General features: G+C 37.7%; 2 protein-coding genes and 2 pseudogenes across 2 annotated transcripts in view; 1 reads left to right on the top strand and 3 right to left on the bottom strand.

Moving 5' to 3' along the window:
• Positions 1–21,560: 21,560 nt before the first annotated feature.
• Positions 21,561–79,702, bottom strand: ABCA8 (ATP binding cassette subfamily A member 8). Its single transcript, XM_025047121.1, has 38 exons — positions 79,555–79,702; positions 73,261–73,360; positions 71,780–71,988; positions 69,714–69,874; positions 66,925–67,031; positions 66,046–66,272; positions 64,990–65,131; positions 64,500–64,685; positions 63,338–63,485; positions 60,058–60,226; positions 58,291–58,349; positions 57,397–57,507; positions 56,449–56,624; positions 55,869–55,988; positions 55,489–55,627; positions 54,816–54,906; positions 51,974–52,113; positions 48,469–48,588; positions 46,119–46,317; positions 44,726–44,892; positions 41,951–42,084; positions 41,271–41,408; positions 38,960–39,064; positions 35,402–35,575; positions 35,088–35,201; positions 33,260–33,379; positions 31,997–32,088; positions 30,739–30,841; positions 30,047–30,164; positions 29,281–29,372; positions 27,007–27,167; positions 26,459–26,534; positions 26,291–26,385; positions 25,125–25,244; positions 24,806–24,946; positions 23,382–23,461; positions 22,008–22,063; positions 21,561–21,875 (listed from the first exon to the last, which is right to left on the bottom strand). The coding sequence occupies exons 2-38, from the start codon at positions 73,354–73,356 to the stop codon at positions 21,777–21,779; spliced, it is 4,785 nt and encodes a 1,594-aa protein (XP_024902889.1). The 5' UTR covers positions 73,357–73,360; positions 79,555–79,702; the 3' UTR covers positions 21,561–21,776.
• LOC112480165 lies at positions 26,114–26,232 on the bottom strand (annotated as a pseudogene).
• A 2,959-nt stretch (positions 79,703–82,661) lies between the features above and the next one.
• Positions 82,662–82,780, top strand: LOC112480190 (annotated as a pseudogene).
• Positions 82,781–94,441: 11,661 nt separating this feature from the next.
• ABCA9 (ATP binding cassette subfamily A member 9) overlaps positions 94,442–107,220 on the bottom strand; it is a 55,453-nt gene continuing 42,674 nt past the window's right edge. Inside the window, 15 exon segments of the mRNA XM_006912273.3 lie at positions 94,442–95,069; positions 95,202–95,257; positions 97,854–97,933; positions 98,712–98,852; positions 99,029–99,148; positions 99,875–99,969; positions 100,243–100,318; positions 100,789–100,949; positions 101,309–101,400; positions 102,048–102,165; positions 102,696–102,816; positions 104,072–104,163; positions 104,699–104,801; positions 105,707–105,720; positions 106,416–106,437. Of these exon segments, the coding sequence (XP_006912335.1) occupies positions 94,971–95,069; positions 95,202–95,257; positions 97,854–97,933; positions 98,712–98,852; positions 99,029–99,148; positions 99,875–99,969; positions 100,243–100,318; positions 100,789–100,949; positions 101,309–101,400; positions 102,048–102,165; positions 102,696–102,816; positions 104,072–104,163; positions 104,699–104,801; positions 105,707–105,720; positions 106,416–106,437 (1,390 nt within the window). The 3' untranslated portion in view covers positions 94,442–94,970.

The raw sequence follows: 107,220 nt of genomic DNA, 5'->3' as shown, positions 1-107,220 counted from the left end.
GGTACCTGCCTTGATCTCCTCTGAACTAGTGCATCTCCCGCTACTGTGAGCTTTGTTGGCTACTGGCTCAGTTACTCTCTTCTCCTAAGAATTGGCTTTGGCCAAATGGGACCCACCTCACCACCTCCTGAGACAGCCAAATTCACTGACTATCTCACATGGGAGACAAAACACCAGCACACTTGCCTCAAATGGCACCAGGTCTGGGGAGTGATTCAGGCACCAGAACTCATGAAAGAGGACGACGCTATTCTCCAGCTTAGGGCACAACTTGCTTAGTTTTCTCCCCTTCTCTATCCTTCTTACCTTGTTTCCTGTCAAGAGCTGAGCTAAGCCACTCTATGACGTTGCTGTTTCGACATTCATTTTGTTTGGCCAAGCCGCCAGCGGGGGCCTTGAACTGACACTTGTCCACTTCTGACGCAAGCTCATGCCCTAGACCAGCGATCCACAACAGTTTTGGCACCAGGGACCAGTGCTCCTATGAGAATCTGATGCCTGATGACCTGAGGTGGAGCTGAGGCGGCGATGCTAGCTCTGGGGAGCGGCTGCAAATACAGGTGAAGCTTTGCTCGTTTACCTGCCACTCACCTCCTGCTGTGCGGCCTGGTTCTTAACAGGCCACAGACTGGAACTAGTTCGCAGCCCGGGGATTGGGGACCCCTGCCCTAGATAATACCCATACGGTCACGAGCAAATGTAAGTTCTGATGTGACTTCTCCAACAGCCTCCCCCGTATCTCAGGGTCTTCCCCTGGTGTGCCCCTTAGATAAGACCCTTTTGGGGGCATTACAACACCCTGCCCTCTCGGTTTAAATTCACCAGCCTGGCCTTAGACCAGGAACCCCAAGGCACTCTGCCCACTGAACCCCAAGGCATGAGCCCCAGGCTCTGTCACTCTTTTTGCCCTCTGCCTTGACCTCCCGGTGTGGCCCCTCGAGGCACACCCTGTACCTCCAGGACTTGCAAAGAATAAACTTCTCCATCTCAATTTCTCTTGTGGTCTGTGACCGAGACGCAGTTCACCATCTGGCACCCTATGTTCTGCTTAACAAATGTTAATTTAACAAAGTCATAACAGCCGGTGTCATGAGCGAGATCACACTTGCAGCTGACCGTGGAGAATGCCTTTTTTTTGCTGTGAATGGCTGACTGACTGGATCTCCCTGGTGGGTAGTTCTAGCTGGGAGAGAGGTCCACCGCTCCCTGGAGTTCTCTGCTCTGCTCTGGGCTGCAGCCAAATGCTGTCTCAGTCTCTCATCCCAAAGTGCAAACTCTGAATGAAACCGCCAGAGATTTTGTGAACCTCAGAACATCGCTCGGCAGAGCTGTTTTGAGGTGCCCAGGCAGTGTCTCTGCCTGATAACGCCCCACAGAGGGCGAGTCCACCAGAAGGCATTAGACGTCAGGTGTATTTCTAGACTCTAAGCACTGACCCAGCTGCTGATGTTATGTGAGTTGGTTAAAAATTTCTCAGGGTCCCACCCGTGACGTTAGTTAATGGCTGGGACGTGTGAGTGACAGCCCTGCCCAAGTGTAAGCTGCTGGATAAAAGCACCAGGCGGTGCCTTTGGGGCAGAGGAGGAAGACTCCCGTTCCCCAAACACTGTGGCACCGGGATTCTAAGTCCCAACCAGTATGACAGGGGCACCCTCGCTGGGGAAGTCATGGCTCTTCACGAAGGTCACTGCTCTCTCTCCGTTGCTGCAGTCCCCACTGCCATCACACCTTGTCGTCTGACCCCGTGAGATATGTCGGTCATACCCCTGCCGTGTGGTGGTATTTGATCTAATGGCCTAGTATAAAAAGCCTGAGTATCAAGTGCTGGTGCCACCTAAAACATCCGAGGAAGTTAGTAAGCACCTTTTGTTTGCTTTGTTGATTAGAGTTAACTCAGTACGACTCACTCATATACCTGTATGTATAATTTGCCACCAATTAAGCCTATCATTTCTATGTTCTCTACTAAAAAAGGTAAGTATCTTGACTTACTCCTACCTGTATCTGGTCCTTCCTCCTCTTCCCCTTTGCCGGCATCCTGAGTTAAGTTCTGCAAACTTATCAATAAGCTGGTTAAGGTAAGGGGTGTTCCTGATGATTTAAACAAAAATAAAGCATGCTAAGTTACTGGTTTATTCTTACTTCTCACAAGATTTTGCTTCCTCCAGCACTATTTTTCTCTTCTAGTCTAATACCGTTTCCAGGAACGTTTCAAGGAAGCATTTGGCAAATTTCGAAATGTCTGAGATGCTTGAGAATCTTCCGAGTTCTTTCCGTTCAACACAATGAAAATATCAGAGCAATCTTATTTCCTGGCCAGTATTCCTATCGAAAAGATCCCGAACCATCTTATTTCGTGGTCTCTCTGCTCTTGCTCTCACAATGCTTTAAAATTTCCTTTTTGTATCTGATGCTCCGAAAATTCATGGCAATGTGTTTAAATGTGAGTTCCTTTTCCATGTCTCTCTCGTTCAGTGCTTTATGCATTTTAATGGTGAATCTTATATCTTCTTTGATTCTAGAAAATTTCAGTATACTTCAAATATTTTCTGCCCCCCATTTATTTTTTCCTTCTCATGGGAGACCCTGCTATAAATCTCTTCTGTTTTATTTTATTTTATTTATTTTTTTATAGGTTGATTCTTTCCTGGGGCTTGGTAGGGGAGTTCCCTGACTCGACTGGCCACTCTGAATCCACTCTGGAGGTCTGGAGACTGGAAGTCCGAGGTTGGGGTGCCATATGATTTTTTTTTTTCTCTAGCTTACTTTATTGTAAAAATACAATATATAATACATATATAAAACTGTGTTGATCAACTGGCTTTCAGTTGATTAATCTTCCTGCCTTTCAGAAGGCCTCCTTTTCTCTGTGTGCTCACATGGCCTTTCCTTGGTGCCTGCTCATCTTTTAAAAATCGTACTATATCAACTCTGTTAACTGCTCTGAACAGTGGTATAGATCTGTCCAGTGTCATTATTTTGAAATATGACATATTTTGTATTGAGCTGGTTTTATTCTCAAAGGTCACAGCTTCAGTTGTCCTTGAGATTACTGTGAGTTTGTAACAGTAAAACGATGTCGCTGTCAGAGAGAATAATGCTTATCTTTGTATTTGCCAGGGCGGAGTTCGTGCTTTACAAATTGCAACATCTGTGTGACATCTGTGAATCCCAAGAAACATGAAGGGCTTGAAACTAAACTGTATACAAGGGTGGCTCTGTCACTTAGCTTTTTGACCATAGGGAAAACCTCAGGGCAAACTTGTTGAGTTGTGCCTCAGTTTGCTCATCTTTAAAGGAGAAATATTTACTCTCGCTTACTGAGCAATATTGGTAATCAATATATGATGCTCTTTAAAAATGTAAAACATTTTACATATCATTTGACAGAAGTAGCGATCACAGTCCCTGTGTCAAGAGAAACAAAAGGCAGTATTCGAGTTATGTTTAATCCCTTCACCCTTTATAAGATTTTTGTCCCTCTCCAAATTCAAACATGGAGGCTACACTACCCCTTGTGAATGTTTTGGTTTAAAGAGCTGAGTTCTGGGAACCGAGCCCATAGCCTATTACATCCTACTGCATCATTTTAGCTTTCTCGGTATTCCCTCAAAGTTTTAGAAGTGAAGCAAAATATATTTTTAGGTAGGGAATTAAATCGAATATCTTTATAAAACAAAAATGTTTCTTCACTAGCGTTGGGCTCACAGAATCTCAGCTCTCAGTAACTTCAGAAGAACGAGTGTCAGAACGTGAGAAGAGAGGCAGCAGATGGCTATCGTAGATCAAACACACACTAGTGTGTTCCAGACATTTCACATCCACATTTTAAAAATTGTGGTAAAATACCCACAACCTACACTTTGCCATCTTCACCATTTTTAAGCATACGGCTCAGTAAGATTTAGCTCATCACATTGTTGGGCAGCCGTCACCACCATCCAGCCACACAACTGTTTCTGTCTTGCATAACTAAAACTCAGCACCCACTAAACACTAGCTCCCCATTTCACCTCTTCCATCGTGAAGTCGAGGGTATCTGGGATCCCAGGCAACCTGAGACTGGCTCCTTTCTAGCTTTGTGATAATGAGTAAATCCCGCAATGTCATCCAGACCTGGTTTCCTCTTATATCCTGCTCACCTGCCAGGTTGCTATGGGACTCAAATACAAATGTCAGTAGGGGCTCTTGTGAATGCTAATATTCTGTACACAGAGTGTCCTAGAAGCAGGAAACCTTATGTAGCTATGTGCAATGTCTGAAACGGACTAAAAGAAGGATCTGTCTAATATAATTTAAACTTCACCATCAAACAGGTCACACAGCTTGCTAAGCGTCTGGTCTATACCTGCTCGTACAGAGATTTCAGACACTGACTGATGGACTGATTGATTTTTTCAGAATAGTAAACCAATGGTCAGAGAAGATTAGTAACTTTATCACAAGATCATACAACTAATATTTAGCCCAGCCAGCTCAGCCTAACATGAAGCCCATGTCTCCCCACCAACATTCGCCTGAGAACTCACCGAACGGACCTAGAAAACCCAGTCTTTCTCTTCAATTTCCTCACAATTTTATCAAGAAAACAAATTATAGCTACTCAGTGCAAATCAAGGAAGAGAACAGAACAACATACCGTCAAATGTTTCACTGCCTAGAGTTTAAAAAAGTAACAGTCCCCAAATGGAGTCATTTGCTTCCAAGACAGCAAAACCAAGGCTTAATTGCATTTTCAGCCTCTCTCAGCAGTGTGACCTTTAAACACTCCATGTGACATTTCCTGATGAGCGCTAGTGAAGTAATCCACAATAAATCCTCTCCCTATTCCTCCCCGCCCAGAAGGTGACCCAGCCTGAAACTATCCTTTCTTTTCCTCTGCTAATGACTTCCTCATGAGCCCTTCTTCTGCCTGTAAAACTCTTCTGTTTGTACAGCATCTTGGAGCCCTCTCCATTTGCAAGATGGGATGTGGCCCCATTCCTGAATCCTTCAATAAAGCCCATTAGATCTTCAAATTTACTTCGTTGGATTTTTGCTTTTTAACACTAGTACCAACAACAGTGCCATCTGTGAGAATTTTAGGAAGAAAAATACATTCTGAGCCAGACAGAGCTGACACAGACTTTTGACAGGTAGTTAGACATTTGAGCTTGACTTTGAAGAAAGTGGGTGGGGAAAAGAAAAAGATAATCTAGCTAAGGAGAATCCGAAGAGCGTAAGAACTGGTAGTAAGAGTAAGAAATGTTTTCTCTGAGTCTACAACAGAGTTAAAGTGGAATATATGATTCTTATGCTAATGAAGTTTTTATCCAGGTTAGGAACACAAAAATTGGTCTTCAAGAAACCATTCAGGATCCCATTACATCACTGAATATATTTCTTGGACGAATGAAGTCCATTACTTAGTTGTACCACTCTGAAAGAAGGACAGTTCTGGTCCTAAAACAACTTTCAAAAGATAACTAATATAATAACTATGGTGACAATATGGTCTCGAAATCCTCCCTAAAATAGGTGCCACATTTCTCCTTTCCGACCTCCATTCTCGGACCACAGCCACTTGGGAGATGTTTTTTGAGCTTTAAATAAAGGAGGACTTTCACAATGTCTCCGATCGCTGAACACGAAGAAGCCCAAAGAGGTTCGTTCTGCAGAAGAAAAAGGCAGTCAGCCTTTGAATACCATCTGGGGGCAAGGACCTGAGAGATGACAGTGGGACCGGGCCAAGTGTGATAGTCGTGGTGACAATATGGGTGAATGAGAATTGAGCCTATATAAGATCTTCTTAATCGAGTTTTTGCATTCCTTCTTTTACTTGGATGTTTTCACAGTGTCCGTCAATCTAGAGAGTTCTGACTGTGTTGTCTGCTCAATCAAGTGTCTGCTCTAACAGTGTTTAATATTCATCAACATTCGCTTGAGACACAAAGACAAACAAGCCACACCCAGGACCTTAGTTGGGTTATATTTGGGTTGCACAAGTTTAAAGGTGTCAATGAATGAGGGTTATTACTGAAAAAATTCCTCGCTGCCACATTTGGAAGACCATTTAACTGTCAAGGGTAGGTAGGTGGCAGTACGTTCAGAGGATGCTATACCAGAAATATTGACCATATATGTTTTAAAACAAAGAGTAACAGCAAATGATAAATGCTTTTTCTAAGAGATGCACCAACGGCCTTGGTCACATGACCTGAGGACACCAGGATAGACCTAATTGTGTTACTTTCTTCAGCACCTCTTAATTTCATTCTCACATTCCCTGACCGTATGACACAATAGGCCATATTTCTACCTTCTCAAAGCAAAAGCTTTCTTTAAGTTAATTTTAAAGCAAAATGAGATGATTGTTTTGTCCAACTGCCCTATTTAATCAAAATGACATAAATTTGGATTTGCAAACTTTCAAATAGCCAAACTGGCTGGAGATGTAGATTTACTTATCACTTCTATGCAACACTGAGGAGCAAAATATGAACAGCAGGTCCAGACTCCTGATGTTTCTAGCCAGTGTGAATTAGAGATTTTTCAACAGCTGCAGGAGAGTCAACAACTTAATAAGAAACATCACAAATATTTAATCCGTCCAGGGTGAGCCAAACGCCGAACTCTCACATCAACAGAGAGATGAACAAAATGTTTTCTGATTCAAGCAACATGAATTGAAGCAGATGCTAGCCTCTTCCTTTCAAAGCAGAAATTCTGGTCTCAGTGCCAAGGTGAGGCTACTCTTGGTTGCGTATCAGTTAGGTCAGGTTTCGGAGCTTAAGTAGTTCATTTATTTCTTGCAAGATGGAGACAATATTTAACCATAACTTCTGAATCCAATAAGACAGCCATAGAATCTTGTGCTTTCCACAGTCTCCTCCTCCTAAGCAAGTACCTAATCATACTCTAAATCTCCAATGTAACTGGATTAAAATTTTCACAGAGAACATTAATTGTGGATCAAGTGAGTGGTAAGTATTTTCCATTCAACAGCGTCAGGTGGTATTAGCTTTAAGATACAGAAGAGAAAGAATAAGTGAATAAGAAAGAATAAGAAAATGAGAAAATTAATAAAACTGGGATCTTTTTTTATAATAATTGAAGTAAATATATTTTATGGGAGCCAGTAGATAACTTATTAAGGAAAACTAAAGATAAATCTTAAAAAAAATCATATCTGGTATTATAATTATTTTACTTATCTGCTCCAATACTTTGGTGATTTCTTTTTTTTAATCCTAGGCTGTTAGTCTTCAAAAATATTTGCATAAGTAAAAAAAAAATTACTTTTAAATTTACTTTTTTAAGTTTAGGTTGAGAATTACAAAATCTAACTTAATAAGACAGCATGTAATAACATCCACACTCTCCTTTGATATACTATGGTCAGTTAGGGCAGAGAGATGGTGGAGGGCAGAAGGAGGAAAGTCTGCCAGAACTATGAGCTCCTTCTTTGCTCCTATGACTCACTGGATGCACATTATTTCTAGCATCTATTATATTTTATTGGAGTCATCCAACTTGCTTCCATCTCTACCATTCAGCTGAGATTTTCATGGTGTGTCTTATTCATCTTTGTATCCCCAGAATTTAGCATGTTAGTGGCCCAATAAAAGTAAATTAAATCAATGAAGTAAATGTCCGAAACAATGAAGAAGTAGAGATAATGGTGTATGTACATAGAAGCATAGAAAGAGCCAAGATTTTTATGGGATAAGAAACTCATAAAAATTCCTTGACATGTTATAGACTCTTAAAATTGTGTTGTGATTTTGCAAAAATCATCATAGTTGATATTTATATACTGGATGAAGACTAAGACTATGGTTTATCACTACCAGATTTGTTCAGAACCTTTGAAATTTAAGGTTTTGTGTGAGACCTCACCATCTATCACAGTATATGGCAAAGGGCAGCCAATGATTGTTAATTCTGTCTTTCTGGACCTCCATTTTTTTATTTGGATACTGCAGTAAAATCATTAAATGTATAATTGAACTATTAAAATTAATAAATATTTTCAAGTACCTGTAATTATTTGGTAAAGTAATTAAAAATTAAGTAGATATTTTAAATCGCTAAATACTAATAGAGCAGTTTATCTTCTGATAATGATATTTGACCTTATTTATCTGCCTTTAAATACTCCTTAACTTTGAACTCACTAACAAAGGTCATATAAATCTCTGCTAGGTAAATCTTGGCATTTAAGGAATTAAATAAAGGACCTCAACAACAAATGTTGCTGAGAACAAAAAAGTGTGTGGATTTCTTGATTGACTGAAATTTATTTTTTGGAATACTATATAATTGTAAACAACAGATTCCTTTCATTAAACAAATTCAAAAGAAAGGAAGTAGTCAATAATTTTCACTTTATTTTATAGTTATTCAAGAGTTGCTAGAAAGGTTCCTATGTTTATTATAAATGCTGAAAGAAAATATTTGACTCATGATTTGCCTGTTTTCATTTCACAAACTCACAAAATAATTGGCACACGGCTAAAGATTATGTGTACGTGTGTGTGTGTGGGGGGGGGGTGTCATTTTTGTCTCCTCTATATTGACACCCTAGCTGGGGGTACATTCTTTCTTGCAGCATTAGGCTGTTTCTGTTTCATGTTCCATATTTCAGTTCCTCCTGCGTTACTTAGATCCAAGTAAGGGTGTCAATATAGAGGAGACAAAAATGACATACGCCTCCCCACCCCAACACGAACACATAATCTTTAGCCGTGTGCCAATTATTTTGTGAGTTTGTGAAATGAAAACAGGCAAATCATGAGTCAAATATTTTCTTTCAGCATTTATAATAAACATAGGAACCTTTCTAGCAACTCTTGAATCTACTTGTTGATCCAAAGGAAAATAACTGCAAATAAATAAACACCATTACAAAGACCTTTATTCCATAGATTCAGGATATGCCTGTGAGTTACATTCTTTCTTGCAGCATTAGGCTGTTTCTGTTTCATGTTCCATATTTCAGTTCCTCCTACGTTACTTAGATCCAGCCAAAGGAAAATAACTGCAAATAAACACCATTACAAAGACCTTTATTCCACAGATTCAGGATATGCCTGTGAGTTACATCTAGAGCTCTTTCTCACGATTGTATTAAAGACCTAAAAATATCTGTTATCCTAATTGTCTAATGTGTACAAATGGAACATATGTAATCTTAGTTAACTATACATTATTTTAAAGTACATCTCCTTTTGGGGGATATTTGATTCATTTAATTGGCCTTCGTTAGTGGTGTCTTTTTCTTTGGGGCATGTTGTTGAAGGGAGGGAATAAACTAGTTGACGAAGAGAGAAATTCCTCTTTAACTTTTCTTTGCTTTTTCTTTTCTCTGTTCACATTTTATTCTCATTACATGAATTAGTAAAGATTACATACATACATACATACATGCATGCATTTATAGATACACACGCACATGTAATACATACATGTAACTTTTGCGAACCAAATGTCAACTTTCACTCAATACTCTTTGTTTTTTATGGCTCATATTCTTCCAGATTATTTCAGAATGTAAAATTTATTAAGAAAGAGACATTTTGCTATCGTCTACTCATTGGTTGCCTCTTCTCACGTACTCCCTTTTTTCCTTAATGCCTCTCAAAATGTTCTCACCTAATATTATGCAGCATCTCAAGTACGACTGAAAATGCAGTGAGTAGCCTTTGACCTCTGATCTCTCTGAATCTGGAACCAAGAAGGCAAATGGAATCCTGAGTTTCAGTTCTAAACACTAGAATGAGGAATTTATAGGCCCTCTCTTGGGTCACAGGCTCACTGCTTCGGACTCACTACTGTGGAGAGAGGGGTGAAGTAATGATATGCCCATCTTGCTAGGATACAATCGACTTCCAAGGTTGCCACGGGGCAGATGAAATTCTTTCGAGAAAAAAGGCATGGTTAAAGGTTAAAGGGGAAAGAGATGCTGAGAAGAGAAAAATAACAGCTGTCTGCTATTATTTGTATTTGTCTCACTTACATTTTGAATATTATGGTGCCAAAACTCTCTTCGCCATTATAGAGAAAGAAAGACTAAACATTCACAGCCTGAAAGACAAATTGACAATATGCTTTGGGGGATGAACCCAGAAACTCTTGAACCATTTTGAATACTTAACTAAATAATAACACTTGATATTTTAGTATAAAATCTTGAAGCTAACACAGTGTTTAGATCATATCTATGTGGGCACAGAGCACGGGCTTAATTAAAAAAATACCCACAATTTACCTCTAGCAGCTCTAATCTCAGAAATTAATTCCCCTTTGATCGGTATCCACAGTCATGTTCTCAGGAATATCTATGAAAATTAATAAGAAAAACTATCAAAATTATCCATTGTCTAATTACACAGTAGTACAGATGACATTTATTATGCACTTCAGACTGCTTTCATGCTAATCTATTTTTTCAATATCATAATTGACATACTAACCAGTCACTGTATTTGATCAACACACTAAGTCCGATATAAAGAATTTTTTTTTTTTTTTTAGTACAAACAGCTCTCAAATCATATTCATTGCCAGAGTGGTCAGTAAATGCCACACTCTTGGGTCTTTCTAGCTTATTTCTCTCTGATCCATATATCGCCATCGATACTACATTTAAATCTGTGCTCTTATATTACTTCAGTCCTTGAGGCATGAAGGGTTCCCTGGGAATTTGGACTTCGAGAGTAGGAGACAGAGAGAGTGGGCCATTGGGGATGCCAGAGCCAAAGATACTGGCAGGTAAAGACTGGTAACATGCCAGGTTCACATGCCCAGGTCAGGAAGTGATGTATCGTAAGCTGCTTTTCGGGGAAATCAAGGCTGGAACACCCTTGATGACCCAAACGGTCCTCGATAAATCAGACCTGACTTAGCTAAAAGGAAAGAGAATCAGGCCAGGGGAGAGAAGAATTAATGACAAAGCTTAATAACCTCAAAGAGGAAGAATTCATCACTAAAGTGGCATAAACAACCTGATACTGTGCAGAACAGATGTGGCTTCATTTAATTCATTACCAAATGAGGTAGCAAGCTTGTGAGAAGATATATCAGGACTGGTCTATTAGCAATGTAATTTTAGTCCTAATACTTCCCTCCACCTCAGTCTCGTTTTATGTTCTCTTGTCTCTAATAATCCCCAGCCATGTTGCATGAAAACACTGCTGGTCAAAATGGAGGCTCTTGTGTGAGGTCAGCCTTTCCAAAACATCATCTGATACTTGGCCTTGGGGCTCTGGTACTCGCAACATCCGCCCCCACTACGTGTGGAGCTCTCATCGCTCCCACTTTTTCTTAGAGTCCTCTCTGATTCACATCTTGGGTAAGTTTCCTTTTATCAATGTGTTCTTGGTAGCTTTCACTTTTTTCCAGAAAGTCTTCAGTTTCCGGTCCACCAATGGTCCCTCTCTTTTTTCCCCCTCATATTCATTATACTTGTTTTCTCGTCTTTTTCATAATCTCTGAGGATTTGGAGTGAGAGGGAAGGATGTACTTATTTATCTTGAAACAGAAATCTTCCATTTCAGATCAAGATGGCAAATAAGGAAACCACGCATCAGCCTCCTTCCCTTCTCCCTCCCCACTTGTACAAGACTCACCCATCTCCTAGTATATTTGAGAGAGAATGGGCATGTCGCTCTACACAAAGACTTTACTGAAGAGTTGGGGTAATCAAGGAGAATATTGTGAGGCTCTATTATCCTCCTATATGAGCAGAGCCTTGAGTGAGTGTGGAAAGAGTTCAAGTCGCCATAGGAAGATGGGGTGGTGACATCCAGATTCACTTTGTGCTAAAGCCTCGAGAAGAAGCAAAAGGATAAAATGCACTTTATTTTATTTGTTTAAAAGTTAATTTATGTAAGTGCCCAAGTGATTTGTTTTTCTTCCAGCCCATATCAAAGACAAATAGGTTCGGATCTGAGTCCATTTTTCCTGACTTATAAAAGGCAGAAAATAAGTCACACTCCGTTCTAAATGACATGGCTACTGAGTTTCCCAGTTCGTGAGTTCAAAGCAAACAGTATTGTTAAGATTTTCTTTTATGGGTCTCTGCTATTCATCCACAGTTTGTGAAATTTCAGATTCCCTTCTTGGTCTTGAATATGTTCACTTGGCAAACGATCCCCATTGTAGAATATCCCTTGTTGAAGAAAGTATTCAGTGTTTGGCTCAAAAATGCACAGATACTGGAAATTTGGACTTGGGAAGAGGAGAGGGAAAAGCCCCAGAGGAAAGCGTAAATAGAAAGTAGAGATGTAATAAAATTTTTGGTGATTGTGGAGAGCGTCAATTCTGTTATCACTGTCATTAAAGAGGGCCTTGGGGCTGGAACCAAGAAGTAATAACATACAGGAAGTTATTTGAAATCTTCGGGATGATTCTAAAGCAATCAGCAAAGTAGTTTTCAAAGACAGAGCATATACAACCAACTCTTCACTGAGGTCCTTTGGTCGTCATGTTGGGAACTGTCAATTAACCTAAGGAATCAACCACTAATATGATTTCATTATTCTTCTCTCCATCATATATGTATATATACGTGTGTGTGTGTGTGTGTGTATACATACGCATACACACACACACACATATGTATGTATGCATAACTAGTAAGTTTTCTAAGGTTTGGCTAGCTTATGGTTAGTGAATTTTTTTTTTTTTTTGGTCCAAGATATTTTCTTTGGGTATGAAAGAAAAATCTCATGAAGTTCAAATATTTAAAATATTTAAATTTAAGATAGATAATAATTGATGAACATCAAGGAGAATATGGAGATCCTAGAGGAGTGATAAAAATAAATTTAAACAAACAAAAAAAGAACCCCACAACAAAGAATAGAACAAGGAAATCTCGTGATTAATCTGATTTTTCCTGTGTATCATTGAGTGATGTTTCTCCCCTCACATTTTCATAGCTACCGATCTTCCAGATACACTTTCCTGTGACTTTCTTTAAAGGGGTTCCTTCTATGATGAGTCAGTCTTTTCCTTTCCCTGAATGGCTCAAAGCAGGCCATTTTTCTAATCTTCATGCAACCTTTCTTAAATTTAGTACAACTCTTTCAAACACTAAATTGAGCACTTGCTAAAGTTTAAGCCTTGGTGAGGGATAGAATTTGGCGGCTTACCATGGAAGCCAAATGGACCAATAAGATGCTCCAGCTGGAGTCCTTGAACTCCGGGGAAGTGAAGTGAAGATGGATGTATAGTAAGGACGATCTTCATGGTGGCAGTGCTGGGAGTCTGGCAGCAGTGACAACGTCGAGAATTCAGTGGCTGTGGCCATTGCTGTTGGCATCAACAATCTTGCAGCAGTGGTGCTTGTACTGTGACACTGAACCAGATTGTCCCTGAAGTACCATTTTGTATTTTTCTACTGCCTAACTTCTTCCGGTTCCTGACCACTTTCTAAGACTAGGTGTTTAACTTTTCCAGCATTTCTGTGAGTTCTCGTATATCTTTAGACTAAAGCTTTTTACAGCTGCCAAATTTGACTTCTATTATTTCAACAAAGACTGTTACGCTTCTACAAACAGTTAGTTATTCAAGGTTTTGGCTTGTGAGTGGGATCCTTCTTGAGTTTCTGGTGGTGACCCAAAGCTATGTATGTACTTATCCATGGGTCGTCACAGAGATGAATTACCTTATTTCTACAGAAAGATGACAGAGAAAGGATCAAATGTGTCAGTGTAATTTGCTCTCCAGTTTCTCCTCCTGTGAGCTACGCTATATTGGTTAAAGGGCGTTCAAGAGGGCAGAGGGGTACGTGTCCGGTTCCAACCAGGAACTCCAGATTTAAACACTCCTGTGTCTTTTTCTTCCCAACGAGTATATTTTCACATCATACACTGTTATAATGTCTTCACTGTATGGTGAGAACTATGTTTTGCCTTGTTCAGTGTGTCTCCATTGAATACGCTTTTTTTAATGGTGTGTGCCTGTCACTACCCACCCACAGCTCCAGCTGCTTACATAGCTATGATTTATATAAATGATTCTGTCCCTTGTTCCCAAGTGCCCCAAAGCGACCTGGAAACCAATGTCATGCTAGTGTAGGGGGGCCAGTGGTCACAGGACAGGGGAAAGCAGACATGCAGACTATTGTCGGCTTAGGATTCTCCTTAGCATCTCTGCACTTTGGAGCTATGGCAACGATTTGGGCAAAGATAATGCTCCAGACACTTTGAGCCCGTAAGTTTTCCTCCTTTTGCTGCCTGAGCTGTGCGTGAGCTAAGGAATGCATTCAAAGTTCTAGCAGGCTCTCCAGTGTCCCTTAGCTTTCGCGTGTTGGTCAGGTTATCATGGCATTCATAGGTTCGGAGATGGTCGTGTACATGCAGTGAGTCTATTTTCTCGATCATTCTATGGCTTGCTGACTTTCAGGATTTCTCCATTAAATTTCTAGTTGCCCTGTACTGAGTTCCCTGTTTCCAGCAGTAGAATTGTGAGTCTTCGCTTCTAGCTCTAAACTGAGTTCACCATTTCCTTTTACAGGTCAGGCTGCTGGTTCTGCTGCCTTGGTGTGTGTGGGAGAAGGGGTGGGGACACTTCTGGGGGAGGATGCTACATAGACATCACTGTTCTGCTAGATACAGAAGCACTTTTTCAGGAGGGAAATCTTCAGAATTTGTTATCTTCTTTTGGTCATTTTTCAGGACCTCGAAATGGTTGTTTTCAACAATTTTGTTGAAATTTGTCCAGTTTTATAGTTGTTTTCTATGACGGAGAAGTATCTGATTAGCCTGTGCTGCTTTACTAGAAGCAGTCTTACCATTGCTTTGTGAAAGAAGATAAATATATTTTTATGTGAGTTCAAGTTCTCGGATACCAGTGTTTGTGTCTTTTATAGCAAAAATAAAGTTTTTCTTAATCGAATGTCACCTTTATGGAGTTATTTTCCCACCTACTCACAAGGACTGTTTTTTGTTTCCCCTTTGTTTTGTGGAATGTTCCAGACTGATCTCTCTCTCTCTCCCAGAGGTCTTTTGCAGCTGCAGCATTTTCAAGTGTTCATTGGTGGTGAAATCTGGCTGGCCGGATGAGATCAATTCCTTTGAGATATAGCTGTGGCCATTTTTAATGATGAAAATGTATTCGGTTCTTTTTTAAAACCATTTGCAGAAATAGAATATCATTTTACATGGGCCTAAATTTCTATCCATCCCTTCCCTGCTCTCACTATGTGTTTCATGGTATTGTTGTCGTTTTAGTTTTTTGTTCTTTTACCATTGTCCTAATAGTCTGGTGGCAATTTGTTTTTTATTGCAAGCTATCTCAACTCCATTAGTCAATATCAGATGGTATGAATGACAAAGAACAAATAAGAAAATTATATTCAATAATTCAATCATTCTTTAAAAAATCCTTGTACATATAAGCTAAAGACACAGTCATTATAAGGGGCAGCTAAAATCTATTGAATAACTTAAAATGATCCTTTCTGTATCTGGTACCTAACTTAGAAAGAACAAATTTCTCAACCTGTGTTTCTCAGTCTTTTAAAATCCAAGTTCCCTTTTCCTTCATTAGAACACGCCTCAACTTTTATTTTAATTAACAAATGTAATTAGGTGTTTTGAGAAAAAAAAAATTGAGCTACCTTAATACTTGGTAGCATCAAGTCCTAGACACAACACGGGTACATTGGGAAGGTCAGGGAAAAAACACCTGCTCAAGTGGCCTGTGACCTTACTACTAACCCTACAGTTAGTGACCTATTATTCCAACCAAAAGGTAAGAGAATGATAACAGAATAAGCCCTTACAAAATCCTTGCCCAGGAGCTTCTGGAGTATGCAATTAAACAGCATGATTTAATAAAAATAAAAACAAAAGCAATATTATTTTTGAAGCCCTGGTAATCAGAAGTTATCTGCATGGTGGTTTTGAATTGATTTATTTGTACTAATTTGCTCTTCCTCACTAGTCTTAAGGATTCAGTAGCTCGACAGACCCTCCCTGATTCCTCTTATTCAAACTTCTCAAACATCATCCTTCTAGAGCTCTGGCAAGTTTTTATTACTGCACAAAATGGCAGCAGACCAGCTAGCTCCCTACCCCCCTCTCTAGCTCAGAGTCCACTGGCATCAACCCTCACTTCCCAGAGCTCATTTCCTCCTTTTCTTTGTTCTTTGCCAACATCTGCTTTCTGCCCCGCTGGGATTTCTTAAAGAAGCCAGGCTCTTTGCCTTTCTGAACCACAGAACATAGTTACTTCATAACTTCCTATTTTATTCAGTAGATAAGCAGATATAGTATCTCAGAAATCTGTATTTACATAGAAATAGCCATCTCCCTATTTCTGTTGTTAAGCACCTCCACTATTCAAAATCCCTCTTCTGAGAAAACAAAGGAGAGTCCATTCATAAGGGAGCCCACAGAGTTTACAACAAGCTCAAACTGGGTGTGTCATTGCTTAGACAGCTGCAATGAAATGCCCAGCAGCTGTGGTTCGCGTTTTGCAACAAGTCCAATAAAATATATCAAATGGCCACAAACCATGGCTGTGTTCATTACATGAAAAGTGGTCAAATGACCTTATGGTGTAGGGTTCTGGGAACATTTTTGGTCTGCCCTTACCCAGTAACCCCTCCTTCAATATTTTAGGCGGTTAAAGTAATCATCTTATAGTTTATTGGTCTTGGTCTCTTCCAAATTGGAATGGGAACTAGATTAGTCAGTTTCATGACTCCCTACCATTTCCCCTGCGTTTCATTCTTCCTCTTGATGACTTGCCATATTCCTATTCATTCTTTAGGAATTAAGTTTAAGGAAACCTACTCTTGAAGTTTTCTTTGCTTCAAACTTTACTCACCTTACCAGGAAGAGCCACGAGTCAAGTACCCTTACTCTGCTACCTCTTCGATTCTATGTAATTGTTTGCATTGCATTCACCATGTTCTATTTTCATTTTAAATAAACTGAAATGATCAAGGGGCTTTGGAACCAGACAGACTGGATTCAGATTCCAGCTCTGCCAACTGTGTGATAATAGGTGAGTTACCCAAACTCCACTACTTAGCCTCCTCACCTGTCAAATGGTAATGATTATCCTTTTAAGATGATAAACTAAATGACTGGCATAGAGGATGCTTAATTAATATGAGTCTTCTTCCCTCCCCTCCCTGATGGCATTTTACTTCTTTTAACATTCCTGTAACAGTGTCACTGTTTGGCACATAAAGTGTTCAAAAGTATATAGTTATTGAAGTAATGAATAAGAGCTCCTTATGGGGTAGATTATACATCACGTATTTTTTTGTCTTAAAAAAAAAAAAAGCAAACCATCATTTCAAGTTTGATCTATTTTCCTAGTCATTGATTTTGGATTTTCCATTTGTTGTTCAACTTTCTGGATTTCTTTGGATACTCAAAGCTCCCATAGTGTAACTAGAAAAATTAGTCACTAATTCTCAGTTGTCAATGACCACGGCCTTTTGTTCAAACAATGTCCGGGTTATTTTCAGCTACGTGCTTTATTTTAAAGTCAGAACAGTTGGTCTCAAATGATATTTCCCTTGCTCTTGTATGTATTCTCCATGTCTTGGAGTAGTCGTCTGACTTTTATTGAGCTTCTACTATGTATGGGGAACTGGGACTACAAAGACAAACGAGACATGGCTCTTCCCCTCGGAAGAAGAGCAGTATATAACACCACGATATCTCTCTTTGGCGTAAGGATTACTTAGAGCTGGTTATTTTTAGGAAACCGCAGACACAAGGCGAGCTCTGAAAACCAAGTAGAAGTTACCTTTGCGGAAGGAAAATTTACATTTTATAAGGAACATTTGTAAGGGTGGAGATTTGTAATCTCCATTTGTAAGGGTGTCTCCCTCCCATTACCAGAAAGAGGAAGATGACTAAAACTTTAGAAACTTTTATCAGTGGAGAAGCCAAGGACTTAAATCTGCATAACAACCACATCCTTGTTTACTGTGCTTTTCTTGAAAAACATCCATCACTGGCCTCCTCCTACCGCCAACATCTTTTCTCTGGATGTGCAGAGAAGAATAAAAACACAAAATTTAAATTACCAGAAAAAAATAAGTAAGAAAATTCTGGAATTTACAAAAAGAATATTAACCCATTCAAGATGTTGCTAAGAATCTGTATGATGAGATCATAACAGTTTAGTCTCTCCCTTCAATCCTTTCACAGCTGTGGGTGTTCTCCTTACGTGAAGTAGACAATGGATATCTCTTGAGACATTTGGCTCCCACCATTGAAAAGATATTCCAAATCTTCCCTGTTCCCTTTGGCGTCTCTTGTTCAACATAATATATCACTTAGCCTCTCTGGGATCTTGGAAGACTGCACAATTTTTTTTTAATTGTGGGAAAAAAATCTGTCATAGGCCTAGAGAGAAGGAAAGGGTGCAAATATGAGGGAAGAAAAGGAATCAAAAGCATAGAAACTGGAACAAGAGGGAATCTGGGATGGGAGACAGAAGTGTTATGGCGCGAACGATTCTGAGACCCACGGAGCCAATTGAGATTAATTATGAGCCTTTATTAGCCGGCCGGCGACTGACTCTCTACCACGCAGGGCTAGAGGAGATCAGCCCTGAGCTTTCAGAGCAGGCAGCTGATAAAGCTCAAGACCATATCCTGGTGGTCTCCTGAACAAGCCAGCAGATTACAGAAGTGGAAGTTGGCTGTTAGCATATCTTTGCCCGGAACAACACCCTTAATTAACAAGTAAATGGATTACAGAAGCAGACATTGGCCATCTACATATTTTATACAATACACTTCCTAAACCACACACAAGCAAGTAGGACAACTTCTGATATCTAAAGATATTTCTTCCCTGTAGCTGACTTAGCTAGTTTGCTCACTTGAAAATTTTCCACCCTTAACAGAAGCCATGTTTCTTTGACATTCTACATCTGGTTGAAAAAATAAAAATGTCGGTCCATTAGCCAGGAGTACTGTTGCTACCGGATGCCAATCAATTTATTTTAATTGAACATTTCCCTCGAATACAATTTTGTATTGTCTCCACAAAAGGCAAAACAAAAGAAGTTAAAAGAATAATAGAATATAAGTGAGATGAGGATTAAAAGAAGAATGGGCAGAGTAAGGTTAACCATAAGGAGCAACAAGAATGATCTTTTACATAGCAACATGTTTCCTGTCTTCTGTGGCCTGTAAATGTTAACTGGCTGTGACATATTGGGAGTAAAATCTACAGAGTTGATCTGAGCTTTTAGTTCCAGGTTTTCTCATTGGCCTCAGAAATGTCAACATCTGCCATCATCAGCATTTCAAAGTTCATCATCCTCTGTGTAGCACCAGATTTGTGATAACAGATTTCTTTTGCAGAGGAAGGGGACCAAAAGCTTTGCTTTTGGGAATATTGATTTTAAGCTGTTTACTAAGAAACAAAAGACTCAGAGAGAATATTTGACCTTTTCCCCCCTTTCCTGCCCAAGATATTCAGATAGAAAAGCCTGCTTCTGGAAGGAAGTCAGGATGTGTACCTTAGTCTAATTTGTATTAAATATGGTCAATTGGAAGGCTTCAGGCAGGGGGGCCTGTTAGCTAGATACCCATCTCCCATCGTTTCTGAGTTGCCTAGCACTAATTTGCCTGCCACGTGTGTTCGCTCTTCCTCAATTACCTGTAAATCACCCATTCTCACTTCTGAAATCTAATACCCTATTCACTCCTTTTCTCCTTTGTCCAAAATGACATAACATACCTAATGTTATCTTGCTATCTTTAGAATTTGAGTACATGTATTAAATTTTGATCGTCTCCTGTTAATCTCTCTGTGTTCATTTGACTATTAGCCCAGCCAGAAGAACTTAGACAGTGGGAGAAAAGGTATTACTATTTTTTCTTAAGCCCTCACACAGATATGTCAGTTGAAGCCCAAACCAGACTTCAGTGACACATGAAACCACGTGACGAACTGCACAGGCTTTCCCTTGCAAAAGAGCAGGTGCAGATCTTAAGCTCAGGTTTGACACAGCTGTCAGTGTCACCTTGCCAAAGACCCAGTTGTCTGCGATGTCAAAGCTGGTTCAACCCATAGGCTGAGGAAAAAGTCACTTGGCTGCTAAAACTGTGCTTGCCCCATGGAGAGCCCTCCCACTGACCTGAAAAATAGCTTCAAAACAGAAACAAAAACAAAACAAAACAAAACAACCAAAACCCAAAAAACAAACCTGACCTGGTTTGTATTATTTCTTTGGGTTATAATGCAAAATCCTGCATTAAAATAAGTCTGTCTGGTGTATTATTTATTTACAGACACCTCTGCTGGCCCTTGGGAAATGAGGGGATATGAACAAGAAGGGTGCTGTCCCAGGCATGGAGTCCTTGGGCCCTGCTGATAACAGCCAGACAGCGTTTTGGTATTTTTGCTGCCTTTGCCACTTTTGGTTGTCATGGTAACCGTCGGAGATGGGTACTGATCTCTCCATTTTACAGACAGGAAACAAGGTCTGCGCAGATAGTAAATCCGAGATCCAGGACTGAATCTAGGCCATGCTCTAAATCACTGTGCCACACAGCAGCCTGGGCCTGGGAAGGTAGTTGGGGGGTGCGGTGCTCTCCACAGCAGAAGTTTCTGGGATGTTAAGAATTTTCTGAGGCTGGACGGTCAGGAGTCCAAAAGGAAAGAAAGGATATGCAAAGAAGTGGTAGGAAGGCTCAGAGAATCATCCCCACAGCTCGCGAAATCTCATCTAACTACATTTTATGTAGTTATGGTAGTCCCGCATGGTATTTTTAGAAGATTTTTCTAGGAAATGTGCTCGTCCCCAGTTTTTACTTCCTTAATCATAGTGTGGTATCTTCTTCCTTTACATTTTGGTAGCACATTGATTAAAGCAGCAAACTCGCTCTTATGTTAGGAATTATTTTCTATTAGAATGCGCTGAACTTGTAAATAGGACACCAATGAGTCAAGAAGAAGACACATGAAATACATGAAATAGGAAACATATTTCAAAACTACACATGAGATTTATTTTATATTTTCCACCAAGTTGATTATTTGACCTGCTACATTTATCAACTTTCTGGGATGACATGGCAAATATCCATAAGAGATTTGTTACAATGCAAGCATCTTTAGTTTTGACTTAAAAATACAATGAAAATAAGACTGTTGGTTTATAGAAATAAAAAAAGTATAATAAATTCCTAATAGCAAGTTTTTAGTTTTCCAGACTACGTCTATATTATTGATAGTGTTACCAGTGAATATGTTATCAAAAATATTGGTATCAGACATTATGACCAATGAGTTTTAATATTTTCAGCCATAAGAAAATACATTAAAATCTCTTTCAATAAGTGTGATACTTTTTGACACAGTCATTTAAATGCTAACTAAAATATCAGCTTTCTGAAGTATCGGACTTGCAGAAAAGTCAACATATGGATTTCTGAGTCTAGGTTAGAAAAAAATTGTTTTAAGTTTTTGATGAAAAAAATTAAGCAAAATTTGTATATCATATTCAGAAACTGAAACAATCTTATAAAAGTAAAATTATTTATTCATCATTATACAGAAAAATAAAATCAGGGTGACCAGCAAAGATACAGATGCCGTGACTGGCAGGTAGGTGGGCTTAGTTAAGTGTCTCTGTCCATGTGGTCACTGCGTTGGCCCAGCACTCACTCCTCCTCTCTACCACATGAAAAAAATATGTCAGTGTTTATAATATGATTTCTAAAAATATACATTGATGCTATAAAAATAAATGTCTTAAAAATCAACCAAAGGCTCGAATGGAAACACAGGGTATCTGGAGCCTCAAGGCTCTTCCTGCGGGAGCAGCTTCCATTTCACCGAGGGGTCAAGTTCATCATCAAAATTCTCCAGCTCCTGCTCCTTGGAGAGCTCCAAGAAAACCTGTAATGGAGGGAAAAAATTAAGAGAGGGGTGTCACACCGCTTCCTGTAGCTCCAAGTGAGCGCAAAGAGTATGCACTTACTGCATACGTACACTCCATGGATGATATAAAAATCACTAAAACTGACCCACCTGCTCCAGAGTGGACTGCGATAGGCTGTACTCCTCCAGGTCGTAGCTCTGTTTAACTGCACGAGGATGGACATACATTAGGGGTTTGTATATTTTATATCCAGATGGTGTTTGTTAGAAGTCAGCGTAGAGTACAAACGACATTTTTAAAAAACTTAAATAAAAAGGTTACGATAATAATCGTTCATGGTGTAAGCAGAGCACTCAGTTAAAAGAACACCAATGCATTCACATAAGTTTGGAGAAAAAGGTGCTGGTGTTATACTCGCACGCTGCCCAGGTTTCGAGATCTCTTTTTAAAGGAGGAAATGGTGCCGAGGCAGCTTCTTTCTCTGCAAGTGAGCCAGTGTTTTTGCACATTCAGCACAGGAAGCGGTAAGAGGCAGACACATTTTGAAAAGGGTCGTATCAGAAGATTGTATAGAAAGATGTTTTTCAGGGAGCGGATAATCCTCACGGGCCTCTTCCTATCAATGCAGCTTGACCTAAAGCAAGTTGAAAATACTCTTTCCTGACCAAAGTGTCCTGAGCAGGGTAGTTAGAGCCCCGATGAGAGCCCAGGAGACTAGAAACACCCCACCAAAGGCGCCAGGCCAATACTGGCCGCAGTGCCGATCTGGGGGGTGCTGCGAATGACCTCGTGGCCCAGAGAACAGAAAGAAGAGGCTTCATTGGGACCACAGATGTTATCAACGGGAGTAAGAAGAGCCTTCTAGAAGCAGGAGACTTGAAGCTCTTCCTTGGGGAAGGTGACAAACAAGTGGAGATATCACTGAGCAGTGACAATGAGAAAGAGCATAGGGAGGGAGGTCCAGCTAGCACAGTGCAGAGTAGCAGCATTAGTGGGTTTGGATGGCAAGGAAAGCACGCGCCTGGGGATCACAGATGAAGTGTGGTCGGTTTTCAAGGGCACCCGACACAAGAAGATTGTTTTAACGACCAGACAAGAGGTCAGTTTCTTAATACAATGCCTCGGGCAATAAAATAATCTGCAAGTCTACATAAAACTTAATTTTAAGTATGTTAACATCAATATTCCAAAGGAAAGTATTCTCCTTAAATGCATCTGTAACCGAGTTTGTACCAATATATATGTGTACATATATATTGACTGACTTAGCTTGTACCGATATATATACAAAAACACATGAGAACAAACCACAAAGCAAAAGTAAAAATCACTCCGATTACTCCCCTCCCTCACACACAGAATCCCTCCACTTCCTTGATATTGTGCTCCAAAAATTCAAATTGAGATTTTAACTTTTAAATGTGATACGTTATGTCACATTCCTTTTTGTCATGCGGATGGATTATTGTATGATTTGAAATCATCTGTTTTCAGGATCTTATTTCAAAGGTTCTCTCTCTTACCAGTCTCTAGTTTGAAGAAAGCTTGGGCTAAAGGTCGTACATCTTCCACCGGCAACTTGTAGACCATCAGAGACGAGTACCTGTGAGGAGAGGGGAGAGAGAGGCTGATGCCACCTGTGGCAGATGCAAACTGACTACAAACACATCTCTGGTCTTTATTTCTGTAAGTAAGAGTCGGTTTGGTGTAGGTGAAATGCCTAGGGTGAATCCTAGTAATAAAAAAACAGGCAGTTCACAAAGAGAACGAGATGAGAGAGTAAGACCCGATTAGCATCCCTGGATGGAGACGAGCAGGTACAGCATAAATAAAATGTCCAGCTTTGCCAAAGTCACCTTCCGCCTTATTTTCTAAGCTAAACACTTACTCCTTGGCTGGCACTGACACTACGTAGTTCTTGAAGTTTCCCAACTCGGGTAGAAATCTAAGTCTATTCTCCAGAGTATTCATACCTCTCCCACCTTACCCCCCGCTCCCGCTACTCAAACTGCTTTCAGAAAATAGGATAATATAACTCTCTGATTAGGGGACTAGAAATTACCAGGAATTCAGCAACGACAATTTTTAAAAATATTTTTTTTCTCAGATGTTTGTCTTTTCAACATTTGAAAATCAGGAAGATTTAGATTTCATTTCATAAGATACTATTTCATATGTTTATGGAGCAATCATTATCATCTATTTTGCTTATTCCCTGTACCTTTATGATATATTTCTATTCAGTCCTGGGCCGTACATTGAGTTATAGCATTGCTTTTATAGTTATACTTCACTGTAGAAATATATTTTCAGACCTTGTCATGATGATACATTTCTCTTTACTGTTTTCCTTCCTAACTCCTAAATCATCTGTCTTCTGCAGTAAATTTTAGGTGTTAAAAATGACCCTAAATTTAATCTTTGTGTTTTTTTTTTTTTAGTGTATTACTTTCATGAGGATTGTTTCATTACTGGCATCTATATAAAGTTGGAAATATTAATAGATGTGAAATAATCAGCTTTACATCCTAGTTCTGCCTCTTGTTAGCTGCCTCATGTGATCTAAACTTTCTACTAATTTCCTATTCGTAAATATAATAATTCCATTTATTAAGGTATTGCGAAGGTCAGAATCCTATAATGCCCTTTTGAAATCATCTCATTTTTCACTGGAACACCAGTTTCTACTTTGGAAAGTCTTGGTGAGGATTAAATAAGATAACACGAGACCAAGATAGTACCTGGCATACAGTAGGAACACGACACGTGTTACACCAGCTTTTACATCAGCTCTTCTCTAGTTTATTTTCTGCAGCAACCAACAAATCATTTATTTCTTTTAGGTTTCTTTTTGGGCTAAATGTGGACTCGAATGACTACTATTCAATGCAGCTAACAAGGAAAAGCTGACATTTGACACCAGATCAAAACCAGCTACCACCTTTACCTTTCCTGCCGAGCAGCCTGGGGGAAAAGCCTCAGAATTTCGCTGTGGAGGGGTTCCACTTGTGTGGGGGTCTTCACCTTCGTCTCCAGCAGGTAAACCTTGCCAAATTTGCTCTTCAGGTGCTGGATGGAGCCGATACATCTGGAGGGAAGAGGAGAATGAGGTCGTTAACAGAAAGAGAAAAAGAACGTAGATCGCAACGTTTGTGACTCCTGATTCGCTGCTAGTGATGCCTCACTGTGAGACCCAGGTGCTCTCTGGCCACAGACTCTCACAGCCACACACCCAGGGTCAAGTGTGGACTTGGACGAACACCTACCTCAGCCTTCCGGACACCATGATGGCCACGCGGTCACACACGGCCTCAGCCTCTGACATGTAATGGGTGGTCAGGAGGGCGCCTCTCCCCGTGTTTTTAAAGGTGGCCCGGATCGCCTGCCTAAATTGTCAAGAGAATATTTACAATTAAGGAAGACTTCTGTTTAATCAGAAATGGATAGAGAAAAGAATTTTTAACGGGCAGGAATGTGAATCATTAGCAAAAAGATTAAACAAGTTAGGGCTCTTAAGTCGGCAGGTGGCATAAAGAAGGGCAAGCCAGGTGAGAGCTGTTACACTGGAGGCTGGCGTTAAAGGAGGGGTGTGAACAAGACACAGTATTTATTATGAGGTTGCAGTAAAAGAGAAATGCTGAGCGAGAGACTGTTTATGTAAAGGCTTTGCAGAGAGGAACAGAATGGCACCGAATCTAACGATGGAGTTGTCACAACCTAGTAGAGAGAACATAAAGGCACAATAAACATACACAACAACATCCCAAACCGTCATTCTGCCCCCACTTTTGCAACCCAGTGAGAATTCTCACTCTATGTGATGACGCTATGTATGATTGTGTCATCACATAGAATAGAATGCGATGATCGTGTCATCCTATGTGATGATTGTGTCATATCGTGTCACAGAGATGCACCATCGCTACCTAAAAGATCAATCGAGCAATTACAATACTCAAGTTGAGTATGTTTGGGCCCTGACAATGCTTGTTTTTCCTTAACGATAAATGGTTAGGAACTACTATGAGGGAAAGATATTTTTTTTTGCAAAGTATTGATTTTACTAATGATACTAAGAGTGGCTTTTTTTTTTTTCTCACATTAAGAAACAGTTTAAGGGACAATTTTTACAGGAGTAAAACAATTTACAGTTTTTTTTTTGTTTTTTTTTTTAAGCAAAGCAACCCTTAGTTGACTTCACAAATTGCAAGGACCTTGTCAGCTTACAATCCCTTACTTATTTATTTTTTTCTTATGCCTACAGCACCTGGTCTTCCTAAGTGGTCTCCCATCCAAGTACTAACCAGGCTGGACCCTGCTTAGCTTCCGAGATCAGATGGGATCAGGCTTGTTCAGGGTGGCATGGCCGTAGGCAATTCATAGATTTCTTGCAAGGAATCCATGCGGTCCCTGACCAGCTAGCACTCCTCACCACATCCGCTGCTGCCCCTCGGGGTCCATCCCGGTGGACGGCTCGTCCAGCAGCACCACCGGCGGGTTGCCCAGGATGCTCAGCGCGAAGCACAGCTGCAACCAGAGGAACAGCGCGTCTGGCACCGACCCGCGGGGGGCGCGGAGGAAGCCCGGGCCCCGGCCCTACCTTTCTCTTTATTCCCTCCGACAAGGCCTTCACCGGCCGCTTCTGCTGGTCCTGCAGCTGGAGCGCACCCACCAACCTGCAGGAGACAGTCAGTCGGTCAGGCTTCTGGACAGCGGAGGGAGCCGGTGGGAGAACGGGGCCGCACGGGGCCAGGATGGGGAGCAGAGCTCAGAAATGTGGTTCTGAGAACAGACGCCAGGCCATCCTAAAACTGACTTGGTTCGATCCCCCCCCCAAAAGATAGTTTTTCCTTTTAAAAGAATATAAGCACATGTCATGATCTCCAAATAGCTGTTCTGTGCTAGCTTATACCTAAAGTTTAGTATTGAGAAATTTTACCAACGAATAGTGACTTTTTTCTTTCCATGTTTAGTATGAGAAAAAAGAATAACACTTTGAAATCAGGGGAAACAGTTTCTAACGGCCGATCCACCCAACGTGTTCTGGTCAGCATTTAGAGTGTCCGGTCCTCAGTTTCCCAGGAAGGTCGTCACTCCCAAGCGTCTCCGGCACCCTCAGGCAGCGAACAGGTGTGTCCCCCCGTGTACCGTGTGATGGCGACAGCGGCGTCCGCTTTCCTCAGGCCTTTCACGGCGGCGAACACCTCCAGATGTTCCCTCACCGTCAGGTTGGGCCACAGCGCGTTCTCTTGAGGACAGTACCCCAGAAACCCCAGGTCGTCCCCCTCGCTGCTGCCTTTTAGAAGCACCTGCCAAGAAAAGTTTGCCCTCAGTCTCTACCACCCGCATGGCTTTTCTGTGTTTCCATGACATCTCGCTCCTTACAAATGTAGAAAAACTAGAGAAATTCTAGGATCTCGTTGAGTGTAATTATCTGCAACCATTTGCATTGGAGAGAGATTGTCAGTGAGTAAATATATGGAGAGAAAGGCATGCACAACCTAATCGAAGCTGAAGATCATACATCTCACAAATGTGGTGTCTCGCCGTCAAGGCCAAGAGTTTATATCTTATTTTTTCATCGCACTCAGAAAGAAGTGCATTAATTTAATTACTCGCTATTTAGCTTCCCTCACTGATGAGATGTTTTTTGAGAACTGCCTAGGCAACATGCATGGTGCTGCCTGTGATGGATGCAGTGAGCAATGGCGCAGCCAGCATCGGGGTTACTTGGCGTTTTCAGTCTCCTTGAGCGAATCAGGCAGTAAACGAGCAGAGAAATGAGTAAAGAGAACACAGACAGATCCTAAGCGCTGCAGTAATGGAAACATTCAGGGGGCCTGGGTGGAAAATAACGGGAGAAGTGACTTTAGGTCGGGTGGTCGGAGAAAGCCTGTCTGCTGAGGGGCCATTTCAACAGAACAGCAAGAAGGCACCTGGCCTGGAAAAGAAAACGAATTTGGGAGCAGAGTTAAGCTCTGTGGAGGGGTGTCCTTAGACCAGAGGCAAAGGTGGGGGGCCCAGAGCAGAGTGGTCAAGGGGAGAGGAGAAAGATGTGGCAGAAGGGACACAGAAATCAGCTCCTGACCAGCACGGGAGCTTTCATCCCAGCCACCATGCGGTGAGAGGCATTGAAAGCGTTTAAGCAGGACAGTGACATTGTTGATAAAGATCACAGTCGCAGATCTGATTAAAGCTGATTTCATGACACCCAAATAGTCGGCTTTATAATTGAGATATTACTTACCTTTGAAAATATTTCATTACAGCATAGGGAATGAAGTTAGCGTTAATGTAATGGCCAGGTGTAGAGCCAGAGGAGAGAAAGAGCAATCAGGGGGATCACTTTATAAACTATATAAATATCTAACCAATTATATTATATCCTTGAAACTAATAATAAAATAAAATTTAAAAACATATTTCATTCTAATATATCAATGAACAGTTACCTCTTTTTTCCCCCTGCTTGATAATGAGAGATAAAACATTGATTCGGGGTCCAGGTAGTGACTGAATTGGAAGGTGGTCTCCACTGAACGAAGGAGCCCCGTTAGGGTTGGCTGAGCCACCCACATTGCCAAGAACACCTGTTCTCACATCGGCCTCAGAGGGACAGAGAACATGCGTTCTCCTTCCTCTTTGGTGGGATATCCATCAACCACATGCCTGGTGGTCTTTTCCCGGTGGGTTGGACCACCAACCCTTCCCCTTGGTGTAGTTCCACAGACCTCTGCCTTAGATTGCACTTTTCCCCTTTCCCTGGACACATTTTCCAAAAGAGTTCTGAAGGTTTTCTATCTTCTGCCACAGAAGGTGGAAAAAAAAAAAAAGTTTTCTTTATGCCTCATGTTGTCTCCCTGTCTCTCTTTTCTGTTTGCCTGGCCTCCTTCTACGGCCGAATTGCCTGTACAATCAGTCGACTGCCTATCTCTGTTGCTCAGCCTCAAGACTTTTCTTGAAAACACTCCCCCAAGATAACGTATTTGTACCAAAATATGTGTTCTAGTATCGAAGTACTTTTAAAGGACAATGAATATGATTGTTTAATAGGTTTTTTTTTTTTAAATACATTTCTATTCAAGATTGAAGCATTACATACTGGAGGACAGTACGCACTGAAAGAGCAAATCCGTTGTTTTACGGTACTATAAATAGAATTTGTATGGACTCTGATATTTTCTTCTGATCTAATACTGAACATTCCCTATAGATGCCTTTGAAGGCATGAATAGTTATCCCCTTTCTGTGATTAACTTTTGTGTGTATTAATGTGATAGTTTGTGATGTATTTTTCTGCCACGTGAATCCTGTTAATCATCCAGTGATTAAAAGAGACTTTGTTGTTTTTGAAGTTTTAATGTCTTGTAAAATTTATTTTGAGCACCACTAGATAGCATATTTTTCTCATAATTCACCTACCTGTCCAGCAGTTGGTTTTGTGTCTCCACTTATCATCTTAATGGATGTACTTTTACCAGCTCCATTGTGTCCTAATAATCCTAAAACCTCGCCTGAAAGAAACGAAAAAAGGTTACATTCAATACCAATTGATTTTAATAGTAAAATTAAGAATAAAACAGTCTGAAATCTTGCTATGTGACAAGTGTTGTGCTATGTGCTTTGTATATAGTACCTCATTCAATTGTCAACCCTCCCCAGAGGTAATTATCATATTTTCTTACTTATTTGGGGATGGAAGCTCTTAGGGATGAGGTTTGTTGCCCAAAGTCACACTGATGGGAAGTGATAAAGCCACTCTTGGAAGCTAGTAGGTATGTCATCTATCTCTGGTGATCCTAAGCACTGTGAGATGTCACAAAATAAGGTCATCTAACATCTGCTGATTAAGCCTTCAGAATGTGCTGGCACATCCCATTAGTTATCTTGTGAAAAATAATGAACATTAGGAAACCAATCATGTTCATTAAGTAGAAATGTCATGGTCTCGGTGGTTCATTTTAATAGAGCGCTTATGGTTTCCATGTAGATATGACTAATCTTTATCCATGGGCATGAGTTAATTAATTTCATTTAGAAATGAGCCATGTAAAAGCAACAGTCATTGTCACCCTGTTGATGAGTCTGTGTGTGAACCAAGAGTCGGTGTACAGAATGGTTCTCGTCAAGAACCATACAGCTCTATGGAGGGCCCTGAGCCAAAAACAGAAGGTCCACTATGTCTAACCTTTTCTAACACAGAAAGAGACATTTCTTGTGGCTGTTTTCTTCTTCCTCTTGGAAAAGCAGTGTTTCCTCTTCCCTATATACTCTTTGCGTAAACAGCTGGCAATGATGACTGGTTTCTGTAAATGACAAGGAAATCATGTTAGACCTTAATTTTCTCCATTAATCTTGAAAAAGCTCTATCCTCCCACTCGATTGGCTTCTTGCTACACAAGCCAGGCATCAAAGAAGACCTTCTACTAGGTGACCTATCCATTGGCCGTCCTCCCATCCTAGCATCTCTCAGAACAGAAGCATGGAGACTCGGAGAAGTACCGAGTCATCCTCAAGACCGACATCCTGAAGACCGGACTTTGCCGCGAATTTCATACAGTTACTTTCTCCAAGATGCAGTGAATCGGTGTCACTTTGCTTAGTTTCTAAAATTTACAAGTTCTTTCTTGGCTTTTGCAATTTCAACTGCACTCTACTTTGTTTGTTTTTTTTTATTCTAAGAAAGACGAAGCGAGTTAACATAACTTTTAATCTGCTCATCTAGTGTAAAAATGATGACTACCTACTAAAAGTAGCGATCCTCATTTGTATGAACTGGAGAAACTCAAGGTCATTTGAGAAGGAGACTTGTAGACAGACCACTTTCACGGATAAACATTTGTGTTGTTTCATGAAATAACTGCTTCATAGGTTTTTTACCTCATCAAAGTTTGTGGAATTCAAGGCATTTTCCTGAACATCTTCATCCTCCCCTTCTGGCTCTTCTGGATTTTTACATACATCGCTGCTCCTTGGAGAAATTCTGGAGTCGAAACCATCCATTAGTAATTGATTTTGGGTTTTCGTCCTTGTATCAAGAATACTGCGTTCTTTAAATCATATACTTGAGTAGATTGTGTAATTAATAAACCATCATAATCTCTTTTCAGTTCCGTGAACCTTCCTTCCTTCATAACTTCTGTCAATGGTACTACTAGACCATTGCTTCTGACACATCTTTCATTCTACTCATCTACAGAAACATTATTTTTTTAAAAAATAGCAATAGGTAATTTAGTATCTATTATCCGACAAAGAATTTTAATATTATAGCTTAATGAAATAATTTTTCTGAGAACCCTAGCTTTGACACCAACAGGTTGGCATTATTATATTTTCACAGGGACAGAATATTTGAAGCCAGATGCTCCCCACTAAATAGGTAAGATGCTTGACCTTCTATTAGGCTTGACCATTTCTTCAGACTATGTGTCAGATTCACTCTTTCTCCTCTGTTCTAACTCTGTCCCTCATACCCAGAATATAGCTCATACTATTCTCTTTTCCTTCAACCTAATATCCCATATTGATCTTAGAAGGTTTCTTAAAGGTCTTCTTTCCTCTTGGAAGTCTCCCACCCTGTAAAAGCTAAAGATAAAACTGATGTGGTATAGGAGACACAGAGAGAATAAGATGCTTATGGATGTATCTATGAATGGTGCAAAAAAAAAAAAAAGTCTCAGCTTTTAAGTTCCGTTCATAACTGAACAAGCTTATGATCCACAAGTTGAGCTTCTCATCACCACAGGAAAAGAGCATAGTTATTGCTATCTTTGACCTAGTGATCATTCTAGTCTTACTTTCTGGAGTGGTAGCATTCCTTCAACTGCCGATCTATCCAAATTAATTGTTATTTAAACTGAACTAGCTGCATGTAACTTTGCCCAGTGTTCCACTGCATACGGTATCAGATAGAGCTCTATCTTCATATTTAATGTTTCAAGTCTGTTTCCTCCACTATTTATAATCTCCTTTGGTTTAGGTACCTTGATCTCTATTACTTGTATCGGCACATGGTTCCTACCCCAGCTTATTCTAGCACTTGGCATTTGTGTGTTAATGGATTAATTCACATATGAGAAAATATTTTAAAATATTTATCACTGAAATGAAAGAATTCAATTTGATTTCTCCCAACCTAAAGACGGGATCCTTTCTCATCAATTTCTTTCCAAACTTCCATTCCAGACATCGAAGAATAAAAACAAAGATGATAAAATGAAGGAATGGCTAGGAATAAAGAGAAACATGCACAATTAGGAATAATTGGATTTCTGCAAAGATGCATTTGGCAAAATTATTAAAATATCCAATAATCTATTTGTCAAATTGGGAAACAATCAAATTCACTTTCAATCTTGTTTACAGAAACACTGGAATATAATTATGTGATACTTTCACTTTATTGTTTTTAAGAGTTGGGAAGCATATTATCTGGTTATTTGATCTTTATAAAAAAAGTTGTTCCATATTTTACAAATATTTTATCTCTATGGGCTACAGATACCTATATATTCACCTTAATAAAAAGTTTCACTGTGTTCACAGGAATTAAAATGGTTTAGTTTAGTAAAATACATGACAATTTTTAAAGAAGAGTGTGTTCTTACGATTAGGGATATCAGAAAGACCTCTGCACCTGCAGAAAATATAAGCTGCAAAAAAAAAGAAAGATAATGGTTAAATAGGAAATTTTTTGTTTCATGAATTTTATCCATATAAATGTGAACTGGCCTATCGAACAGCCCTAATGGCACCAAGAGTGCTGTCTAAATGTCTATTCCAAAATTTGTAGTGAGGAGTTGCCTCCCTCCCAAGGTCTCTAAGCCATTGTGCCTTTATTTGAAACAATAGGATTTAACCATTATTCTTTGGGGATCTGTGCTAGCCTCCCCAGACAGTGAGGGAGAGGCAGGATTTACTCTTCTCACACAGACCTTCACACTCCTTCCTGCGCCCACTGTTCCTTTCACAAGACCCCTTTCTCTCCTTTAGCCTCCCTACGGATACCTCTTCACTCTTTTCGTAGAAGTATAGATATCAGTCAGCTTGAAAAAAAAAAAAAGGATTTTATTCACATTGAGAGCTTCTCTAGAATCCTGAAATCCTAAAGATTAGGGACATCTCATTTGCCCCCTTCTAAAGCTGTGTTTTTTAAAGGCTGCTCTGTTTCTCGCTACCCATTATCCTTCCTCCCTACCCATTAGTCAGTGCCAACTCTTCCATTACAGTTCAGTTGGACTATATCATCTTATCTGAGAGAAATTCAGATGGAATCCCTGAAGTAGAAATCTTCAAATGTCATGCATATTTAACACATTGTAGAGTCCCAACCCTAAGCAAAGTTTTCACAATTGGTCATCAGTTCCAGGACATTAGGAAAGATGGTGGCATTACTTACACGAAAAGGTAGGAGCATACAGCCAAGTAATGTGGCGTGTGGTATTAAAAAGGTGACAACATACAGCGAAGCATATTCGTAGTTATCCACCAGGAGCATAGCCAAAGAGAAGAAGGTGATCTAAAGAAAATGCAAATATGCATGTTAACTGCCCTGAACTTCAATAGATGTTCCAAACTGAGATGGCTATTCTTTGGCAATATCCCTAATCTCTGCTCCAGCCTCAAAAACCAAGCTGAAATCAGCATATCTCTACTGACACTTTCTCTTAGTAACTTAGCCGAATTCCTTTGGCCTGGAGGATCACAAATGAGACATCACTGGATAAATCGAGGATCTAATATATTATTTTAATTGGAATTTTAATTAAGAGAATTTTAATTTAATTTAATTTAAAATTCTATTTCAATTAATAGAATATTTTAATTATAGAAAAGGAAAAAAAGTGGTGTGTATTGTTTTAGAGGTAAAATTCAGATCAGTAGATAAGCAATAAAAGTAAAAATTGAAATTAATAGCTAACAACAATGAAAGGAGACTTTTGTCAACTGTATCAATGGAGAAATATAAGCATTTAGTAACCTAGAGGGTCTTAGTACAAGTACTAAAATACAAAATTCAGGGATAAGAGAGTTATAGGGACACCTGATGATCTCAGACTTCTTCTAAACCATTGCAGTGCCTTCCTGAAAGTTTTGTTGTTGTAGTTTTTTTTTTGTTCTTTTTGTTTTTGTTTTTTACTTCTAATAGCTCTGTTTTACAAACCATTGCTTTTATGGCTTTCAGAATATCCATCCTAAAAGTGTATCTCTGATCATATTTCTTTTCTGTACTGCAAGCTGCCATGGCTTCTCATGATCTGTAGAATAAATTCTTGAGCACATCATTTAAGGTCGGTTATGATTCCGACCATTATTTTTACCATAACTAGGACCATGCTCAGGCTGCACCATATCCATGTCAGATTATTACCAGTTCCCAGGACTTTCTCCCTTTTGGGTTTCTGTTCATCCATTATTTTCTATTTGCGTCATCATTCTTCTCTAGCTGTTGAAATCTTATATTCTTTCGAGTTTCACTTCCTAAAGAAAACTTCTGCTCTTGTTTTCATGAATGGATCTCTCCCTTCTCTGGTTTTCATAGACCTCTTTATTCCTCAGTTGTATAACAGTCTTTTAAAAATAGATGAGAGCTTGATAATCTTTGCCTTATGACTGTTTTAATAAGCGGCTGTTTGCTCATCTGTTTACCCTGTAAGCCCTCTTTCAGTGCTGAGACTCTTTTTTCTCCATTAGCAGTCTTAGTTTGTGACACTTTGCTGGAAGCCAAGTGATGTTTGTTGAATTAATTATTTTCTTTTTGGCATCCTGAAATGACAGGAAGTCAGAATAGATGCTTGTACATTTTTCCCCCTTCCTAATTTAGATAAAGTGAGTATTGCTTTATGGAATTAATTCTTAGTACAGAGTTGGAGAAGTAGTTTCTGGTTTTAACTATGCTAGTAAGAGTGTAATCTTGTATAACTTCATAGAGACCTTTGGGATTTTTTTTTTCAGTAAAAAGAAAGTAACAGATGGTTTTCAGGTTTTCTTCCAGTAAATATTTTACGGCTCTAGAAAAAAAATTTGGCTACTTTTAAAGAAAGACAAGGGTAGAAATAGGAAGAGAAAAAGATGCATATTTTGAAAAGGATCCGCATGTAAAGCAAACTTAAAATATTTTAGACTGTAATATTAATTTATCATTCTACCAAGGGCAAATTTTAAAGTATTAGCTCAGAATTGTACATTACATGTGTAAAATAAATGTTCAAAAGAAATATACTTACAATAAAGAAGCAAAAAGACCAAACGCCACTGTTTTTTCTCCCCTTGCGAAAAATGAATGAAATTATATATGTAAAGAAGATAAGCGATGTGGCATAACCAAGAGCACATGGGATCTGAAATCAACAGAATGTTACGTTTAGTTAAAGGCAAATGCAATCTAGGGAAACATTTAGGATCCAAAGTGTCGTCATAGCACAGGGTTTTATAATTATTAAATTCGCGACAATGTGATCATCAGTGAAAACAGTTTGCCTCTTCAAATTTTCTAATTAAATTGTACAATGATATTTGTTCTATGAATATTGTCACTTACCTGCATAATCTGAATTATACTTTTCAATAGAGAAATTTGGATGCTCAAAATGTAGTCTATTAAGTACATAAAAAGGAATATCAACCAGTACATTGGGACATCCACCAGCGCCTGTCCAAACCAGTAAGCAGAAGGGAAGAGCCCCGAAATTCGCAGCTGGGACCAAGCTTTGTTCTGATTAGGAGACAGCAAAAATACAAATGGCATTTCAATGTAAGGTTGAAGAAAATGTGGATCATGTAAACAACTATTCAAACGAAACCTTCATTCGTAATAATTCTGCATCATGTCAACAACTGTTATCTGACCAATGGATATGGATAAATCCAAAGATAAATGATTGGTTTGCTGCTTTAGTTAACAGCACTGACGTTCATCACACATCTGATAGAAACATGTGAAAGAAGACCTCAGAATAATCAAGGCATCAGCACTGCGGTAAATATAACGGTGATTAATGACTTACGGGTGTGGGGTGGAATAGTTTATCTAGCTAAGCAGCTAACTTTTCATCAGAGTGATTCTGCTTTGACTCCGTATGAACTGCTCTCTCTCTCTCCCCGCCTCCCTCCTTCCATTCCCCACTATTTCCTAGATTGCATCTGCGTGTGTCTCAATAATAGCTTTATCTTTTTAATATAAATAAATGACATGTCAGTTTTGCCCTAGAACACATTCAAATATTTACTATCCATCCAAATATTTGTGTATATGTACGTAAATATAAACATATTCATACATATAAATGTATTTTGTATTCCTTGTTGTTCTCTGAATAAACTCTTAAATCACATTTTTTTAACTACTTATCCAGTGATGCGGTTTTAGGCACAAATTATATTTTAAACCTTTCTAATAATTTTGAATGTATTTTCTTTTGAAATATTTACATTTATTTGTTAGTGGTCACTGACCAGCTAAATGATGCTTTTGTCTGAGACATAAACTGACCTAAGAACTCATGTCAAATAAGGATTTGGTGATCTACAGGATTTGTGAGTGAAGCTATAAGAGGAATGAAAGACAGTTTTAGGTTACTGATAGGATAAGTGATGCATAGTGCTGACATTTATGGAGACAGACAATCTGGAAGAAGGTAAACATTGAAGAATATCATAAATTCAGTTTTGGAAGCATGAAGTTTGAGAGTCTGTGACGTCTCCAATGGAAAAGCTGAGAGAGAAGTTTGGATCAGCCTTGAAGGTGAAATTACAAATTAGAGATCTGAACTAGAATCAAATCTGTGAGTGACTAGTAGGTAGAGGAGATCTGAGGATTTTTTAAATGTAGAGATGACAGAGGAATAAGAAATTCTAAAGGAGACAAAAGGACAGTGGCCAGTGCTTAGAGAAACTTGGTGAAATTGTGATATCACACAGGCTAAAGCAAGAAAGTGTTCATGTTTTCTAAGGGAGAAGTTTTAAGTTTAAACTATGTTACTGCCAGAATGACTGACAGTTATATCAGGCCTGTAAATTGTATTTCCGGGGATTCTTGCAGGTTCTACGCTAAAGAGGGAACATTATACGGATAATACTCTTTTCCCTTGGGCGACAGAATTACTGTGCAGAGGAAGTGACACAGATGAAGATGGTACTGATTAAACAGAAATGCTTATACCAGGTTTCACAGATTTTGTGTAATAAAGTTAAAAAAATGGAGCCATTAAAGGATATTCTATTGAAATTTGTAAGTAACGCTAATGTGAGTTGGCCTGCCTTGATTATCATGTAAATTCGCCACCTTATGATTACTACTCAAAATTTGTCTCCACTTCAGAACTACTGAATCAGAATCTTCATCTTAACAAGATGCTCCAATAATTTGTAGACACATTAAAAGAGTCATTTGAATTATTGAAAGAGCGTGAATGAAAATTTATAGATTATCAGTTCAACATTGGGATTTTCTTTTTATTTCTCCAAAGTTCTCACATTTTCAAAATATCATTTCCTTTTATTTCAACAATCTCTTTTTAATCAACATTTTTGAAATGTATTTTTTAAACAATAAAAAGTACCCATATTAAGTATATGGTTGCATGAGGTTTGATGAATGCATATATTCCTGTATCACCATCATAATCAAGGTACAGACCATTTTCATCACCTCCCCAAATTTTCCATGCTCTTTTGCAGTCAATAGCCTTTATTGCTGGTTATAAGAAAACAGAGGTCTGCTTTCTGCCACGATGTATTAGTTTTACCTTTCTGAGAATTTCATATAAATGAAAGCATTCAGTATTTACTCTTTTGTACCTCATCCATGTTGATGCATTTTTTAGTTGTCCCTTCTTTTGTATTGCTGAGTAGTAGTCCATTGTATGTCTCTACCAGAATTGATCAGTTCACAGCTTGATGGATATTTGGGTTGTTTCAGATTGTTGGCTACTATGCATAAAGCTACTAAGAACATAAAGGTACAAGTCTGCTTGTGGAAAGATGTTTTCTTTTCTCTTGGGTAAATAATTAGGAGAGGAATTGCTGAGTCATGCAATAAGTATATTTTTAATTTTATAAGACAAGGCCAAATTGTTTTTGCAAAGTGATTGTACAAGTTACATTCCCACCAGCAATGCATGAGAGTTCCAGTTTCTCCACACCCTCACTGACTCCTGACGTTGTCAGTCATTTTAACATTATTCATTTTATTTGGTTCGTAAAGATATCTCACTGGGGTTATTCTCTGGATTACTCATGGTATTGGCCATCTTTTCATGGAAGTATTTTCCATTTACATATCTTCTGTGGTGAAGTATCTGTCAAATATTTCGCCCACCTTTAAAATTAGGCTATTTTCTATTACTGAGATGTAAGAATTCTTTATATTCTCAACACCAGTTTTTTGTTAAATATATATGTATTGTGAACATTTTTCTCCCAGCCCACAGCTTTTTATTTTCTTATTGATGTTTTACAAAGAGCAAACGGTTTCAACTTTGATGAAGTTCAAAATATCATTTTCTTTTATGGTTTATGCTTCTGTCTCACCTATGAAATATTTGCCTACCACAAGATTTGATTCACTTCAAAATAATTTTGTGTATGGTGTGAAGTGAGTGCTAAGAACATTTTTGTCATAACAATATCAAGTTTCCATACAATTTGCTGAGAGGATTAACCCCATTTGAATTCCCTGGGTAGTTTTATTGAAAATAAATTGATGATATGTATGTAGGTTTATATCTGAAATGTCTATTCCATTTTATATATCTATATGATTATCCTTAATTAATACAACACATTCTTAGTTACTATAACTTTGTAATAAACCTTGAAGTCAGAAGCATAAATGTTCCAACTTTGTTTTTCTTCTTCAGTTATTTTGCCTATTTTAAGATATTTGCATATCCATGTGAATTTTAGAATTATTCTCTCTCATCTATCTATAATTTATATTTCTATTTATACTTCTTTTTATTTTTATAGCTTAGGATTTATGTCTGAATTGGCTGCTCAATTAAACATATATAAATAGCCTCTTTAAAAATTCTGTAATTATATTACCTTCAGCATGTAATCATTCAAAGTAATAAAATTTGCAGTTACTCATTGTTACCTTAGAATCATCAATGCTGCTCATAGCAATATAAGGAGCACAACTGGATGCCAGAATCAACCAGGACATGACAGGGAACAGGAACTGAAATGGGTTATTTTGTTCCTTTTGAAAAAGCAAAGAATACAATGAGCTGAATGAATGAATTTAAAATTCATTTTCTGGAATACATTTAAGAAAATATAAAACAGATTATATATAATCCTGCTTTAGGTCTCTTTTGAGGTTTTCAAACTCTTTCATTATCCATTCAGTTTTGAAGCTTGACTTTTAGCTTGATACTCAAATTTATGGATAAGGAAAGTGATTCAAAGAAGGTAAGTAAATTTATAATATTACAGAGTTTGAAAGTAATGAGTAAGATTTTTTTCATTTTCTTACTTTATGATTCTAAAATTTATTCTGATGCTAAATAAGAAATAATAATAATTCACAGTTGAAACATTCAATTTCTTAACTGATCTTTATAATCACTTCAAATGTAATAGCTTGACACAGAAACCATATGAGATATTTTATGGGCATAGTGACAATAAATTATCTTTTTAGGTATTCCATGAGACCAGATAAATATTGGTTGAGGTTTCAAAAGTAGAGATGAATTACTAGAAGGGGAAGTAAAACCTCCAAGGAAAACCTTTGCCCTTGGTTGTACATATTGTTGCTCCTTTTTATAGCCATCTTTAAGGATAGAAGATTCACGAACCCTCTCGAATGCAGTCCCTATGTAACTTTCATGGTTCACATATTGTGGTTTGATAAAGCACATTACCGAAAAAAAAAATTAGAACCAGAGCCTGATTGTCTTCTGCCTGCTCATTAGAGAAACACTTGCTAAACACAGAAAGACAAGATTTAAGTTTATCGTCGGAATCTTTCCAGAACACCTTGCGTGCTGGGTGGGTTTAGTACTCAGTGGCGAATCCATTGACTTTGGGTAGGACAGAAGCAAGGTCTGAAATTACAAAAAAACTCTTACTTGAGCAATGAGTAGGTAAATTCGAATGGAGTATACAAAGAGTCGCTGGAGATGTTAGTTAAAGTTGAGATGTTGGGCACATAAATGTAAGGTCAGCTGAGCTGGTTGGTGTCATCAAACTCCCCCTAGCTAAACAGGATGTTTTTGCAGATGAAATCCTAAGGCAATTTGCTCTATTATTGTATCCTCCTTCAGAAACCAGAAAATCAAAAAAGCTTTTACAGTCTTCTAGGAGGTTAATTAAATAAACCATAGTGTGTGTGTGTGTGTGTGTGTGTGTGTGTGTGTGTGTGTGTGTGTGTGTATACACATATATATATATTCTAAAATTAATTAATACTTGATGGATGACTAAAGCTTTTTGCTTTAATGATTAAGTTTCTTAAACATCCCGCTGAAAGGAATTTTTATTTACTGAGCACATGGTGAGGTATGTTGTGAGAGGTTACCCTAGATCTTACTGGAACATATGAAAATAATGATGGATGCATGGTCCATTTTATATACACATGGGTAGATGTTTATTAGCAATATATAGAATTATAAAACCTTATGGGTAGGTGGGATATAGATGATTTCCAGGCCTCTGACATTCATTTATATATTTAACAAATAAGTTATTCAGTGCTTATGATGTTCCAGTCCCTATCCTATGTAGAAGGTATTATGTAGTGTTAAAGATTCATGGTCCCTATGCTTAAAGAACTAAGAGGAAGAAATATATTTAGGAAATAAGCAAAAAGAAAAAATTACAAACTCTGATAGATATTCTGGTTTCTAAACTTAAAGGGCCATAGACAGTCCAATCATCTGGGCCTTTTTTCAGAAATACGTTGTTTTTGTTTGTTTTGTTTTGCCTTGTGTCTAAAAAAAGCTGGTTTGGTAGGTCTATGATAGGCTCTAGGCATTAATATTTTTTGACAAGGAACTGGAGTAATTCTCATTTAACCAGTTGCAATTCTTTCCTGAACTTTGCCCTACATATTTTTCTTTTGTAGCATTTACAAAAGTAATAATAAGGCTTCTATTTCTCTCTCTCTCTCTGTTCTTTCCTTCGCCATTTTATTATTTTTGTGCTAGTTACAGTTCTGTATGATTTCACTTCCGTTTCCTCATATTCTCTTTGAAAACGTATTTTGTTAGTTTTATTTCACATTAAAAACAACTGAAGTTCTGAAAAGTATGTTGTTTTCTTAAAGCAAGAGAGCTACAATGAACCCAAATGCTAATTTATCACACAGTGGTTGACTCAATAAGAATAAAAGTCCAGCACTTAAAAGGGTGATCTGGGAGATTCCTGATGGGAAAGAATTCATAAAAGTATAGACGTACCTCAAAAAAAGTACTCCTGTCAGTTTGGATATGTGCTGATGGTTTAACCATTCCAAGTAGCCCATTGCTAACAATATCCATGAGAACGGGGAAACAATTCAGTCTTTTGGTATTGCATGCTAATGAAAAGCTGTAATTCTAAAACATAAAAAACAAGGTTATAAATTCTCAGAGAGCTTCATATTTTTTTTTCTAAAGAGGTCAAAATTCAATGTTTTACTTAAAAAGTCATGTTTTAAAAATCATGTCAAATAATTAAAACAAACACTGTGTAAGTAAACGCATGATTGGCTGTATCTGATTTTCAGGACACAAGTTGTCTGGCTTAAGATTGGAATCAAATAGTATTATTATTATTGTTTAAGAACAAAACAGAAGTTTCAGAATATATGTATTAGAAAACCCTTGAGAAGAAATATGAATTCTTGGGACTTAAATATGCACTTGGATTGTACGAGGATTGTATAGTATTTTTATTTTGCTGATACATACAGTTTGTGTTGGTAGATAGTGATTGATATAGGAATTATTTATCATACTAATGACTACAATTCACTAAGTAATAAATGAAAGCAGTATATATTTTTCATTTCGTTTCCTAAATTGGAAACCTGAGTATATTGATGATATATTAGCTTTCTATACCTTTAGGAAAAATTACTAAATAGAGACCAGCATACCTTTTCATGACCAGACACAATGATGGCTCCATTATATGATGGATCATCTAGGCCATTTCTAGTTCCTGATATATCCACTTCCAAAGCTATGTTCTGATGCTCCACAGAATGTATAAAGTCATCAATGCTTGCTCCTAAATTGTAGTTAAATGTATTATGTGTCACAAAACTCAGAAAATCAATGTCAAGTTGTGCAGTGAAATTAAAATTAACATCCCTATGGACACTTACTGTAATATGGAGACTCACTGTAATATGGACTGTGAGGGTATTTTCCCACATGATAACATGCATGCCACTGTGAATTAAAAATCTGCTTACTTCTCATGGAATTTACTTTATAATATGTTTATTTGCTTATGATTACTGCCATATGGTGCATTTGGTACACATTTTTCCCCCTAGAATCTTTTGATGAGTGACCATACCAATAAGGTTTTAATGACGCAGATAATCTCTAATTAACTACCAAATTTGCTAAATCTCACTTCACTACTGCTAGATTATTAATTGATCTTCAAAATGTTTCTTGATACAGGAAGACAATCTGTTAAATGGCTACGTGAAGAGCTCCATGGACTTTCTCCCCAGAAAAACAATCATAACTAGTAAAAAATTACTAACAGCCCAACAAGTTAAAATCTTTTGATTGTCTTGAGGGCATATAGAAAATGAAAAAAACCCCTCCATTTATTTAAGAGAATATACCTAATCTGTGTAAGAACATTGAGAAACTGTGGAAAATACCTATACGTTCACGGCCCCCGCTTCCTTGATTAGCATAACAGAAGCTCCACTGTGAAATGTGCAGAGCCAAGACCTCAGAGCCAAGCCCAGGTTACAGTATCTTCCTGGGAGGAATTGGGGCAAGGATGATTTTTGGTCTCTTGTCCCTAGATTAGAGCTTCTACCCTATGAGTAGAAGATGAATGGAAGAAGAGAACTCCAGACCACTCGGCCACTCTTGCCTGGTAACAAGATTCTGCAACATGAAGGTGAAAGCAGTAAGAAAGATTGGTGGCCTGCCCTTCCCAGGAAGATAACGGGTATCTATTGAAAATGCTTCTCTTCTTCACGCTACACACAAAAATGAACTGAAAATGATCATAGACCCAACTGTAAGAACTCAAAGTATAAAATCCTGAGAAGAAAATAGAGGAACAAGCCTTTGCGAGCTCAGGTTAGGCAATGCCTACTTAAAAATGTCATCAAAAGCACAGGGAAGGAAAAAAATAAGTCAGAATTCATAAAAATGAAAACATTATGCTGAAAAAAGACACCAATAGCAAAATGAAAAGACAGTCTACAGGATGAGTTAAATACCAGCAACACATTTACAGCTGATTCTTATTATTCACAGTGGTCACCACAAATATTGAATTGATAAACTGAACCATTGTTCCCAGGGGAAACACAGAGTTAGGTTTCCTGTGAGCCTCTGGTTACAACAATTTTTCACCAATTGATACGTTGTTTTATTTTCTGTGTGCTTCTGCATATATATTGTTGCTTCATTAACACTGATCTCACAGCCAACAGCACTGTAACTCATGTCTGATTGAAGCTGATCTAACACACATATTTTCTCCGCATGTCACAGCCTTCTTGAGCTTAGAAATAGCATTTCAGCACTGTATTTGGGGGCCACTTTAAACAGCAAAATCGCCAAGGAAAAGCACAACAGTGTGAAAAATGCAGCACTAAACAGATTACAGAGAGGATATTGGTTTGCAGTATGAGATATTTGTTAACAGTGTTAGCTGGAAATGTGTGTATCAGGTGACACAAAATTTTCACATCTCTGAGCATATCTGTGAATGACGAAAGTGCCATGAGTATTGGTTTGGGAGCTACAAATAAATTTTAGAGAGTGGACAAATTTGTAAATACATAATCTGTGAATAATGAGGATCTATTGTATCTGATAAGAGACTTGTATATAGACTATATAAGAAACACTTATAACTCAATTAAAAAATATAACCCATTTTTAAAAGTGGGAATAAAAGACATTTCTCTAAAAAAGATATACAACTGGTCAATAAGCACATGAAATAAATGCTCAACATCATTAGCCATTAGAAAAATGCAGATTAAACCACAAGATACTACTGTGTATAGCAGCATTGATTATAATAACCAATTACTGAAAAAAAAAACAAATTTCCATTTTCTGATGACTAATAAAATGTGCTATATACACAAACAGAATATTATTCAACAATTTAAACATTAAAGTACTGACACATGCTACAACATAGATGAACCTTTAAAACATCATGCTAAGTGAAAGAAGTCAATCACAAAAAATCAAATATTGTATGAATCTACTTATATTAAACACCCAGAGTAGCAAATCCATAGAAGTAGAAAGTAAATTTGTGATTGATCAGAGCTGGGGGCAGAGAGAATGAGAATGACTACTAATGAGTACGGAATTTGTTTTTGAGATGAAAATATTTTAAAATGAATTGTAGTGAGGATTACACAATTCTGTAAATATACCAAAAATCATTAAATTATACACTTTAAATGAATAAATCATATGGCTTATGAATTATATCTCAAGCTGTTAAAAATGTTTTGGGGGTACAAACTCTTCCATTTTGCAAACTGCCACCAGATAGTTTATTCTCCTTGGCAAATATTTTTCTAATTCCTGCTCCATTTTGGGCTTGTATTCATCATCCCCAAGCTTCATAAATTGTACTGAACACATGCTGAAGAAGTCAAAAGCTCATTTACCTGGAAATGAGGTATTGACCACGTTATTACCTGTTTTATTGATGATTAATAATTGAGTGAGAGGATCGCATGGCTGCTGTCCAGGAGCAAGGAAGTATAATTGAGGAGAAAGTTCCCACGTGTAACTGCTTTGGTATATTTTCAAGATGATATACTCCAAAAGCACAGGGCAAAATCCAATTCCTAGAATCAATAGCCTGCACAGAAGAAAATTGTCAGCGTGAAGGCATAGTCATTTCCTAACCTTTTAAAACCATCTGAGCAGGTTATAATGTAATACGATCAAGAGATTATGAAAATTAAACATATAGCTCTCGGACTCATTTCTTGAGTATTTTGTCCTACCTCTAAATTAGAGATGATAAAAGTCCACATTTATCCTTCTATCCATTTCTCCTGTTGCTCTCTGTCCATTAGCCACAATTTCATGGGATAGATCTTTTAACTCTGTGCCCAGATTCTGCCTCTCTCCTGAGATTCCAATGTGATGCTCCCCTTTTCTGCTGGTTAATTCATCAACACTTTATACTCAATTATTTTTTATGTCCGATCCTCTTCATAGAGTTCCTATTTCTCTTAGTGACTGCATGATAGTCTCCAGTCTCAATTTTTCAATTATTTTTTACTCTTTATTTTCCATTTCAAATAAGTTGCTTTATTTTACTTCGAAACCTTCCTCCATTCTTGATTTCTAACTTTATGATATTACACCTTGTCGTAATTCATGCTAATCTTGTTACAGATTCTCAATGAATTCTCATTATTTATTTAGCAAGTATTTATTGAGATCCTATTAGGTGCCAAGCATCCCATGTCTTTGATGTTTAATTGGCCTACTCACAGACACGGTGTTAATTGACAGCTAAAGTATTATGGACACCAGGGTGCTCCTGTGAGGTGATATGAGCCCTAGGAGCAGGGATAGTGCCCATTACGCAGACAGGAATTCTGGAGAGTGAGCTACCATCACTTAAGAGGCCTGAAGGGAAATCGTGACATCTACGTAAGAGCAGGTAGGATTTCATGGGAGAGTCAGGACTTCTGGAAAAGAGTCGGTAGCATAACTATATAGCATCTAAAATAAGGCATTGGCATATGGATACTGGGAAAAAAGGTCCACATCCCAATGTTTTTGTCACTTACCATAAGAGAAACACTGAAAGACAGAGAATGTTAGAGGAAAACTTACATGACTAACTTTTCCCCTAAAACTGGCTCTGAAATGATATAAATTCCACTTGCTCGTCTACTAATAGGAACTACTAGGACCATGAGCGAGACTGAGAATTATACTTCATCTAGTTGTGCAGATGCAGAAATTTATTTTTATTTTTTGTTTGGCTTCTCGTTTTTAGACCTTATATATAGATTTTTTTTTTTAAATACATCGGCCGAACAAAATCTATGGCATTCTGATACTTACAGTGATAAAAGAGCTTTTCTTTCATGCTTTAACTTTAATAAGCGAACCCTTGCAATTGTGCAGATCTGCTGTCTCCACAGAGCCATACCGCCTATTATGTCTGTAGTCTCATTAAGTGAAGAGAGAATTTGTTCCATCTCCACAAGCCTTTCTGTGTCTGCAGCTCTTTCTGCTTGTACTTCTCCCAACGTGGCAATATCTGCAAAACACAAAATAAACAGTTCTTAAAATGCCACTTCAGACATAATTTATTGAGCTTACTATAGGAGTTTGTTTTACCAAGGATGTTATGGATAGTCTTCTGCACAACTTGTAGGTATTATGTAGTATTCTTGGCTATTGCCAGGAACAAGAAAAATAGATGAAAGATTCATTTCTTGTGTAAAAGGACTAGAAAGAAGGCCTTAGATACTTTGGATACAGACGATATGTTGAAGAGGTTAAAATAAATATGCCAGATGATCACAGCACCTAGGTGTGACTTAGAAACTTAGTAAAGGAAACAATTATCTTAGGTGTTCACCTAGAGAAACAAGCTACAAATTGACATGCTACAAACTGGGAGTTAACTGTAAATTGTTGCTACTGGAGGGATTTCAAATCTATCCACACTGTTTGAGGGTGCACTCATTTGTATATTCTCTGCAATGTCTAGATATCCAGGATGCTGCTTATTGTATGATGCTAAAATAAGCCTGGGATTAAGTCACAAAGATCACACACACATAAAGACACATGCTCAATCATGGACATAAAAACACATCATTTCAGTTATGAGTAAAGATGTAAGGATCTTAAACAAGATAGTGGTCAACAGTATATTAGAAGAATAATTCAGATATTTCTGCTTCAGTTAGTTGCAAGAGACTGTCGCCCTTCTTACCAAGAGAATAAATAACAGCTATTTTCCATCCATTGGATAGATTAGGGCACCCAAAAGGCTATAGAAAGAATAACAGAGATTCAAAGTAGATGGAATAAAAACTTACCTAACTTATGGGAGGAAAAGACAAAATTAGACACTTATAGAATCATAGTTGGGAGATTTTACTATCCCTTACTTGTAATTGATAGAAAAAACCAAATCAGTAAGGCTATAGAATATTTGAACAACGCTATCACGTAACTTGACTAAATTGATATTTGTACAACTCTTTACACAACTGAAGTTCTTTAAATATATATTCTACATGTATATACTTCTGCAAACATACACACATATATTCATTTATATGAATGTATGTATAAATGTTTTTAAGCGGACAAGAAATATTCACCAAAATAGATGAAATATTGGTTCAACAAGTTTCAATGAAATGAAAAGATTTTAAGTCATAGGTTGTGCTTTATGACTACATTAAAAGTTTTAATGTCAGTAACAATAACATTTAGAAAATCCACTAGTATTTTTATACTGACCAGCGTATTTGTAAATTATTGAGTATGACAATGTCTCATCAAATAGGGCATATCATCAGTGATGTAAAAATTATTTAAAATAACCAAATAGAAATTTTAGATTTGAAAAGTACAACTGGGAAACAAATCACTGAAAAATAAAAGCTCAACATATTTCATCTGGTAGAAGAGATGATTAGCAAATATGAAAAAGATAAATTGAGATTATTAAGTCTAAGAAACAGAAAGAAAAAAGAATGAAGAAAAATTAAGTCTCAGAAAATTGTGAGACACTACCAAGCATACTAACATATATTACCACATACAATAATAGGAGTTCCAGAAGGATCGTATAGAGGAAAGGGACAGGAAGCATAGTTGAAGAAATAATGGCTAAAATCTTTCCCAAATTCAATGAAAAGCTCTAATTTTTACATATAGGGAGCTCAACAAACTCCAAGCAGGATAAACATAAAGAGGTCCACACCTGAAGACATCATAGTCAAACTCTCAAAGCCAAAAACAGAAAGAGAGAATCTTGAAAGCAGCAGGAGAAAAATAACTCATCATACCAAGAAATTTTCAATAAGATTTGGGGCTGATTTCTCATCAGAAACCATGGAGACCAGCAGGCAGTGAGATGACATATTCGAAGTGCTTGAAGAGAGAGATTTAGAACAAATGTTTTGTCTAAGACTGCTCCTGGAAAATGGGGTAAGATGAGGGCTATGAGCCTTGGATAGAAGAAAATGGGCCACCTTTAATATCAAAGTAATATTGGCAGTAGAGGTAACAAATGTGACAGGGATGCATTTCACCTTTATAGATGCTTGTCTTACTCATGGACCCCCACATCGTGTAATCACATATTTGGAATGGTGTCTTCTTGAAGTATTTACTGCACTATGGGTTGCAAATATTTTACAAGATAATTTTTATGCATTTTATTTACCTGGTTCTTCAATAGTTGATTTTCCTTCCAGTTTGAGGAACACCTCATTCAAAGTTGTCATGGAAACACCATAATTCTCAATGCCAAGGCCAGGACAGCGATCAAGATCCTCATAAAGTTCTAAAGAACACAGATATAGTAGCAAATCAAAACAACAAAAATCACAAGTGAACCAAGGACAACTTTTGAAACTAAAAAGAGCAGATATATGAATTATACTTGCGATATGTCGAACATTTAAAAAACTAACATTACATGATAAGTAACATTCTTTAACTACATGATTTTTTATTTTATATTGTGTCACAGCCCATACACTAATCTTTTGATCAAATATTAATTTATATTTATACAAAGATTTTATTTTAGTTTTTTTCTGACTTACTTTTACATTTTAATTAATAGTAGAACTTCAGAATTTTTCAACTCTAAGCCTAATTAATTGAGAAGTCTTTTCCAGAGAACAGGTACAAATGGGAGCTTTTTGTGCTTTCACCAACAAAAGGGATAGAACTAAATTTTTGAGAATTAGATGGAATGTGCAGAATCTTCTTCAGTTCAGAAAATATCTGTCAAAGGAAGTATATAGGATATAAATCATTTCAAATTTTCTGCTTTCGACTATGGAAGAAAAAATTCACAAGATCTCATAGCCAGAAAATGAGAAATTGATTCCGAATTTTCTTGGAACAGTAGGAAATTGTGAATTGTGTCCATTCATTCTTTAGTTTGTGCACAATAACATTTTTTCATCTGTCATTGTTCTCAAAACAAAGAGCGAAGACCCTGCCTACATAGGTTTGAATTATAATTGTTAATCGAGTGGAATTGAATAAAAACCTAATTTTAAATCCTAGTATGATTATAGAAGTCCTGAGGCTTCAGCTTGGAGCTTCTCCCTGAGAAAAAGGATAAGTTCAAAGCTTTCTGTCTTGATTACAGTACTGTAGACAGAAAAGTAGGGAAATAACATAGCAACTGCTAATGAGTATTTTGTGTCATCTTCTGTTTCTCTAAAATTATACGAACCTCTTCTAAATTACAACTGTTATTGAAATCCATTAATTAGGATTCGATTAACACTTTGCCTGCTGGTTCTCAGGAATACTTGTGTTGTCACCATAAAATATATATTTGAATGACTTTGTGGGGTAATGTATGCATCTTTGTTACCCACACAGAAGGTGAGGTTAATGGTTTCAACCACTCAGTGCAGATTCTCTGAGTGATAAACACAACTAGTAAAGTCTTTTTTAATTAAACTACTTGGGGATAATTTTAAATTTGCATGAAGCTGTAAAAAATAATACAGAGGGATCTAAGGATCTACACATTCTACTCAGTTTCCCCAATGATAACATCTTAAGAAGCCACAGTACAATATCACAACCAGGCACTGATAGTAATACAATCAAGATAGAGAATATTTGCATCACCACGACAATCACCATTTATAGCCACACCCATATCTCTCCTGACTCATCCTCGCCTAACCCATGGCAACTATTAATGTTCTCTATGTTTATAATTTTGTTATTTCAAGAATGCTATATAAATTGACTCATACAGAGTATAACATTTTGGAATTGGCTTTTTCCACTGAGCCTAGTTCTCTGAACACTCAGCCAGGTTGTTGCGTATACCAGTGTATATATATACCATATGGCAGTAGCCTCTTGCTTTTCATTGTTGAATGGTATTGCACATTACAGGTGTACCACAATATATTTAATCATTCACTCATTAATGGGCATCTGGGTTGTTTCAGTTTTTGTTTATTCCAAATAAAGCTGCTGTGAACATTTATGTACAGGTTTTTGTGTGAACATGTTTTTATATATCTAGGATAAATGCCCAGTAGTGCGATTACTTGGTTGCATAGTAGCTACAGGTTTACAGTTTTAAAGAAATTGCAAACTTTTCCAGAGTAGCTATGCCAGTTTATATTCCCACTAGCAATGCATGAGTGATAAATTTTCTCCACCTCCTAACCAGAATTTGATATTATCGCTATTTAAAAAATATTTTAGCCATTTTAATAAGTATTTAGTGATGTCTCATAGTGGTTTTAATTTGCATTTCCCTAATGGCACATGATATTTGAAAATCTTTTCATGTGCTTGTCTGTCATCTGTATATCTTCTTCAGTGAAATGTCTCTTTATATCTTTTCCCCAATTTCCAGTTGCATTGTTTGTTTTTCACAGTTGAGTTTTCAGAGTTCTTTATATATTCTGGATACTACTCCTTTATGAGACACATTGGAAAATACTTTCTGCCGTAGCTTGTTTTTTATCCTCTTAACAGGATCTTTCATAAAAGCAGAAGTTTCTAATTTAGATGAAGTACTTGCTCCAGCACCATTTGTTGAAAAGGGAATTTATAAGTTTTTCCTTTTATGGATTATGATTTTGGTGTCAAGTATAAGGTCTCTTTGCCTAATCATATGTTCTAGGAGATATAGATTTTACCCAATTTATTTTCAAAAAATGTTTATAGTTTTACATTGTGTACTTAAGTCCAGGATTTATATTGAGTGAATTTTTGTATAAGATATAAGATTTAGGTAGAGGTTCATTTTTTTTTCCTATGAATGTACTTACTCCAGCACCATTTGTTGAAAAGGCACTGAATGGTTTTTTTACCTTTGTCAAAACAGTTAGGCATACTGATTTGGAACTGCATGGGTGGGTCTGTGTCTAGCTTCTCTATACTGTTCAATCTATGTGCCTGTTACTCTGCCAATACCACACAATCTTGATGATTATAGGTTACATCGTTCGCTGCCCTAGCTCACCACAGAGAGACCTAACAAAAACTGTAGCTGTCTGCTTCTCCCTGGGGAGCAAAAGATCAGAATCTCTGACCAGGCTGATTGGTACGGGTCTTCTCTTGTACAAAGCCAGACTATAATGACTGGGAGGGGTGCCTACTTTACCTAATGCACAGACATCAACACAGACAGGCAAGGAAAATGAAAACTCATTAGTCAAAGATGTTCCAAACAAAAGAACAAGATAAATTTCCAGAAACTGACCCTAATGAAATGGAGCTATATGATTTTCCTGACAGAGGATTTATAATAGTGGTTATAAAGTCAACTTTTATGTGTTGGCCTGAAAAATCCAAAATTGTCACAAAAGTCTTGCCAAGAGAAGAACCAGCCATATCATGTGGTTGTTTAATATAATGGTTAAGCCAGAGATTTTCAACCATTTGTATTCATGCATGGTTATGAATACTAGAGTATTCTGCTACACACTACAAAGGGAATAAATGCTCCTTAAAATGCTCCTTAAAATGCCCAGGTATTATAATGTAATAATTAGAATATAATATTTTCCACTGTAGATAAAATAATCTAGTGATACTATTCTTTGCATCATGTTCCAAATACTTAAATACATTGTAGGCTCTCAATAAACATTAGTTATAATAATTATCATTAACATTATTTTTACGAATATTATTTAGGTATTTTATTTCATGGTGTTCACGTACATTACCTGGAAATCTATTTGTTCTTTCTAAGGGCAATGTATAGACAAGTTTTCCTTCACTTTCTGCTGATAATTTGGCTTCAGGGATGTGCTGTTTAACAAGTGACGTTATTTTTTCTCGAACGCACATGTCATTCAATTGCAAACTGGGGTTTAAAAAATAATATATGTTATTTGACATCGTCTTCAATAGTATGAAGAAAATTACCAGTCTCTATGGTACGAAGAAAAATCAATTAAAATCTAATGCAAGAAATAAGCAATCCAAACATGTAATAAGAGGACAAAAAAATCAGATCATAGAAAGGTGATGGGGGAAAGCAAAGAATTACAGATTAGGTTATTCAGGGATGATGCCTCGAAAAGGTCGATATTGACTCAGGGAAAATAGCTACAGAGTGGAAAATGTTGAAGATCCTTCAAAGGGAGTTTAAGCTGGCTAAATAGGATTGTTGTATTGGGCAAGAACAAGGGACTTTTGATAGGAATAGGCACAGGCACAAGCAGATTCAGTTATTCGATTTAGTCATGCAATGCGAATTCGTTAAGTTCTTAGTATGTGAAAAATTATCCTCAGTGCTGAGGGGACAATGAAATAAAACAGCATTGTCTTGTTCTTATGGAGCTTAATGTCTAATGGGAGAGACAGAAAGAAAACAAGTAAACAAACAGACACGTAAAATGATCACCAATAGTAGTAAGTGCTCTGAAGGACATGAGGTTATAGATAGAAACGAATTGTGATAAATGTGTGTTTGGGTTGGTGGGATCACTAATTTTTGCTTTCTTTGCAGTGCTAACACCAGAACTTTGGCTAAGAACCAAGTATCATTGAGAAAATAAGTCTACTCATTTAAAAACACCAATGTAGAAAAACAAAAATCTATTAATCAAAGCTATAAAGTACGGTAGATAAAATACTGGCAATAACTTGACTTTGAAACTTGATTTTGCCATTTGAAATGTGTTATTTAAACTATCTGAACAATTTCCTCATTCATAAAATGAAATAATGGTCGATAACATCTAGGGTTATTCTAAGTGAGTACTAATGATGTTTGTACTTAGCAAGCCCTTAAAAAGTGGTAGCCATTTCATTTGATCAAATGCTTGAGTCAAAATTCTATTTACTCATAAGATATTATGAACATACAAGAATATATGCCATTTTTAGAAGCAATGAAATCAATTGAGGGAATGAAGCAAAAAAATCATCATCGTTCCCCATTGTTCTCCAAAATAAAAACAATTCAAGAAATATTTCTTGGCCACTTATAAGAATTTGTGCTGGGCACTAGAGATGACTATGTGAGCAGTACAAGCTTAGAGCTTGGAAGACGGGGCTCAGCAAACTTTTTCTGTAAATGACTAGATAGTAAGTATTTTAGGCTTTGTGGGCCAGTCAATTTCTGTTGCAACAACTACTCAACGCTGCCTGCCCTTGTAATATGGCTAATACCTAAACAAATGGGAGTGACTCTGCTCCAATCAAACTTTATTTACACAATCAGTAAGTGAGCTGGATTTGGGTAATAAGCCATAGTTTACTGACTCTGATCTAGAAGGAGAAATAAGGCAATTACACAATTTATTGTCCAGGAGACTCAAGAATTGCTCAGAGATCCTGACTAACATTTTTTATTTCGAGAACATGTTATGTTGCCAGGCAATGTGCTGGTCACCCTCTCATTTATTTTTTCTATAACCTTTACTTGCAATTAAGAATGATTACTCCCACCTTATAAGTGAGAAAACTCAGTTTCATAGAGGTACTTTAACCTCCTATAAGAGGTTAAAACAAAGCGCCTCAAGAAATCAGAATATTGGGACAATACAAGGAAATGTAAGATTGATAAGTCTACATGAAGTAGCATTCAAATAATTCCTTAGGACTTGAACAGGTCAAAATAGGGTCAAGAAAACTGCCAGTCTCAGAAAATGTAAGCCATGACAGGCAGGGTATGTGCAAGGAACAAGGAACAATGAATATTTCATTTTAACTAGAGGGTGTTAAATTCAGTTAGGGCAAATGACATGGGAATCATGATAGGCAGTCCACACCAACATTATTTCGCTATGTAGTTTGGACTCTGGTAGGTAAAAAGGAACTATTGGGTTTTTTATTTGTTTGTTTTTTCTTGTTGTCATATGTTTTCTCTTTCTTTCTAAAGTGTAGATGGTATAAATCAGAGCTGTGCTTTAGGTAAACTGATCGATTCATGTATAAATTAGAGAGTAATTTAAAATATGGATTTGGATACTAGACTTTGAAGTTAAAAATGTCCAGACTCAATTCCTGGCTCTGCCACTTTTATTTTAATCTAGGGAGCCTATAATTTCATCTGTAGAGTAAAAGTAACAACCGTTCCTACCTTGAAAAAGAAAAGATTTAAATAAAATAATGTTAAGTGCCTTGTCTCTGAATCACTCAATAAATAACACCTAGAACATGCTACTATTCAAAATAATGATAAAAATAAAATGAAGGAGACAGAAAAGAGAGAAAGAACAAGAAAGAAGAGAAGGATTTAGGAAGAGGAGAAGCAAGGAACCAACTCAAAAAATTATGTTAACAGTGGGTGAGAGATCATGAGGGTGTAAATATGATATGTCAGTTGAGAAATTTCCCTTAATACATACCTTCCTTAACACAACGTGTCATGCGTTTATTTTCTATCACATTTATCTAAACTTTTTCGTTAAGGCACCTTATATTCTCATTCTCTAACTATGTATATACAAACATCTGCGTAGAATAATACAGGGTTTTCTTGTGTGTTGTAATGTGTTGCTTCATGCTTGACTCTAGCCCATGACTTGTTCTTCCAAACTCCTCAGGTGGCTGTACCTTAAGTGATATCCGATCCCCCATTTCTTCTTCAGAAACAGAGAAGAGCCTGCACACTTCAGCTTCCCCTTGGAGAGAAACACTTTCCTGTCTGAAAGGGAAGAAGCAAAGAAGAAGTTGCCCATTCTTTCCCAAGAAAAGACAGGTAATTGTATATATGATCTAACTCTAATTCAGGAGTTTCTACATTTTCAAATAGAGTTTAATAAAGACTCATCGCAATAGACACATTTTAATCTTATTTATATACTTGAGGTGATTGTTATACCATTCAACCAGTCAGGGAGATTTTATGTGACTATATCTTCTAATATAGAGAACCCTCACATTATGCATTTTAATGGACCAAACATCAAAATTGTTTGGATATTTCAAGTTGATTTACCTCAGTTTTGAATAAAAAGATCAGTGCCTTAGAATATAGACTTTTACTTCAAAATAAGTGAGTTTTCCTGGCAGATCATGCCCCTGTGTAATCAAATGATACAAAATTCTAGGAGAAATATGGAAATGGTTGAGAGCAAGACTCTTTGGGCCCAGTTCATATCATCACCAGCTGTTCAGATTGCTAGATGCAGCTGGATGATCAGATTACACAATAAAAATGCTCAGAATGTAATCCATATTTCTCATAAAGTCTTTATCATGATACTTAAAGGAAGCTAGCAATCACCAGCCAGGAGGTCAGCCTCATCCATGAACTGGGTACTGAACAGGATCACATGGTCTGTTTTCCTCTCCTTCAGGAAGTTCCACACTTGGTGCCTTGAAAAAGGATCCAATCCAGCAGTTGGTTCATCCAGTAGGAAAATCTACAGAGGAAGGATGTAGATAAATGGGTTTTCCACTAAGGTATAGTTCTTCCAGAACACATGTTAAAACCATATTATTTATATTTAAAAGAGCATTGTGGTTAGGGATTTTGTTCTTATATTTAATGTCCCATCATAAATATTTTATCACAGGTGTCCTTTGCAAATAATAGGTTTAAACTACTACCAAAAGTTTTATTTTTAAAAATTTCAATGCATCCCTAAATTTAGTCTGACTTACCTGAGGATCTCCTAAAATGGCAATCGCAAAGGTGAGCTTTCTCTTCTGTCCACCACTTAAATTTTGAGCAAGGATGTCCTGAATATTAATCATTTCCAATTCCAGCAAAACTCTTTGTATCTAACCAAATGATAACATTTATATCACAAACTTAGATTTCTTTCTTTTTTCCTAATTTTTAAATTCATAAATACAAAGCTATAAAGTGTAATGGTTAAAAGCACGGAACCGAACTGACAAGATTTGAATAAACCCACATTAACTAGCTGTATAATCTTGGTCAAGTGACTCGTTCTTTAGAACTTCAGTTTCCACACATGTAAAATGAAAATAGTAATAGTACCTAACTTATAGGGTTGCTATGAGGAATAAATGAAATATTATATTTAAAGTTAAGGGTAATGCTTGGCACATTGTAAATTATATGCAAATGTTAGATATTAGCTAAATTCAATTTTTGTGTTCAGCTTTTATACATTGATTAGCACAGAGATAATTTAATGAAAGCAAAAAGACTCAGTTCAACTAGAGTTAATAATCTCGTTTTGACGAATACATTAGTTCTAACATATTTATGTACCTCTTTATCCATTTCATGTGGCAGAATCCCTTTTATTTTAGCGAACAGCCTGAGATTTTCTCTCACTGTGAGGAAGTCAAATTGTACATTGGATTGTGGGCAAAATCCAGTGAGCTTGCTGATGTTTTCTAGGTCAGCCATTTCTGAAAGTTTATTATCGTACATGGTGACTGAACCTGTAAGCAAGGATGAAAAGTTAATATCAGGATAATGCTCAAGTTAAGATTTTTCTAAATGAAAAATTTTAGGTATGTGATTGTATCTTTAAGGTTATACAATTCAAGTATTAAGAACTTCCATTTTAGTTGTGTGGTCTATGGGGCGGGGGCAAAGTCCCTTCTGCAGCTTTTTCCATTTAAATGTAGTCTATTTGTCTATCCTCACATTGAGGCTCGGCTATATAACAGATGGAATCTTAGCAAATATGATATAAGCAGAGACTGTGAAGTGCCTCCACACTGGGATTTGCCATCTCTTTGTTTCTGGGATCATAGATACCAGTGGGTGAAGAATCTCAGATTAGCCTCCTGGAAGATGAAAGTCCACGTAGGAAAAGAGGTGCCATGATCCTAACCAAATATGTGAGTGAGGCTACGCTACTTTAGCCCCAGCCACTTTAGTCCAGACAGAAAAACTGCCAATCAAGCCACAGAATCATGAGAAATAATAAAACATTTTTATTTTAAACCATTAGCTTTGGGGATGCTTGTCATGTGGCAAAAGCTGACAGATACAGTTAAAATGCCAAATGGTAACTAATGACTATTAAAAAATTGTCGTGAAATACTCAAATCCCATATATACCAATTAAATGTAGTGTATCTCCATAGCATAATACTATAAATTAACTTCCATTTTACCCTAGAAATCTCTGTGATTAATGATCAGAAGGACTTTAAATTAACAGCTTATTTATTTGTCAACTTGATCTTGGAAAAAAGCTCTTACCTTTAGTGGGAACAGACAACCCACTAAGAATGTTTAAGAGTGTTGATTTTCCAGCTCCACTGTGACCAAGTACTGCAGTGATTTGGCCTTCATATATGTCAAATACTAGATCTAGGAAGAAAAACGGAAAATAAAGAAGGATGGGAGAAAGGAGGGAAGGAAATGGGTGGGGAGTTAGAAAAGAAAACAATTAAAACTACAAATTTATTATGGAGCTAGTGATCTGTCTTCTTATTTCCTTGAATGGCCATGTTTTCTAAATGTGAATATCCTGGCTTGTAAAATAAAAAATAAAAAAATAAAATATCCTTTTATAAATTTATATGTTGATCTCGTTTTGAAATTTTGAAAATTACTTGGTTTAAAGGCAGGAAACAAATCTTATACTCCTAGATTCATTGACATTGCCTGATGCATGGAAGGTGGATGTTCATATTTTTTGACTGGAAGGATAGATTAATTAGTTCAGTAAATTGTAGAAAATCTTTTGAAGTATATGACTTTTTCACACAAAAGAAAAATATACAATATCTACAACAGCCTTGGAATCACATAAGAAAAAAAAAAAAACCCAGAATATCCTTAGGCCACCTCAGCATTACACAGTATATCTTTCCAATATATATATTAAAAAAAAAACAAAACAATATTTAGGTTATCTCAATATTACACAGTGTATCTTTCACATATATATATGAATCTAAAACGTACTTAATTTTTTCTAACTTTCATACAGTAGAAGTAATGCTTTGGAAGGGAAATTTTACCATGTGGCTCAAATAACTATTTCAAATCTAAAATACCACTAGTAACTGCTTACCAGGAGCAAAAAAAAAAAATTAAAATCAGGAAATCAATATCATTATAACTAAATGTTCTTTTTTTTTTTTTTACCTTTCAAAGCTTCTATTTTATCAGGCTTTCCTTTATATTCTTTTGTAACATTTCTGATTCTGAAAAAAGAAAAGAAAAAGAGACTTCAAGATATGACGATTTTCTTCAGCGTGCGATTCTAGGTTTGGTCGACAGGATTGGGTGAATCTTCTCTTCGGGATATAGGGAGATCTGAGATTTCATTTTCATGCAGTTATGCATGTGTGAGAGAATCAGCCAGAACAGCGGTTCCCAACCTTTTTGGTACCAGGGACCGGTTCTCTTATGAGAACCTAATGCCTGATGATCTGAGGTGGAGCTGAGGCGGTGAAGCCAGCACCGGGGAGCGGCTGCCGACACAGATGAAGCTTCGTTTGCTCGCTGGCTGCTCACCTTCTGCTATGTGGCCCAGTTCCTAACAGGCCATTGATCAGTACCGGTCCACAGTCTGGGGGTTGGGGACCCCTGATAGAATACTTATTCCCAGCCTATGCTGCACATGAGCCCCACCTGTAATTTTAAATTTTTACCTGTGCTTGGAACCCATCACCAGATCTTCTGATTCCAAAGACTGAGGTATGGTCTGACATTAGTATGGAGAACAAGGGTCATCTCTAAATTGCAAAGCCAAGGAAGCCAGACCAAGAGGTAACGCAGGTATTCAATAATGAAAGGCTCATTGTGAACTGCTGGCTCAGGCTGGAGATATCTTTGGTCACCTTGAGTTAAGTTCTCTAGAGGTTGATCAATAAGTGCAAGGGTAGATTAAGAGAGAGAGGCAAAGATCGTAGTGTGAGAACCTGGGTTTTACGGCCCTACCTAAGTGAGCTCATTCCACCTATGATATTTAGTAGCTCTGTTACCTTAACCAATGTACTTATTCTAGGTAAATTTCAGCTCTTGTAACCTGAAATTTTGGAGTGCTTTAGGGTTGTGTTGAAGGGTGAGTAAACTATTTCATCTTGCATGCATAGTGCTTGGTTCATGGTAAATAGTCAGTAAGCATAAAATAATATTAGTTAGATTATGGTAATGAAAAGGAATGGAACCAACATATGCTGGGTGCTGTTATAGAGCTAGAATCCTAGACACATCATTTTATTCTCTCAGGTAAATATATAATTCATAAGCTGGATCACAGAGGACTGACGTGCTGGTCATTGAGTAATATTTGAACAGTCAGGAAATTTGAGGACTTTCTTCCGGTATATATTTTTTAAATTTGGAAATAAAAGTTACCAGCACCAAACAAAGTACGTGTTTTGTTGTCAGACAGAGTGAAGATATGCATGACTCTAAAAGGCACTTCTTCCTCAACTCCCTATGTGTCTGTTTCTAGGTCTTTTCTCCTCACCCCGACTTTCAACCTCTTTGAAAAGGCAATAAATAGAAAAGAGAAGTTTTTAAAATTGAGAGAAAAACATAGGGAGTATAATAAATGAAGTAGGGGCAAAGTGTAAAGAAATGAGTCCAGACAAAGAATGAGTGAGGCTGAGGCTAAGGATGGAGAAGAGAAACAACAGATAAAAGATTGAGAATCTAGGGGAGGGTTTGGTTGAATTATCTTTGTGGGTACAATCTAGGTTTGTATTTCATGTAAATGTCGACACTATAAGACAGCAAGGGGTAAAGGATCTTTTCTTTAAACTTGAAGTGGAAAGGGATGAACGTAGCATGGGCGAGGTTAGTGGGAGCGATGCATAGGGCACAAAAGAGAACATTGCTTGTGTCAGGTGTAACTAGTAGCTTCTCAGCCTTTGGCCTGTTCTCCGTTGGCATCCTTGCTACCTGATGGCTTCTTTCCCGTGGAATTCTGGAGATACTGGTTCAAAGGAGTCATTAGATGAAGGATTGACATCCATTTCATCTTCAAAGGCCACCTCATCAGGCTTACGTTGTCGTGACCAAAATGAGGTCTTCAGGAAAAACAAGGGTGAATTGCGATGTCCGTATTCATCTACATGGCCAAGAGACAAACACTGGGTCAATCGCCATTTAAGGGGGACGGTCACCTTAATGCAGCCTAGCCATGCAAAATTTTTGTCGATAAACCTGAATGTGTGGTTGACACACACACAACGCACATGTGATGATACGCGTGGCTTCATGAGGGAAAAGAAATATATCCTAAGGTGTTTCTATTATAATAATTTTTCCCATAGGCAGAAATGAAGCTGTGATTTTTCAAAAATTCAGAATTATCTTAAATACATGTTAAGACTCTTTTTTAACCTCTGGAAAGCCAGATATTGCAATAACAGCATGACATACTCTGAGTGTGCTGAATTCTATCTAGAAGTCCAGGTGTCATTTCACTGGCAAAAGAAAAAGAAATTGAGAAGTGATTATAAGATATATTAAGCAAGTATTCCAAGAGAAGATAGAATAGAGTTCGACAAAAATAAGTGGCATACTGTAAGAAAGGGACAGAATAAGGCAAAAGAATTTATTCAAACTTAACACAGTGGAAATTTTTTTTAAAAAGCTATTTTGTATTTATGCTTTATCTCATTCCCTAATAATAACTTTCCTCTGAAGCAAATTCATGATCTGTTTTAAGTACATATTATCTATGGACCTCTTTCTGGAAACTAATCTCTACAACGTATTTGCACTTAATTGTTACTTCTGTTTTCCTACGTGTGAGGAGACATTATGAAATGGGAGCATTATATTTCTCTAACATTCTGCAGCTGGCCTCCGCTGTAAGATTGAAGAAACAAAACAAACGAACCAATGAAACGAGAGAGAAACAGACTCATAGATACAGAGAGCAAACTGATAGTTGCCAAAAGGAAGGGGAGCGCGGGGATGGGTGAAAATAAGGGGCATGAGAGGTACAAACTTCCAGCTATGAAATAAATAAACTACGGATGTAGCACACAACACACGGAATCTATCCAATAATATACTAACTGCATGGCGACAGATGGTTACTATACTTAAGGGGCGATCACATTGCAGGGTCTTTAAATATCAAATCCTTATGTTGTACAACTGAACGAATATATTGTATACCAGCTATACTTTAATACAGTTTTTTAAAGGATTAATGGGTTTTCAAACTTACATGTACCTTTCGCATGTTCAGTTGTTCATTCGTGCAATAAATATTTACTGAGCACTTTCTATATACCTGGCGAATGGTATATTATTAGACCCATCTCTTCCCCTTGGTTAGGACGCCGAGCAAATAAAAAAGCATGTAGCTATAATCGGATACATTCTGCCACAAGATTTACTAGTACATGATTCTGTCATGTCATTTTATCTAGTTAATTTCCCTCTCTGTCATTCATATTTCTTATCCTTAACAGAATTTCGAACAACATCATCCCTTTCGAAATCCAAGCTTAAGTGCAGCCGTAATGAATGGATGATACAAATAATCCTAACTGCATAATACGTGTATAGGCCAAAAACAGTAGATCCCGACATCTCTTGTTCTGGACTCTTCTAACAGGCGGGATAGTAGTTGTTCTCAGGGCACTAAGAAAATCAACGTGATTCAGTCACTGCGTCGAGATCTCACTGTGCATTTTCGCTCTTACTCCCCCTTCTCCCCTTGCTACAAGTGTTTACTCACTGATGACTTTGCTTTGATCTACTCAGTGTGTTTATTTCATTAGTAATTTTCCTAATTTTTCCAGCTTTATTGAAGTATGATTGACAAATAAAAAATTGTGTCTATTTAAGGTGTACGACGTGATGGTTTGTGAAATAATTACCAGCATCAAGCTATTTAAAACATATCCATCATTTCACATAATTTCCATTTCTCTGTGTGTGTGTGTGTGTGTGGTGTGTGTGTGTGTGTGTGTGTGTGTGGTGAGAACACTTGAGATCTACTATCTTAGCAAATTTTAAGCATACAATACATCATTATCAAGTATAGTCGCTCCCGCTGTACGTGAGATCCCCAGAACTTATTCATCTTATAAATGAAAGCTTGTAACCCTTGACCAACACCTCCCATTCCCCCCACCCCACCCCACCCTCTGCAGGCCCTGGTAATCATCATTCTATTCTCTGCTACTGTGAGTTTGACTTTTTTAGATTACACATGTAAGTGAGATCATGTCACATTTGTCTTTTTGTGTCTGGCTTGTTTCACTTAGCATAACATCCTCTATGTTCATCTGTGTTGTTGCAAATGGCAGAATTTCTTTTTTTAAAGCCAAGTAATATTCCATTGTGGACAATGCTGCAATAAACATGGGAGTACAGATATCTCTTTGAGATTGTGACTTTATTACCTTTGGCTATACATCTAGCAGTGGGATTGCTGGATTATATAGTATAATAAAGGCCCATGGCACTCTGTTTTGAATAGGAAATACAGAAGTGAAAGACACAGGCTCTGCCTTTGATTATAAAAGGAGAAAGAAATAAATGAACCAGTATTTCGGTCTTAAGTATTTACTGAGTCTATAGCATGCACCAGACACCAAACTGGTTGCTTGGGGTACATCTGTGAACAAAACAGATCCTTGTTTTTGTGGAACTCATATTCTTTTAAGTTGCAAGGTAATAAAAATCAAAATTGATGGCTTATTGATTTTCCTGTTTTGAAACTACAGGGAGATTTTTAAAAACATAGATGCCCTGGTCCCATCACTGATTAAATGAATCAGAATTTCTTGGAGTTGAGCTGGGCTTGATATTTCTTTAAAGCTGTCCAGGTGGTTCTGATGTACAGCCAGGGCTCAGAACTACTGAGCTGAATAATTAGGCAAAGCAGCTATAACTTTCCATGCCTGGTAAGTACCAAGACTGACCCACTTAGGAACTAGCTTGCTAAGCATCTCTTAGAAAAGAAACAAGCCAGACATTTAGAGTGACGTTCAACCAAAGGCTAGGGATTCTGTAAAGAAAATTCAGGCTTTAGTTCTGACCAAATAGCACGAAATAAAGAACAGATTTGGTCAGAGACAACGACCCTGTTCATTTCCTTCCTGTTGATGCACAAAGTAGTTCTTAACATATAAACAACACATGTGTTAGGAGATTAGTTTTAGGAAATAAAATTATTAAAATGATGTTTGATTTTAATCAAGTCGCTACTCACTCGGCAAAATTTTTTCAAAATAAATCGTCAATGCCAGATAGAGGAAAATATCAAAAGCCAACATCAAATTCGTTGCTATTATTTCTCTTGAGTTGTTTGACGAATTGGGAAACGCATTAGAATTCAAATCATAGTCCACATGTAAAAGCTGAAAATTAAAAAAGTAATTAATTAAAGGAAGTTAGGTTTATGATAAATTTTAAACAGATTTAGCATAAAAATAAAATAGCTAGCTACCTTTTGCCTCATACCAGGAATGTAAAGTTTAGTGAGACTGACTACGTTGCAATGCATGAGCATATGACCAACTATAATGCAATTTAGTAATTGCTATGATTAAAAATATGTTCCAAATGAAATCAGAGCAATAGGAGGAGGTAGGGAAGCATGTGAAAAAATGACATTTGACCTCAGTCTTAGATACATTTTTACCAAACAGAACACAGGAAAAAGGCGTGGTGTTCCTTGAAAATGGCTGCGTCAGAGAGAATTTATGCTCTTGGAAAAATCACTAGTGTGTGTAAGGAGAACCAGCGGCAAAAGTAGGCTGGTCTGTGATGTTCAAGTTAATGAGCACTAAATAATGGATATGTAGTGATCGGCATTACCACTTAATTGGAGGGATGGCAAAGTCAGTTCAAGGTGAAAATCACATAAAGAGAAATGACATTTCATGAACGGAAATGTAATTTACTAATCAACCGTGCTGTTTCCAAGGTGTTTTTAATTTTTTTCTTTTACTTTATGGTTTTTATAATTATGTGTGCTGTTCAATTACTAAGCCAAAATATGAACTGGAATAGTTATTTAGAATTAGGTTTGTAACGTCAAGTCCATTTTTAATTAGTAGCCAAAGAAAACACTTTGTCCCTAAAGAATTATATATCGACTTTCCATTTTTTTTCACTCACCATATGGCTTATTTTGCTGAGCTAAATACGTCCAAAGCTTTTAAAGGTTCATCTCTGCAACCTCACAATAGTCTTCACTGGGGTTTAACTGTCTGTAGTCATTTCTATGCTCAGCATTGTAAGGTTTACAATGCTGAGCATAGAAATGTAAGGTTTACAATGCTGAGTATAGAAATGACTACAGACAGTTAAATTCCAGAGTGAAAAAATGTTTAAGAAATGTCATTAATAAACATTAGATTGCTTCTCACCTGGGCCATTCCGAGCATGAAGGCGAAGGGGCTAAGGAAACTTAAAGTCCACTCCAAGGATGCAGGAAGCTGCCTGTACAATGCCATGAAGCCCAGACTCCCCCAAAAGACGGTGAGAAGGAACACGACCAGTCCAGTGAGGAAAGAGTTCTTTATCAAGACGCTCATTAGAAAAGCCAAAGCTATCTACGGTGAGAGAAGGTCCAGCTGGTTTATGTTTCTCTAGAATTACTATTTGCATAATAAAATAAGAAATCTGATATACAAAATTAATTACATTATTATTTTGTGTATAAAATACAAAACGACATTCTGCGAATTGTACTACAAATTGGTATTACAAGGCACGGCAGATCAAATGGTACCATTCTACAGACTCGTGCAGATGGAGCAGAGAAGAGGGATATGTCACACAATAACCTGTTTGGAAACCAACACTTGAATCTTAGGGTAAGAGTTAGACGGAAAAATATTTAATTCCCCAACTCACCAAAGACAATCCGTAGAGGAGAAAGAGGATGAAGACCACCGTGAAGCCAGTCAGAATGACAAACTGGACAGATTTTATAGTAAGTGCCAAGAAAAAGGCTGTAATGAAGATGAAACCAGCATAGAGCAAACCCCAAGAGAGCCTAATATGGAAAAAAAATGTTATTTTAGTATTTTGCGTTCAATTGGAACGAACCTACAGTGGATTCTAACATCATTCTTCTTTCATTCATTTATTCATTCATTTATTCAGGAGATATTTATTAAGTGTTTAGGATATATAAGTACTAGGTAAATGTTCTGGAAATAATTCCTAAGAAATGAAGAATATTCTTTTTCCTAAAATTAATTCCCGAAATATATACACACAGACACACAGACATACACACACATGTGTGTTATTATGAAAAAAGGAAAAATAGGCTTCCAGTCTGATAGATTTTGGTTCCACATTTTCTCTGCTCTATTCCTACTCTGGGACCTCTGACATACTCTGTAACCCCTTTAAGTCCTTTCATTGCCTTGGACATTTGGAATAAATACCACAGTGAAGATTCAGAGGCCAGCCATGTCTTTGTAGGACCTTGTCTCAGTACGTGGTGACCCCTCAGTGACGCTCAGACCCTTTCTCCCCTCTGGGAGTGAGGAGATTCACAAATTTCCTTGGATATAAAAAATTCTTCCTTGTGTGTAATTCTCACTTCTTTTTTTTCCCAAAAGCTGTTTTGTCTTTCTTGGGATGTGTACACCAAATAGTCTACATTCTTGACCTACAACGTTATTTATTTTCTGTTAAGATAGGATAGTCACCAGTAGACTCAGTGTCCATCCCTCATTACTCCTGCTTTGCAATCACCCAGCAGACCCAAACCTGATAACTGTTCTTCAGATAGAGAAGTATAATAACGCTCAGCCTTAGCCTGGCAAGCATTACACCAACCTCGATTTAGTCTATTCATAGGGAAAAGTTAGAAAATCATTAGCTTTGAATCATGACGTTTTGAAGAAGCCCACTTTTCCTGAATTCTTGCATTTAGTTATCCTACACTTCACTCACCAGAACGCTGAATTTTGAAGGCCCATCATTGTCATCAAGCCCTTCATCCTTTTCCTCTCTCTTGTAACATTAATCGATGCATAGTAAATGAATGGGGAAAAGGAAATAATGCAGAAGAACACGAAGAAATCAGTAATTAACCCTTCTTGACTAATGAAGGGATGAATCTTCATATTTTTCCCAGTAACTGACATTAATTCCTCCATCACTGAGTGATTTGTTGTGATCTGAAGAAACATATTAATACATAAATTTTATCTTAATGATGGCAGACTCTGTTTCCTTTCAGTCATCTCTTTTTCCATCAACACACAATGGGCCTAACCTAACTTTTCACTTCTGTGTTCTGCCACGGGCCCACGAGGAGACTCCACTCCAGGCATTCTGAGCTATGCACAGTTCTGAAAATTTTCAGTGTGTTTTATCACCTCCGTGCCTAACATCGCCTGATGATTCACTTGAAATGTCTTCATAACCTCATATATTCAGCAAAACCCTTTCCTCGAGCTTCGGTTTTAAACATCATTTCAATTAGGAATCCTTCCATGGCATTCTAAGCTGATAAGCTTTTGTTCATTTACCAATAACGACTTTATTAAATACCTCTGTGATCTCCAGTGACTTCTCTTCTCATAATTTTCTTATTATCTGTCTGGCTTCCTGACCAGGCTTTCTCCTTGGAGGAGAAAATTTCTCCTCTATTTATGTCTACATCCCCCATGGCACATTGAAACTGAAGTAAAATTTGTTGTAAAGAGACCAGTGAGTAAATGAAAGAACAACGCGATCTATTTATATTTTCGTTGACAAAACTTTCAATGCCTCCTTCATCATTAATCTGCGTTGTCCGTTAGTTCGCACTGGACATTTTGTACTCACTTCTATAATAGCAGCATTGATGGCAGCTTGAAGAGCCACAAAACCTTTCTTCCAGAATTCTGTAACACCGCAGTCAACATCACTGTTGTTTATTTTATAACAGTGAGCTTTAAGGGGGGGAAAAAAAACACCATAACTATCATTATGGAGTATTTCGGTCCTGATTATAGGTAACAGTGGATGTTATAATGGCCCCAAATTCCAACTGTTCTCTTTTTGACTCAGAGCTTGTGAAAACATAAATTATAGTAATAATTTTCAAAGTAGGGTGGGTTGAGCACTCTTGGGAATGTACTGCATAAAATTATAATACACATTCTACGCTTTCTCACATTATTGTCTGTGCTTCTTTGCCCATTAAGAATTTTGTTGAGCTTTTCTCTGATTTTGTATTGTGAAAACAGTATCTTTTTGCAGTTTTCAAATTTAGCAGTGTCTAATATGGGGTGAGAAACAGTACGCTGAAGCTTTGTCTAACAGTGTACATAACGCAGACTTAACGAGCGAATGTAAGTTGATGAGATAATTTATTATGTTCAAGTCACATCAATCAGAACATCTCTTGAAGAAAAAAATATACTTATAAAAAAAAGATCTACCAATCTATTGAGTATTAAACTGCACTAGAGAGATATTATTTAATATAACAAGTTAAAATTGAGTATAGGAATTAAATGCATGTTCCATTAAAATTTTAAATATTTTAAACATCATTTTGAAATGCTTTAGATATAAAATGAAGTAATAAACACATCTATGCCTATGATCAAATTATAAAAATAAATACACCATTACAAACACAGCTGAAATCCCCTGTATATCGTTTGTGGATCTTACGTTTCCCCTAGTCTAAGGTTATATACGTGACTTTAAACTTTTACTACATATATAATTTTTAAAAATGTTAAGCTTTGTTTAAATATGATAACTCATTACATTCATAATTCTGCACTTTGCTTCTTTTGTTCTATATTATGATTCTAAAAATTCTATAAATGACTCTTTTTTTCTTCTTCTTATGATTCTATAGAATCCCTTTACAGGATTGTGATTCAATATATTTATCTATTCTCCTGCTGATGGCAATTTTGGTTAGTTTTCTTTTTCTTTTTACTATTACAACAATAAAAAAGCTGCTGTTATGAAAATCTTTACCTATGTTTTCTTGTGAATATGTGTATTAAGTTAGGATAGTCTACTACGTGCTGCAGTAACACACGAGCCCCAAATCTCAATGGCTTGAGATGGCAGAAAAAGTCCATTTCTCAGTCAGGCTATAAATTCCACATAGGCCTTTGGAAGTAGGGGTGGAGTATCCTCTATTCCACGTTAAACTAAGGGTCCCAAGATGATGGCATTTCCTCCACCTGGTAGCTGCACTACCTGTTGGGCATGACTACCTAGTTTGCAGAAGTAGGTAAGAAAAAGTTGTAGAGAACTCACGTCTGCTTTCCATAGTCTTGGGTCTGGGTATCTGATTATAGCTACCACTTAATTACTCTACACCCTCAGGAAGGAGAACAAAACAGGCTGCAAATGTTTAACACAGGCATGAGACTTTCAATAAGATTCCCATGATGCTGGGTTATAGGTTACATACATCTTCAATTTAAAAATAAAATTTCTCAAGTTTTGTGGAATTTAAAACAGTTCATTGTGTTGACTTCTCTCTGCTCATCAGTGTTTTGGACCGTTCTATTCACTGTCTGGTAAATGTGATATCACGAGTTATTTCAACATGCATTTCCCTGATTGCTAATGCAGGTAAGCATCTCTCCATGTGTTTATTCTTGATTTGTGTTCCTCCTTTTATGAAATTCCTATTGATTTCTCTTTATGACTCTCTTATTTCTATACCCTTGTCTTATGTATTCGAAGTAAATCTTCATGTAATCTGGAGATTAGCTTTTTGTTAGTTTTATTTGTTATTAATATATCATCAAAATTTTACCTTTATTTTTCACTATCTCTATGGTGCTTTTTGATAAAGAAAATTCCTTAATTTTGATCTTCTTAAATTTACCAATCTTTTCTTTTACAGTTTACGTATTTTATGTTTTGTTCACTAAATTTTCTTCTATCCTACAGTTATAAAGATATTCTCCTATATTGACTTCTAAAAGGTTTATAGGCTTGTTGTTCTTATTTAATTCTTTACCTGGATTGGTTGTTTCATGTGAGATAATTTAATTTTCCCAGCGCTGATCTGGATGTCTTCTCTGTCATATGTTAGTTTTCATGTTTGTGTAAGTTTCCCAAGGTTCTCTCTTACGCTTCATTGATCGGTCTGTCACCACAGCAACAGCATACTGTCTTAATTACTTACAACTTCATTCTTTTTAAAGAACTTCTTGGCTATTCTGTGTCTCTTTTAAAGGCATATTTTAAAGTGAATGTGTCAATTTATATGAAAAGATCTATTATGATTTTGATTAGAAGTAAAATAGGTTCCTAAAGAAATCTGGGCAAATTCACATCTGCAGTAGACAGAATTCTAAAAATAACTTCTGCTGACTCTTACCCTTGCATCATATCCTCTCCTTTGTGTATGTACAAATGCATATGTATATACACATATGTATACATTTAAATATAAGTATATATGTGTATATGTGTGTATGTTAATATATCCAAAATCAATGCACACTTTTAAAATGTATTGACTGGCCTCTTGACATTACCATCACAGATAGGGATTTGAAAATTCGCTGTACTAACATTTATTCCCATATATGGCTCATGACAACATTGATATAGAAAGTAGTGGAATTATATAGCTGGAAAGCTACCTGTATGGTCTCCGTGTTCCTTCATTGTTGGAATTCTGCGTCCCAGTGAGAATTTCAAATGATATGAGAATGTATTAGTAAAGATGACTCTTACTATTTCTCCAGGATAATTTGCTGTTAATTTTTTAATACTTTCTTCATCAGACAGTCCCAAGACTTCTCTGTCTGCCATCACAAGAAGAGACTATTATTGTTAGTAAATTACTATGAGCCAAACTTTAGGTTTCATGTTCAGTTGCTTTTACTAGCATTCTTTATGGAAATAAAATGAAATCGAATGTTAATTTGGAGTACATCAGACACAGTAAAGGTTGGGGAGAGACATTTCTAAAGTTTTATCTAGATAGTGTACAATCAGAAGGCATACATTAAAATTAATTCTTTTCTTTTTTTAAATTAGTTATTTTCAAATGTTATAATTATTAAACCAATTCCAATTACATATAATATCATAGCATACAAATTAAACTATTCACAGAAGAATTAGCATTACAATAAATCTAAAATGGTAGTAATATATATATTTAAATCACAATTAGGTACTGGTTTACATTAGGTGGAAATAACTATAGAACTTCATTTTCCTTTAATGACCCTCACAATATAGCTAATATGTTGGGGGAAAAAAAGAGTGAAAGTTAAAAAATATATTAAGTGACTATGTTGATAAAATCATCCCCTCCCTTTTTTTTTCTAATACTGTGTTCAGTGCTAAACAAATGTTTGTAACAGTTGAAAACATGGGAAAGAATATAAGGAAAGTTCTAGATTGGGGTGGGAATGTTGAAGATAAAGTGGAGGGAGCAGGTGGCATGTATTTTGATAGTTTTACCTCTTTTTTACCCCTGGACTCTATTCTTTAAATCTGTATTATCATGAGCAAGTCACTTAACCTCTGTTACTTAATTTCCATATTTGTAAAATAAACATAACAATATCAATTATTAGTAGTACAGAATATTAATACAGAGCACAGACAAATATAATGCAGAATAATATTATTATTCAGAGCCACAGGTTCCCCTTACAATAATACTCGTGGTAGGAAATCGTGGTGTTTAAAATTAATATCTAGTACCTTTTAAGTCATGTTTTCATAGTCTTTTTTATCCTTTCAAATTGTGCGATTTCATGGTTTTCAATATATTCACAAAGTTAAGTAAGCTCTAAGCTGCTTTTAAATTATATCTCAGCTCACATTTATTAGGCAGTCACCATGTATTTTAGTTATATTTGTAAAAAAAAATTATTGTTTTTATTTGCCTGCCACCCAGTCCTCCTTCTAATAGAAACCCTAAAATTCATTGGAGACACTGTCCTTCTTCCATTCACACACCATGTGGTATGGATGTGGTTCACTGGGTGACCTGGCAACCCAACCAATGGGCAATGACAATACTTTATCTCCCTATCCAATGAGATTAGTTCTTGATGGATACAGACCAAGACTAATCTAAGGTAGACCAATTGTTCCAATGGGTATAATCTCTGAAATTATTTTGAACTGTTGGGAAAGATCTGTACTCTTTCACCGGAGTTGTTTATGTAGGAGGGCTTAAAGCTGGAGATTTCGAAGACCATCTTTGCTTCTGTTTGGGGAGAGCCAATCTGTGAATGGAGTCAACACAACGTCACTATAGACCTGAGAAACAGAGACATGTTTCTTCCTCTATGGCTGATATTCCTCTATCTACCTATCTGTGTGCTGAGATTCTTTTTCTTTAAGCTAGACAAAAGATGCCCCTTTTCCTTAAGACAAGATGAATTGGGATTCTCTCACTTGCAACTTAAATACTCATAAAAAATATAGTAGTATCTTATTTTGATATTGTGCCTTCCAAGTGGTAATCCCTTGCTTGGCAAGAAATACATTCACAGTTTTGACTTAGATATTAAGTGATGGTCTCTTACTTCCAACAAAGGAAAAATATATTTACATTTCCCATGATCTAGAAATTTTGACAATTGACTTGGTTTCTCAACTGAAATGCAAATTAAATGTGCACATCTGCGGTCAAATAAACCAAATATTAACATTAGAAATTCCTCTTAGGATGCTAGGAAACTCACCTTTCATAAAGGAGGTTGAGGCAACTTTATCCATTATCTGTTGGGTTGTATTGGTGAAAGGCGTGTATGCAATCGTAAACGTAGATTCGCTAAACGAATCTACCCGTCCCAGGTCCATGGTAGGAAGTGAAGAAAAATCATTAACTTCATGAATATTAGGATATAGGTACAAAAAAAGTAATAGGAGTAGTGAGCTCAACCATTCCTACATAATCCAAGAGAAAGAATAAAAGAAATAATGATTTCAAATTAGTCATCCACAATTCTTTGGCCATACAATTTGTCTCGTTCACTTTTCTAATTTTGATATATCCCACATTATGAACCATTTAACATATGTACAGTACAAAATTCAGCAATCTGTGGCATTCCAATGAGCTATTAATAAAAATTCAAATTTATTCATCCACAGCACCAATCTAAAGCATGCACTGATCATAAAAATATAAGAGGTGACAGTGGCAAGCTGTTATAAATTACTATCAGCTGGTATTACTGTGGTTACCTACTCTTGCTGTACAGGCATACCTTGTTTTATTGTGCTTCACAGATGGTGCATTTATTTATGAATCAAAGGCAAGACCCTCCACCAGCAAAAAGATCATGGCTTGCTTTATTGCGATACTCACTTTATCACAGAGGTCTAGAACTGAACCCATAAGACCTCTGAGGTATGGCTGTATTTGATTCTGCCAAAAGCCTATGTTACAAGATAATTTCAAGGCATTGCTCACTTAGTAGTAACATATTGGTTACATGCCAAGATTCTGGTGTTGTAAACTCGACAGAATACAGATTACCTGAGAAACACTGTCTGGCTAGTTATCAATACTAGTCACTTGAAAACTTTCAATAAGAAGTTTTCTAAATGCATGACTGTAGAAAAAAAATTATCATAGATATATGGTAAAATTTCAGTTTGTTAAAAATGCTATTAGCTATATCTATCTGATTTTAAAAAATACCAAAGTTTAACCAGGACTTTTGTTACATGGTAAGATTATAGGAGCTAATACTAATTTTCTTCTTACTACCAACCACGTTTCCAAATTTTCTGCTATTTTTGAAAAGAATGATTTACTTTTAAAAAAGAGAAAGAGAATCAAAAGAGAAAATACCAGTTATCTATTTCTGTGGGTTGATTTGTTTATTATATCTTCGGAATATCAGTACCTTAACCCAAGTCTCTATGCGTGGGAGCACCAGTAAAAAGTGTGACCATAGATTTTTCAAACATTTCTCAAATTCTCTATTGCTGACCACCTTCCATGCTTTTCGGCCTGAAATGATAGGCCTATGTTAACTGCAATGTCTTCAGACATATTTGTGGTTCAAGGAACAGCTTCTTCTAACTTCTCCTGTTGTATAAAGGTGTTTTATTTCTTTGGAGGGGAGATAAACAAAGCGAAGCTACATTCCAAGGAGTATACAATTTTTTTTGTCGTAAATACAAAGTGACATAGATATTGAACCATACCATTAAGGACTCTCTTTTCATTCTCCATTTTTTAAGGAAGTTCTTGCATAATAAGGCCCAAGTTTGTTGACACGTACTTATCTCCCTCTTATTCATCTCGCTTAATAAGAAAAAAAGGGAGAAGAGAAAGTAAATGTGAAGGTCTTAATGAGAATAAATATCCTGTAAACACAAAAACAAGTAGCCTGATAACCCTAGTGTTCCGATTTATTTCTTAGCATCCGAGGGTAGCATTTTATTACTGCTCCGCTTCCTTTTTAACCCACTCTTTACTCCATCATTGGTTTTGTTTTTATACACTGTGCTAGTTGTCAATTTTATTGACTCTCCGCTCCAAATTCTCTTTACAGCCCGTTCTATAAAAATGGATCCAGGCCCTTTAAACATTTTTCTTCGCCAGCTGGCATGATGTAAAGCTTTGTCAGTGGAGAGGACTAGAGACACTTTGCAAAAAGCAGCTTTCCTTCCTGTTATCAGAACAGTTCCTTTGCCTGATTCCCAGAGCGTGTGTGGTTTTTTTCCCACTGCTCAGACTAAATGATTTTCTCCAATGCAGATGCCTGGACAGGGCAGATTTCCCTGTGTGTTTTCCCTCTAGCTTGACCCAGGGAGCAGTGGTGTATCTGGCTTTGTTTCCTTCAACTCTCCTATTGCAAAGACGGTGCGCTCTGGTCTTTCTGCCCTTAGGTAGCTTGCCATTCAGGCTTCTCTGCCATGCGGTGGACTAAAAGCACATCTTGTCCAACTACACTTTATTCAACACCTTATCTCCCCAGTCAGTACTCATAAAAATGATGGGGGCAAAGCAAGAAACTGGAGTGACTCCTCAGTGTCCCTCAGGCCATACAACCTGCCCACCACTCAGAATATTTTCTCCTACGTGCAAAAGTGTTCAGCCCCACACAAAGACCTGCTGTTGCATTTGGAGAGGGGTTGAAGCAATAGCCAACTGCTATTGGGGGGTGGCAATCTGTAAATCCTCCCACCTATCTCTAATCCTTGCTGTTCAGGGATGCACAAACATCCGTCTTCCCTGGAAGAGAGAAAAGAAAGCACCTTCTCTGGACATGACCCTTGCACCACATAAAAAGCAACAGCCATCTACCACTGAGGGCTGGGTGGGAAAGCTTTCTGTCCCCATACCTAAGCAAAGGTGGGTTGTTGCTGAGGTTTGCTGTGGGGACCCAGCATTGACACGAAGAGAGATGGGCTATCGCCTAAGGACAAGTGAGGAAGCTCTCACTTATGCACGGCCTCCCAGCAGACACAAGGGTGACATATATGTTAGGCCACAGAACAAGTCTCCGCGAAGTTAAGACTGAAATCATACTGAGCGTCTTTTCTGATCGCAATGGTATGAAACTAGAAATCAGCAACAAGAGGAAACCTGGAAATTTTACAAATATTTGGAAACTAAACGACAACACACTTCTGAACAATCGGTAAGTCAAAGGAGGACTCAAAAGGGAAATCAAAAGTACCTTGAAACACATGAAAATGGAAACACAACACACCCAAATCTATGGGATGGGGCAGAGCAGTTCTAAAAGGGAAGTTTATAGTGATAAATGCATGTTTTAAGAAAAAAAATCTCAAATAAATAACCTGATTTTACACCTCAAGAACTAGGGAAAAAAAAAAAAATAAGCCCACACTTTGCAGAAGAAAGGAAATAAAGATTAGAGCTGAAATAAATCAACCAGAGACAAGAATAACAATAGAAAAGATTGAGGAAACTAAGAGGGTTTTTTTTTTTTGAAAGATAAAATTGGTAAACTTAGCTAGTCTGAGAAAATAAAAGAGAAAAGACACAAATACATAAAATCAGAAATGAAAAAAAAGACATTACAACTGATACTAGAAATACATAGATCATAAGGGACTACTGTGTCCAGCCATTTACCAACAAATTGGATAACATGGAAAAAATGTATAACTTTCTAAAAACATACAACCTACCAAGACCGAATCATGAAGAAATAGAAAATATAAACAGACCAATAATGAGTAAGGAGATTGAATCAATAATTAAAAACTTCCTAACAAAGAAAAGCCCCAGATCAGATGGCTTCACTGGTGATTTCTACTAAACATTTAAAGAGAAATTAATGCCAACTCTTCTAAAATTCTTCCAAAATAGTCAAGGGGAAAGAATACTCTCAGATTTATCCTATGAGGCTAGCATTACCCTTATGCCAAAGCTAGAAAATGATACTATAAGAAGAGGAAACTTTAGACCAATATCTCTAATGCATATAGATGCAAAAATTCTCAATAAAATATTAGCAAACTAAATTTACACAGAAAGGATCAGACACCATGACCAAATAGGATTTGCTCCTGAGATGCAAGGATGGTCAATAAATGCTATACACTGCATAAATAGAATAAAAGATAAAAATCATATGGTCATCTCAATAGGTGTAGAAAAAGCATTTGACAAAGTACAATACCCTTTCATGATAAAAAACCTCAAAATATTAGGTATAGAAGAAATATACATCAACATAATAAAGGTTATATATGACAAATGCACAGCTACCATTATACTCAATGGTGAATGGTAGAAAGCTTTTCTTCTAAGATTAAGAACAAGACAAGAATGTTCACTCTCATCACTCTTATTCAAGACAGTGGCCCCAATTCTTCATCTCTACTTGTGTCCACACCCATGGTCTGGTAACTTTGTAGTCTCTTCCATAAAGTCAGACTATAACTTTGACCAACAGAAGGAGGTGGGGGTGTCAATGTTCCATTTCTGAGCCTAGACCTTACAAGGCTTTGAGTGTATCTGCTTGCTCCTGTGGCTCTGCCATTGCTATGAACATACCTGGGCGCACCTCTAAGGAATGAAAGCCACATGAAACAGAGCTGAGTCATTCCAGTCATCTCAGTTTAGAGTTGCCTACATCAGACGATAGCCAGCTGAGCCCCAAAAATGTGAGCAAGCCTATCCAGGATCACCAGAGCCTCTTAAAAGAAGCACACCAGGCATCTCAGATATAAATGCTTGGTGTTGTATGTTATTTGTTGTTTTTTCTTGCCATGAAATGTAAACGCAGCAATAGACCACAGATATGTTACTTAGGATTGCCTATTGAGCTTCTATAATATTGAAGTTTCTTTGGTTCTAGCCACTTTTTATTTTCAACTTCTAACTTGATCACGTTGTGGTCAAAGGAACTCCTACTTGTAAGACATTACTTCTTTGAAATTCCTTGAGACTTCCTTGGTGGTGTGGCATGTTTTAATATTTAGAAATATTCCATGTGTGCTTGAAATAGATGTATATCACCTTTTAGGTTGTTTTGTAAATATCCATTTAATCTTTTAAATTTTGTTCTTCAAATCTTCAGCATCCTTCCTTATATTTATGAGATTAATCGTTTCATGATAGAATTCTATTCAATTTTCCATTCCGATAACAGGTTTGCCAATTTCTTATTCTATCTCTTTTAGTATTTAGTTTAAGGGTTCAAGTTAGTTGCATAAAACATTGCTTCCTTGCTCAAGTTTTAATGGTAGGTTGCTTCTATTTCTGATAAAAGCACAGAGACATGAGGTTTCTGTAGCTTAAAATTTGCCTAATGTAGTTTTATCCATACCTTTATCTTTTAACCTTTTGCTAAATTTTTAAATGTTTGCTTAATGTATAGAAAACTCATGGTTGCTATATTTTTAGGAACCCAAACTGATACATACTATATTTTTAAGAGGTAAATTTAATCGTATATAAATTCCAGTTTTGGAGGCCCTTTCTTTGTTTTTTCTTCTCATGTTAAACTTGCTTTTCATTTGCTTCTAATTATGTCACTTCTATTGAACTTTATCCAGTTTGCCCTCCCCCCATGTTTTCCTTCCTGTCCCCAAAATATAAAAGATATTTAGATTCCTTTAACAGTTACTCTTAAATTTTGGACTTTCTTAGAGAATTATCTTTTTTTTTTTTTTTTTAATGAAAACTTATCATTTATTATCCTTAACCTCTTCATAAAACAAAGACTTTCTAGATACTTTACCTCTGCTGAATTCCAATCCTGATCATTCTGGTTGTTATTATATAGAAATTTTCCTCAATCTTTAATTTAAAGTACACGAAAATCAGATTTATTTTACCATGTATTCAGTTAATTATTTTGTCAATATAATATACAGGTTCCTGTGGGGAGGCTGTCATATACTTGAGCTTGTGTTTGAGATGGAGGGTAGAAATTCCACCCAAACTGGGCTTGTGTAAACTTTAGCTGGATTAAGAACCCAAGACCCTCTGACTGGTGTGTAGGCTAGTTCATTATGAAAACATCCCATGGACTCTACCTAAAATCGTCTGCAGAGAACAGCATTGGTCTCTAATAGATATTGGACCAGGAGGACAGCAGCGGACCACACTCCTCTTCCTGGTAGAAGCAGCAAGTCACAGTTGCAGCATATTCAACCTTGACAAAGAGCATATGTATGAGTGTGTGTGTGTGTGCATGTGTGTATGTGTGTGTTGGGGAGCGGTGGTGGTGAGGAGGAGGCAGGGGAATTTATATACATCCCTTTTTTTTCTGCAGCAAGGACCCCAAATACGTCCCAGAAGGGGATGCCTCAGTGAATGATAATAATGTCACATTATTTCTACAGTACCTAATCAACCAATATTATACAATACGATTTGCCAAGTCTCTCCTGAAAATGGTGGTTCTCGAGTGCTCTCGAAGGTCTTCACTGCAGGAGGAAACACTACCTAAGCTGATCTGTAGAAAGAAGAGAGATTCTGGAACGGTCACCAGTTTTCTGGGAAGCATGCCAGCGGTGTGACTTGAAAGGATAGGTCAGGACTTCTGAGCACAGAGCAGCATCTCCACTCTGAATTTGGCTCTTAAATCCTGAATTTGGAGCAAGTGGTCTCCTCCTATGTGTATCCCACGTTGGCCAGGGATAGAAACTACATGGTTGCCATGAGCTCCTCCATCGTGATAATGAGTGGATATGCCTCCCCTCACTCCCCCACCCCCAGCACCTCCTTTGAAACTCTCATTCATTCATAGAACAAGATAATGCTCGGGGCTGGGCTATTTCCTTGAGACAAAGCTCAGGTAAGATGTGCAGGGGCCAGTTCCACCAGGTGGCATAGTAGCCCAGACAGCCTCAGACAGCATTGCCAGAGGAAGAACCTACACATGCTGCTTAATGAGACTGAGAGACAAATCTAGGTAGCAGCGGACTGCGTGGAGGGGTTAGAAAGCCCGTGGAGTGACAGTCAGAGGGAGGAAGATAATTCCAATCATTAAAAGCATGAAGTCAGACTCCAGAGAGAGGGGGCTGAGGATCCCTGTAGACGGTTCTTGGTGCTGAGAATTCAAGGTGGTCACTTTCAAGGGGACCGTGCAGGGCCGTACAGGGGGGTAAAGCAGGCCAAGAGAGTGACCTCCTCACTGTGGAATCAGCCACCTCCCCATGTGGCATGAAAACTTCTGTCTTGCTCCAACCCCTCAGATTTTCCGCTGTGAATTAGTATCGCCTACTTTATTTTCCCCTAATTCCATGTAGATTCTGTCATTTATCAAAGGTCTAACAACCACATGAGTTCCTTTTTATACACATCATAAATCGTTTCAAACTGTAATGACTCTGGTTTTCCTCCTGTCATAAGTTGTTAAATTCAGAACAAAATGCTTACACTATAGGAACACGAAAATTCTGTTTACTGAAAATAACGTGTATTTTGAAAGAATATTGAGATAAGGAAAAGCTACATATTTCACATTCTGATTCGATCCATGGTGTACACAGAGTAAAAAAATTTGGGAGATCATCTTACATTTCTAAAATTCTTAGAGCCTGAGATTGAGAGACGGGAACAATAAAAATATCTCTGTTAGTGCTTTTTGGTAAATAGTCTCAAAGTCAGGAAAACAGTTCATCTGGAATGTCCCTGAATTATTGTGCAATCAAAATAAAGAATTTCAAAACAATCCAGGTTTACAAATAAATTCTCAATATTCTTAGTTCTTTACAATCTATTAGCAAATTTCAGCTTATTCTCACCCTTAGTTTCTGTCTTAAACCATATAATAGTTGCATCATTTTTTTTAAAACTTATATTTTAACTCAATGCTTTAATTTTTGTAATATTAAATACCAGATATCCAAAAACATCAAAATTGCCCATTAATTTTCAAAATAATTGCTCCATAGAGAAATTGGCACTGAATTCCTAAAGACCTATGTATAATTTTGTGATAGAAAAAAAAAAATAAAGGAAAAGGAAAACCCTCAAAACAGAACAGAAAAACAAAATGAACTTACTTTTGAGAAATTTGAAGCAAGCAATCTAGAAACACATTTAATCCACTGGTCTCCTTATTTAGAAGAAAATGATTCACATAATTTTTTCCTGGTCTTTACCGCATCTCTAGAATCTGTTTTAACTGTTTGATGTCTGTGAAAAGTTCCTGTGGAGACAGACCGCTTTCAGAAGAGGTTATGATTTCAATTCTATTGGCCCTGCCAAATATCACGTTCACGTGATTACTCTTGGACTTTTTTTTTCTTTTCATTGGCATACAGCCAGTTCCTGCAGAGCTGTGTCATTTATACTTTGTTGCCCGGACATATCTTATTACAAAGAGGAATCATAGAGAGGAAATCCAATATTTGTAAGCTTTTCTCTATTATGTCCAAGATAATTGTGGCTAATATCAAAATTTTAAGCACTATCTTTAAATCATGAGAAAGGAAAGAGTTTTATCAGAGAAAACCTGCTTTCTACACAGAGCTCTAGACTGGCTGGCTGATATCATTGCCTAATTGATATCATCATTTGGATAATCAGGATTTTCAACCCCCTATATCTCATTTTCAGTCAGTTCAGAATATTTCCTAATCTCCCTTGAGACTACTCTTTGACCCATGAATTATTTAGAAATATGTTGTTTCATTTCCAAGTGTCTGGAGATTTTCCTGTTATCTTTTGTTTATTGCTTTCTAGTTTAATTCTGTTATGGTCAGAAAATTTATTTTGTATGTCAGATTTGTTAGGATTTGTCTTATGACCCAAGATATGATCTGTCTTGGTGAATATTCCATATGCACTTTAAAAGAGATGGATTCTACTATTGAATGAGGGGCGTAGTATATAAACATCTATAAACATCTATTAGATCTAGTTGGTTGATGGTCCTGGTTAGTTTTTCTATATTTTTGTTGGTTTTCTATTAGTTCTGTTGATTATTAAGAAAACAGTATTGAAGATTTTAACAAAAATTAGAAACTTTTCTTTTCCCTTTCAGATCTAACAGATTTTTGCCTTGTGTAACTGGAAGCTGTGCTGTTAAGAACACACACATTTAGGATTGTGATGTCTTCTTGGTGAGCTGGCCTTTTTATCATTATGTAATGTCCATCTTTATCCCTGGTAACTTTCTGTGCTCTGAAATTACTTTGGTGTTACTATAGCCATTTCCACTCTCTTTTGATCAGCTGACCAAATGACTCCTCTATCATTTCAATATTCTTTGCCATGATTAATTTTTTAGTGAGTGCATTAATCAGAACATGCTACAATTCATTTGCTTTGATTCTTTGTTGACCCATACGTAGATGATTTATAGATGATCGAGCCACTCAGTTCTGAGTGCTATGCCCTTTTGCAAATATTTACAGACCCACAAACTTCAAATGGAAGTTTTCTGGATGCTTCTGACTTGGGATAGGTTGGACCAGATTATGTCAACGTTTCTATTGTAACAACTATGAAAAAGACAGGTAAATGTCTTATTAGAAACCATGCGAGCCAATAGCCAATGGAGCCACATTGTTATGGTACAGAAAGAAATTAGTCCACTCAGGTTGATAAACAAGTAAAACTATCTACCAAAAATTAAGACAAAATAAACACTTTTCAGAGAAACAAAAACAGCTGAGAGAATTTGGTAAAAAAAAACCAAACAACTGTTAAGAATATGTAATGTCAACCCTAGAGTAGCCAGTAAAAATAAATAAAATAACTAAACAAACAAATAAACAGGCTAATATGCCAGTAAATAATATCAAATGGTATACTAAAAATATAAAATATTACTTTTAATCCAACCATTTCAATAATTACACTAAATACAAATAATCAAAACACCCCACCTATAAGAGAGTTCCAGACTTAATTTTAAAAGTGTAACATAAATATATCTTGTCAACAGAAAAAGAAAGCCCACTGTAAATTTAAAGACTGAAAGACGAAAACTAAAACAAAAAAGACGGGAAAAGATGTAGCATGGAAACACTAGTTACTGGAAAGCTGGAGCAGCTATATTAATAAGGTACAAACTAGACTTCAGGATAAGAACTATTGCTAGAGATAAAGAGGAATTTCCTAATAATATAGTGGTTAATTTATTAAAAGACACGAACCACGTAAATTGATACAGAACTGATAGCAGAGCTTAAAAATTCATGAATGAAAAACAGTACTGAAAAGGCCAGCTGATGAGTCCACAGTTACAGCTGGAGATTTCAACATGTTTATTCCAGTAATTGATAAAAATCACTAGATAAAAAGTCAGTAGGTGTATAGGATATTTGAACAACACAATCAAGCTACTTGAACTAATTGGTCCCTATTGAACACTCCAAGCAAACAAACAAACCAGATTTTTTTTTTTTTTTACAAATGTACGTGGAATATTTACCAAGATAGATCAATGTTAAATCATAAAACAAATCTCAATAAATTTAAAGAATATATTTTAAAAATATACTTTGACCAAAAGAGAATTAAGTTGAAATTAAGAATAGCAATACAGCTAGCAAATGCCCAAATAATTTAAAATTAAACAACATTCTTCTAATAACCTTTATTTCAAAAAATATATTTAAAGAAAAAAATAAAATATTTTGATAAAAAGGAAATGCAACGTATGAAATTTTTGTGGGAAGCAGTTCAAACAGTACTTATAGGACAATCTGTGGTTTTATATGCCAGTATAAGAAAAAAGTCTAAAATTAATGATCTAAGCACTCACCTTAAGAAACTAGAAAAATAAGAGCAAATTAAATAAAAAGTATATAGATGGAAGAAAAGAAAATCAAAATAAAGATAAAGGCTAGAATAAAAAATAAAAAAGTAATAAATAAATTCAATGAAACTAGAAGCTGGTTCTTTAGAAAGACTGATAATATTGATAACCTTTAGCTAAACTGATCATGAGAAGGAAAAAAAGACAAATTGCCGATGATAGAAATGAAAGATGTTTGGCTAAAAGTATATCAGGTAATTAGAAATAATAAATCATATGTAGCAATGCTGATATCAGGCTAACTATAAATTAAAAAAATTAAACATAATAAGGAATTTATAACAATTATATCTATTCACAAAAAACCCAGCAACAAATTTTAAAAAGCAAAAATTACAAAGAGTCTATAGCCATGCCACCCTGAATAAGCCCGACCCCATCTGATCTCAGAAGCTAAGCAGGGGTGGGCCTGGTTAGGACTTGGATGGGAGACCACCTAGGAAGACCAGGTGCTGTAGGCATAAAAAAAATAAATAAGGGATTGTAAGCTGACAAGTTCCTTGCAATCTGTGAGGTCAACCAAGGGTTGCCTCGCCTAAAAGAAAAAAATTACAAAGAGACACAAGAGACATAAATAAGAGCATAAGAGTGAGTTATTTTAACACATCACCTTCAGTACAAGTTAGAGAAACTGGAAAAAACATATATATAGAAGATCTGAATGACATAAAAGGTACTATATATAGATATAGATACTAAAATTATAGTGTCTTATATATATATTTCTATGGATCTATTTTAAAAAGCATAATCAACAAGGTACTATATATATACTTCAGTATGTGTTTATATTTGGCTTATATGCAAGTATGCTTGCAATTTTTCTGTAAGATTGAATTTATGTCAATATATCATTGTCAATCTAAATAACTTTACACCCTGATAATAGAGAACACACCTTCTTCTCTAGTGCACATGAACCATTCAGAAATATTGATCCTATGTGGGGTAAGAAAATGACCACTAAGTTCTATATAAAATATAAATATTATAAACAATATTCTCAGAAAACAGTGCAATAAAACTAGGAATCAGCACAATTTAAAAAGGCATTCTGCTTTGAAATCGAATAACTTATTAAACATCTTTTGAGTGGAAAGGGAAATAAAAATTGAAGTTAAAGAATATACAAAATATAATTATAAAACACTGCATATCAGAATCGGTGAAATATATTTAAATAGGTGATTAAAGTAAATTCATGGCCTTAAGTACTGTTGGCTCACGAGCTTGAGATCTTCCTAGGTGAAATCAAACACTGGCCCCGAATACAGAGGGCAAAGATAGGAGAGGCAGACCTCTTCAGGTTGGTAAGTGGTGGTTTTAAGAAGCAAAGGAAAGTACCAGATCTGTCCTAGGCACCATAAGCGGAGGAGACCTCTGCATTCGCCGCCAGAATCTTAAACGTTCATATTAAGACCGTACCAGGATTCAGTCATAAACACCATCCAGATGTTCTCAACAACACATTGCTCTTCCAAGGCCGCATCCTTGAAAATGGCGTCCTTGAAAATGGGAACAGCGAGTGGAACTTATAGTCCAAGGACAGGGGAGTGGGGAGAGGCCTTGATTGCCCAGAACAGCCAGAGCTTCTATTCTCATGGAGTTGAGGTGTGTCACCCTCCTGGTATGTGCACGTGTCCACCAACCTGGAAGCTCTCCTAAACCATCCCTCTGTGTTTTCAGGAAGGCTTCATCACAAAGTCATGGTTGATTAAATCATTTACCATTGGCAACTGATCCGACCTCCAGCCCTCCCCTCTTGGAGGTGAGGGGGTGGGATTGAAACCACATGGTTGATTCTCATGGCAACCAGCCCCCAACCTGAGGTGAAGGTCCTAGAGGCACCTCATCAACATGACAAAAGAAACCTTTACAGCTTTCATCACTGAGGGATTTCAAGGGTTTTGGAGTTCTGTGTTGGAAACAGGCATGAAGACCAAATATATATTTCTTATTATAAATCACAATATCACAAACAGAAACACAAAGTGTCTCCCACAGGAAAAGCTTCAGGGTATAGTCAACTATCACGTCTTTTTGTTGTTTCCATCAACGAATCCCATATAGGTACGATTTTCTGGGCAGTCCTGAAAATTGAAAATGTAAGTGTTCCCAAAAGGTCTTAATTACATAAGAAAATAGATTTCTCATTCTGAATTACCAAAACGAGTTATTTTAGAAGTGTGCCAGGGGTGTGGCTTACACGGATCTAGACTTGTAGGTGCAAAACCAGCAGCTCCATTGTGGCCAGCGTCAGTTGGCTCTTAGGTCCTGGCATTTGAGAGGAGTGACCTCCTCTCTTGACCACCCGCCATGTTGGTCAGGAACAATCCAAACAGTTGTACTAGCATATTGCATGGAGGTGAGGAGTGGGTATACCATGCCCACTCATGGAGCAGGATGACACTCAAGGCTGGGCTATTTCCCAGAGACAAAGCTCAGGTAGGACGTGCAGGGGCCAGTTCTAGTGGGTGGCATAGTAGCCCAGACAGCCTCAGACAGCATTGCCAGAGGAAGAACCTACACATGCTGCTTAATGAGACTGAGGACAAATCTAGGTAGCAGCGGACTGCGTGGAGGGGTTAGAAAGCCCGTGGAGTGACAGTCAGAGGGAGGAAGATAATTCCAATCATTAAAAGCATGAGGTCCGTGTAACACAGGAGCTCCCTGCCAGGAACCTACATCAGGGATTTGGCTATTCCGAGAAAACCACCAGGAGGACCAGAGGAGTGAGACACGCTGTTTATTACTCACGATGCAGGAGAGCTCCGTGGGTGGCCGGTAGGAGCTGCCTAAGCTGCTGCTGGCCAGGAGCAAGCAAAGCTCTAAGCACATAAGCAGAGCAAGGGATTATCTCATTGGGGGAGCAGCCTCCTTCTCAGGCGGATTTGGGCAAGAAGTGGCGCTTGGTTACAGGAGCAGATAATGTCCTCGGGGGCAGGCACTGCCTTCCTTGGCTGCTGGCCGGGCCGCCATCAGTCTTCTGAGTACGTGGATGGCTCTGTTCTGAGCTAAGCCCATAGTCAGAGTTTCCAGGAGCCGCATGCACTGCCTCTAGCCACGTGAACACTTAAAAGGATCGTACAGGAGGGTGAGCTGGCCAAAAAGTCATTTCCTATCTATGGAATTAATATAGAAAAGAGGCATAAGAACTACACAAAAAGACTAAGTATCCAAGCAGGTTGTGTTCAGAGCCTGCCACGGGCTGCTAGACGTGGGACCTGGATGTGACCACCCACTGCGTCCGGGCCTATAGCTTCCTTGACAAAAGTCATTCTTGACCTTAAGTGAGCCTGTAGATTGTCTTTGTGCATCTAAGATAACACACCCTGAGAATCTTATTCCCAGACCCCTCACGGCACATCCACAGAGCACAAGACCACAGAACCCCTCAAGGTTATCTTGTCCTCCCCACCCCCTGTACCATCTCCATATGCTGTAAGTGTTCATTATTAACTCTCCTGGACCCACCAGGGTAAAAGTGTCCCTCTGTTTCACTTTGATCCCATCCCAGAGAGTCCCCGCTTGGCTTTCTCCCACCCCCTTCATCCACCACCAAGGATTCCATGGAACCCTCCCAACGTCTCCTCCTTTGATTCTAATGGATAGAATAAGCTGCAAAGCTGCCATTCTTAGGAGCATGTTATTATTCTGCTGAGATTTTGCTTCCTGACAACTGCCATCAGTTTGGCTCAAATAAACTCATTAAAATTCTTTACCGGTTTGAATGTTCTTCATGTCGACACAACTTTATACCCATACCATGAAAGGAAAACAGGAAAACAAAGACTTTAAACTGTACCTTACACAAGTTAAAAATAAACCCAACCATTCATTCCATTCTTTATTCCCTAGTCAGTAATTTTTCACAGAAACTAAGAAGCAGATATAAATCCAATTCTCAAACACTCAGGGGCTCATTCTCTGACTCTGAGAGAAGACCATGCTCTGCCTATGGAGCATTATTCCTTCTCTAGTAAACTTCTTGTTTTTCTCTACTTCTGGCTGGCTCTTGAATTCTTTTCTGCACAGTGCCAAGGACCCTTCCTCTCTCAGTGTAGGACTTGAGTCCCTACTCGGGGGCATTCACCCCGTTCTGCATCAGAATCAGTCACAGCCAAATGTAGCTCGGAGAACTGAGTCTGACTCCAACTCTCTGAGATTTTCCATTGTGAGTCAGTCTTGCAGTAGAAACGAATTCATTAACCTACCTCTCATGCTTGTTTTTTTTTTTTTTTCCATTTCCAGATTTGTGTATGCGCTATAGCTCATATCCAAATAACAAGTTAACAACATAGGGTTGTCATCATGAAGTTGTAGTTTGCTTCTAACCATAAAGGTTCTAATTTTTCTCCTGTCATGTTTATGTTAATGTCAGAAGAAAACTGTTACTATTCAACATGAGTGTGAAAGATTGTTTGCTACAACTATTTGAATAGCAAAGGATGTGGATTTGAAATAATTCCCATGTAATGAAAAGTATATATTACTCAATCTGATTGAATATATTATATCCAAAGAATAAAAGAAAAACATCTTACATTTATAAGAAAGCATCATATATTTAAAAAATTTAAGTCTGACAGTGAGACAGAGATAGTAAAAACATTTTTTTAAATGCTATCGATAAAAAAGGATCAAAGTTAGAGAAAATATATCCCAAATGCCTGTAAATTGGTATGCAATAAAATCATCAGTATGCTCATTTATGCATATCTATCTATCTCTCTATACATTGCCAACTCAGGCTTTCAAATGCATTCACAAGGTTCACTTAAGTTCCTTCTGATCAATCCGTTAGCAAATTTCTAGCTTATTTACACACTATTTTTTTTTGGTTTCAACATGATAAAAGAGTTACAAAAACTTTTTCAGTTATTAACCCAGTCTTTTTTTTCCCCCGTGGAATATAAATCAACAGCTATTTCTAAACATTCAATTAATTATTATAAAAATAATTTCTCCAGACGTTTGGCACTTGGTATGTGGGAATCTTATTTGTGATTGCATAACACAAACAAAACAGAAAAAGAAAAAAAGATGAACTTACTTTTGGGAAAGTTATCTAAAAATCTCAGTTTATTCCTAGGTTTCATTATTTCCTGGAAAACAGTTCACATTTCTTCCTGGTCTCTACAATATGGGTGTAGACGTAGATGTGAATAAAACCAACACTAACTCTGGGTCCAGTATTTCCTTTTATTTTCATGCCAGGACCTTTGACCAACTTCACTGCCCTTCGCATGCATATCAGAGCTTTCTAGTTGATGATTATCTGTGAATGGCATGACCACCGAGATAAATATCAAACTAGTAATAGTATCGATTATAAGCAATCGTCTATCACAAGACCGCCAGAGTATGGCCCCTGGTGCTACTTCATTCTTCTGTCTCTTTGTCTTGTCAATCATTAGTACCTGAGTTATACTATTTTAAAAAGTATTGTAACAGGGATCTGGCAGCAGAGAATAATTTGTGCGAAACAGCTGGCCCCTCTGTCTACTCTGGCCCAATCTTCCTGTAAGTAATAATAAGTTCTGTTACACCCTGTGGAATTGCCTGCTCCATCTTTCAGTCTGAAGATATCTTCGCATTATGGTGGCCATCGCCCCTTTGCCCTGCCATCAGATATGTCTTCCTTATGGTTGAACTGTTTCTCCATTTTGAAAATTCTCATTAAGACTGCTTTCTAGAGGGGGATGATGATTGCAGTTCTCTCGGCTGGAGAACACTAAATTCACGTGATCACTCTTGGATAAACTGCTTTTTGATTGACCTCCAGCCAATTATCGTGGCAGAGAAGGACCAGCTGTACTTGGTTGGCTGGCTGTATCATATTATAAAGGGGTATCTTACAGAGGGAATTTAATGTTCTCTTCTATGTCTCAGAAGAAAGTGGATAGTTTCAAAGTAAAAAACATTATCTTTAAACAGTAAGAAAGTAAAAAGCTTAGTCAGAGAAAAGCCTTTTTATCTCTACTCACAAGTTCTGGATCTTTTGATTGACATGTTGATTCGGGTAATCTAATCAGGGTTTGAACATTTTAAAAGGCAAATTCTGGATTCTTCTCTGCTTCCCATATCACACCTTCCATCTCGACTTTTTTAAAAATCTCAGGAAATAGTAGTACCTCCTTTCTCTTGCTCAAGATAAAAGAAATCTTGACTAGCCTTCCTTCACTCCTCCAGCATCCCCTTCACACACAGCTTTGCCAAGATGATAAAATTACCAAGCAGTTGGTTTAAAGACATGCAATTATAAAGCAGTGGTGGTGATCTGGACAGTCAGTGTCATTTTTGGTTGTCACACTCAAGTGCAGGTTGCTACTGGCATCTAGTGGGTAGAGGGCAGGAATAAATTCTATAAACCACAAGACAGCCTTTCCTCTCCCGCCAACCCCCAATAAGGGATTATCCAGTGAAAAACGTCCATAGTGCCAGTGTTGAGAAACACACTTAGTATAAGAATGGAGCCAGTATCATTAAAGTTATTTATTTAGAATCACTGTAATGTTTTCATTCATTTTGCCCTTAGAACTATTTTTATTTTTTTCATCAAATACTGCAAGCATTCAATGAATACACACTTTATATGTCTACATTAGGTCATCTTTACCTAGTGTTTTACAATATAAGGAAGGCTAGACTCACCTGAAAGTATCTTGGGTGTCTTGGGTTGGATTGTGCCCAGTGAGGGGTTTTGAAGAGACATTAAAATAGTTCCAAAACTTACAATGAGAGTTCCATTTCAAGACTGCAGTTTTAGCCCAAGGTTTTAATTCTCTTACATTGAAATGGCCATGGATATAACTCAATAAGTATCAAAACAAGGGAAACATTTACATTAGCAAGAGCAACGGAAAGTTCCGATTGTTTGGCTAAACATTTAGAGGACAGAGTGGTGGAGACAAATTGAGGTTGATGGACACATTGACTTGTTACAGAGTCAACACAGATAAACAAGTAGGAAGATATTGGGAAGGCTCACTCCTGCAGAATCCTGATGCAGGAAAGGACTGGGGACAGGCAGCTTGGGATAGTTCGAAGGTCTTTGGCAATTACATCAGTGCCCTGTATTTACTTCAGGTTTTTGTCCCACATCTTTCTTGGCATGATCTACTACATTAGTCAATGTAATGTTAACTGTCTGTTGTAACCACCCCATAATCCCAGTAATCTCAGTAGCTCAAGGCCACAAAGTATTTTGCAGTAGTTTAGTTTCTGGTTTTATTTTGGAGTATGTGTGGGTGTGTGTTTTATGTCTCAGCCCTGCGAAGGCCAGGTGGCTCCTCTAGGCAGCTCACCTCCAAATGGTGACTCAGGGACTTGTACTTTCCATTGTGGGGACTGCCATTTCAGAGTCCCTTATTTCCTGACTCATAAATGAGAAAAAGAAGTCACACTGAAATCTAGCGGGAGATTTAGGTAATGGCCCAAGAGTTGCATACATTATTTCTGCCCGTATTCTATAGCCCAGAGCTAGTCACATGGTCTCAGAATAACTCCAAGGGACTTTAGAAAAAAAAGTCTCCCAGTCCGTTCAGAAGGAGAAAATTGGATTGGTGAGCATCAACGGGTATTTACCTAAACAACATACAAAATTAAGTAGGGCTGTCATTACCACAGATTCTTTGTAAAGATGCCATGCCAGTTGGAAGAAACAATGCCCCAGCTGATTTCAAGATAATTCAATAAAAGAGCGCAATTTCATGTTATCTCCAAAGTGTTTTCAGCACCATTTAAACAATATAATCCATCACTGTGACACTACTGAAAAATGAAATGCAATTAACTTTCTTACTGATCAGAAAAAAATCTCTCAATATCAAGATTTTATATTTTTGTTGCTATGTGCAATATAGACTGTAAGCTTGACTTATGTTTCTCTTTGAAATAATAGTTCAGTGTCTGGAGTTGTTATGCTAGGAAGACGTGACTTCTTTGATGTGGAAGGGATTATGAAGAAACTTTTTTTTTTTATATTGGTAGGAGCGGGATAAGGACTGGTTTAACTCTTTTCCCAGAATACTCCTCTCATCATTTTGACTGCTACTGATGTGGCTCTCCTTATGATTATAGAAAAATAATTTTTAAATTTATAAACCTGTATTTTGTTATCCGATTCTCACATCAAGTCAATGAGTTAATAAGTCAGGTATTAATATTCCCCTTTTAAGGTGGAAAAGAGACTCAGCATGTTTCAATCACTGACCTACAGACCTATAACTTAGAAAGTAACCACGAATGATACAAATATAACTTTGCCATTTCTGAGATTTGAGAACTAAGAGTTTGAATTTCACAACCCACACAAAGGACACACTTGGAGCATCTGGCTTAGGTGATGAGGGAGACTACAGCACTGGGTCCCACAGGACACATAGTACATAAGGCCATCTTGCCAAGACTGGGAGATGTAGTAGATCTACCTAATACATAAAAACAAACACCGAAAAGCAGCCAAAATGAGAAAACAAAGAAATATGTCTCAAATGAAAGAAGAGGAGAAAATTACAGGTAAAGAACTAAACAGAATGGAGGCAAACAATTTATAGATGCAGAGTTCAAAACACTGGTTATAAGGATGCTTAAGAATCTTAGTGAGAACTTCAACAAAGAGATAATAAGCATAAGAAAGGACATAGAAACCATAAAAAAAGAACCAGCCAAAAAATGAAGAATGACTGAAATGAAGAATACACTAGAAAGAATCAAGAGCACATTAGATAAAGCAGAGGGTCGATTCAGTGACTTGGAAGACAAGGTAGCAGAAAACACCCAATAGAACAGTGAAAAAAAAAAAAAAAAGGATAATTTAAGGGACCTCTGGGACAACATCAAGTGTACCAAAATCTTCTTTGGGACTCTCTGCGCTTCTTGGACTTGTATGTCTATTTCCTTTGCCAGATTAGGGACGTTTTCAGTCATTATTTCTTCTAATAGGTTCTGAATTCCTTGTTCTCTCTCTTCTCTTTCTGATATCCCTTTGATACTATATATAGAGAACCCTAAAGATTCCACCAAAATCCTGTTAAAACTGATCGATGAGTTCAGTTAAGTAGCAGGATACAAAATTAATACTCTGAAATTAGTTGCATTTTTATACACTAATAATGAATTATCAGAAAGGGAAATTAAGAAAACAATCTCATTTACAATTGCATAAAAAACCCTAGGAATAAATTAGCCCAAAGAGGTAAAAGACTTGTGTTCAAAAATTATAAGACATTGAAGAAAGAAATTGAAGAAGATACAAATAAATGGAAACACATACCATGATCATGGATATGAAGAATTAACAATGTTAAAATGTCCATACTACTCAAAGCAATCTATAGATTCAATGCAATCCCTATCAAAATACCAATGGCATTATTCATAGAACTGGAAAAAATAATCCTAAATTTATATGGAACCATAAAAGACTCTGAATAGCCACAGCAGTCTTAAGAAAGAGAAACAAAGTCGGAGGTATCACGCTACCTGATATCAAACTATATTACAAAGCTATAGTAATCAAAATAGCAGGGTACTGGCATAAAAACAGACATGTACATCAATGGAAAAGAACAGAGAGCCAGAAATAAACCCGCATCCATATGGTCAATTGATCTAGAACAAAAAAGGCAAGAATATACAATAGAGTAAAGACAGTCTCTTCAATAAGTGGTGTTGGGAAAACTGGACAGATATATGCAAAAAAATGAAACTAGACCACCTTCTTATACCATATACAAGAAGAAACTCAAAGTAGATTAAAGATTTAAATGTATGACCACAACCCATGAAACTCCTAGAAGACAACATAGGCAATAAACTCTCCAACATTGCTCTTAGTAATATTTTCTTTTCTGATATATCTCTTCGGGCAAGGGAAACACAAACATCAAATTAAAAAGGGTTTTCATAGCAAAGGAAACCATCAACAAAATGAAAAGACAACCTAATGAATGGGAGAAAATACTCACCAATGATACATCTGATAAGGGGTTAATACTCCAAATTTATAAAGAACTCACGCAACTTAACACCAAAAAAATTAACAATCCAATTAAAAAATGGGCAGAGGACCTGAATGGACATTTCTCCAAAGACATACAGATGGCCAATAGACATATAAAAAGATGTTCAACATCACTAATCATCGGAGAAATGCAAATTTAAACCACAATGACATATCACCTCACACCTGTCAGAATGGCTATCATCAGTAAATCAACAAACAACAAGTGTTGGTGATGCGGGGAAAAGGGAACCCTTGTGTACTGTTAATGGATTTGCAAATTGATGCAGCCACTATAAAAAACAATATGGAGTTTTCTCAAAAAATTAAAACCAGAACTACCTTATGATCTAGCAATTCCACTTCTGGTTACTTATCTGAAGAAATCCAAAACACTAAGTCAGAAAGATATATGCACCCTTATATTCATTGCAGCACTATTTACAATAGCCGAGCTATGGAAGCAACCTAAGTGCCATCAATAGACAAGTGGATAAAGAAAAAGTGGTACATATATACAATGGAATATTACTTAGCCATAAAAAAGAATAAAAAATTACCATTTGTGACAACATCGATGGACCTAGAGGGTATTATGCTAAGTGAAATAAGTCATCAGAGAAAGATAAATACCGTATGATCTCACTTATATGTGGAATCTAAAGAATAAAATAAATGCATGAAAAAAATAGAAAGACAAAAAGATACAAAAAACAAACTGATGGTTGCCAGATGGGTGGGGCATTGGAGGGCCAGATGAAGAAGGTAAAGGGATTAATAAGTATAAATTGGCAGTTACAAAATAGTTACAAGGATATAAAGTATAGCATAGGACATACAGACAATAATATTGTAATAACTATATGTATGAAGTTAGGTGGGTACTAGAGTAATGCAGGGATCATTTCTTAAATATGTGTCTAACCACTATGCTGTGCACCTGAAACTAATATAAAATAATACTGAATGTCAACTGTAATTGAAAAATTAAAAAAGAAAAAGGGGAATAAGAGGTTCAAATTTTCAGTTATAAATTGTCATGAGGATGTGATATACAGCATAGGAAAGATAGCAATAATATTGTAATAGCGCTGTACGATGACAGATGGTTACTAGAGTTATCATGGTGCTTACTTTTTTAGGTATATAAATGTTGAATATCTATGGTGTACACCTGAAACTAATATAATATTGTATGTTAGCTATATTTTAATTTAAAAAAATTTTAAAGAAAAAAATAATTATATTGTGATGACTTCAAGTTGCTGTGTTTCTGACATCAATTGCATATAAAATGTAACAACCCTGAGCTATAACAAAACATAAGATTTGGAACACTTTTCAAAATTATATGGGAGATATTTATATTAAAAAATTTACAACTTGGTCATTTGAACTTACTACAATAATTAGGCTATGTTTAAGGCTACTTACCATAATAACTGGCTATGTTTAGGCTGCAAAAACAGTGTTTAGCTTCAAATCCTTGAGTCATTATAGTTGACACCATAACAATTAGAAGTTGATTATATAGTGTCTATTGTGTTCTTTAGTTTCACTTCCCAAAAGGTAACAGAAACTTGAAGAAACATTCTTTATATCTTCATTGCAACCTCAATCCTGCGTTCAATACTGCTTGATGATAGCTTAAAGTAGTTGATAGCTTAAAGATAGCTTAAATCAGACAGACTTCTAGGTTTGAATTCTGGGTTCCTGTGACCTGTAACTTTGGAAAAGACATCTTTTCTAAACACCACTTTATTCATATGCCTATATTAGATTTTTATTGCTGCATACCAAATTACCATAAACTTAGTGCCTTATGCAACAATGAAAGTAGATAACCGAAACTCAACTAAATATGAGTGTACAAGTAGATTGTGTTGATTTTAAAGTGCTTACAGTGTCATCAGTTAGATAAATCATAACATGAGAAATTAAGATGACATTTTAGTGCTTTACCTAAAGGTAGATCCTTACATCGTAAGAAAACATAAAACCAGAAATATGTTTCAAAATCGTAAGCAAGATATATATTTTTTCAACTTGATTATTCAAATTCTTACTGCAATTGTTTATTTTAAGAGGTTTCAAACTTTCTTTACGATCACAACAGTCAAAACATGGACTCTACAATCTAAAATCTGAAAAATGACAGAAAAGGAAAATCAGTAAATTAAGAAAAAGTAAAAAGAAAAAGTGAATTACAAAAAGCAAATACTATGCCGCTGTGTAATCAATGAACTCTCTTCTCCTCCAAATCAGCATTGTCTTAATTTGTATTTCTATCACAAAGAAATTATCCAATATTTTGAAATTCAGAGAAAGAAAATTAAGCAAACTCTGTATCATCCTCAAAAACATAAACAATCCTATAATAAATCCTATAATAAATTTTTTTTTATTGTTTACTACTATATGAAACATTGGGTTTGGTTGCTGGTTAATGAGCTCACAGTTTGGCTTCCTCATTGTTCTCCCTGACTTTATTCCTTAGTCTCACTATAAGTAATATTATTGAGAAAAATGATGATATGAGTTTCAAAAGTACCTTGTACATATCTGAGATAAGGTATATCCATGCTATAAAATATTATCTTAAAAAGAGTCACAAGCTTAAAGAGGAACACAGGCTATTAGGGGCTTCAAGGCTCTTCCTGTGGGAGCAGCTTCCACTTCACTGAGTGGTGAAGTTCATCATCAAAATCTTCCAGCTCCTGCTCCTTGGAGAGCTCCAGGAAAACCTATAACGGAGAAAAAATTTAAGAGAGAGGGGCGTCACACCACTTCCTGTAGTTCCAAGTGAGTGCAAAGACTATGCATTTATTACACATTTATATTCCATGGATGACATACAAATCTCTACACTGACCCACCTGCTCCAGGGTTGACTGTGAGAGGCTGTACTCCTCCAGGTCAAAGTTCTGTTTAACTGCACAAGGATGAACGTGTATTAGGAATTCATATGTTTTTTATTCAGAGAGTTTCACCAGTCATGTATAAAAAGTACATGCAACTAGATCTTAAATATAAAAGATAAGATAATAAATATTCTTGGAGTAAATATGAGAATGCAAATTCACTATCTAGTCCCGTAACACGATAGAAATATTTTCCCATTAGAGTTTGGGCAGAGGTATCACAAGACCAGAAAAAAACAACGGTTCCAGAGCATTTGTGTAGGATAAGCTAAGGGACGGCTCCATCTGCACTGGAACACTACCACGTGCCCCACTACATCTGTCCCCACTCGTCCCTACCCTGCTCTCTGCTCCAGAGACTGATTTAAGAGGCTCCTTCTGTGGGTTCCACCAGTGGCAGCCCAGGTGGAGGGACAGAAGAAAGGGGAGGCCACGGCCTTTATTCCTTCACACCCTCTGTAACACCAGCTGTGTCCCTTGATTGAAAGTCACTGTTTCTCTCAAGGTGGCAAATTCTACGTGACCACACGCCCACGTTCCAGTCACTGTTTTCTCTCTTAGTTCCTTTGGACGTAAGAATGATAATGCTTCTGCTGGTTTAGCCTCGGGGAACTGCAATGTTCCTTGCACCTTTACAAACAGTTGCTTTGTAAACAAACCTTCCTTGAATTATCCCATTTTTGAGTTTACAATCTGTTACCAATCCGGACTGTGACTGAGATCCCAAATATGCAGACACGTAAGAGGAGGAAATCATGAGTGGAGAGGTAAGACTGGAAAGCCAGGTTATTTGATGCTGTGGTGGGGCTGGCCTGCAATTTGGGGACATGGGGATGGGTCCTTGACTCACGTTTGGAAATATGTCAAGAAAAAACACTGTGGATGGCCGACAGTCCTGCACTTTCAACGTTTAGAGAAGAATCTACCTGTTTCTCATAGACTGCAAAGTGGAAGGTACCCATAGAGGATCTTCTGGAAGGGTAAAGGAATTCCAAGAAGGGGCTGAGAGGCAGGAAGGTGTTCGCTAGAGACCAAGAGGACAAGGCATCACCCACCCAAGCAAGCTGTGGTCAGAGGCTACAGATAGGAAGGGAGAGGGAGTCTTCAAAAAACCCACAAACGCACCCCATGGGAGAAAAGTCCAGTGATTGTTCATCTCGACACAGAAGCCATGATGCCATAGCTCTAACGATCAAATCAAGCCTGGCTGCCATATTATTCCCTTCCCCACCCCTTACACTCCAGCCTTGAGGGGCCTAAAACATCATCTTATGAGTAGAGGAGGGAACAGGGTAAGAAGAGAGATAAAACTGACCGTTCCACCTTCCTAGCTTCAAGTCTTCAAAACTGGGGCAAGGAGGGGGTACGAGAGGCTCCAGTTGCTGGCGTTTGCATTACCCAGAAGCCCTCTGGCGGTGTGGGAGAGTGGATCTACCCGGCAAGGAAGGCATAGTCACGGGGCATGCATTTTGCTTCCACGCGACTTGACCTAGCTCATGATTTCGATAAATGCATTGCAACTGAGGATATCACTGTGCCTAACTTTACATGTGGAAAAACAAAAAGCTAGCTTATATTTCAATATTTTTCACTTTGCGTAATCTTCACATAATGGGTTAAGAAATGGATAAAAAGTTATTTTTTCCTCCTACATGAGAACTCCGGTTTCAGCAAATTAAAGATACTAGAAGGAATTTAAGGAAGGAGGGGGCGGTTTTGAAAGCAGAAACACTGGAAGGCTCTTAAGAAGAGGCTTCATTGTATTGTAGGGAGGCAGCCTTTCTGAAGCATCTCCCTCTCTGCTTCTAATTAGTTATAAAACCCTTCCTCTTGTGGGAATCCTTTCCCCTGGAATGGCATAAAACTGAACAGAAGGCCAAAACGGTTAGTGTGAAAAATAGACCTGCAGACCATAGAGTGAAGGTGACCGACAGAACCAGAAAGTGAAAAGAAAACCTATCTGGGGCAACCTTAAGCTCGTCTCAAGGGGAAGAACCTCTTTAAGAAGTAGGATACCTGGGGCTTCTAATGACAGATGACAGGCAAAAAGTACAGATCAAAAGGAGGGGGAAAGTGTTCAGCTTTTTATCAGATTTCATGCACTGATGTGATAGGCAGCAGCTTAGTCCACGATAGATCCATGCAGTATGCAAAAACAAAAATCTTAGATCAGAATCGAAGAGCCTAGGAACTTCCTGATCAGCGTCTAGTGCTATCAGAGAGTACGCAGGTGCAAGACCAAATCTAGGCCCAGATGCCAATGGTCTCTTCCCTCCAGAGCCTCATTCAATCGGGGCCAGTTTTCTCAGCCTTGGCACTAATGACATTTTGTTCCAATCATTTTTTGTGGCGGGAGGGAGCTGACCTGTGCGTTGTAGGATGTTCAGCATCATCCCTGGCCTCGATCTATTAGATATCAATTGTACCCCCAATTCCACCCCTAGTCATGGTAACCAAAAATATATCCGGATATTGCCAAATCACCCCTGGTTGAGAAACAATGGATTCATAATTAGTCTTAATAATTTATTTGTGGTATAATGCCACAATTTTATGTTCATGTGCTTGCTATAGTGGTTTTATGCAAGATCTGCATGTCGCTCTTACCTATCTCTAATTTGAAGAAAGCCTGCGATAAAGGTCGCACATCCTCCACGGGCAACTTATAGACCATCAGGGAAGAGTACCTGCGAAGCAAAGAGTGAGGCTGAGCTCCAGGTGTCAAAGGCACAACCACTGAGGGGTACACGCCTAAAATGGAGTGACGAAGTCGACGACAACTGTTTACGTGTACACATCTGCACAGAAGGCCGCAGTGTGAATGCTCTTCAATCAACGAGAAGTCAATTTACTACAGCAGAAACATTAGAAGGCTTAAGAGAAGGCTCCATCTTACTTTAGGGAGGAACGGGGGCTAAAGGAAGGAAACCTGCAGCGTCTGGGTCTCATGAAGAGAAGAAGAGGGATTTCTTATCCTGCTTTCTCATTAAGACAAGAATAGCCTTTAACTAAAAAGAACTAGGTTTACCTCCTGGCTCTACCACTAGTTATTCGGCATCATCTAACCAGCCTGAGCCTCAAGTGCTGTCACTGATAATAACAGAAATGTTGAGAGACATCATTCGCTGAGCTTTGACTGATGCCTGGTACTGAGCATAAGCTTTATACAGGTGATCGCGTTTACTAAGGATTTTACCCTTCAGAGAGGACCACTGAGAGGGACTAGGTACGTGCCCATGTTGGTATGTACCTGGCACATCACAGAGGCCCAAATGCTAATTCCCTTACAAGAATCAGCTTCCAAATCAGCATCCCTTGGATTTGGGCCTTTCTCTAGTAATTAAAGCATTCACAATTGCCATAAAGTTAAAAAAAGAGAGAGAAGATAAAGCTTTTACTTTTCATTGGCCATAACAGAAACACAAAAGAAAGACCGAGATGAAACAGAACTCCACCTCTGTTTACCTTTCCTGCCGAGCAGCCTGGGGGAAAAGCCTGAGAATTTCACTGTGGAGGGGCTCCACCTGGCTAAGGGTCTTCACTTTCATCTCCAGCAGGTAATCCTTGCCAAATTTGCTTTTCAGGTGTTGGATAGAACCGATACATCTGGAGGGAGAGGATGAGGTCAATCGGGAAAAGGGAGAGAGAATGCTACTTACTTCTGGTGATTTTTCGGGTGGGACCAGGTAGAGCTCGAGCAGCCAGCTCCCCCCAGTGATAACCATGTGCAGGGAAATGTGGTTTGAACAGGCCATACCTGGGGGCCAAGTGCGGGCACCCACCTCAGCCTCCCGGACACCATGATGGCCACGCGGTCACACACGGCCTCGGCCTCGGCCATGTAATGGGTGGTCAGGAGGGCGCCCCTCTCCGTGTTTCTAAAGGTGGCCCGGATCGCTTGCCTAAAGTCAGGTCAAGGGAGATGTTCGCTGGTGGGAATGCTCCGGGCAGCGTGAAAAAAAAGTTTTTTAAACTAGTTTCGATTGGCACATATGAAACTATTAGTATATTCAGATTACACAAAGAAAAGATTTCGGAGGGACAATGGGCATGGAAGTTACCAAACTATTGATTAGGGTCTATAATTCACAGCATGGTTTGGGCTGAACGTAGAGAATGATATTGGGTAAAAGGTTGTTTAGAAAAATGCTGAATTTCAAGAACATTTCTGAGACGGCAATAGGAAGAAAGATAGAAGATGAGAACTTTTTAAAAAACGAGATAATAATGACATATACCCTAAAATGCACAATGTCAGATTTCAGAATATTCCTAAAATAATTAAAGACTACATTTTGGATTTGGCGTTTTTTCTTCCACAAGAATTATATATCAGGTGAGGTTGCAGAAAGCTTCAAAACTTAATACAGGTTGGTACGATTGCATATAAAAACGGGTCATATGAATACTCAGACGAGCTACGGTGACAATGAACTTCTTAGAGGATTAGATCGTTAGAATCTTTTTCTCAACAAAAATTGGCTGTGATACACTATCAGATTTTCCCCCTTAGACGTCGCTTTTCCTGATAATGCCCATGTCTCTCACTTTATAAGACAAACAGTTTTGAAGGTTGGTGGTTACAGGATTAACGAATTCACTTTGGGTCGCTTGTGCTACGTCCTCACCACATCCGCTGCTGCCCCTCGGGGTCCATCCCGGTGGACGGCTCGTCCAGCAGCACCACCGGCGGGTTGCCCAGGATGCTCAGCGCGAAGCACAGCTGCAACCAGAGGAACAGCGCGTCTGGCACCGACCCGCGGGGGGCGCGGAGGAAGCCCGGGCCCCGGCCCTACCTTTCTCTTTATTCCCTCCGACAAGGCCTTCACCGGCCGCTTCTTGCCCCTCGGGGTCCATCCCGGTGGACGGCTCGTCCAGCAGCACCACCGGCGGGTTGCCCAGGATGCTCAGCGCGAAGCACAGCTGCAACCAGAGGAACAGCGCGTCTGGCACCGACCCGCGGGGGGCGCGGAGGAAGCCCGGGCCCCGGCCCTACCTTTCTCTTTATTCCCTCCGACAAGGCCTTCACCGGCCGCTTCTGCTGGTCCTGCAGCTGGAGCGCACCCACCAACCTGCAGGATCAGTCGGTCCGGTCAGGCTTCTGGACAGCGGAGGGAGCCGGTGGGAGAACGGGGCCGCACGGGGCCAGGATGGGGAGCAGAGCTCAGAAATGTGGTTCTGAGAACAGACGCCAGGCCATCCTAAAACTGACTTGGTTCGATCCCCCCCAAAAGATAGTTTTTCCTTTTAAAAGAATATAAGCACATGTCATGATCTCCAAATAGCTGTTCTGTGCTAGCTTATACCTAAAGTTTAGTATTGAGAAATTTTACCAACGAATAGTGACTTTTTTCTTTCCATGTTTAGTATGAGAAAAAAGAATAACACTTTGAAATCAGGGGAAACAGTTTCTAACGGCCGATCCACCCAACGTGTTCTGGTCAGCATTTAGAGTGTCCGGTCCTCAGTTTCCCAGGAAGGTCGTCACTCCCAAGCGTCTCCGGCACCCTCAGGCAGCGAACAGGTGTGTCCCCCCGTGTACCGTGTGATGGCGACAGCGGCGTCCGCTTTCCTCAGGCCTTTCACGGCGGCGAACACCTCCAGATGTTCCCTCACCGTCAGGTTGGGCCACAGCGCGTTCTCTTGAGGACAGTACCCCAGAAACCCCAGGTCGTCCCCCTCGCTGCTCCCCTTCAAAGTCACCTACACGAGAAGTTCATTCTCACATTCTGTCCAAGATTGTGTGTGTACGTGCATGTAAGTATGAATTTTAAAGACGTCCTTTTAAAGTTTCTCTTCTTCATTTGATAAAAGGCATAGTATAGATAACATGTAGCCCTTTTCAGCACCTCATAACTATTTTTGGAATTAGGGAAAAAAGTTTCTATTAATCCTCTTCATTCAATGCATAAATTACATTGATTAAGGGTCATCTATGTATTTTTAAGATTGTCATCAATATTCATTGTAAAACATTTGATCAAGGCAGCATTAATGATCATATTTCTTTCTTTCTTTTTTTTTTTTAATTAAATAACCGTATTTCTGTCTGTGTTACTGACCTGCCCTGAGGTTGGTTTTTTGTCTCCTGTTATCATCTGAATTGTTGTACTTTTACCAGCTCCATTGTGTCCCAACAGACCAAAAACTTCACCTGAAAGACAAAGCTATGCTCAGAACGACAGCTGCAAACGATTACAAGAACAGTAAAAACAAATGCCATTTGAGGGCTCAGCTTGTGTCGAACTGTATGTCGAGCGCACTATGTACATTATTTCACTTATTCCTCACACACACACACAACCCGAGTGTTATTACTGCCTTCATTAAACAGGCGAGGAAACCAAGGCATAAAGAGGTCGTGCAGCCAGTAAGGGGCTGAGCTGGAATTGAAACGTTTTGATTCCAAAGCCCATTGCATTTAACTGACGCTTTCACAAAAGGTGCTGTTTGTTAGAAATGAAGCATGAGCCACGATGCCCCGACAAATTCCCTTCCGGGTAGCATTCCCTGTTGTGAAATTAGGTTTATTACTTAAAAAGCTGTAGCACCCTTTAACTTAAAGACAGCTTCCTTTCTGGTGGCTCCTGTTTGTTTGAACAGAACAGATAGAACTGTCTTCCTAGGCAAGGAAGAAACCTTCTTCTAACTAAGCCTTTAAAGCAGGATGAATCAGCGACAGCCAGCTGATGAGTTGGCTGCTTTTTGTGTTTATCAATGGGGTGGCGGGGCAGATTTGGATAGTATTATTCCCTTCAAAAGACCTCAGCTTCAGGTCTTAACAGAACTACTATTTCCAACCTTTTTTAACACAGAAAGAGACGTTTCTTGTGGCCACTTTTTTCTTTTTCTTGGCAAAGCAGTTTTTCTTTTTTCCTGCATATTCCTTCCGTAGACAACTGGCCACGATGACTGGTTGCTGGAAAGAGAAATAAATAGCAACAGGGCTTGAATCCCACCTTGAAATGAGTGAGTGCTCCATACTCCCTCCGACCAAATCTTCCCCTATACAAAATCATGAATCAATTCAGTTTTTCTCCTAGAAACTACCATTTTAAAGTGAACTCTCTCAGTCTATATTTCTGCAGCAAAAGAACATTTGCACTAATCATATGATTTGTGCTTGCCTTTCCATAGAAAATAGGAATTTAGACATTCATTAAACCAATAGGTCTACAGCATTTCTCAGGTTTTGTCATGGTTAGCTTTACTCACCAAAACTATGACTCTGAAAAATAAATTAACGAGTGTATGTAGGTGTGTGTGAGTGTTCTCTTATCTTTGTTGGAATGGCATATTTACTGAAGCTGAGTAATGAGCTGTATGTATAAGAGTGAAAGAAACTCAAAGTGTTTTTTTTTTTTTTTTTTCAAAAATTAAGATTAGAAAGTCGCCCGCTTTCTCTGACAGACCATAGTGCTTGACGGAAAACGTTTTCCGAAGTGCTACCTCGCCAGAGGCTGCGGCGGTCACAGCATTCGCGGTTCTCGTCCTCTCCATCTGGACGTCTTCATCTTCCGCTTCCGGTTCTTCCGGGTTTGGGAGGACTTTACTGCTGCTTGGTGAAATTCTAAAATCCAACCAGGTTTCCAGGTGAAAAACTGGTCGCAGAAATAATGACCTTTATACTGCTATCGATTACTTGAATGGACTGAGTAACCGTGAGGATAATATAACCTCCATTTTTCTGCGCTACACTCTCTGCCTGGCAGACAGCCATTTTCGTCAGTGATTCAAAGGACACCACTTACACATCAACCTTGCTTTTTGCCTAAGTTTCATTCTTGTTGGTTGTGACTTCTTTTCGAAATAAGAAAATGGTACACACGCTCTGGCCAAAAAAAAAAAAAAAAAAAAAAAAAACTTAAGGGCAGGCTTTCATGAGAAAGGAATCTAGGAACTGTAATTTTGGCACAGTTGTTTTGGAATTCTGAAGGCTTTGTGAGAAGAATGGACCAAAACATTTGGAATCAGAGGTGTGTCCCAGAAAAGCCAAGGTGATATTATCACCAGTTCCTGAACACTGTCACTCCTGGGAACATGGGTCAGAATCACGCTCTCCTGACTGCTACCAATCTAATTCTTTCCTTCATCATCCCCCTGCCCCACTGACTACTCCTGATTCCTCATGCCATCCTAAACTGCTGATTTCCTAAAACATGGCTGTCACCTCATCGCTCCCTTGTTCCGTCACTTCCTTGCTTCCAGGGTCACTTGGTGACCTGTTAACCTGTGCTTAGCTATAAGCCCAGACTTGAGCTTGATTCGAGTTTTCTGAGTTAGGCAAGGTTTTCAAAACACACCTGTCTGTTTCCTATTGTGTAATTTGCAAGATCCTCCCTATGGTTCCCTATTCCAAGACCCTCCAATATCTAGTTTCATGTTAATTTTCCCTTAGCCTCCAACATTAGCGTTCAAGTTCCTTCCAGCTGCCTTCTTGAACCTATAGGAAGGTAGCATTTATTCCAACTTTTGTCATTTTCCTCAGACTACTGTTCCTTTCTAAATGGGCTATGCTTATCGAATTGCTTCTCTATACTTACCCATTATTTTTAAGATACTACTTCTTTGTAGATAACTTTCTTCTCCTATGTCAGTGACATGGCCTGCCTTAATTTTTCAGTGTCTTATGTGTGCTAATGTGGTTTCTCTCACTAGATTGCAATATTATTAAAGTACCAAGAATTATAATTTTGTATCCTATACAGCCCCTTAAAAAGCAATCCTGTACAGTACTATTTGCTCAATTAATGTAAGTATATTAAAATGTCTTTAAACAATGAATATCGAAATAAAATGTCAAATTCTATTTGAGTTCTCTCAACCTGAACACAGGATCCTTTCTCATTGATTTCTTCCTGAAGTTTGTTTCCAGACATCGTAGCACAAAAACGAAAACGAAAAATTGAAGGTAAGGCTAGGGAGAGAAAAAGACAATCAACATTAGCATGACCATGAAAACAGTTTTCATGTTGCAACTGTTTTAAGGAGTTTGATCACATATAAAGATAGATTTGATATCATTTTTACAAGATCGAAAGACAAAGACAATGTATTCAATCCTCTATGAAACTCTCAGAGTGAATGTCACTGCTTTTCGGAGAAACCATGACAGAAATAATAGCAGTATGTTGATTCTAGCATTATTCACACCATTGACGGTGTAGGCTTCACACTCAGTGTCAGATGATCATTGTAAAGATAGTGGTCCAGAGTTTAAAGCCTCTGTTGGCATGTGTGTGTGTGTGTGTGTGTGTTTTCAGATGCCTACAGTGCTGAATTTTTAAGCGCCAAAATTAAAATTGTGTGTGTGTGTGTGTGTGTGTATGTGTGTGTTCTCAGATGCCTACAGTGCCAAAGTTTTAAGCGCCAAAATTAAATTTTTAATTTAATGCAAAGCATACAAATGTGTCCCCTTAAGCACGAACATTTAAATGGAAATGTCTTCTTACTATTAGCAGTGCCAGATATAAAATATAATGCTCTGAAGATCCTACATAATCCACGGAGTCAGGAGAAATCTGTAAAATGAGGAAAAAGTGTGTTTAGATGAATCTTCATCTGCCCGTGCATCTCTTCTCACGTAAGATAAATGAACGCCCATTAAATGACCTCGCCAGCCTTCTACATAATTCTCACTTGTGATTCAGGTAAAGGTCAATTTCTGACTGTGCAGTGTGTCTTCCTTGCTTCCGGTGTCACGTGATACTCTGTTAAGCTGTTGCTTAGCTATAGGTCCAGATGCTTTTATGTTTAACACTGAGTGAGCAGGATTCACCTTCCGAGGAGAATCCTCAGTGGTGCTGGCAGACCCGTTGAAGCCGTGGGCGAGACTTGTCTTAAGACAACCCTCTCCTCTAACTTCACATTCCTTTCTCTCTGCATCTGCGCTCCATCCTTCTCTTCTTCCCCGAGAGCCCAATAACCATTACGTTGTTCTGTCCATTGCTACACACTCTTGAGAAAAACCGTGAAAATCCCTCATGCTGAAGACAAAGCCCTTCACCTGGAGTTTCGCACGCATACACCTGAGTGCACGGTTTCCATAAGATTTACAGTACATTCTAAAACATCCCCAACTCTTTAGTGAATAAAGAGTACAGAGCCAATTTTGTTTCTTAAGCTATATTTCCCAAGACTTTTTTTCCTAAGCAACTTTAAACTGATGTAGAATCTCAAACCATCACAGCCATTTAAACCTAAAAAAAAAGTTGTTTTTTTTTTTTTTGCGTTATGGGATGATTTGCCAGTATCCTGATATCATTTCAAATGAACTTCTTCTCCTAAGTGCTTTGGTCATTTCCAAAAACTGTACCAGATTCAAAAGCAACTTCCGGGGGTCCCGATCTTTGCCCTATCTGCCACCACGTTTTATTTTTTTCAGTTTTCTTACTCTAATATTCTTGCTCCATAATTTGGAGTTGGTGAACCTCCAACCCACCGAGCCCATCACTCTTCACAGTCCATAAACCCCCTCAGTTCCTTCACTTCTTCCTTCCCCGGCTTGGAATCCATGGTTCATTGTTATAATTCCTCATTATACAGAACCGCTGCTCCCTCATCCTTTTCTTCGTCAGACTCATCTTGAAACACTAACTGTGGTTGAACCCAACCTTCCACTTGCCCTGGTCTGCATCCGAGAAGCTGACTGTGATAACAGAAACACTCGACTTAGCTGACTTCATGGGGAAAACAGGAGAGGGGGTCCTTTAGCCTTGCCTGGTAATTCTGTTGACTTTCTCTCTTAAACAGTATTTTATATCTTTTCCTCTCTCCTCAAAATCCCAACAGGTCTCTCCACCTCACTCTTACTTCATAACTTCACCGCTATCCCTAAAAAAGTAGAATCGGTCAAAGACGAATCATTGCATCTTTTTCCCATCAAGCCACTCAACTATCTGCTTCTGTATTCACATAATCTGGTCACGGTCTTGACAAATAGATGAAACGTTCCTATTTTATGAAAGTTAAACCTCTGCTTGTGTACAGTGTGCTATTTTTTCTCAGCTCTTCCAAGACGTGGCACCATACGTATTTCATCTCTCTTTTCATCAGAAATGTCTCCCATATCATCATAATATCTCCTGTCTTAAACAAAAATCTGTTCTCCCCATGTACCTATTCTACTATTCCATCTCTCTGGTATCCTTTTTAGCAAAACTCCTAGACATACATGTTCATACCCTCTGCACTACCTCTTCAGCACATTCTCTACTGTGTTCACTCTTATTAGGTCTTTGTGTTCGCCCTTTCAGTGAAATTTGTCTTATTGATATCACCAAGGATTTATATGCAGTCAAATCCAATGGTATCTTCTCAGCTGTCAACTTTCTAGCCTTCTCATTTTGACGGTTGAATCACTCCCTTTTGGAAACATTATTGCCACCTGGCAATCATACTTATATATTGATATTTTAAGTGTCTGAAGAGAGTTTCTGAGAAGAGATTCTGGTACATGACAGTCCCCTATTTTTTCTTCTGCCTCACAGGCTCCTTTTCAAACTGATTTGCTGACTCTTCCTCTTCCCAATCTTTAAATTTTGGAGTTCAAGGCCGTTTTTTCTTTCTAACTATGTTTACTATGTAGGTTCTATTATTTAATTCCATGGCTTTAGATATGACTTATATGCTGATGAATCTCAAGTATTTAGCTTTAGTCCCAAACTTGATATAACCCTACATACTGAATTTTAGATTCATATGTCTAACTGGCTACTTGATATTTCCCATTGCATGTCTATGAGGAGGCTTAAACCTAACATGTCCAAAATTAACAGAAAAAGGGCATCTCATCAGCCTCCCAGTAGGGTCATTTATTCCCAGGAGTGAGGCTTATCGTGAGAACTCTAAAATTCTACTACTATGGAGCTGACTTTAACCTTCACAAACCAAGGCAAGACTTCCTACCAAACGAGAACATGATTTTTGCCTATGGTAAGTGAATTAGCTTTAAGAAAACAGAGATCTCAAACTC

The sequence above is a fragment of the Pteropus alecto genome, unplaced genomic scaffold (genome assembly GCF_000325575.1).
Source record: "Pteropus alecto unplaced genomic scaffold, ASM32557v1 scaffold134, whole genome shotgun sequence".
Lineage (NCBI taxonomy): Eukaryota > Metazoa > Chordata > Mammalia > Chiroptera > Pteropodidae > Pteropus > Pteropus alecto.
The sequence above is the reverse complement of the archived record's forward strand: the minus strand, read 5'-3'. Positions and strand labels throughout refer to the sequence as shown.

Coding starts and splice junctions, on each gene's coding strand:
- ABCA8 (XM_025047121.1), bottom strand. CDS start 73,356: ATGAATAAGAGGGAGATAAGTACGTGTCAACAAACTTGGGCCTTATTA. Junction 56,625..57,396: donor GTTGTCTGTTCCCACTAAAG/GTAAGAGCTTTT, acceptor CCTTGCTTACAG/GTTCAGTCACCATGTACGAT. Junction 22,064..23,381: donor TTTCTTCAAACTAGAGACTG/GTAAGAGAGAGA, acceptor ATCCTCGTGCAG/TTAAACAGAGCTACGACCTG.